At 37.6% G+C, this 102,805-nt stretch overlaps 1 protein-coding gene across 3 annotated transcripts; it reads right to left on the bottom strand.

The window, feature by feature from the left end:
- Positions 1-3,544: 3,544 nt before the first annotated feature.
- Senp7 (SUMO specific peptidase 7) lies at positions 3,545-102,547 on the bottom strand. Of its 3 annotated transcripts, XM_070030354.1 has the most exons (24): positions 102,397-102,545; positions 96,921-96,973; positions 90,673-90,777; positions 83,019-83,116; positions 65,931-66,128; positions 55,026-55,220; positions 49,147-49,265; positions 47,219-47,388; positions 44,981-45,317; positions 40,945-41,099; positions 38,163-38,309; positions 33,960-33,993; positions 25,828-26,007; positions 23,963-24,204; positions 20,523-20,656; positions 18,506-18,622; positions 15,575-15,697; positions 13,276-13,368; positions 12,461-12,585; positions 10,122-10,174; positions 9,106-9,149; positions 8,924-8,992; positions 7,238-7,388; positions 3,545-5,878 (listed from the first exon to the last, which is right to left on the bottom strand). In XM_070030354.1, exons 1-24 carry the CDS (start codon positions 102,434-102,436, stop codon positions 5,741-5,743), a joined length of 3,120 nt encoding a protein of 1,039 aa, XP_069886455.1. In that variant the 5' UTR covers positions 102,437-102,545; the 3' UTR covers positions 3,545-5,740. The 3 variants fall into 3 exon arrangements, with proteins under 3 accessions (XP_069886455.1, XP_069886456.1, XP_069886457.1); XM_070030355.1 differs by lacking the exon at positions 90,673-90,777 and having other exon boundaries at positions 102,397-102,547; XM_070030356.1 differs by lacking the exon at positions 65,931-66,128.
- Positions 102,548-102,805: the final 258 nt, after the last annotated feature.

Genomic DNA, 102,805 nt, shown 5'->3' with positions numbered 1-102,805 from the left:
GTATTTTCACAATAAAAAACTTATTTAAAAAAGCTAACAAAAGTAATTGACCATTAAAAATACAAGCATGTAGCATTTGCAAAATATTGGGGAATTTGTCAAACTTTATTTGTATGAGTCGGAGAGAAAAGCTGAAAATGTTACTTAACAAAATTTTAAAGTCTTCAAAAATGTTTCTTGACAATCCAGAACATGAGAAAACTTTCCAGTGACAAATATTGCTGAGAAATTAGAAATCTTTCTGATTTATCAAAAGATAAAAATAAAATCTAGATATCATAGCAATTCGGAAACATTTTCTGTACTTAGACTGAAAAACAGTGTTCTAAAATTCCCCTTGGCTTTCAAATATTAAGTGGTAAGTTTAGTATTCATCTTTGGTAACTCACCGAAGCTCTTTTTTAAAAACATATTGTTCTAAAGGCTGATCTTAACAGCAGACTTTCAATGTTCACTGAGTTTTCTATTAGGTTGTACCTTCTGTGTTCTCACTTGGCGGAAGAGACAAAGCAATTCACTTCACTCTCCTTTCAGGAGGGCATTGAACCTATTCATGAAGTCACTTCTCAAAATATACCATCTGTTTTGTGTATGTGTGGGTTGAACCAAGGGCTTCAGCCAAGTGTTTACTCTGTCACTTAGCCATATACCCAGCTCAAGACCCCACTGCTTAAGCTCTTTGAGATGCTTTTCTCATTCAAGAAATTAATCTCTGGTCTGGGAAGGTGGCTCAGCGCTAGAGCGCTTGCCTTGCATGCATGAGGCTCTGGGTTCGATTCCTCAGCACCACATAAGCAAAAAGAAAAAAAAGCTGGAAGTGGCGCTATGGCTCAAGTGGTAGAGCGCGCTAGCCTTGAGCTGAAGAGCTGAGGGACAGCGCTCAGGCCCAGAGTTTAGGTCCCACGACTGGACCCCCCCCCCAAAAAAAGAAAAATTAATCTCTGCCTGAAGCAGGGATTATTGTAACAATTAAGAAATACGAAAAATCTTTAAAAAACTAATACATTGTGTACTTGTCTAGAAAGTGTTCATGAAGCCTAAATAAAGTACTTTTAAACTTTGGAATCCTCTTTTGTTCAAGTTCCAGAACAGGAAAAAAAAAATTCCTCCTAACTATACATTACTTAAGAACTTCATAGCTATGTTCTAAGAAATGTGGTTTGCAAAAACTCAGAAACCTGTATTGCTTTTTAAAAAAAAAATGGGGCTGCAGAGTGGCTCAGTGGTAGAGTGCTTGCCTTGTATACAGGTCCTATTCAGTTCTTCAGCACCACACAAGCAGAAAAGGGCAGAAGTGGCACTGTGGTTCAAATGGTAGAGTGCTAGCCTTGAGCCGAAGAGCTGAGGGACAGCGTCCAGGCCCAAAGTTCAAGCATCATGACCGATAAAAAAGTAAAAATTATATATATATGGCCGGGCACTGGTGGCTCATGCCTGTAATCCTAGCTACTCAGGAGGGTGAGATCTGAAGATTGTGGTTCAAAGCCAGTCCAGGCAGGAAAGTCCATGAGACTTTACTACCAGATAACTGGTAGTAAAGCTGTGGCTCAAGTGGTAGTCTTGAGCTGAAGAGTTGAGGGACAGCACCCAAGCCCAGAGTTCAAGCCCCACCAAAAAAACCCCAAAAAACAAAAAAAACAAACCAAGCATGAAGCTGGGTGTCAATGGCTCAAACTTATAACCCTAACTACTCAAGAGGCTGAGATCTGAGGACTGTGACCTGGAGCCAGTCCAGGCAGATAATCTAACTTTTGTCCCCAATCAAACAGCACAAAGACAGGACTGGAGGTGGGTGCAGCTCAAGTGAAAATATTTCTTGAGTTTTCATTAAAAGAGTTGTTTAAAGAAATATTTTGAAGTTGGGTATTGGTGCATCACAACTATAAACCTAGCTACTCAGGAGGGTTGAAATCTGAGGCTTGGATTCTGAGGGTAGGAAGCCAGCCCAGGAAGAAAAGTCCGTAAGACTCAGATCTCCAGTTAACAACCAAGGAATCAGAAGTGGAACTGTGGCTCAAGTGGTAGAACACAAGTTTTGAACAAAAAACAGGGACAGCACCAAGGCCCGAGATTCAAGCACCAGGACTAGCACATGAAATCTCATATAATGATCTTGAATCTTGTTCTGCATCAAGAAACGTCCCCAAATCAGAAAAAAAATTGAACACCAGAGTTGGGAGGGATGGGAGGAGAATGATGAAAGGGGTAATGTTGATCTAAATTCATTAATATACTACTTTTGTTGAATGGCAACTCCTTTGTACATATAAAGAAAATAAGAATTTTAAATTAAATATTAAGCTCTGCTTTTAAGAAGCAGAGAATTTCATTCACATCTAATTCCAAATAGGTTAGGAATCATTGTGTGCTTACTAAATACTAACATGCCAAACACAGGAAGTATTTCCAGACTTAGGCTGAACTGATAGAATACAGGGAAATGTATACATACAAATAATGGGAGTAAAAATGATTAGAGAAGCATGTATTAGAGAATGAGTAACTATGTAATTATCCTTTGAGTAGGTGTGAAGTGGTGGCTAATGAGATTTTGAAAAAAAAATAAAGTTCACAAGAAGCAGCAAAAGGATGTTCTAAGAAAAGAGCACAACATGAAAGCCTCCAAATATGAACATAAAACCCATAATATCAACTCCACATAATCATCTATGGCTTGGGGTTCAAATTGACACTCATGGGACAACCATACATGCTCTATGCATTTACTTTGTAGGATACAAAGTTGTTCATCGTGATTTTTTTCCAAACCAAACATATTTTCAAGAATCTTTATAGGTGTACTGACTTCTTTAGTCCTCAAAAGAAATGCATTCTGTTTTTACAGAACTAGCTATGTGCAGTCGACATAAATAGCTGGTTATTAATTCACAGAAGTGTATCTTTTAACAGCTCTTGGTAGTTATAAAATTTCCACATGATCCTGTCAGTTGCAAGAGACTAGAGAAATACTTGTAACATGAATGAACAATTCTATATAACTAAAAAGTGGAGTACAATGAAAGATGATGCAAACAAGATCATTTAAGTGACTAGCTATGAGTTAAAAAAAAAAAGAAGCAAATTTTCCCAAGAGTTGTATGTTTAAAGCAGTACTTTTTCCTCTACAAAAGTTGATTGTGGCCAATATAGCAACCTTTTCACTATTTCTACCCACCCCCACTCCCACAATACGCACACATGTAGGTAAAATGTTCAAGCCAAATCCCCTCAATGTTTCCATAGAAACTGACTGTTCATAGAGAATATTACAGTTCATATGTCACTGGGAATGAGAGCCTATTTTTAAAATATGTAACATATATACAGAGAGAGAGAGAGACAGACAATATACAATATGTTTTGATGTGACTGTTTTGAATGTTACCCATCACATGACATCATATAGAATTTTCCATTTGTGGCATCATGTTGGTGCTCAAATTATTTGAATTTTGGAGCATTTTGGACCTGGGATTTTGAAACATTTTTCTTTTCTAATTAGGATGCTCAATCTGAACTAAAAAAAACTTTCCCCAAACTGAAATGACATTGAAATGTACCATGCATTTATTAAAGCAGCAAGAAAAATTAATTAAGCATCAGTTATATAGTATTCACAGGTATATATTTAGAAATTTAGTTCTGACAATGACTCATATCTCTAAAAAAAAAAACTCCAGCTCAATTTAATGAAGTGGAAATATATGTTTAATATAAAATGCTGATATCTTCAAGGCATTATTTCTACATGGATTTAGGAAAATGAATTTTAAACAATTTCGAAAACATGATAAAGAACCATGGTATCTTTGAAAAACATACAAACAAAAGGTTAAGAAACCACAAGATGTCTAATATATTTGCTTTCCCAAAATCAGATGTACAAGATTCACTTTAAAAAGTCTTACTCTATGCTGAGTCACACCTGTAATCCTAGCTAGTCAAGAGGCTGAGATCTGAGTTTTGCAGTTTGAAGCTGGCCCGGGCAGAGAAGTCCATAAGATTCTTATCTCCAATTAACCAACAAAAAGCTGGAAGTGGAGCTGTGGTTCAATTGGTAGTGTGCTAGCCTTGAGCAAAAAAGCTCAGGGACAGTACCCAGACTCTGAGTTCAAGCCCCAGGGCCAAGACACACATTCGCGCGCGCGCGCACACACACACACACACACACATACGTCAGCCACCACATCCCCAACACACATACACATACATACACAAGATTCGCGCGCGCACACACACACACACACACACACACACACACACACACACACACACACACACACACGTACGTCATAGCCACCACATCCCCAACACACATACATATACATACACAAGATGGGAATGAGTATAATTATAACCATTGTTATATGGAATCTCCAAAAGAGAAATATCTTAGACAACATAAAGATGGTGAAACAATTTAAGAAAAGATAAAGTCACTGAGGCTTAACTGACAATCTCAAGTCACACGATTTTGAAATAAGTGTTCAGATTTTTTAGGTTTACCTTAAATTGCATTTGTTTCATTGCTTTACATACAATTACAATGTGAATTCAAAAGATATTTAAAAATAGGAAATACAATATGATCATGTCTTCTTCAAAATAGTCCTGATAACATTAGGAGGTTCTGAACTGTTATTCATATATAATAGTTATTAATACATGAATTCAGTGGAATTATTACCTGAATATTTAATAAAGTATTAAGTGCCATAGGCTTAAGATCCATACAGAATCATTATAGGTCTCTAAAAACTGAAATTTAAAAAATATAAAAGCAATGAGAGTGGCTTGAATTTGCAGATGAATACTGGGTAATCTGAACTACAAAATTATATATTCTGTCCTAAACAATTAATAAACAACTTTGGAGGACATTCTTTTTGTTACAGTTATGAGAACACACTGATTTTATCTTTTTTATAGAAACGGGGTACATACATTCTGGGGTAATAAAAGAGTTAATATTTATAAAGTTACACTTCATACTTAAGTTTAACTACATCTATAATTTTTTAAAATTTACTTTGGACAGGTAATTTTGTTTCAAATTTCATCCTAAACAAAAGAACTAAAATCTTAGACCCTCCACATAGGAGATAAAATGCAGTGGAAATTTTTAGCAGAATAATTGCATTTAGCAATTAAAAATAGTAAGCTGCGCTTTGAAAGAGTGAATTTTTACCATTCCTAATAACAAGTCTTTTTTTTACACAATACAGAAGGGATGCCGTAAATGGCATTTTCTGAAGCCCTGATACTAAGTTCTTTAAAAGAAAAAATACACAGTATTCATACTGCATGCTTGAGCTGCAAAATATAGAATTACAATATAATGTGACTTGTCAACAAATCTGACAAGTGCTGGGGCTGGCACCAGGGAGAACCTAACTCCCATCAACACCCAGTCATGTGGAAGTACAGATCACATAGTCCCATTATTTACAAAAACATTCCCACATTACATGTGCTAATGCATAATCCAAGCATATTTACTCAGAAAAATATCAAATATTTAAGAAATTTTAATTTCTATTTAGTAAGTTTATATCAGTCCCATTCCCACTCCATCTATAAGAGCCCCAAATTTCTAATAATATATCATATACATTAAATAATGTTCAATGACATATAAAACTACTGTAAGTTATCTTCTTCACTGTGAGCTAGCATAAATGCTGGTAAGCAGCTTTCCAGTAATCTTAGAGAACATATGTGTCATGTTTAAACAGATTAACTAGCTACTGCTGCCCTTCTGTTGCTGTAAATGAAGTTTCAAAATAAGCTCTCGAATATCTTCTCGTTTGGTCTTTATTACATGACGAGGAAACCATTTCTCCAAATGAATTGGTAGTTCAAAGTTAACAATTGGATCCTAATGAGAAAAAAAATACAAGCACTTTAGTAGAATAATATCAAATTATTGATATTTCTTTTAAGTTTTACAGAAAATGAAAAATTGGTAACAAAGTTTTATTGGGATGTAAGTCACATACCATAAAATTCATACAATGCAAATTTTTTTATTTTAGCATGTAACCATCAACACAATCTATTTAGGAAATTTTCATTAAATCACTAACTCTTGAATATCAAATTAAATATTGTCTGTTCTGCTAAAATGTATGTTTAAGTGAGTAATCACAAATAGAACTGATAAAACAGATAGCACAACTCAGACATCTGGTTGAATATTCTAAACCCAAAATCAAATTTATTTGAAAAATAGTACTAGTATCAAAACAGTCACTTCATGACAGTATGTAATAAAAAAGGGGGGTCAGAATCTTCACAAAAGATATTTATTGATTTCTAAAATGTCATTTATGACATCTCTTCTTATATATTATTATTATTCCCCAATAAAAACTTATACTGCACTCTATCCACTTAAAAGTACCTTTTAAGCATTCTCTAAGCAGGCTTCTGGGCAAAAGCAGATCTTTCAGAAATGATCTTGCTTACAATTGAATAAGCTGATAGCTAAAAAGGAAAGCTGTGGTTCCTTGTCATTTAAGATTTAGTCATCTGTGCTGCTATAGCTCAGATAGAGTCTCTGGTGAGCTAGAAATATAGCTATCTTTGTTACTGAATTTGTACAGCTATGGTGTTCTGAGCTTCTTGAATTTAATGGGCCTTTGAATTTTGGGAAATTTTCTTCAAATACTTCATTTCCCTCTTGTTTCCATTCTGGAACTCTAATTACATGTAAATTTGACCTTTTAATATTCCTCTTGTCTATTATATTCTCTTCTCTACCTTTTTCTCCTTGAGCTATACTTTAATATTTCCTGTTGTCTTTTCTTGAAGTTCACTAATTCAATCTACTGCTGTATCCAATGTGCTCTAAAAACAATCAAGTAAGGTTGCTTTGTCTGTTATGAGAAAAGTTCTTGAGACAGAGTCCAAGCTAGACTCAAACTTTCAATTCTCCTGTCTCAACTGTCCATCACTGGGATTGCAAGCATGTGGCCCCAAATATGTTCTTAACCTCAGATCTATTATTATACATTGTCATCTCTAGAATGCTCGTTTTTAATATATTTTACCTCTTTATCTATTTTGTTCTCCTTTAGCTTTAGTTTTCTCTAATATTAATCAAATCATTATAAACTTTTTGTCTATTCTATTTTTTCCTTAACTCTAATACATTTTTCTGTCTTTTTGCTTACTCATAATATTGTAATTATATGCTGATAGTTTTGAAAAAAAATGTTTGTATATCTTTACCAACCTTGAAGAAGCTTTCCACATACTGTAGCAAATACACGCCACAATCACTGCTATTATCCTGCTTAGGAACTTTAGGGCACAAGTCTACCATGTTTGTTTTGCTGAATTCACGGTGAGTTTTTCGCTTAACTTCCCATTCTACCTCTAAATACCTGAAATCATCAATAAATACAGTGAGTTGAGTATAAATTTCTTTTACTATGCAACACTTACAACAAAGCAGAGGAACATTTGCTACCAAGTCTGTTATTTTGAGCTAAATTTCCAAAGACTAAACTTTGACAATACAAATTATGTGAATTTTTAAGTGACATTTAAGAAAATAGTTTAAAGCTAACAGCAAGATTTTTCCAACAACTCAACTTTTACAACTCAAATATGTAAAAGTCATCTAGATTAAAAAAGTAAAGTAATAGATAGCTTTAAAAGTTTCACTGCGGGACAGGAAGGTGGCTCAGTGGTAGAGTGCTTGCCTTGCATTCATGAGGCCCTGGGTCTGATTCCTCAGCACCATATAAGCAGAGAAAGCTGGAAGTGGAGCTGTGGCTCAAGTGGTAGAGCACTAGCCTTGAGCTGAAGAGCTGAGGAACAGTGCCCAGGCCCAGAGTTCAGGCCACGACCCACCAAAAAAAAAAAAAAAGTTTCATTGCTAGTGTTTTCTGGTCCTATATAAAGTACTAAATCACGTACATAGAAATCAGACAGACAGACAGACAGACAGACACAGACAGACACAGAGACACACACACACACACACATACTCACTCACTCTAATAATTATAGGCTTTTTAGGTATTCTCATTTTGAGAGGGCAGTACTTTTGTCAGTCACTAGTATTTGCAATGATCTTTTACAAAGTTATGTTTTTGTTTGACTATAAATACAAATTCTGAATTTACTTTTGAGAAAATCCTTGAGAAATAATAATGTCTAAACATTAACTTATAATAGACAGGTGTTATTGACTTTTCAGACTTTATTTAAATGCATGATTTGCAGTTTATTTAAATGTATATTAAAATGTAATCTTTGTTATAGTGTTGTCAATAATTTTTTTTTTTTTTTTGCCAGTCCTAGGGCTTGAATTCTGGGCCTATGTACTGTCGCTGAGCACTTTTGCTCAAGGCTAGCGCTCTACCACTTGAACCACAGTGCCACTTCTGGCTTTGACTGAGTAGTTTATTGGAGAAAAGATTCTGTCAGACTTTCCTTCCTGGGCTATTTTCGAACTGTGATCCTTAGATATCAGTTTCCTGAGTGTCTAGGACTACAGGTGCCCAGCTTATTTAATTTTGAAGACAGGGTTTTACTATTGAACCCAGGTGGCCTTGAGCTCATGATCTTCCTGTCTCATCCTTTTAAGAGCAGAGATTACAGGCATGCACCACCATACTGGTTTGTTTCCAGTAATTGTTTTGTTTTTTTTTTTGGGTCCGGTCGTGAGGCCTGAACTCTGGGCCTGGGCGCTGTCCCTCAGCTCTTCAGCTCAAGGCTAGCACTCTACCACTTGAGCCACAGCGCCACTTCCAGCTTTTTTCTTATGTGGTGCTGAGGAATCGAACCCAGGGCCTCATGCATGCAAGGCAAGTGCTCTACCACTGAGCCACCTTCCCAGCCCCTGTTTCCAGTAATTGTTAAGACAGCTTCAAAATTATGAAATGATAAAACTGTCATTACTATTACTTACTCTCGTAAATTCTGAACTGTATTTTGTATAGAAGCAGCTTTCAAAGAATCTAGTATGAGTATACATGGCCTAAAAAAGCAAACAAAGACATTAATATGTACATGTTTGTATAAAGGAATATGCCTAAACATGAGAAAAATTATATTATTATTATTATTATTATTATTATAGCACATTCTTACCTTTTACACATTTTCTTTGGTATTGTCATATTCATCTCGGTACTCTGTAATAATACAAATTTTTATGATTTTACAACAAAAGCTAGTTAAATATATTAATATTCAAGGAATCTTTAAAATATTTCAAATAATTAAGGGTTTTTTTCATAATCTTTAGTGAGCTAACTTCATTTTTCAAAAATTCCCCAATTTGTTTTCTTTCTTTTTTGGGGGGTGGGGGTGGGGGGGTCTGGTCATGGGGCCTGAACTCTGGGCCTGGGCGCTGTCCCTCAGCTGTTCAGCTCAAGGCAAGTGCTCTACCACTGAGCCACCTTCCCCATCCCAATTTGTTTTCTTATACTTGCAATGTAATAGTTCACATCGGCCTCAGGAGTTATGGAGCTTTACCAGACCTAATAAATAATCCAGAACTTGACTAGTTCCATTCACTTATCATTCTGAGCAAAGATGATCAAGAATTTGACCTGTCTTTATGTATATTTCCTAATTGAATTCAAGATGCATATAGAGATGTATTTCTTCCTTTTGAAGTACAAAAAACAGTATTAATCTACTTTAACCAAAAAGGAATGGAAAGTTAGTTTTTAAGTTAGTTTTTCTTGATGTTGATTGTGTTAATAAATTTGAGAAACAATATAACAAACTTCAATTTCTTAATGCAGACCCTTTTGGTGCCATTATTTTTCTAAGGTGCATAGTGAAATCTTTGAGAGGCAGCTGAAGCAAGCCAAACAGGTACAAGAAGAATAACTTTCTTCTTATTCCTTTGTTCAAAATTTTCAGGGCTGACTAGGTGGCTCAAGTGGCAGAGCACTAGCCTTGAGGTGCAGAGCTCAGGGACAATGCCCAGGCCCAGAGTTCAGGCCCCACAACTGAGAAAAAAAATTTTTTTCAAAGAAGCAGAATTTAATTGTGAATTACCAGTACTCATTCATGTTCACTTAGCAATACTCTATTTCATCAATAACATTATATATGAATTTATCTTCCTTCATATTTATATAAAACACACTTACTTTGGGATCCTCTGCACTTAAGGACAGTGTTGAAGTAGGATGTAGATCATTATCTAACAAAAAATAATGGAGTATGAGACTTTACTATATATTTATGTTTAATAGTGACAAATTCAAACTGTAAAATATATATATGTATGTATGTGAGAGAGAGAGAGAGAGAGAGAGAGAGAACACCCTGGGGCTTAAACTCAGGGCCTGGGAACTGTCCCTGAGCCTCTCTGTGCTCAAGGCTAGCACTCTATCTTGAGCCACAGCACTACTTCTGGCTTTTTCTGAGTAGTTTATTGGAGATAAGGTTCTCATGGGGGCTGGAAAAGTGGCTCAATGGTAGAGTGCTTGCCTTGCATGCATGAGGTCCTGGATTTGATTCCTCAGCACCACATAAGCAGAAAAAGCCGGAAGTGGAACTGTGGCTCAAGTGGTACAGCACTAGCCTTGAGCTGAAGAGCTGAGAAACAGCAGCCAGGCCCAGAGTTCAGGCCCCACGACTAACAAAAAAAACAAAAAAACAAAAAAACAAAAAAACAAGATTCTCATGGACTTTCCTGTCTGGGCTGGCTTTGAACTGTGATCCTCAGATCTCAGGCTCCTGAATAGCTAGGATCATAGGCACGAGCCACCAGCACCTGGCTACAAATTGTAATATATACAGAGTAGTAAAAAAAAAAAAAAGAAAAATATCTCAGATCTATTTCATATTTTTATGGTTAACATTATGAAGAAAATTGATGATTGGTTATTATCAGGCAATGCATAAACCACAAGGTCAAAACCTGAAACATCAGTTAGCTGAGTCAATTTCCTATTTTAAAAAAAGATAGTCATCAAAGATAGTTCATAAACTGTCTTCTGTTTTAATGTGGAAAGTGAATTTTCTAGTAATCGCTCTTCTAAAATTGACCATAGTGATCTAAGTCACCTCACTTTTGAAGCTAAAAATAAGAGAAAATTGAAAATAATTGGTTGCTTCCTTGTTACTGTTCCCCCTTTTAACAGCATTAATGGAAAAGATGGTTGTCAACTGTGCTTGCTACTTAGGCTACAGAGACAAAATATGTAATTTTGATTTTTTTCAAATTAGTTTTTATTGTTCACATAATTAAGAATCCGGATTACACTAAGCAAAGTGTGCACCTTCTAATCTCAGACCCAGGAGGCTGATGCAATATTACAAGACTAGCCTAGGCTACACAACAAAATCTCAGCAGTCAGGAGCTGAGGCAATATTACAAGACTGGCCTAGGCTACACAACAAAACTAGAAAGAAAGAAAGAAAGAAAGAAAGAAAGAAAGAAAGAAAGAAAGAAAGAAAGAAAGAAAGAAAGAAAGAAGAGAAAGAGAGAAAGAGAGAAAGAGAGAAAGAAAGAAAGAAAGGAAGGAAGGAAGGAAGGAAGGAAGGAAGGAAGGAAGGAAGGAAGGAAGGAAGGAAGGGAGAGAGAGAGAAAGAGAAAGAAAGACAGAAAGACAGAAAGACAGAAAGACAGAAAGAAAGAAAGAAAGAAAGAAAGAAAGAAAGAAAGAAAGAAAGAAAGAAAGAAAGAAAGAAAAAGAAAGAAAGAAAGAAAGAAAGAAAGAAAGAAAGAGAGAAAGAGAGAGAAAAGAGAGAAAAAGAGAGAAAGAGAGAGAAAGAGAGAGAGAAAGAGGAAAGAGAGAAAGAGGAAAGAGAGAAAGAGAAGGGGGGAGGGAGGGACGAAGAAAGAAAGAAACAAAGAAAAGAGGGAGGGAGAAGAGGAAAAAGGAAGGAGAGGAAACAAAAAGGAATTTTATACTATGTCTAAGAAAAATGAAAAATCGTTGAAGAATTATGTGGTCTTATCTTTCTCTGATCACCTAATCTACAAAGAATACATTACATTATATTATGAGGCAATTGAAGATGAGTGTTGGTTTTCACCTCTGTAATCCTAGGTTTAAGGAGGCAGAGATCTGAGGATCATGGTTTAAAGCCAGCCTAGGCAGGAAAGTCAGTAAAACTCTTTTCCAATTAACCAATTAGTGATAGACGGCCAGCCTTGAGCCAAAAAGCTAAAACACAAAACCCAGGCCCTGATTTCAAGCCCCAGTATTGGCACATAAAATGAAGCAGCAATTGAGAGTTCAGATTATGCTTGAAGATCCATGGCATGAGGTTTAGTCATATTAGCAAAACCATTCTTTACAAATTCTATAATAAAACTTGATGCCAAAAACTCAACTTTAGTACATATCTATAATAAAAATTTCAAAACTTATTCTTTGTTGTAATAAGCTTACCAATATGCTACTTTTAATTTCATGTTATAATCTACAGCCATTTTATTATGCCATTATTAAAAACATTACATTAACAATATAACCTATTGTTTTGTTGTCATGTTGAGATTGCTGAGCCTGGAATTGCTGGGATACGGTTTGTGGGAAATCTTCATACACAACTTCTTCTAACCATGGAAAACAAATGACTGCAAGATACCAGTGAGACCTGTTGAAGAAGAATTATAATCTTAAAAGCATGCAAAATCTAAACAATGTAGAAGAATATGTTCTAGAGCTATATATGAGAAAATGTGTATGACAATTTTGAAGACATCCATTGTAATAATTCTTGGTATAATGTAGAACAATCAATCTAAGACAAATAACTACAATTAACATGGACATGATTAAAGTTATTTAGGATAAAATTTAAGTAATTCAAACTATTTCCTTTCATATAACCTGCATTTTCTGTTAAGAATATAAATCAATAGACTCATATCATCACCTTTTTGTATTAGATCATAGTTTTTCTTCTTATTTATAATATAATGAGTAAAAATTTTTCTTATATCAAAAAAAAAATTCAAGGCTGGGACCTAGCTCAAGTGTTAGAGCACCTGTCTAGCAAATATGAGGCCCTCAGTTCAAATCCCAGTACTGAAAAAAAAAGTCTCAGTCCTTATGGCCTTAGAGCTATATGTCATTTTGTTTTTCAACTATATTTACAACATAAACATTGTCAAACTAAAAACCTAAGATAAATGAGTCATTGTCTTAGCTATTTTCAGAGAAAAAAATTAAAGATATAACCTGAGATTTATATACTATATTTTTTACTGATTATTAGCACTATAAATATTTTTTTCTAAATTGTCTTTCTTCAATTTGCTTTTAAATAACCTGAAATACTCACGACTCATTTACAGGAACAAATATGTAATCTTTATTAAAAATGTTTATGTGACGAGTCCATGTTCTTACTCTTCTATGTCTTCTCTGTGCAACTCTGGAAAATACAAAAAATTTGATTTACTTAAAAAAACTAAAGTAAAAGCTGGGTACTGGTGGCTCATGCCTATAACCCTAGCTACTCAGGAGGCTGAGATCTGAGGATCAGGGTTCAAAGCCAGCCCGGGCAAGAAAGGCTGTGAGACTCTTATCCTATTGTTTTAATAAGATGCAATAAACCCTCAAAGGCTATTTTTTGAGTTATTCAAATTGTCAGTATTAGAGATTGAAAGGTAAGTATTGGGTATCATTTACTTTTTTCACTCACTATTTATTCTTAGTTAAATTGCTCAATCTTAGTCTCTTTTTCATCTAGAACAAATAGGATATAATTTATATACCCTATGTATCTAAAGACACGGTTTTTTGTTTATGTACTAGTAGTGGGCTTGAACTCAAGAGGCTTGTACTTGTTTAGCTTTTTCACTCAAAGTTGACACTCAATCAGGTTTTTTGTGGTTAAACTGGAGACCAGAGTCTCTTGAATTTGACTGGCTTCAAACAGATCCTCAGATCTCAGCCTCCTGAATAGCTAGGATTACAGCCATAAGCCACCAAGATCCAGCTAAAAACAATTAAAAAATGAAAAAGACATAATGTATATAATGTATTTCTTATATTGTAAACTCATAGATGTGTACATTAATTCCAAAAAATAAAAACTCAAATTCCAGGAAATGGAAACATGGGGTTTTATTGTTGGTGGTGTTGGTAGTGGTTGTGGTGGTGTTTGTTTTTGCTTTTGGAGTTTTCTTCATTTGAGGGTAAAGGAGAGCACTGGAAGGAAGGCGGAAGGATAAACAAATGCAATCATGCTATTCATTATACACTGTGTGGAAAATGAACTATGTAACTTGTGCACAGGGACAAGAAGGGGAAATGGGGAAAGCAAAGGGATAACACTGTCTAAAAAACATATGTACTCATTACCTGACTTATAAAATGGTAATCCTGCTGAACAACACTTTAATAACAACAATAAAATTATATTTCATGTAACTGTAACCCCTCTGTACAGTATCGTTACAACAAAAAAAAATTTTTTAAAGAAACATAAACTTACAACAAAAAAAGAAATTTCTTCAGTACTGTACTTAATATAAGTTTTGGGGGGTAAGTGCGGGTGGGAGGATGTTTTTTTTTCCCCCCCAGTCCTGGGGCTTGAACTCAGGGCTTGGGCACTGTCCCTAAGCGTCTTTTGCTCAAGGCTAGCACTCTACCAACTGAGCCAAGGTGCCACTTCCAGCTTTTTTTGTTAATGTGGTACTGAGGAATCAAACCCAGGGGTTCATGCATACAAGGCCAGCACTGTACCACAAAGCCATATTCCCAGCACTTATAATGCAAATTGTTAGGACTAGACAGAGAGAGTGAAAGCTCTATGCTGCTGTTGCCCGGGTCACTACTACTTTTTGCCTATCCCTACCCAATGCTTTATAGCATTTTAGTATTAATCAAAAAATACTTAGCCAGAGACAGGCGCCAGGAGCTCACATTTGTAAACCGAGCTATTCAGAAAGCTGAGATCAGAGGATCATGGTTCAAAGTCAGCCTGGGAAGGAAAGTCTGTGAGAATCTTATCTCAAATTCTGTGGCTCAAAGTGATAGAGAGCTAGCCTTGAGTAATAAGGCTAAAGGACAGTACCCAAACCCTGAGTTCAAGCCCCACAACCAACAACAACAAAATTCTTGGCCAGAAATTCAACTAAACTTCAAACTAATATGGTATTTCACATAATGTTGCATCAAGTTAATTAAACAGCAGTAAATGCCAGCAATAGTCAAAAAGAGAACGTACTAAAGAGAACTGGTTACAGAAGTTTAAAAAAAAAAAGTACAAATTTTTTTAATGGCAGTGAGGCAATCAAACAGCAGTGTAGGAGCTGGAGGTCTAACAGTTCTGTCCATTGAAAGATGGACCCACTGGAGAAATTCAATTTCTTAATAAAATCATGATCAAAGGTAAATGGGCAAGAAAGAAATTTTATTCTTGCCTTCCAACTGCTCATACTTCTACTGGGTATGCAACAGGAAATGCAGCCGGCCTGCAAAAGTCAGCCTTCCTGTCAAAAGGCTCTTATAGCAAACAGACCCAAATCCTACAATGCCCATTCTACAAAATATTATAAAGAAGCCACTTCACAAGAAGCATGAAAATAATATATTTTCTCTTAAAACTCAACTGTGTAAAAGAATTGACTTACGAAAGATCTGGATTATCTTCTATTAAATTATTTTCCTTCCTTGTTAAACATTTATAGAAGAAACTACTAAAAATGTGACTTCGTTCAACAAGTTCATGTGATGCCTTCTCCAATATAAGATACCTGTGAAGCAGCAATCCCATAAAAGTAAATTACTTTTTTATTTTTGCATGGCTTCTTTCTCCAATTGTCTTATGTTGTGGAACTCATAAATATAACCAATTACATTTAAAGCCATCTCACATCTTCTCTGACTTTGACTTTCAGTTTATTTTTAGATACCTTACCTTCCATCAAGATCATTTAAAGAAGAAATTGCCAACTTATTCATTCATTTAGATAATAAATACATATCAAACTTCTACCAAGATCACATTTACACTAAACAGTAAAGAAAGTAAGAGGGGAATGGAACAGTAGCTCCATGGAAGTAAAGAGAGAAGGAAATATTAATCAAATATCATATGACAAATGTATAACAAAAGTTATAACACTTCTAAATAAATCTAGAAAACTTTCAAGCATTAAATTTAGTCTATTACTATACTAAATAATTCTTCAACATAACTTTAGAATGTAATCACTTAGTGATTAAAACTTCACAATGAGGAAATTTTGCTATTTCTAATAGTTTATGCAGGTGCCAGTGGCTCTTGCCTGTAATCCTAGGTATTCAAGAGGCTGACATCTGAGAATCACAGTTCAAAGGTAGCCTGTGAAAACAAACCCTCAAGATTCTTAACTCCAATTAATCATCAGAAATCCAAAACCCGAGGTGTGGATCAAATGACAGAGTGCCAGCCTTGAACAAAAAAGCTAAGCAAGGCTGTAAGGCAGTTCAAGCAAAAATATGGGGGTGAAGGGGATGGGAGGAAGGAATAGATAGAGTCTGCAGATGAGAATACTAGAAAAGAGAGCTATATACAGAGAGAATTCCAGAAAACTACAGATTCCCACATACCTAGTGGAATATTGACTACTATATGTATGTGAGGAAAATGTCCAAGGTAAGGAAATAACTATCCAAAATTACAGGGAATGGTGCCCAGCATTCACACAGGAATGATCCCTGTTCTTACTATTCAGAACTTCGTAATTCATAAAAGAATGAAAACAATATGTTCCTCAATGGTGGGAATTCGTCGTCTGTCTGACTTAGTAAATCTTAAAAACAATACATCTGAAAGCATGAACTTTTTTCCAAACAATTTAACTGTGTTTCTGAAAAAAAATTAAAGCATACAGAAATTTTAAAACACTCATACTTCAAAAAAAAAAAAAAAAAAAAAAAAACTACCAGGGCCCGCCAGTGGCTCACACCTGTAATCCTAGTTACTCAGGAGGCTGAGATCTCAGTATCATGATTCAAAGCCAGCCCAGGCAGGAAGTCCGTGAAACTCTTATCTCCAATAAACCACCAGAAAACCGGAAGTGGCGCTGTGGCTCAAGCGGTAGAGCGCTGGCTTTGAGCTGAAGAGCGCAGGGACAGAGCCCAAGCGCAGAGTCCAAGCCCCATGACCGACAAAAAAACAACACAAAACAAAAAAAACTATCATATATGCAAGCCAAAAAGAATGAATGACTCATAATGAAGACCAATCAGTCAACCCTCAAGTGGACAGATGTTAGACTAGGCAAAAAAGGATAGTAAGTTATAAGGACTAAATTTCCAAATGCTTAAAAAATGAGAGACGTGAAAGACATTTTTTTTTGGGGGGGGGGGTCCAGTCGTGGGGTCTGAACTCTGGGCCTGGGCGCTGTCCCTGAGCTCTTGAGCTCAAGGCTAGCGCTCTACCACTTGAGCCACAGCGCCACTTCCGGCTTTTTTCTTTTTGCTTATGTGATGCTGGCTGAGGAATCGAACCCAGGGCCTCAGGCATGCAAGGCAAGCGCTCTACCACTGAGCCACCTTCCCAGCCCATGAAAGACATTTTTAAAAATTCCAAAATCAATTTCTAGAGATTTATAAGTCCATAATATCTGTAAATATAAATGATATATTTTTGAGTCTTTATGATTAACATTACAAATGGTATTAGCAAAACTAAGAGTTTAAGTAACATAATAAGTTTGGTTTGAAAGGAATCTGTGAGATAATTAGGGCCTCTCTCAGTGAAGTGTCAGAAATTTAAGTCTAGGGATATAGGAGAAAATGAAGGTTAGAACTGAAGTTCCTTTGAATTAGTTTTGTTTTGTGTCTTTCTCTTTTTTGGTGTTACTTCGCTTGTTCGTTTTTTCAACTGTTTTTTCGGAGCTGAGGACTGACCTCAGGGTCTTACATTTGGTAAGCAAGTGCCCTTCCCCTGAGCTAAATCCCCAATCTTTGTGTTGTGTATTTCATAAAGACAGGATCTTGCTGTCTATCCCCTGCTGGCCTCAGACTCACTGTTCTCCTCCTACCACCTTCTGAAAAGCTAGGGTCACAGGCACACACCACCATGTTGGACCACTACATGAAAAGTTTAACAGCTTCCATATCTATACCTTCATTTTTTTGTGATGCAAGTTTAAAAAATTGAATAGAATAGTGATACAGATTTGTTAAGTGAAAGTTAACTTTTATGGTATTTAAAAGACATGATAGCTAAATATTGTTACTTCTCAGTTCTTTGCAATTATGTAATTTTTCCTTCATCATAATAATGCAGTTTAGTCAAAGAAGCACATATAAAAAACTAACATACACAAAAAACAAGCAAAAGAGCAGTAGTATATGTAGAATGTATGTACAATTTGTGTACAGGTACATATGTAATACCAATGAAAATTCAAAGAATGAAACTGAATTTAGTAATTTTTATAGGCAAAAAATTTTCCAAGTTTGAAATCTTGTCAGGTTACTTTAAAGTTAAAATAGTTCAAATAAAGACATTCATTTGCATTTATAGCAAAAACTATAAAACAAATAAGACCATTTATTATCATACTTACTTCAGGTAAAAATCAATTATTACATCATTAAGAAACTCTCCTTCTTCTAAACATTCCAGATCTTCATTAGTTACTCCTAACCCTCCCTTAGTAGGTGGTGGAGGATATACAATTAACCTTAAAAATAAAGTTAAAATTTATTGTACTGAAAATTTTAGTATCTATGAAATGTCTTATCTGAAACAAGAACTGAGTAGCAATCTGTAACTATAACAAAATCTGTAGAATATTTTCCTAAATTCTCACAAAGCTATTAATAATACTCTTATTGAACATTATCTTTTCTTTTCCAATAATTCCCATGTAGGGTTAGCCTCAAAAGATTAATATATTAGTATAATTCTCAGTATTTATCTAACCTTAATAAGCTTCACCTCAACACCAGTTACAATACCATTGAGGATGTCTCTCTTCTATATATTTTTTTTAACTTTCAACACTGCTTTATTAAAAATTTTTTATTTATTTATTTATTTTGGGTCCGGTCATGGGCCTGAACTCTGGGCCTGGGTGCTGTCCCTTAGCTCTTCAGCTCAAGGCTAGCGCTCTACCACTTGAGCCACAGCACCATTTCTGGTTTTTTTCTTTTTGCTTATGTGGTGCTGAGGAATCGAACCCAGGGCCTCATGCATGCAAGGCAAGCGCTCTACCACTGAGTCACCTTCCCAGCCCTATTAAAAAATTTTTTTTAAAACCTATTTTTCTATATTCCACTTCCAATCCTACATTTGAATCCCTACAAACAATTCCTTTCCATTCATATAAAATAGCCATCAAAAACTGTGGTTTACTTCTAGTGGCTAGCAAGTGGCAACAAAAACAACAAAAATAACAGGGTAGCTTAAAGGACAAGTTTCGCATAAGTAGTTATAATGAGGAACTTAATAGAAAATGAAGAAAACAAATCTTGAAGTCACACCAAAAAGTAGCAGAGAACAGATGATAACCAGAGGCATTCTCTGGTACCCTGAGACCAGAAATGAATTACATGCTGTATTTTTAGAACAGTCATGGAAGTACTTGATGGGCAAATGTAGTAATGTAGTAATTTAATAAAGGCACAATATATATTTCTTGCACCAAAATAGCTCAAGGATCTAAGAGTCATTGCGATTGCTTTCATTTAGTATCACAGCACCAAAAACAAACAAGAAAAAGTAGCTGTCTTGATAGTTTCTAATTGACTATTTTCCTATACTATGCTTTGCTTCCAATTGTTTAAAAAAAAACACACATAAAAGCGTGGAAAGCAACTAAACTACATAAGCACTTCTGCCTTATCATCATGAGAACGTATATACAATATGAACAAAAAAACAACTTTTGAAAGAACTTAAAATAAACTCTAAATTCTTAAAATGAGATATACTTTAGTAAGCAATTTCATTTTCCCTATCCTAATACAGACATGGAATATTGAATCTTCAAAAACATCCACTGCTGTTTGGGGAATGATGGCTCACACCTGTAATCTCAATTACTTAGGAGGCAGAGATTAGGACTGTGATTCAAAGCCAGCCAAGAAAAAGTTGGCACAAGCTCACCTCAATAATAATGCTGGGCATGATGACACAGACCTATATGCTTAGTTATGCAGGAGGTATTTTAGGAGAATCACCCTATCAAGCCCAGCAACAAGCAAAACATGAAATATTAGCTGAAAAATAACTATAGCAAAGGGGGTTGAGGATGTGGCTTAAATGGAAGAATGCTTGCCTATCAAGTTCAAGGCCCACCGAAACAAAAGCTACATTGCTTATTCCAACACTTCCAATGAACATTTTAATTCTTACCAAATATAACATTTCACTCTGTTATTTTGTCTTACATAAAATCAAGTGATATTGCATTTATTATTTTCTTAGTAGAATAAATTGCTTATAAACTCAAATTATCTTCCTACCATCACCATGAAAGTAAAACTCAAAATATTTTAAAAGGTACACTACTCAAAAGCAGCAACATGAATGAAAACTACTATAGCCCACCTACAACTAGGATATAACACAGTACATACTTCTGAACAGGTCCAGTATGCCTGACTTCTCGCCATTCTTCATCAGGACTGGATGTGATAGAAAGTGAGTAGCAACCACTACTCTGCTTCTGTAGGAAGGTGTAAGTAGGCTTGGCTGCATCTGTATTTGAAGGCTGAAAGAAAATAACAAGAAAGTTCTCTTTTTTCAATCCACAAACATAAATATGTCAATTTCAAAAAAGACAAAGGTAAAACTAGGTTGTGTTGAAAAGAAATTCATGTCAATGAGTAATATTTATATTTAAATTTTTTTTCTATAAAGAATAACCAAACCAAATAAATACTTGTGGTCAAAATCACCATATGTGATATACTGGTCAAAATTTAATTTTACTTCATTTCTTCAACATAACAACTATATAATTACAGAAGGATTTGGTAACATCATGGTTTAAAATAACCAGAACAGTTGACAAATAACAGAAAAAAATAAAATTTCAGAAAAAAAGACGAGATTGATACAAAAAAATTAATATTCTACTATAAAACGGGAAAATTACAAATTCTTATAAACAATATAATTAACAGTTGTCTCATTATGCATAAAGTAAAATAATGGTAAACTCTTATGCTTCATTAGCAGAAAGACCTATAGTGTGGCTTTCTATAAGTCTTTTACATAAAAGGTCCTTAGAGCGGGCGCTGGTGGTTCACGCCTATAATCCTAGCTACAGGAGGCTGAGATCTGAGGATCGTGGTTCAAAGCCAGCCCAGGCAGGAAAGTCTGTGAGACTCTTATCTCCAATAAACCACTAGAAAGCCAGAAGTGGCGCTGTAGCTCAAGTACCAGTTTATATCTACGGACATGTACATGTATACCAAAGCTCCTTGGGAAACACTTCCATTCTAAAAATATATAAGGGGTGTGTATATTATAAAACTTCCTTGATTTTTTTTTTTTTTTTTGACCGGTCGTGGGGCTTCAACTCTGGGCCTGGGCGCTGTCACTCAGGTCTTCAGCTCAAGACTAGCACTCTACCCACTTGAGCCACAGCGCCACTTCTGGCTTTTTCCTGTTTATGTGGTGCTGAGGAATCAAACCCAGGTCCTCATGCATGCTAGGCAAGCACTCTACTACTGAGCCACCTTCCCAGCCCCATTCTTTGATGCTTTTTTTTGGGGGGGGGGGGGGTCCAGTCGTGGGGCTTGACCTCTGGGCCTGGGCGCTGTCCCTCAGCTCTTCAGCTCAAGGCTAGCACTCTACCACTTGAGCCACAGCACCACTTCCGGTTTTTTTCTTTTTGCTTATGTGGTGCTGAGGAATCGAACCCAGGGCCTCATGCATGCAAGGCAAGTGCTCTACCATTGAGCCACCTTCTTCCCAGACCATCTTTGATGCTTTTTTAACTTATTATTCTTTCAGTATAATTTTAGACTTGAAAACTAACCAATTAATATGAGTATAAAAGTATTAATTAAGCTGTTGACTTTTTTCTCTTTTTAGTTGTTTTCTCGTAGATATTCATCTGTTTTAGGATCCTTTTAATTCCTCAGTCTTTTCTTGTCTTTCATGAACTTGGTACTTTGGAAGAGTACTAGTCAGATAATGTTTTTGTTTTTTTTATTGTGAAAATACTGTACAGAGGGGTTACAATTACATGGGCAAGATAATGAGTACATTTCTTATCAAGCATGGTTGCCTCCTCCTTTGTTTCTCCTTCCCATCAGTTCCCATCCTCCCCTCACCCTTTAAAACTAAGTTTGACTCATTTTTTTCAGGATTACACTGGTGTTACATAACACTGGGAAAAGTGGAGTAGACTGATGCATCCTCCTCAGTGCATGCTATGAGGGGGAATATTATGTCAATATGTGCTATCAATAGTGATGTAGACTTTCTTCACTTAAGGTAATGTCTGCCACGTATCATCACTGCAGTTATTACTTTTTTCCATGAATATTTATTTTATTCATGAATATTAACATTTATTAATAACAGTGAATATTAATATTAATATCCATAAATAAAAGACTAGATATCTACTTCTTCTTAAATGTTCACCTGTTAAATTTCACATCTATCAATGGACCTTGCCTAAAATAATCATAAATATAAGTAGTTAGTAGTTATGTTTGGTAGTTATGTTTTCCTTATTGTTTTTGTTTACTAAATGCATTCTTTTAAAGACAGGATTTCTCCTATTGGCCATTTATTTATTTACTTATTAACTCAGTTATCTATTGTTATCAGTATATATTTTTATTTTATTTATTTATTTTTTGGGGGGTCCAGTCATGGGGCCTGAACTCTGGGCCTGGGCACTGTCCCTCAGCTCTTCAGCTCAAGGCTAGCACTCTACCACTTGAGCCACAGTGCCACTTCTGGCTTTTTTCTTTTTGCTTATGTGGTGCTGAGGAATCGAACCCAGGGCCTCAGGCATGCAAGGCAAGTGCTCTACCACTGAGCCACCTTCCCAGCCCCTCTCATATAGATTTTGTTAGTCAAACTTTCCAGCTTTGGCATTGATAATTCTATGAGATTTTGTTCTTTTGATAAAACAACATTTTGGGGGCTGGGAATGTGGCTTAGTTGGTAGAATGCTTGCCTAGCATGCATGAGGTCCTGGGTTAGATTCCTTGGTACCACATAAGCAAAGAATAAATAAAAGAAATTTTAAAAATTTAAAAACACATTAAAATTAGCTTAAGAAAATATTTTTATGCCTGGCGCCAGTGGCTCATGCCTATAATCTGAGGATAAGATCTGAGGATCACAGTTCAAAGCCAATCCAGACAGGAAAGTCCATGAGACTCTTTTTTTTTTGGTTGGTTGCGGGGCTTGAACTCTGGGCCTGGGCACTGTCCTTGAGCCTCTGTGCTCAAGGCAAATGCTCTTGAGCCAAAGTGCCACTTATGCCTTTTTTGTTCCTGTTTATGTGGTACTCTATCACTAAGCCACCTTCCCAGCCCATGAGACTCTTTTTTGTTTTTAATTATGAAACTACCATACAGAGGGGTTACAATTACTTGGACAAGGAAATGAGTACATTTCTTATCAAGCATTGTTGCCTCCTCCTTTGTTTCCCCTTCCCATCTACCCCTTCCCCACCCTCCCCCATCCTCCCCCTCCCTGGCCAAAGTTGTAAAGTGTATTTTTTGACATAACAACTTGCACATCTCATTGTTGCAATGGGTCCACCTGTATCCCTATTTAAACGATTTGTGTTTTCCCTTCCCCTCCACAAATTATACCAATATCAAATACAGTGCTCCAATAAAATACTCTGAAAAAGCGGGAAGGTGGTACTGCGGTTCAAATGGTAGAGTTCTAGCCTTGAGAAAAAGAATCTCAGGGACAGTACGTGGGCCCACTGTTCAAGCACCAGGACTGACTAAAATAACATTTTGAAATCAGCGTAATATCAACAAAAGAATTTTTACTTCACTACCCCCGTCAATCAGATTAAACATATGCTAACCTGAGATAATGGTACCATCTTCATTTCCTCAGTAGCTGAAGCAAAGTAGTAATGAATAAAGGAACTCTCTTTTGAAGAAAGGTTCTGAAACAAAGGAAATGCCTGCACCCAAGACAATGGATAAGAAAGCTCTAATTCTCCGTTGGTTGTACTTATTTCCATCATAATGTCTTTCAATTTCAGCTCTTCTCTTTGTGAAATGGGAGTGTTTAGCTCAAGGAAAATGAATTCACTGGATTTTGCTATGAAAGAAATAAAAACAATTTTATCACTACTATTATTTTTCAATGGGATTATAATTAACATAATGTAATACCAGTAAGAATAACACAAAACTCAATGAAGCATTCTGTATGTGAAGGGATAACCCAGGCAAATTAGAATCCCAAAATAGGTAACTATTAGTAACTTAGAACCAAAACTAAGTTTGACTCCTGTTCTAGTTAACTAGAATGGAAACTCTGCAATTATACTGATAGAATTTCCATTCCTACTAGTGCTAACAAACATTTGTTGATGAATAAATGATAATTAAGCAATTACTTTTCACTAGCCTCCTCTAGAGATTTATCCATCAACCAAGCAAGATATTCTAATTAAACACCTTCACTTTTTCATAAACCATTAACAACAACAATAGTCTCAAAAGACACTTCCTTATTTTGAACTTATTATATATTTCTTCATAGTACCTACAACTTCTTGTTACTTTATCTTTAATTTTCTTGCCAGAGTAATTAGATCAGGAAAATGAGTAATTTTAAAAGTATAAAATGCTGGATGCCAGTGGCCTGTAATCCTAGCTACTCAGGAGGCTGAGACCTGAGGATCACGGTTCAAACCAGCCGGGGCAGGAAAGCCTTTGAGACTCTTATCTCCAATAAACCACTAGAAAACTGGAAGTGGCTGTGTCTTAAGGGTAGAGCACTCGCCTTGAGCTGAAGAGCGCAGGGACAGCGCCCAAGCCCACAGTTCAAGCCCCCCAACTGACCAAAAAAAAAGTATAAAATTTAGCTTACTATGTAAATCTACAATATACAAGAAAGTAGGTAGAAAGAAGGCAAAGAAATCAAAAGATAAGGTACTGGGAAGGTGGCTCAGTGGTAGAGTGCTTGCCTTGCATGCATGAGGCCCTGGGTTTGATTCCTCAGCACCACATAAGCAAAAAGAAAAAAGCCAGAAGTGGAGCTGTGGCTCAAGTGGTAGAGTGTTAGCCTTGAGCTGAAGAGCTGAGGGACAGTGCCCAGGCCCAGAGTTCAGGCCCCACGACCAGACCCAAAAAAAAAAAAAAATCAAAAGATAAAAACAAATTTTACTAATCTGACTTAATTCTAAACCAATTCTATTTTCAACTTCATAATGAGTTGAAGACTAAACAAATTTTAGAAAAAAATTATGATGCCTATATACAGACTAACTAAGAAGGAAACTGATTTTTTTTTCCCAAAAACTAAGAAAATGTTGAAGGTAAATATCTTTTATTTAACTTTGTCACTAGTTAAATGTCACAATCTATTAGAAATAATGCCAAAAAAATCTCATGGGAAAAGTAAATAATTAAAAGATAGCTCTTTTTCCAAAAGCACAGAAAATTTTTGTTTTTAAGGTAAACAATTTTTAATGTTTTTTAAAGTATTCTTTTCATTTTATAAGATAACTTCATTAACCTAAATAAAGTTACCAGGAGAAATCATATCAATAAATAAAATAATTATCTTATATAATACTATGGGATAAAATTATTTTTATACAATAAAATTTAATTTAATAATTATATTTTTGAAATTATTTTTAGAACACTTATTTTTTAAAACATTTCATAAGACCTCTCAGGTCATCCTGATATTTAGTTATTTTCTACTCACACTGCTGGCTTAATAGAGAGTTCTCTAACTGGGTCTGAATTTCTTGAAGATAACTTGAAGAAACCCAGAGGAAAAGGATAGCATGACTCCTTTTACTGTAATCTTCATCCTTACTTTTCCACAATCCAAACCTCTTCAAATGTGTGGTGTCTACTACCAATGAAACCTCATTCAGGGACACTGAAACAAATAAAGGTAATAATATAAAAGTTAATCTATTTAGGAAGATAGCACATATGTATATATGACAGTTCTTAATAAATTTTTCTAAAAGATAAATACATAGAGTTTTTAGAATCATGTTTCTAGTACCCTTCATTAAACTTAGTTGAAATATCTCAAGCAGTATTGCTAAAATAAAAATACATTCGAAATTAGGAAGTGTTGAAGAATTATTAACTGATAATAAAATACAGCCATTTGGTTTCTCACATTATATGATTTCAGTTATGTATAGAAAACTGAAATTTAAGACCAAATTTACAAAGCATTATACAGGGACTTGGGGAATAGCTCAACTAGGAGAACATCTGCATAGCAAGCATAAGGACCTGAGTTTAAACCCTACTCCACCAAAGATGAAGGGAGAGAGAAAATTTTATGTACTAATATGTCTCACTAAGAATTATATCATTAGCAAAAAGGAGGATAAATATCACTGTTGAAACTCAGGTTATCTTAAACTTGTTTTACATTTTTATCTTTCCTATCTTGGTCAGTATTTGACGGGGATCAAACCCAGAGCCTACATATGCTGACAAGCAATCCAACATTGACAAACATGCTCAAGTTTCAATAGTATTTTAATTAAGACTCCAAATACTATCTTAGACCAATTTCTGACTATATTTCTCTTCTAAAAGTATTTTTATTTCCCTATATAGACAAACCTCTAACAAGAGTCTCATGAATAATAGGAGATTCTGATGGGTCTAAATAACACTGAATTATGCTTTTGATTCCTTCCTGAACGAAAGAAATCTCTTAAGGTTTTCTTTTAATTCAAATATCCATAATACTTGTTTAAAAAAAACCTGAAAATCAAGTTCTGGTGGCTCATACCTGTTATCCTAGTTATTAAGGAAGATAAATACTGAGGATTGCAGTTAGAAGGCGCTATGGGAAGAAAAAGTCTGCAAGATTCTATCTCTAAAAACCCAGAAAAAAAGGAAAAAGAAAAAAGGCCAACAAAAAAGCAGGCTGAAGATATGGCTAAGTGGTAGACTGCCAGCCAACTATAAGGTCCTCAGTTCAAATTCTGATATTGCCAAAAAAAAAAAAAGGTAATAATCATGAGACCCTGAGTTCAAACACCAATACTAAAAGCAAACCAAAACAAGGAAAAACAGTAAATCCTAAAGGAAATTTAGCCCAACTTTAAGAAAGCAGCAATTCCACCAGAAAAGCAACCATCAGTTAAGTATAGGAGTGCTCATCTGAAATAGTACTCTCAATTAGTACTCCTCCATGCTTTATCTCTTGACACCTTGCCACTCAAGTGTAGTCCTCAGGCCAGCAACACTGGTATTACTTGGGAGTTTAGCATCAGGCCTTCCATAGATTCCAGTTTAACAGATCCTTGTCAGGTGACTAATTGTGAACATTAAAGTTTGAAAATGATTTTATAGTGAGCATTCAAATACTTGATTAACCAGTTATCTTTATGTTCCAAGTCCACTATTTTATTCTTCACGTTGTAACTTCTCCATTCTAAAAACCGACAGTAAAACTGGTAACAGATTAGAAGAAAACTGGGTGAAAACCCTCAAAAAAATTGCTCATCATTTTTTCTTTATGCAGCTCACAACTCTATACCGACTTTTCTATCCTTCTTGCTTAGTAAAAGAACCCTAATTTTATTTAGGGAGCAAGACAGCTAGTTTAGAAAAAAAAAAATTTGTTTCCTAGTTTTCTTTGCCAAGAGGTATGTGCCCATTCAATCGAGTAAGCTAATAAGTAGAAGGGGTCAGGTAACCAGTGCATCCAAGAATTCCCTTTTATAGGGTGAGAGATAGATTGCACTTGCTATCTATGTCCCTTTCTCCTACCTTCTATCTGGAGGAACATTAACATGATGATGGAGTATAAATAGCCCTATTTGCCAGTCTTGAGAATCAAAGTCAAATGCCAAGAATAAAAAAATATTAAAAGAATCTAGAAGTTGGGAGCTGGTGGCTCACGCCTATAATCCTAGCTATCGAAGCCAACCAGGGCAGAAAAGTCCTAGAGACCCTTATCTCCAATTAACCGCCAGAAAACGGGAAATGAAGCTGTGGCTCCAAGTGGTAAGCACTAGCCTTGAGCAAAAAAGCTCAGGGACAGCAGCCATACTCTGAGTTTAAGCCCCACAACCAACAATAACAACAACAACAACAAAAGAATCTGGACCTCCAATGACCAAGGAAACATGGTACTAGTTCAGTCTATCTCTGGATTTCTTCTATATAAGGAAAAATAGTTCTCTGGATTTCTTCAATATAAGGAAATGCATTTCTTGAGCAATTGTTACAAACAGCCCCACATAATTAATAGTAAATATAAATATGGATAAATAAATTAATCACTCGAGTTGCATGGAAAAAGAATAAGTATTCATACCCATTGGTTCCCATACACAAATATCATTTGTGTGTATATATGTCAGTTTGGGGGCTTAAATTCAGGACCTAAGCTCAAGGCTAATGCTTTACTGGTTGAGCCACAGCTCCATGTCCAGCTTTTTATGTGTTACTTGGAGATAAGAGTTTCATAGACTTCTCTGTCTTGGATGGCTATGAACCTTGATCTTAGATCTCAGCTACTCCAGTAGCTAGGATTATAAGTATAAGCCACTGGAACCTGGCCACAAATATCTTTTAAATGCCTTATTTGGATTTTGTCTTTTTAATGCCTTGTTTTAAAAAGGTTTTGTAAATGAATAAACAGCACAGACAATATTTGAGAGAGAAAACTAGCATTTTCTTCTTTAAGAAATATCAGGCCTTATCACTATATTTTAATGTAATTACACTTTGTAATTAAAACTGTCTTTTTAAAACCATATTGGTTAGAAAAATATAAGAAACCTATTTAAGGCAGCGTACAAATAATTATAAAGAACTAAAATATCAATTTTTATATCTGTATAAGATTTGAAAAGTAGTTCTCTCTACTATTTAGGTTTTTAACTATAGATTATAGACACTATCTTTTCTGAAATTATTTTCTTTTGAAGTCATGTATCTTTGCTTTTATCTAAATATAATAATTTGAAATATAATATAACTTAATATATAATAATTCATTACCATTTTGTACTAAGAACTTCAATTTATTATTTTTCAGCTTCATATATTCTTGCTAGCTATATGGTAATTTAATTATCAGATTAACATTATAATCTAATTATTAGACTATCATCAAAATTTTTTGGGGGGGGTCAGTCGTGGGGCTTGAACTCTGGCTTGGGCGCTGTCCTTGAGCCACAGCGCCACTTTCTCATCAGAATTTTTTATTCTGAGCATGGGATATCTGAGGAATTCAATTAAAAGTTACTGTGAATGTTCTTTTTTTTTTTTTTGGTCTGGTCGTGGGGCCTGAACTCTGGGCCTGGGCGCTGTCCCTCAGCTCTTCAGCTCAAGGCTAGCACTCTACCACTTGAGCCACAGCACCACTTCCGGCTTTTTTTTTCTTATGTGGTGCTGAGGAATCGAACCCAGGGCCTCGAGCATGCAAGGCAAGTGCTCTACCACTGAGCCACCTTCCCAGCCCCAATTAAAAGTTACTGTGATCATATCTTCAACTTAAAATAGAAGGTTAATTTTCATTTCTAAAGTGCTATTTGTGTGTATATTTTTATTCTTCTTTCTTTTTTATAATCTGTCTCTAAGGAGATAATTCTCTATGTTCTTATTTTTGCCATTTTTTATTTGGAAAAGCTTAAGTTGGAGAGAGAATAAAAATATGGTCTGAGTCTCTTTAAGTTGAAGATATGTTGCCCAGTCCACTTTACCCAGATAAGAAATGGTATAAAATTATACTACAAAGCCATCATAACAAAAATAGCATTGCATAACATGTAAAACCAGATAGAAAACCCAGAAATGTAGCCATGCAGCTAACCGCCATCAAAAATGTATGTTGAAGAAAAGAGCCTTCTGGAAAGGCAATCACAGAAACAGCAGGACAAAGGATGATCTAATATAACAATGATACTCACTTGACACTATGCTGGAAATGAACAATACAACTTGGGGAAGGAGGGGAGAAGAGAAGGGTAGATGGGAGAAAATGAGGGAGGGGGTAACAGTGTTTAGAAAGAAATGTACTCATTACCTTACTTATATAACTATAACCCCTGTTCATCACCTTTACAATAAAAATTTTAAAAAAGAAAGTAAAGAGCCTTCTCGACAAATGATGCTAGAACTTGGATACCCATATCTTGAAAACTAGGACTACATTCCTCTCTCTCATCCTTGACCAAAATTAATTCAAAGTGTATCAAAGACCTTAATGTAAGACCTGAAATCCTTTTTAAAATTTTTTTTAAATTGTAAAGTTGATGCTCCAAGGGGTTACAGTTATGTAAGGTAATGAAAACATTTTTTTTAACAATGTTACCTCCTCCCTCATTTTCTCCCACTTTCCCTCACCCTTGCCTCCCCTCCTCCCAGTTGTAAAGTTCATTTCCAACATAGTATCCTGTGAGTGTCTCTGTTGCATGAGTTCACCTTTTGTCCCACTGTTTCTGTGATACCCTTACCTTCCCCAAATCAGATAAACTTATATAACACAAAGAATACCAAAATCAGAAACAGTGACCATGGGAATAAACCAGAGGAGAAAAAAAATTGAAAGACAAAAGAAATAAGTGCAAACAGTACAGAAAGAAGGAAGGAAGGAAGGAAGGAAGGAAGGAAGGAAGGAAGGAAGGAAGGAAGGAAGGAAGAAAGAAAGAAAGAAAGAAAGAAAAAGAAAGAAAGAAAGGAAAGAAAGAAAGGAAGGAAGAAAGGAAAGAAAGAAAGGAAGGAAGGAAGGGGGGAGGGGAGAGGGGGGAGGGAGGGAAGGGAAGGAAAGGAAGGATGGGCAGATGGATGGACAAAAACTCTCTTGCTTCCACATTGTGGAGATCATTTCAATTAGCATCATTTTATACCTGAAATCTTTTTTTTTTTTTGGGGGGTTCGGTCGTGGGGCCTAACTCTGGGCCTGGGCGCTGTCCCTCAGCTTTTCAGCTCAAGGCTAGCGCTCTACTACTTGAGCCACAGCGCCACTTCCAGCTTTTTATTTTTTGCTTATGTGGTGCTGAGTAATTGAACCCAGGGTCTCGAGCATGCAAGGCAAGCGCTCTAACACTGAGCCACCTTCCCAGCCCTATACCTGAAATCTTTTAAGTTGTAAAAACTATACCAAAAGCACTTCAAAGTATAGGCATATTGAGGACTTTCTGAACAGAATGCCAATAACTCAAGGATAAAAAGAATTCACAAATGGGATTGAACTAAAAATCTTCTGTATATAAAAGAAAACAATTTTCTGGGTAAAAATAAGTCTACAGAATGGGAGAAAATCTTTACAGGCTAATGATATGACAAGGGATTAATACCCAGAACATATAAAAAGTTCAAAATACCAAACACCAAAAGAATAATTCAATCAATAAATGGGCAAATTAACAGCTTTCAGAAGAAAACTTACAAATGAATAATAAACATATGAAGTATTCAACATCATTAGTCATAAAGGAAATGAAAATCCAAACATTGATATTCCAATTCCCCTAGGTCAGAATGGCTTCATCAAGAAAACAACAAGGAAGTGGAGCCGTGGCTCCTAGTGTCTAGAGCATGAGCCTTGAGTGAAAAAGGTCAGGGAAGCATCAGGCCCAGAGTTCAAGCCTCACAACTGACACAAATAAAAAGAAAGGAAAAGAACAAATGCTGAAGAGGACACAGAGCACAGTACAGAGAGGAAAGGAGCCCTCAAAAAAAAAAAAAAACAGTACTACCATATGATCCTGCTCTACCACTTTTGGCCACACATTTAAAGGTCCATAAAAGATACCTGAACAGGCTAGGAATATGGCTTAGTGGTAAAGTGCTTGCCTAGCACACATGAAGCCCTGGGTTTGATTCCTTAGTACAACATAAACAGAAAAAGCCAAAAGTGGTGCTGTGGCTCAAGTTGTTGAGTGCTAGCCTTAAGCATAAAGAGGCTCAGGGACAGGGCCTAGGCCCTGAGTTTAAGCTGCAGGACTGGCAAAAATAAAAAATAAAAAAGATACCTGAACATTGGTGTTTATTACAGCATTATTCACAATAGTCCAGTTATGGTATCATCCTACATGCCCAGCAAACAATGAATAATGTGTTATATATAGACAAGGAAGTATTATTTGACAATAAAGAACACGATTATGCCAATTGTGTAGGAAAATGAAAATAGAACTAGCATCATCAGGGGCTGGGAAGGTGGCTCAGTGGTCAAGTGCTTGCCTTGCATGCATGAGGCCCTGGGTTCGATTCCTCAGCACCACATAAGCAAAAAGAAAAAAAAAAGCCGGAAGTGGCGCTGTGGCTCAAGTGGTAGAGCGCTAGCCTTGAGCTGAAAAGCTGAGGGACAGTGCCCAGGCCCAGAGTTCAGGCCCCATGACCGGACCCAAAAAAAAAAAAAAAGAACTAGCATCATCAAAAATAAGCCAGACTCAGAAATATAAACATCATGTGTTCTTTCTGATGTGGAATCTATATCTAAAAATAAGGATATGAGATTGGGGTAGGACAGAAAAAGAAAATAAGTGAGGATTATTCTAAGCAAAACATAATATACACAACATTTGAAACACCATAGAGAAACCTCAATCTGATTAAAACACACTAAATGTCCCACTGAGAGGAGATGGGAATCAAGAAAAGGTAAAAGGGTACTGAAGACTGTGAATGAGGATGAATACAGGCCACATAATAGTTCTATGTATGAAAATAGAACAATGAAATCTGCTGAAACTGTCTTAAGAAAGGGAAGAAGTATGGGAGACAGTGATGGAAGAGGACTTTATTGGGATAAATTGTTCACAAATGTGTAGAAATGACATTTGTAAGACAAATATATGCTAATTTGGAAAGAAAAAAATTAACTATGAAAACAAATGGGGGATTAATTGAGATAAGGAATGAGCAGAAGGTAAGAAGGGGAAGAGAAAAGGTAGAGGAGAGAATATGGTAAAAGTACATTGTCTGCACATATAAAACTAAACCCCATTCTTAAGTTTATAAGAAAGATACAGAATTTGGGAGATAGGGGTTAAAAAGAGTAATAGAAGCCAGGAGCAAGTATATCAAATTTGTAATACTAATTACTCAGAGGCTGAAACCTGAGTAATAACTCTGAAGGTCGTGGTCCAATCTAACCCAGGCAGGAAAGTCTGTGAAACTCTTACTGCCATTTAACTACCAAAAAAAAAATGGAGCTTTGGCTCATGGATAGAGTGCTACCCTTGAGCAAAAAGGCTGAGGGACAGTACCCAGGCCCTGAGTTCAAGTGCCAGGAGTGGTATGCGCACGCACGCACGCACGCACGCACGCACGCACGCACGCACACACACACACACACACACACACACACACGAGAACTAGAAGAGAGGTATATAACAAAAGTCATTTTATACATGTACAGAGATATCACAATGAAATCCTTCACTTTGTATAATTAACATCTGCTAATAATGTTTTTAGAAAACATTGTATTTTAAACTGCTATGCATAAACAAATTATATGTTTCTGTAATTCTTTCCTGATAGTTCCTATTTAAATCCTACATATATATACCAAATTATTCTTGTTGTCAAAACTTTATTTTCTGAGACTTGTAAGACATCACCATGAGTACTTATTGTTATTTTATAGCCATTATTTTATTTAAAGCCATTAAATTAACAATATGATTTTCAGCATTATAAAACATTTAAATGTATTTTGGAGGTACTAACAATGTTAAGATGAAGCACATTATTTAAATACCTTTAGTTTATTTATATTCTATACCAAAATTATGGAAATTGTTAGAAAAGAACTTTAGGATTTTTTCTAGCCATTATTCTATACTCAAAATTGCTGTGCAGAGGAAAAGTGATAAAAGCATGAAAGCTTACCTTGAAATGGGATTTTAACATACTTTGTTGTGAACTAAAAAATAAATGAAAAACAAAAATGAGTTACTACTCAAAATGTGTTACTGTTCAAACATAATTTTTCTTTTGCATATCTCAAGTTCACATTCAAAGTCTACACTAAGTGTTTAAGTCCTATTAATAAATAATGTTTCATTATAAAGACTTGGTTTTAGAGCTCTTTAAGAACCTAGTGTGGAAAAAAAAAGACACTTAATGTGAGTAATTTGATTCTCAGTATGCTCATTTGTAAAATTTAGTGAAACTTTTCTTAATTTTCAAAAATATATTCTGAAAATAGAAGGAAAAAAATAAGACAAATTCCAGAAGAAATTGCTAAGAAACCACACAGGGTAGCTGACTCAAAAGCTGATAATCATTCTCTTGCAAATGAACTTACACCCAAACTCGTAAGATACATGGAACAAACAGAGCTAATGTACCACACTATTTGAAATGGGACATTATAACTGTCAAAAGATAACTTTTATTCAGTTTGTGTTGATACTGTAAACATTGCTTCTGTAGAAAAACTCCCAATCAGGGCTGGGAAGGTGGCTCAGTGGTAGAGCACTTGCCTTGCATGCATGAGGCCCTAGGTTCAATTCCTCAGCACCACATAAGCAAAAAGAAAAAAGCCAGAAGTGGCACTGTGGCTCAAGTGGTAGAGCGCTAGCCTTGAGCTGAAAAGCTGAGGGACAGTGTCCAGGCCCAGAGTTCAGGCCCCACAACTGGAACCCCCCCCACACAAAAAAAGAAAAAAAGAAAAAAGAAAAACTCCCAATCAAAAGATTGCCTTGGCTAAATGAACACAAAACTAAAACAAGTCAGTTAATACTGCATAATTAATTTTAAAATTAAAATGTCTAATAAACCCAACTTTAAAACATTGATGCATTTATTAAAATTTATAATTAAAATTAATACAATAATAATAATTAAAATTAATACAAATTTAGTCTCCCAGTCAGAACATCATCTCCCCTGGATAATTCAAGATGGGCACCAGCACTTTTTATCCCTAGCATTCATCTTTCTTTATTCTGTTACACTTCCTTTCTGATTGGAGTTCTTTCTCTTTCTGTTCATTCTATCCTAAGAAACTTTCCTGGCCAGGCGCTGGTGGCTCACGCCTGTAATCCTAGCTACTCAGGAGGCTGAGATCGGAGGATCGCGGTTCAAAGCCAGCCCGGGCAGGAGAGACCGTGAGACTCCTATCTCCAATAAACCACCAGAAAACTGGAAGTGGCGCTGTAGCTCAAGTGGTAGAGCGCTCACCTTGAGCTGAAGAGCTGAGGGACAGCGCCCAGGCCCAGAGTTCAAGCCCCACGGCCGACAAAAAAAAAAAAAAAAAAAAAAAGAAACTTTCCTCTGAGTATCTTTTGGGTTGGGTAACTTTCTTAAATGTTCACTTAATAATAAACTCTCAGAAGTTTATAACATCTAAATGTGCATATGAACATAAAGCATCTAAAACAATCTTGTATTTTAAAGGTTTTCTTTTATTGTCAAATGAATGTGCTTGTTGTCTAAAATTAATCTTCTGATCAACATATTTATAAAATTGTTGATCCTACTGTCTGTGAGCACGAGACAAAATTTAAATGGCCTTTGTGTATGTGAGCTCTATATAAGTAGCAAAGACTGTTTAGTAAAACCATAAATTTATGTTTACTCCTTTCATTTTCTGTCTAAAAAGTATTTAAGGGCTGGAAAGGTGGCTCAGTGGTAGAGCGCTTGCCTTGCATGCATGAAACCCTGGGTTCAATTCCTCAGCACCACATAAGCAGAAAAAAAAGCCGGAAGTGGCGCTGTGGCTCAAGCCTTGAGCTGAAGAGCTGAGGGACAGCGCCCAGGCCCAGAGTTCAGGCCCCACAACTGGACTCAAAAAAAAAAAAAGAAAAAAAAGTATTTCAAAAATAAAGAGCTCATATTCCAATAGAAAGTTCATACTGAAGCAAAATATGAGACAATAGGGCATAGATAGAGCTAAAAGATGAATTTACAGTTAAAATTTGTGCTTCTATTGTCTTAACACAAGTGAGAATGTAAACAGATAATTTACTGTTTTCTCTCAGCTTTGATAGACCCTTAATCTAGGGTCACATCAAAACTATTATTGCCAAACACTAGCATTTCCATAATAAGACACGATATCCAACTTAATACAATCATACACATCTTATTACTCAACTGTTCTGTTCAATTTTTATTATATTTTTATTATCTTTAAGTAGTTATACAAAGGAGTTGCCATTCAACAAATTAGTTTGTAAGTACAATGTATTTTGATCAACATCTTCCCTTTCATCATTTTCTCCCATCTCTCCCAACTCAACTCCTCCCTAAAATTTTCCAAGTTTCATAGGATATGCATTGAATATTGTTACTTTTATATAAGATCTATATAAAATTTACAATTTTATATAATTTCTATTATGTACGTTTATCTTCATTTACAAATTCTTTGTGACATGTTTTACTGGGTATTTAATCTCCCAAAATTTCTTAGTAAATGTAGATAACTAGTTCTAGGAAATTAGTATAGGGATGTTTATTTTCCAGAGCTTACACAACTACAAGATTGTGAAGGAGAAATATGGCATCTTTCTGTGTCCAGTGTCTCTTACTATACTTTTTCTTAGTCTCTCCTCTTCCCCAGACCAGCAAATAATCTTGTTTGATCTCTTCTACTTGAGGAAGTTCTGATATGCATATCTTTGAATGACAATGGTGATAGTACATAATCTCTCTCTGTCTCTCCTCCCTCTCTTTCTCTCTCTCTCTCTCTCTCTCTGGATTAAAGCTATTGGAGGGAACCATGTTAAAAGAATGAAAAAAATAGATATAGTGGCCTATGACGAAGATCCCAGAAGATAGGAAACTGAGGCAAGAAGATTCTAAGTGAGATGCCACACAGTAAAGGGAGAAGTTAATTCTGGCTGGGAAGGAGGGATCAGGGAAGATTTCCTGGAAGAGGCATTATTCCAGGTAAGCCATAAAAGATGATAGGTATTATAATAGCCAGATGTACTAAGATGTTAAAATCCAAACTGAAATACATATAGAGTTCTTAAGAAGGAATACTTAAGAAAAAAAAAGTAGAAAAACAGATTAGAATCCATTCCTGGATACACTTCAAGAAAAAGTTTATGAACTTGGAATGGTCTGTTTATAACCATTTAAATTAGCAAACTGAGACTTGTTATGTGTGTTCCAAATTACACCCTGAGGAACAACTACTACCAAATAACTTTTAGAACCCAAGGGATAGCAACAATGCATGTGATTGTTTTTCCATACATTATACTAAATATCATGTATAAATATACAGCCTTCAGCCTCACTTGCTTTTTAACTGATTTCAAAAATCACTAATGTTAAAGATCACAGAGTGTGAACAGTCTCTCACTGGCCTGGCTGTAGATGACACCTTTGACTTAAGGCATCAAACTGATTGAAACTGTTGCCTTTCACAATCATCTGTTCCCACAAAATGCCTTTTGTATCTTAATGATTAACTCCAAGGTTAGCTATGCCACAGAAAACTAAAAAGTCAGTCATAAAGCTTACTAATCATTATCTTTTTTTCTCAAAAAGAGATAACATAAAAGTTTGGGCCAAGGTTTTGCTACCTCGTTCTTTAATTAAATGTGAAATAATGTTTGATTTAAATGGAAATAATTATCTAAAAAAATTATAGGATCTGAGTTAAGAAATGAAACTCCAGTGTTATCTCAATATTTTGATAGAAAAGAAAGCAGGTCCCTGTGATGAAGACTCCACTCTGTACATAGTTTTCTTGCCATTGCTCCTCTGACTCCTCATTTCCTCCTAGTAAAAGCCATTTGTACTTATAAATCCCCAAGATCATTTTTGGTTTACTGGCTTTCCAAATAAATCTTCCTCCTTTCCCCAAAAACTTGACATCAAGTCTGGCTTCTTCAAGTGATGAGTAAAGGAACTTGGTCGGGTAACACAAATCAGAGAAATGATTTTAGTAGAAGAGAAAGACACATTTCAAAGTACTAAAGACACAATTCACAAAGTATCCTATATAAAATTAATCTCTAGTCTATTTTAATTTACACACACACACACACACACACACACACACACACACACACACACACAATCTGAAATGCCTAATATCCAAAACTAAATGGAAAATAAAACATAACTTACTGTAATACAACCTTTAGAAATTCCTTTTATTTTACCAATATATACAGAAGTAAACATAAAATCCAGGTGTCGATTCGTTTCATTATTAGGTATAGTACAGGAACTTTTTTCCATGATAGAATTATATGAGCAGAATTCAGATGATACCTATAAGATAAATTGTAAAAAATGCATGTAGTCATTAGCTATTATATAAAACCTAAAAATTCATTTTTATGTCAGAATTCCTTCTTAAATTACCATTAAGGAATTTGTGGAGAATTTTACAGTTTTTAATGGTAAAAATGGTTATCTAGTTTTTTTTCTGGAAAGGAAAAAAGCGATCTACCTTTAAAAAAGTATAAAATTAATTTTATAAGCCTAAATTCTGGGAATATATCCTCCTCTGTTTCATCAATGCCATGTATTTCTATTTGATATCCTCCTCTTCTTCCTCCTCTTCCTCTTCTTTCTTTTTTTTTTTTTTTTGGCCAGTCCTGGGGCTTGAACTCAGGACCTGGGCACTGTCACTAGCATTCTACCATTAAAGCCATAGCGCCACTTCCAGCTTTTTCTGTGCATGTGGTGCTGAGGATTCGAACCCAGGGCTTCATACATGCTGAGCAAGCACTCTACCACTAAGCCACATTCCCAGCCCCTTCTTTTTTGTGCTGGTACTCATGACCTGGACACTGTCCCCAAGATTTTGTGCTCAAGGCTAGTGCTCTACCACTTGAGCCACAGCTCCACTTCTGGCTTTTTGGTGATTAAATAAAAAATATCATGAACTTTGTTGTCCGGGCTGATTCAAACTGCAATCTTCAGATCTCACTCTCCTGAACAGCTAGAATTATAGGCATGAGCCATCACTGTGCCTAGTTTAACTCATCAGAAGTAAAATTATATTAATATAGAACTTTAATTTAAAACGAGATTTTAAATATTATCTCTCTTAATCTCCACAACCACTCTATAGGTAGTTTGCCCCCATAACTCAATTGCATAAATAAAGATAATAAAAACTTGGATTGGTTAAGTAACGTTTCCTGTGGTCATATGGTCAGTAAAAAGCAAAAATAAGACCCAAATTCGGGTTTCTTTCTCCATGTCAAGTATTCTACCACACAAATTACTTCCATTAACCAAGATACCATGTCAAGTATTCTACCACACAAATTACTTCCATTAACCAAGATTTGAGTTGGTGTGTGTGTGTGTGTATGCGAGTGTGTGCGTGTGTGTGTACGCACATGTGTATTAGTGCCAGTCCTAGGGCTTGAACTCAGGCCTGGGCACTCTCCCTGAGTTATTTTGCTCAAGTCTAACACTCTACTGCTTGAGCCACAATTCTACTTCTGTCTTTTTGCTGGTTAATTAGAATTAAGAATCTCATAGACTTTCCTGTCAAGGTTGGATTTGAACTGAGATTGTTAAATCTCAGCCTCCTTATTAGCTAGGATTATAAGGCTGAGTACTACCACCCAGATAATAGTCTTGAAATTGCACTTTTAATGAGAAATTAAAGGCTGTGAGAGCCAAAAGAACTACATGGTTAGTCAAATCTATGTGCCTTATTATACACTGTGCATGTAAAATCATCTGATTTTACACTGCTTTAACATGACTTTTTCAATTTCCACTTCTACCTTGTATCTGTAGCTTAAACATTATAAATGATCTAACAAATTTCCATGAAAGCAATTATTATCTGTGTATTCAGCTCCCTCTAACATATGTGGTTAAGCATCATCTAAAACAATATTCATTATTAACCTAATTTACAATGCTGTTCACTTGCTTTAAAATTTTTCTAGTTAGTCAATATATTATCTTTTTATTTTTATCTGTGTATGGGCACAAGAATTTGGTGCTGTCCCTTAGCTCTTTCACTGAAGGCTGGAATTCACCACTTGAGGCACAGTTCCACCTCTGGCTTTTTGCTTTTTAATGAAAATAAAAATTTCTTGAACTTTCCTGCCCGTGCTGGCTTCAAACCTCAATTCTCAGATCTGAACCTCATACTGTTTCCCAGTTAATCTTTTTATTCTTTAAGTAAAAAAAAAAAAAAAAAGAATCAATATAGAATATAGAATAAACTGTCATGAGAAGTATACTCTTTAAAAAACAACCTTATCATTAATTCCCAGCAATCACAAAAGTAGCTAACAGGGTATCTCCCAGTTATCAAACTTTTCCTTCCCAGAAATTTACACTTGGTGGCCTACTTATCAAACATCCTATTTACCAGAGCTCTGAAGGTTGGAGAAAGGGGTCCTAAGGGATTTTATATTGATGCTCAGAAGAACAAAAAATGTCTATGGGAAATTGGGAAAAAAATCAATTACAGGTGGTACTAATCAGACAAATCACTATGATTTTTTAACTGACAAAATTAGAAGTTGATACAAAAATAATTTCTTAATAAGCCTTACATTTTGTAAAGACTGCCTCCTAAAAATGACCAATAGACATCTCTCACAACTTCATTTAAAACTGGAAACATGCACTTTGAGAAGCACAAAGGTACAATGCCTGTGTGCTCCCAATCATATAAAATAATAGTTATCAAAATAAACTCCAGGAAATGGAAATGAGGATTTTTCTTTGTTATTGTTTTTGTTTTCCTTTTTGTTTGTCCATTTATCTGTCCTTGGGGGTGAAGAAGGACAAGGGAGTGACAAAAGGTAAGCAAATCAAACTGAGAAAATGTATAATCTTTTTTGTAATATTCTGCTTGCTAAAATAGTCATTACCTAGTAAACACATTCCACTATTAGTCTATAAGAAAACAAAAATAGATTACCTGTGCAGATTCACATGTAACCAGTGGTAGTTCTGATGATGATTCAGAAGTACTCTGATTTTCATTAGCAATCTCAAGGTCTTGATTAGGTTGCAACTTAAGTTTTCCTGAACTTTTATGTTCAATGGGTCCTTCTTCATCACTGGAAACAACAACTAAAAGCAAAATATGTATTTTTAAATGTGTCACAATTATCACTTCAGAAAGAGAACTTTCTAAAGTAATAAACTTTAATAATAAATTTTTTAACTTAATTTTATTGTCAAGGTGATGTTCAGAGGGGTTAAATTACATATGTAAGGTAGTGAGTACGTTTCTTATTGAACTTGTTACCCCTTCCCTCATTTTTCTTCCACTTTTATAAATGTATTCAATTTGCAAACTAAACTACCATTCATAATCTGGTTTATACCAGCAATATTCAATGTTCCATATCAGTACTTTTCTGTGTAAATTTTTCTAAATTTACTTGATTGCTATTATAGAGGTGACGTACAGAGGGGCTATATTTACATGAGTCAGGTAATGAGTACATTTTCTTTCATTCGTGTCATCTGTTCCCTCATTTTCTCCCATTCCCTCCCTCCCATCTCTACCCACGGGTTGTATAGTTCACTTTCATCAATGTACAGTGCACTCCACTGCTCACTTTTTCACCCTTTCTCCTTGAGTTCTGTGCCATTCCTTCCCCACCCCCACAAAGATATAAACAGGAATACACTGTATATTAGGTAAGGAAGACAGAATTATCAGAAAAAGAAAAAAAATTAAGTCTTTTGTTTCAGTATATATTATTTTATATAAATGTGAAGAGGCACTTAGGCATTGCACCTTTGTGAATCTCTTCTAAGGCTATTCTCTACTGATCTCAGTGTATGTGAGTATCTAGAATCCTGTGTTATTTGTTGTATCCCAATGTGTTTCAGATCTACCTTCCTCATATCTCTGACCTTGGATTAATTCACATAACAGGATTAGTTCTAGCTTTCTCTGCAAATAACTTTATTCTTTCTAGTGATTGTGTAAAACTCCTTTGTATATAATAGTACCACGTTTTTTGGCTACACTTGTCTATGTGGGGCATCCGTGCTGTTTCTGCATCTTGGCTATTATGAATAGTGCAGCAATGGATATGGATGTACAGGTGTTCTTATCACATCCTAGTTCGTGATGTTCAGGGTAGATGCCTGGTATAGCTGCATAGAGAAGGTTTATGTCAAGTTTTTTGAGGAACTTCGAGACAGCTGTTGAGAGTGGTTGTATTAGTTTACATTCCCCCAGCAGTGCAGTAGGGGTGCTTTTTCCCCACATCCCTACCAGCATTTGTTGTTCAAATTCAAAATTTTGGCCATTCTGACTGGGGTGAGATGGAATCCTGGGAGTTTTTTTTGGGGGGGGGGTTCTGTTTGTTTTTGTTTTGTTTTGTTTTGTCAGTCATGGGGCTTGAACTCTGGGCCTGGGTACTATCTCTCAGATCAGCTCAAAGTGAGCGCCTCTACCACTTGAGCCACAGCACCACTTCCAATTTTCTGGTGGTTAATTGGAGGTAAGAGTCTCACAGTCTTTCCTGCCCAGGCTGGCTTTGAACAGTCATGCTCTGATCTCAACATCCTGAGTAGCTAGGATTACAGGCATGAGCCACTGGTGCCTGGCTTCAGAGTTTTTTTTATTTGCATTTCCCTATGGCCAGGGATGATGAGCATTTCCTCGTATATCTCTTTACTATTCTTACCTCTTCTTCTGAGAAGTCTCTCTTTAGCTCCCTTGACCATTTAGTGGTTGGTTTATTAAGTCTGGGAGAGGTTAGTTTCTTGAGTTCCTTGTAGATAGTGGATGTTAGGCCTTTGTCTGATGCATTGCCGGTAAAGATCTTTGCCCAGTTGGTTGGCTGTCTTTCTAGTTTAGTCACTATGTCCTTAGGTGTGAAGAAACGTTTTATTTTGATGTATTCCCATTTGTCAAGTCTCTCTCCTATCTGTTGTGCCCCTGGGACTCTATTGAAGAAGTTCCTGCCTATACCTATAAGTTCTAATGTCTCTCCTACTCTCTCTTGAAGTAGTTTCAGAGTTGCGGGTCTGATGTTGAAGTCTTTTATCACTTTAAATTGGTATTAGTGCATGGGTCTACTTTTAGTTTTCCCAACACCAATTGTTGAAGAGGCTATGTTTTTTCCACTGTATGTCTGTGACTCAAATATCAGATGACTATAAGTATATGGTTTTATTTCTAGATCTTCTAATCTGTTCCACAAATCTTCAGGTCTACCAGACTGGTTTTGTTATCATGGCTCTGTAGTAGTTTGAAGTCTGGTATTTTTATACCACACACATTGCTTTTTTTGGCCTAGAATTGCTTTGGCTATTCTAGGTCTTTTGTTGTTCATATGCATTTTTAGATGGTTTTCTCTATCTCAGTAAATAATGTCATTGGGATTTTGATGGGAATTGCATTGAATTTGTATAGCATTTTTTTGCAGTATGGCCATTTTCAAAATATTGATTTTACCCATCCATGAAAACAAGTCTTCCCATTTCCTGGTGTCCTTTTTGATTTCTTTCTTCAGATTTGTGTAGTTTTTACTATAAATATCTTTTTTATCTTTGGATAGGTTAATTCCTAAGTATTTTTAAGGATATTGTAAATGGAGTAATTTTTATGATTTTCCCTTTCTGCTTGTCCATTGTTGGCATGCCAGTATTCTTATGCAGAACTTACGTACCTTATTTTCTGAAGCATTTTTAAATTTAAAAATAGATAAAGCCTATAATCCTAGCTAATGGGAGGTAGAGATTGGGGTATCACTGTTTAAGGCCAGGCTATGCAAAAAGAAATTCAAAAGACTCCATCTCAAACAATGGCTAGGTACAATAATGTACCTGATATCTCAGCTATTTGTAGGAAGCACAATGGCTGGGTATAGCACCTATCATCCCCAATGACACTGGGAAACACAAATAGAAAGATCACAGCCCAAGCCAGCTCAGGTAGAAACAGCACTTTGAAAATAACATAAAAAGGGGCTAGCAGAAGAGTTCACAAAGTTGAGTATATTTCTAGTAAGCATGAAGCTCTGCGTTCAATCCCCAGTGACACTAGGGGTATGGGTATAAAAAAGAAAAAAAGAGGGATAAAGCCATAAGTAAACCTGATTATAGTTTGTGTATTATGTTAAAGACTTAGTCTTCTAGGTAGCACTATTAGGAGTGGCAGAACCTTTGACAGATAAGGTCTAATTCTTATATCATTGGGAGACACCACTGAAGGGGACTTTGGGACCTATATCTGTTCAATTATCCTTTTGCTCTGAGGCTAATGCACTCCCATGATATTATCATCTGGCATACTCACTAAAGGACCAAAGTGACAGGTTTACCCTATCTTGGACTAGAACTTAATGAAACTCTAGTCAAAATAAGTGTTTTCTTTTTTGTAAATTAATCATCTTAGAGATTTTTTGTTATAGTAATAGACCAAAAAACTCCAAAATTTTTAAATAAAAAATAAGACCTTAGGAACAATTCTATTTTGGACACTGTGTTGTGCCATCACACTAAACTACACTCTAAATCCTGTCACAATAGTCTCTTTTAGAAGAGAGAAATGGATAGCTAACCACTGTATGGATAAGACTAGCACTGTATACCCTCCTAAAGAGCCTTTTGACTTTTTGTTCCATGTAACTGCATGAACTACTCAAAAATCAACTAAATCAAAATTAATAACTAAATAGCTCTTTAAGGATATCTTTATCAACCAAAGTAGAAGATTAAGGATCTTAGAAAACCCATTTTAAAACTATTGGGCTTTATCACAGTGAACTAGTCTTTTTAAAGGTAACATGCTTCCAATTATTCCACTGTTAATCTAAATTGGTATTACAGTATTATGAAGAAAACCTCAGGACATTTTTCCTGAAGTTACTATATTTCACAGTGATGTCATAAAGGCTCACTGCCTTGGCAAAATTTGAAGAAAAAAAAACTTGAATAAAGCACATACCAAAAAATATATCTTCACAAATTTTAGGGTTACTTACTTGGTTCAGCTGAGATCAAAGACTGGTTCTCTTCACCATGTCCACTAAGAAGAAGCTTTTCTACTATATTCAACTCATCCTCACTCTTCTTAGATGGAGAAGAAATCACCTTATCGGTGGAAATAAAGCTCCCCAATTTTTTTGTGGCTGAACAGGAAGAGGCACTTTTGGAGGCAGTACTTAAACTCGGTTGCTGAGAACCAAGTGAGAATAGCTTAACAGAATCATTTTCTATAGATTCAGATGTGATTTTTTCAAATAATGTTGTGTCCTGATGACAGTTTTCACTTGGTTGTTCAAACTCAGTAGAGACTGTTGTGACATTTTCTTGTTCTTTCTGAACATAAATAAATGTATCAAAAATTAGCAATTTTCTACTTTGGCTTCCTTAAAAAATATTTCCAAGAGTTAACCTCACACAGAATAATATAAAAATAAAAAGACTGTATCATTTCTACAACTGTAAGGATAGAAAACTACCTAATTATAGCAATGTCTATTTAACCTGAAGCATGAAAAATTTTTCAACTAGGAATATGTCCATCCTTATAAGTGGTTCAGATTGTCTCCCATGGTCTAAGTCAATTTCAGAATAACAGAGTATTTTTAACATTTTTGTTTGCAAGTGGCTTGATAACAAAAGCAAAACATTAAAAAAAAAACAGAAAAATATTAAGAATCATTGTCTTCAACCTCTCTATAACTGTCTAAGTATTGTTATAAATCTAAAGGTACCACAAGGTCCTGAGGTAATATGAATCAAAGAAATAAAAAACGGACTCATCTTTCCTGGCAGACTAGTATTGATTTCTTTTTACATACATAAAATCAGAACAAGTGTCCACTTATTTGAGTAAAAGAGTGGCAGTTAGAAAATGGAACAGTAAAAGAAAGCCAAATTGTTGACTGATACATTTCAAGGAGCACAGCTCTCAGTATATTTCTGTAAGTACATCTCAATCTAAAGATATGCAATGGATGTTTTCAACATAAGAAGCTGTTGTGATCTCCAGAGAAATCTCAAAATCTCAAAATCGCCTGTGAAAACCATGAAATCACCTAACAGGATCCTTCCTGAATGACATTACTCTACACTTATCCAGTGTGATGGTTAAACTTGATTGCAAGTTAGATTGGATTCAGAAAAGCCTAAGAGATTAGTAAAGCATACACCTCTGGGTGTGCTTATGAAAATACTTCAGAGAGAGAATTAACTCTGGAAGATCTGTCCTGAATCTCTACATTAGCATATTCTCCCCCCTCTCTTTTTTTTTCTCTCTCTCTTTCCTCCCTCCCTCTCTCACATGATAGGCTGAAACCATGGACCAAAATCAATTTATTCCTCCCTTAATTTGTTTATATCAGGTATTTTGCTACAGAGAAGAAATAACTAATACAGAAAAATGTTGTCAAAATTGGGGTGTTGCTGTGTCCTGAAGTCTTTGGAACTAGATTGTGGGAGAAGTGTGGAGACACAGCTAGAGAAAGCCTGGAATGCAATAGGCAGAGTTCCGTGGATAAATGCTGACAGGACTGCAGACAGCAAAGACTGCTCATGAGATATCACATGAGAATAAGGACCCTATTGGGAGCTGGACTGGAAGCCATTTGTGTTACACAATAGCAAGGAACTTGTCAAGTTGATAAGAAGTGGACTTGTGATTATCAACTTGATTGGACTGAGAAACACCCAAATTAGTAAAGCACACCTTTTGGTTTACCTGTACAGGTGTTCCAGAAAAGGTTGAGGGGGGAAAGAGTGCTATTAGAGAGCCTTGAGGGCTGGGAAGGTGGCTCAGTGGTAGAGCGCTTGCCTTGCATGCCTGAGGCCCTCAGTTCGATTCCTCAGCACCACATAAGCAAAAAGAAAAAAGCCGGAAGTGGCGCTGTGGCTCAAGTGGTAGAGCGCTAGCCTTGAGCTCAAGAGCTGAGGGACAGTGCCCAAGCCCAGAGTTCAGGCCCCATGACTGGACCCAAAAAAAAAAAAAAGAGAGAACCTTAAAGTTTTTTACTCTCATAATATTTCAAATGTTCTCATTATTCTAAATTACAAAAGAAATTTACACATAAAATATGTTTAAACATAAAGCTTGAAAAGAACTAAAACATTTAAAAATCTGATAAAAGTAGAAAACTAAAAGAGAATTATTTGGCTAAATCATTTCAGTTTTATGCTAAGTCAACTCAGTTTTATAAGTATAAAATTGTTTCCTAAGACTTCTAAGTATCTCTACTTACTGTATGGTCTGGTGACTTATCCAAAGTAGAATTGTGAGAATCAGGTAAGTTATTTATAACCCTTCTCTTTATCTTCCTGGAAATCAGAATGGGTTCCATGCTTGAATCAGAATCCTTGTTTTTGCTTCCCTCTCCAAGACAATCACAACCTCTCCATCCACTGTTAAGGTCTTAAAAAACAGAAGACTCACAAATATGGCCAAAAACACAGAAAAATACCTTTTAGAGAAGTTTTAATTATCAAAATTGCTACCCTAGCTCCAAAGTTCATTAAAATGAAAGTCTACTGTTCAAATCCCATAATGCCATTGGATGAATGTACAAGCAAACCTATATTAACCTGTTCATTCAAAGTACATGTTCATTACAGGAACTGAGAAAATTACATAATGAGTATATATTTATCATTTATTTATTTATTTATTTAGTCAATTGTGGGGCTTGAACTCTGGGCCTGAGCGCTGTCCCTCAGCTCTTCAGCTCAAGGCTAGCTAGTGCTCTACCACTTGAGCTACAGTGCCACTTCCAGTTTTCTGGTGGTTTATTGGAGATAAGAGTTTCACGAACTTTCCTGCCTGGGCTGGCTTTGAACCACAATCCTCAGATCTCAGCCTCCTGAGTAGCTAGGATAACAGGCGTGAGCCACCGGCGCCCAGCTATATTTATTTGTTGTGACTGTATTGAGGCTTTAAGTCAGACCTGGGCACTATCCCTTAGTATTTTCACTCAACACTGACACTCTACCACTAACTTCAGGCTTTTTGGGTAGCTAACTGGACATAGGAGACTCTGGCTTCAAACTGTAATCCTTAGATCTCAGCCTCCTAAGTTTATCTATACAAATGCTTATGTTTTTCATAAATAATTATTTCTAGAAAAAGTCTAGTTTTAAAATGTGTTTCACTGTATGCTGACAATTAGTGACTAATAGAAATTTGTTTCTACAAAGACACAATGCTTCCTCCAAACCCTTATAAGGGTTTTAGCTAGCTACTCATGTGTATTTTTTAGTTTCTTTTTAACTTTGTTCTATGTAAAATGCTGCCAAAAATTATTTAAACATAGTTGAATTTGAAATGAAGTGCATGAATATTTACAAAATGTAATTAAAGGATGTTTTTATCTTAATCTAGAAGATTTCTGGAGGTTTTAGTTTCAAAAATAGCTTAGGTATTTTAGGTATTTTATCTTTTTATCAAAAGATAAAAAATGAGAAAAAAAGACATTAAATAATTATATATTCAAGGAGCCCTATAAAGAAGTTTTTACAAGACTGATGTGTATTTTATCTTCAAATTTGGTAATATTAACTTATTATTAACTTAATATTAACTTTATTATTCTCAGAATTGACAGAAATTTTTTGTTTGGATTTGGGGGAGGGAGGGGTAGCAGTATTGGAGATTGAACCTCAGCTAGTTCATTACCTCTTCAGCTATGCACAGCCTCTGAGAAATTCCTAGTAATAGAGAATGTATCTAGTAATAGAACTATTAGGAATACTAGGAATGTATCCTAGTAATAGAGACTACACTATGGGAAAGCTAATAATATAAATCTAGAAAGTATGAAAGCAACAATTAGTCAAACTAACATTATAACTTTGTAGTCATATCTCTAGCATCTACAATAAAAGGAAAGAAACAATATTAAAAGTTTAAATTTTAAGAGTTATATGTAAGTCAAGAAATGTGGACTAAGGTACAATTTTTTTTTTTCGGTCACAGGGCTTGAACTCTGGGCCTGAGCACTGACCCTGAATTCTTCAGCTCTCTCCCTTTCCTCATTCTCTCTCAGTTTTTCCCTCCCATTCCCACCCATAAGTTATACGGTTATTTTCAATGTAAGGTATTTATAATTTAGAAACTATTATTATTATTAATATAGGCAAAAATTCAAATCCCAACAGTTTTCTAAGATTCACAAACCTTTAGTCTGAGTATCAGATGTTATACAAGATATATCATCATCATTTCTTCGCTTTTCTTTAGCACGTACAGTCTGCTTTGCAGAAATGTTATTTACTGCCTTATTTTGTTGTGAAGCCCTGCAAAACAGAACTGTCTTATACACAATTCTTTCTTTTTTTCTTTTCCCGTGTCAGTCCAAGGACTTCAACTTAGGGCCTTCAGCATTGTCCCTGAGCTTCTTTGTTCAAGTTTAGTGCTCTACCACTGAGCCATAGCTCCACTTCCAGATTTTTTGGTAGTTAATTGGAGATAAGAGTCTCACAGGCTTTCCTGCCTAGGCTGGCTTCAAATCATGATCCTCAGATTTCAGCCTCCTAATTCCTAGGATTATAGACATGAGCCATCAGCATCTGGCCTTGACTCAATTCTAATAAAGCCCAAATTAATTAGGGAAGCAAACCAGCATATAACCAAAATGAAAACCAAATAGGTTACAAATACATTCCCACATAGAAGATTATATGATCTGGACAGTGAAAAAAATGAACTCTGATCTCAGTTCTCATTCTGTTCTTTAAATTCACCTAGTGTCTTTGATGAAAAACATAGAATATCCATATGTCCAGATATCTATATATGCAACATGAGCAAAAGAGTAATCATATACGTAGCATAAAGTAAGTCAAAAAGGTTTTATAAAGTACAATTCCAACAAAACAAATATTCTGAAAATCAAATCTATTTGTAAAAAAAAAAAATCACAGCTGAAAGCCAATTGTTAATGTGTTTCAAACATGGTTCACATACCGAAAGGTAACTACAAAATACAAACAAATTTAACCCATATATGAAATAATTTAAAATCTAAGGTACCGGTTAAATATTTAAAATATAAGGTTTGGTGAAAAAACAAGTTTTGGCATAACAAGCACAGCATCAATTCTAATAAAAATTTCAAAATATAAAACATACTATCATGTATAAAGGCACACATATGAAAATATTCAAATATTTCAAAAGATTTTAAAAATGGGCAAGAAGACTTCCAACCTATTTGGATAGTGGATAACTCTAAGGTATGTGAATAACAGGCTCAAAAAGGACAACATAATTGAGGTCCTGACTTTCTACAACACATTTAAAAATCAAACAAAATTGGTATAAAGGAAAATATTAAAGCTGAGTAGTATTAATGCTATTTTCTCTGTACTTAGTACATATATATGTACATATTTTCATCATTTGAAAAATAATTTTATAGGTTAAAAAAGTAAAAGGTATTCACAACTAAAAAGCTTAAATAAGTGAAAAACAAGGACTATAAAGAGCAGTAAACATACCAGACAGACATTTTAAAAAATGAAAGATATAAAACTGGTGATCACTTTTCTATTCTCTTAAGGTGGAAATTTAAATCACCTTGGAAAAGAGAAAACCTATCCTGGAGTAAGCAGAAGAAAGGGGAAAAGAGAAAGAGGACAAAGACAGAAAAAGAAAAAAAATACATCAGAAATTAAAAATAAGTAGTTTTATAGTATCTGACCATAGATATACAAACACTGGTAGCCAGTCATGCTGTCAAATGCTAACTACATTGATGCAATATTCCCAGCCACAGGAATTTCTAGGGAATTTAAACAGCTAGCACCTAGTTCACACACAAACACACACACTCACACTCACACACACACACACACACACACACACACACACACACACTTTATTTCTTTATTTCTTTTTCTCCTTTTGGAAGTCAAACTTAAAGGCCCTCCAAAAGAAACCATGTAGATGGAGAAGTTTATAAAGGTACTTCACATGATCAGGTAGAAAGACCATTAAAAATTATTTAAAGGAAAGAAAGGAAAAATAACAAGAGAAAAGAAGAAATAAATCCTAGAAAATCCTGAAGGAAAAGTTTTTTATTTCTTCACTTATTATATTATAAAGTTAAATATTCACTTTTCAACAGCAATAAAAAAGAAACACTATATGGCATAATTAGTAGACAATGACTTCAAAACAGTTTGTCTTAAGGATTCTCAGAGAAAAAATACTCAGAGAAAATCAATATAATAATATATAAATAAAAGGAAAATATAAAGAGACAGAAAAATAATGAAAAGGAAATTCTGCAGCTAAAAGGGACAATCATTAAAACTAAAAATTCATTACGGGGATTCAAAAGTATAATAGAAAACAGAAAGAAGATCCCACAAATTTGAATTTTTTTTTTTTTTTTTTTGGTCGGTTGTGGGGCCTGAACTCTGGGCCTCAGCGCTGTCCCTCAGCTCTTCAGCTCAGGGCTAGTGCTCTACTGCTTAAGCCACAACGCCACTTCCGGCCTTTTCTGCTTATGTGGTGCTAGGAATCGAACCCAGGGCTTCATGCATGCAAGGCAAGCACTCTACCACTGAGCCACCTTCCCAGCCCCACAAATTTGAAATTATTAAGTCTAACGAACAAAGACAAAGATTAAAGGAAAAGGAACAGCCTACAGGACCTAACACTATTAAGCAGATAAACTAACTCATTATGGGGCTTCCAGAAAAAGGACAGAGAAATGAGCCAAGAGAACACATGAAAAAAATAATGGCCAAAAAATTCAAAATTTGATAAACAACATGAACATAAATATCCAAACACTTTAGTTGAATGGACTAAGAATAAAAGAGAAAAGGCTGAAATTATTAAAATAAAAAATAAAATGAAGGGCTGGGAAGGTGGCTCAGTGGTAGAGTGCTTGCCTTGCATGCCAGAGGCCCTGGGTTCGATTCCTCAGCACCACATAAGCAAAAAGAAAAAAGCCGGAAGTGGCGCTGTGGCTCAAGTGGTAGAGCATTAGCCTTGAGCTGAAGAGCTGAGGGACAGCGCCCAGGCCCAGAGTTCAGGCCCCATGACCGGACCCCCCCCCCCCCAAAAAAAAACCCAAAAACAAAAAATAAAATGAAGATGTTACTATGGATACAACAAAAATTAATAGGACTACAAGACAATACTAAGAACAGCTAGATGACAATAAATTGTATAATCTAGATGATATGGACAGATTAATACAGAACTGTAAAAATGGGTATGGCATTTCCTCAAAAAAAATTGCCATAGGGCTGGGAAGGTAGCTCAGTGATTGAGTGCTTGCCTTGCATGCTCGAGGCCCTGGGTTCGATTCCTCAGCACCACATAAGCAAAAAGAAAAAAAAGCTGGAAGTGGTGTTGTGGCTCAAGTGGTAGAGCACTAGCCTGGAGCTGAAGAGCTGAAAGACAGCGCCCAGACCCCATGACTGGACCCAAAAAAAAAAAAAAAATTGCCATATAATCCACAAATTCTACTTTCTGATACAAATTTAAAAGAATTTAAAACAGACATAAGCAAATACTATATATCCATGTTTGTTATTTTTCATAATAGTAGGGAAAATAAATCAACCCAAGTGTCTGTTAGCAAATGAACAGATCAACAAAACATAAGTATATACATGCAATGAAATATTACTGAATTATATCTGACCCTGAAGCATCTCTTCATCAGATCCCATGGTTGTACAGTAGCAATTTCCACCCTACTCTATCCACTTCTGCTTCTGACAATCAAATCTAGGATACCTTAATCCATTAAATACGCCATGCATCCTCCTGACTGCTTGATGCCAAAGATTCTCATGGTGGTGCATGGCAATCTTATGCCAAAAAATGTAATGAGATACTAGCCATGCCCAGGATCACCTGTTTGTCACAACTAGGTGATTAATTATAGAAGTCATTATGAACATACTCAGTACAAAGCTACTATACAAGATCGTTGAACACTGTATGTTTTATCTGTGCCAAATATAGCAGCATCTATCATTAATGCAGAATAATGGAAGCCCCATTCAGCCCTATGGGAGACCATCTGCCTTGTACATAAAGCAGAATTACAGACAGGTGTTGCACGAGATGCATGTGTGCTATCATGGGACTGTGATGAAAAATTTGAGCAAGGATTATAACCACCAAGAAACAAACAAAAAAAATCCTTAAAATTATTTAGAGTATATTTTTGCAAGCTTGTTTACTTACAATCAATTTTAGAAAAATCTGTCCGTGAAGTTAAGACAATTGGAGTTTAAATACATGCATGTTTTTGATTCATGTTATCACCGATAGTTGTTCTTAACTTTGTCTCCCTTAGTTTTTCACTCAAGGCAAGTACTCTACCACTTCCTGCTTTTTGCTAGTTAACTGGAGATAAGAGTTTCACAGGGGCTGGGAAGGTGGCTCAGTGGTAGAGTGCTTGCCTTGCATCTCTGAGGCCCTGGGTTCAATTCCTCAGCATCACATAAGCAAAAAGAAAAAAGCCAGAAGTGGTGTTGTGGCTCAAGTGGTAGAGTGCTAGCCTTGAGCTGAAGAGCTGAGGGACAGCATTCAGGCCCCACAACTGGACCCCCCAAAAAAAGAGTTTCACAGACTTTTCTGCCTGGGGTGGCTTTCAAATCTCAATCCTGAAGATCTCTGCCTTCTGAGTTGCTAGAATTACAACATGAGACACTGGTGCCCAGCTAAGAGCTAAAGTTTTACCTGTTATTACTACCTTCTGTTTAGTCCCAGATTGGTATAAAGTCTGAAAAATACAGATTAGAATTTGATAGTGCCATAGCATCCTCACCATAGTCATATTTGGGGGCTAGGGATTTAGCTCATGGAAGCACACCTGCCTGGCCAAGTGCAAGGCCCTGTGTTTGGTCCTCAGCTCTGAAAAAAAAAAAAAAAGTACTACTTTTTACTAACAGCATGAGGAGTCCTGATGTCATTTGCATTCCACAGAAACATAAAACGTATCTTGACTTAAGGACATTTTCACTTTCATTTCCTTGGCTAGAACATCCAGCCAAGTACTAGTAGTGAAGTAGAAGTAGTATGGAGAAGAAGTGATGAGAGGAAGAAGAAATCGTTGTTTTGTTCTCTCAAAAGCAAAATTATTTGGTCTTTTTCCATCTGTATATTTTAGATACACAAGAAATTCTCACATGAGATTTAAAAGAGAGAATAAAATAGTGAGGTATAAAGGACATTCAAAATCACTACTTTCTTTACAATTCAGGAAACTGAAACTCAAGTTTAAATGTAAAAACATTAACCTAGCCAGATGCCAATTGCTCAAGCCTGTAATCCTAACTACAGGAGGATCATGGTTCAAAGCCAGCCAGGGCAGGAAAATCCATGAGACTCTTATCTTCAATTAACTACCCAAAAACCAGAAGTGGCGCTGTGGCTCAAGTGGTAGAGCGTTCACCTTGAGCTGAAGAGCTCAGGGGCAGCACCTAGGCTCAGTGTTCAAGCCCTACAACTGACAAAAAACAAAAACAAAAAAATTAACCTAAGTGTACAAAATTCAGTTTTTATTGGGCTAACAACTGGCTATGAATGAAAAAGATATGATATCTCTCCTTACAGAGCTTATAGATAATAAAGCAGAAACAAATACTGAAAAGGCCAGAAGTGGCACTGTTACTCAAGTGATAGAGCAATTGCCTTGAGCCAAACATGCTCAGGTACAGTGCCTAGATCCTGAGTTCAAGCCCCAGGACCAAAACACACACACACACACACACACACACACACACACACACACACACACACACACACCCCTGAGTTCAAGCCCAAAACACACACACACACACACACACACACACACACACACACACACACACACACACACACACACACCCCTGAGTTCAAGCCCCAGGATGCGCACGCGCACAAACACACACACACACACACACACACACACACACACACACACACACACACACACACACACCAGTTATGCTAGAGATCATAGCACAATTAACCTCATGTTTAGCCAATAACATATCTGTGGTTCAAGAGAATATTCTGAGTAAAGATATCTCTAAACATACCTTTCAGATAAAAAGTACGTCTTGTGAGGATTTAGAGTTTGACGAGATTCTAGGCTGCCATCAGATGATGAAGAAAGTTGCTCTGATTTCAGGTTGTCTGGATCACTCAAACTGGCCTCAGTTACAGGTGGGCTCTTTATGTATTTTCTTCCTAACTCTGTTCCCAGGACATTCGTCAACGTAACTTTGGGTATCCTGTCATACAGAATAACAAATACCATACTGCACCAGAGTTTTCAGTTTAAGAAAAATGTACTCTAGGAAGCTGTATTTTCAAATATTGTCATTTTAGCACAAGTAAGCTATTAGAACCATACTACCCTGGAAATCAACACATGAATACTCAAATTTTTGAATAAATACAATCTTTTTGTTTCTAGAAGTACTTGTTTCTTAGAAATTATGGCACTAGCATGTTATTACAGTAAATCATGAATGCTATTAAAGTGCTTGAAGTTTTTCACTAGATTTCACACATAAAAAAAGCTTTTCTTTTTCCAGTTCTAATTAAAAACATAGGTCACTAAAATTCAAGAAATCTTTCTTGTCTTTTCAAACAGAAAGATCCTTAACATTTGGCAAATAACATGCTACAGCCAAGAAAAAAGGTGTTCAGATTGTATTTATGGCAGTACCACATTACACAAATGAAACAACTAATATCATGGTAATAGTGTATATACTTAACATTACACTAATATCAAGCAAAGAGTCAATAAGTTAAATGTTTAGAAAATTAAAGTGCAGCCAGGCGCTGGTGGCTGATGCCTGTAATCCTAGCTACTCAGGAGGCTGAGATTTGAAGATCACAGTTCCCAGATTGAGCAGGAAACTCCGTGAGACTCTAATCTCCAATAAACCACTAGAAAATCGGAAGCAGTGCTGTGTCTGAAGCAGTAGAGTGCTCGCCTTGAGCTGAATAGCTGAGGGACAGCACCCAAGCCCAGAGTTCAAGCCCCATGACTGACAAAAAAAAAAAAGAAGGAAGGAAGGAAGGAAGGAAGGGAGGAAGGAAGGAAGAAAAGGGAAGGGAAGGGAGAAGGAAGGAAAGAAGGAAGGAAGGAAGGAAGGAAGGAAGGAAGGAAGGAAGAAAGAAAGAAAGAAAGGAAGGAAGAAAGAAAGGAAGAAAGAAAGAAAGTTAAAGTGCATTTATTTATTTATTTTTGGTCCTGCCTGGGCTGGCTTTGAACCATGATCCTCAGATATCAGCCTCCTGAGTAGCTAGGATTATAGGCGTGAGCTACCAGTACCCGACTAAAATGCATTTCTTAAAAGCTCCAGACTTCTTTAAATTGGTGGGCCTATATCAAATGTAGTACATAAGCCTGGTATATTCTTAAAATGAAGAAGTATCCTATTTGCTTAGTTAATCAGTTGCTGTTATGAACAACAGTGATGTACTTGGCTATATTACAATGATGCACTCAAGATCACTATTTGCCTATCATCTACAAGGCTCAGGTTTGATCTCCAGAATTTTAGGGAGGAGGGGTACCTGTCTTGGGGCATGATCTTAGGGCCTGAGTACTTCCCTAAGCTTCTTTTGCTAAGGCTAGGACTCTACCACTTGAGCCAGAGTCCACTTCCAGCTTGTTGAGAGGTAATTTATGGGAGATAATATCTTACAGACTTTCTTGCCTGGGTTGGCTTTGAACTGTGATCCTCAGATATCAGCCTCCTGGGTAGCACTAGTTGATTCTTAAAATTGACTGGTCTAGTCAAATTACTGAGGGTTCTTGTTGTTTTGTTATGCAGGTTTTTTTTTTTTGCTCTCACTATTGTGTGTGTGGGGGGGGGTGTGGGTGTGGGTGTGGGTGTGTGTAAAATTTTTTTTAAGAGATGGTCTTTGTGTTGCCTAAACTGGCTTCAATCTCTTGGGCCTGCCTCACCTCCCTGGGGGAAAGGGTCAGGCAGGATTACAGATGCTCGGTAATAAGTATGGTTAGGTATTATATTTTTAAAGTGGTCCTGTCTCTTTCTTCTTTACTTAATAACTTGACTATTACCAATAAAAGGCTAGTACTACTTTATTGATACCCTATGGAAACAATAGATATACTTTAAAAAAAGCCAGAGTACTTTTGAGTAAAAATATGAAAACCATTGAAATTTGTTGTTTGTTGTATTACTCAGGGGTCTCCTGTTTATTTTTGCTACATTATGGGTTTTTTTTTTCTGCTATGTTCCAGACAGTATAAAACACAGGACCTGGGCTGGGAAGGTGGCTCAGTGGTAGAGTGCTTGCCTTGCATGCATGAGGCCCTGGGTTCAATTCCTCAGCACCACATAAGCAGAAAAAGCCAGAAGAGGTGCTGTGGCTCAAGTGGTAGAGTGCTAGCCTTGAACTGCAAAGCTGAGGGACAGCACTCAGGCTCAGAGCTCAGACCCCATGACCGGCAAAAAACAAAACAAAACAAAACAAAAACTACAAACAGGACCTCAGGAGAACTTTAATTTTTTTTTGGGGGGGGGGGTCAGTCATGGGGCCTGAACTCTGGACCTCAGCACTTGTCCCTCTGCTCTTTAACTCCAGGTTAGTGCTCTACCACTTGAGCCACAGCACCACTCCTGGCTTTTTCTGCTTATGTGGTGCTGAGGAATCAAAACCTGGACCTCATGCATGCAAGGCAAGCACTTTACCACTGAGCCACCTTCCCAGCCCAAGAACTTTAAAGTTTTCTATTTAAAGATAGAAAACCCAAAGTTTAAGTAGCTCTTACTAGTGGAAGAACCAGAACCATTATTGTTTGGAGTTTGGTTTTATTCCATAACTCCACATCCTTAATGCTAACTTTAAAAAGATTCCATATGCCAGGCACTGGTGGCTCACGCCTGTAATCCTAGCTACTCAGGAGAGGCTGAGATCTGAGGATCTCGGTTCAAAGACAGCCCGGGCAGGAGAGACTGTGAGACTCCTATCTCCAATAAACCACCAGAAAACCTGAAGTGGCGCTGTAGCTCAAGTGGTAGAGCGCTCACCTTGAGCTGAAGAGCTGAAGGACAGCACCTAGGCCCAGAGTTCAAGCCCCACGTCCAACCAAAAAAAAAAAAAAGATTCCATATAACATAACTGAACTTTTCTATAGCTACTTCAAGAAACTGCTAACAATATACACATCTAGCATAACTACCACAAAAAAAGTCCTACACCGATTAAATAGTATATATGATCTAAAAACAAAGCTAATAGGAAATGTCTGAGGATCCATCCCATGTAGTATTGTCTGCTTTATGAACTTGCTGCCTGACATAAGTAACCTTTAAAATGCTAGATTGAAGCCAGGCACTGGTGCTTATACCAATAATACTAAGCTACTCAAGAGGTTGAGATCCTGAGGATAACAGTTCAGACAGTCTGGGGAGAAAAGTCTGTGAGACTGTCATTTCCAATTAACCATCAAAAAACCAGAAGTGAAGCTGTGCCTCAAATGGCAGAGCACTAGCTATGAGCATAAGAGCTCAGAAAGGGTGCCTACCTCTGAGTTCAAGCCTCAGGACGACACACTAGATAGATAGAAAGATAAATAGATGCTAGGATTGGAAGAATTGGGGAAATACTTGTTTTATCTGATCTTACACTACTGCTCTGAAATGAATCAGTATAAGAAAAACATTGGGAAAGAAGCAAGAGAGAATTTTGCTTATGTTTGGATTTTTTTTGTTGTTTTGGTTGGTCATGGGGCTTGAACTCTGGGCCTGGGTGCTGTCCCTGAGCTCTTCAGTGCAAGGCAAGGGCTCTACCACTTGAGCCACAGTACCACTTCCAGTTTTCTGGTGGTTAATTGGAGATAAGAGTCTCAGGGACTTTCCTGCCCGGATATCTTTGAACTGCAATTCTCAGTTCTCAGCCTACTGAGTAGTTAGGATTACAGGCGTGAATGGCAGGCACCTGGCTGGATTATTTTTTTCCAAATAAATAGTTTAGTGTAAAGAACATTTTTGAGAGATGAAAAAATCTGATACATTAAGTTGATAACTCAGTTGTCAACTGTCAATTTAGTGTCCATGTTTAAATACCTGAAAGTCTAACTTAAATGTTTTCAAATGTTGAGTTTCTAAAATAAGTTTTTTCTACAAAATAGGGGAGTTGGAGACAACAGCAGACTAGCTCTATACAAAGTTTAAAAAAAAAAACCTCAACCAAAAAATGTCAGTGAGAAAGGGGATTATTTCTGAGTTCAAACTGTCTTATGAATAACAAATGACCGTATTCTTTTTTATATTGTTTGTAAAGCTGCTAGATTTTGAAGAAAGAGAAAAAAATAAAGAAACTTAGAGAATGACACCACATAAGCTGAACCAGAGCTAAGAGTCTTCTCTAAAATAGAAAATATTCAAACTTGAACCAAAATTCACTTTAAAAGATTATATGCCACTCTGCATTAACATACCAGATACCTTAAGGGTCTCTAAAGTTCCTCTGATTCCAGACATTAACCCAGTATGCATAATACATCTTTCTTTCCATTAGAAAACACTCTATTACTATGTGGAAAAATGCCACAGGAAAAAAAACTAAGAACAAGTAGAACCTTCAAAAGTTAATGAACTAGAGAATATAAGAAATATGTATGGGGCTAGGAAGGTGGGTCAGTGGTGGAGTGCTTGCCTTGCATGCATGAGACCCTGAGTTCGATTCCTCAGCACCACATAAGCAGAAAAGGCTGGAAGTGGTGCTGTGGCTCAAGTGGTAGAGTACTAGCCTTGAGCTAAAGCGATGAGGGACAGTGCCCAGGCCCAGAGTTCAGGCCCCATGACTGACAAACAAACAAACAAACAAACAAAGGAAATGCGTAGTAACATCCAACTATTACTTTTCTGATGAGAAGGACAAAAGTTCAGAGGGGGTAAAATGTAAAGAAAAACAGTACGACCGGGATTAAGAACAAAGACTCTGAAGTCAGGCAAGCACAGATTAAGATTTAGATTTCACCATATAATAACTGTATATTCTTGAGAAAATACTCACCATGGCTTCTGCCTTTCAGCATAGATCATCTTTAAAAGGATAAAAATATTATCTACCTTACACAGTACTGAATAAAGATAACAGATTTAAAGCAATTAGTGCAATTCCTGGCACATAGTAAGTACACAGCATTTTCATTTTCATTTTCATAGTACTTGCTTTTACTCAAATATAAATTTCTCATTCACACAGTGCTTTATTTTTATTTGATTTTTCACATAGTGCATTATGATCATATTTTTACCTTCTGTAATCTTGATCAAAGCAATCTTTTTTAAACAAAGTATAAGATGATCAGTTAGCAATGAATACACTTAAAAGTCTTTATATCATAGTACAAGTTACCTCCCATCACCTATGGACAGCATATCCACTTTAGATACCTTGAGGAAACAGGCTTGTAAGAATATACATCTATAAAGTAATAACTAAATTCCTAATACCTATACTGCCAGAAGCTAAAATGTTTAGAATTTCTACTAGCAATTGAAGTAAATAAAGGTGTTTACTTCATTCCATATACCTCAATCTGGAAGGAAAGAATAAAAGTTGTCATTTCACACATATGTACAATTTGCTTTACTATATAAACAGTATCAGCAAGTAATACACAAGAGATTTAACTTTTTTTTTTTTTTTGGTCATTCACGAGGCTTGAACTCTGGGCTTGAACTCTGTCCCTCAGCTCTTTCAAGTCAAGACTGGCACTCTACCTCTTGAGCCACAGCACCACTTCTGATTTTCTGAGTGGTTTATCGGAGATAAGAGTCTCACGGCCTTTCTTGCCAGAGCAGGATTTGAACCATGATCCTCAGAGCTCAGCCTCCTGAGTAGCTAGGATTACAGGAGTGAGCCAACAGCACCCAGCAGATTTGATTAACTTTGTTCACTAATATTATAAAATCACACTTCAAAGTATAACAAGTACATTAACCAAAGCAAAAACAGGTTTTGAAATGTACAGTGAGATATAGCACAAAGTATGTGGGCCTGTAAAGTACTGTGCCAGGAATTTTCTGATTATGTTTCTGAACACTTATTTCTAAAGCTATAGGTTCCATCTGTTTATGCAGCAAGGGAATAACGAGATTTAAGTATTTCATAAAGGGGAGGACACTTTGAAAAACTGGAGCCGGGCGCCAGTAGCTCATGCCTATAATTCTAGCTACTCAGGAGGCTGAGATCTGAGGATCACAGTTCAAAGCCAGCCCAGGCAGGAAACTCCGTGAGACTCTTATCTCCAATAAAAACCACAAGAAAACCAGAAGTGGTGCTGTGGCTCAAGCAGTAGAGTGCTCACCTTAAGCTGAAGAGCTCACAGACAGCGCCCAAGCCCAGAGTTCAAGCCCCACAACAGACCAAAAATAAATAAATAAACAAAACTGTTAAGGTATTAACAGTGGTTCATGCCTAGAATTCTAGCTACTCAGGAGACTAAACTCTGAGGATCATGGGTCAAAACCAGGCAGAAAACCAGTCTGTGAGACTCTTACCACCACTTAACCACCAAAAGAAGCTAGAAGTAGAGCTATAGTTCAAATGTTAGAGCAGTAGCCTTGAGCAAAAAAGATCAGGGTCAGCGCCCAGGCCCAGAGTTTAGCCCCCAAAACAGCACACACACACACACACACATATATATATATATATATATATATATACATACACACAATGACTCGAATACTAATTTCATTTCATTTTTCTGTAAGTTTAATCTAATGGCTTTCTAAAATTGTAGTTTATGGTACTTTCTAAAATTGTAGTTTATGTAGTTTAAATCCATTCATGTCTCTGATGACATAATTCAAAATATACCTTATAAATCAACCACAGATACGTAGGGAAAAATACAATTTTTGGTAAGTTCAAGAGACTCTAAATCTGTTTCATTTTACTAAACACTGATCTAGGAAAAGGAAAAATAAAAAGCAAGAAGGTTACTATCAGGGAAATAAAATAATATAGTGTGATGAGTGCTATAAAGCATGAACAGGCTGTTAAACAAGACAGAGAAATAAATCAACTATAAACATGTAAGGTAGAATCAAACAAAGCTCCCAAAAACACTATGAACTCAATATTCAAAAGAAACAAACATCAGTAAAAAGGAAAAGGAGATTGCTTCCAAGATAAGAAAACACACAATCCATAAAACAGCACTGTACATTCAAGTGAGCTATCAACAGCACCCTAAGACTAGGGCACACAGATAGACACACAGAAAGATATCAAACTGAGTGACAAGTAAGACGATTTTCAGAATCAATACAAAAACAGACGCTGTGCATTACCTTTACAATAAAAAAGACAAAAATAAAAAATAAGGAATGATAAAAGTAAAAAGGGCTGTGCACAGGAAGCCCAATCAAATTATTATCACAGTAATAATGGCACAGAGTTATTAGGGCTTATCCTGAGGAAATGGCAATAAAGATCTGGCAAAGACAGATCCAGAAAATATGAAAAAACTAAAAACCTAGAAAATCTAAAAATAACTAGACATGGCAAATGACTGACTACATAGCATAAAGAAAAAAGTATCAAGAATAATTCCCAATTTCTAATTTATATGGGCAAGTCAATTTACTCAGAGTCAGCAGATACAAAACTAAAAATGAATTTGTGAATTAAGATTATGTTCTATATAGCTAGACTTCAGTAACGGAACAGGAAAAGAAAAATTATTGAAGTATTGTTATAAATCTTTTATTTATTTATTTAGCACTACCGAGGTTAGAACTCAGGACCTTGTGCTTCCAGGCATGTGGTATGGCCCATAAGCCATAATCTAGACTTTTTTGATTTAGCCATTTTGGGGATAGGGTCTCACATTTATACCCAAGCCGATCTGGTAATCTTCCTACTTACCCTTCCCATGTAGGTGGGATGACAGGTACATCACACACACACACACACACACACACACACACACACACACACACACACACACACACACACACACACACACACACACACACACACACACACACACACACACACACACACACACACACACACACACACACACACACACACACAGAGTTGGGGGTAGGGATTAGGTCTTATGCCACACCACACACACAGAGTTGGGGGTAAGGATTAGGTTTTATGCCACACACACACAGAGTTGGGGGTAGGGATGAGGTCTTGTGCCACACACACACACACACACAGAGTTGGGGGTAGGGATTAAGGGATTAGGTCTTGTCACACACACACACACAAGTTGGGGGTAGGGATTAGGTCTTGCTAACTTCCCAGGCTGATCTCCACCTCCTCAATACCTCAGATTACAGATGTGTACTACCACAGCTAGTTCATTACTCCTTTTATATGACTTTTAAAAGAAGTATCCCCTGGGAGCAGGTGGCTCTCGCCTATAATCCTAGCTACTCTGGAGGTTGAGATCCAAGGATCACAGTTCAAAACCACCTGGGGCAGGAAAGTCTTTGAGATTCTTATCTCCAATAAACCAGAAAAACCGTGGTAGAACACTAGCCTTGAGCTAAAGAGTTGTGGGCAGTGCCTAGGCCAGGAGTTCAAGTCCCATGACCAACCCCCCCCCCCCAAAAGTATCCTCTTTTAAAGTTAATGTAAGTACATTTAGATATGTGGATTCAGTTCTACGTTTTAAAATAACTATTGAAAAGCCAGGTGCTGGTGGCTCATGCTTGTAATCCTAGCCACTCAGGAGGCTGAGATCTGAGGACCACAATCAAAGCCACCCTGGGAAGGAAAGTCCGTGACACTCTTATTGCCAATTAACCACCAGAAAACCAGAAGTAGTGCTGTGGCTCAAAGTAATAGAGCACTAGCCTTGAGCAAAAAGAGGTCAGGGATGGCATCTAGGCCCTAAGTTCAAGCCCCACAAGAGACAAAAAAAAAAACCTGAATGTCAGCAGTTTTTGATCTGTGTCTTGGTTTAAAATACTTAGATACTTAAATACTTAATCATCCAGATTACAGACCATATTATCAAAGCACTGTCCAGCTAATCAGAGGTTATATCTGACAACAAACTACTTTCCTTCCCAGTCCTGGGGCTCTAACTCACGGCCTGGGCCTGCGCACTGTCCCAGAACTTCTTTTGCTCAAGGCTAGCACTCTACTACCACTTGAGCCACAGCACCACTTCTGGCTTTTTTTATTTATGTGGTAATGAGGAATCAAATGCATGTGAGGCAAACACTGCCACTAAGCCACATTCCCAGCCCTCCTTCCAAAATATTTAAAGACTAAAACATTATATATAAAAGATATATCCTAAACATGTGTTTTTAAAAAATCACCTTAATACAAGTAATACACACTAAAGCCAAGTATCAATACCTCTCCTAGCTATTTAGGAGACTGATAGTTTAGAACTACAATTTTAATCTAGTCCAAGTAGAAGAATCCTTGAGACTCTACCTCTAATTAACCAGCAAAAAAAGATGGATTAGAGGTACAGCATCACCCATGAGTGAAAAACCTGAACAAGAATGAGAAGTCATGAGTTTAAACCCCAGTACTGGTGCATGCACATGCACATACACGCATACGCGTGCACGCACGCATGCACGCACGCACACACACACACACACACAACACATATACAAAAAAACAATGACAGGAAAGAAAAACAGGCTCTATTTGGTGGGAGTAGGTATCATGGAGTAAGTGGGAACAGAGAGGATGAATGAGGATGAATATGTTTGAAACTGTTTATTTACATATAGAAAAATACAAAAATGAGACCTATTAAAATTGTCTTAAAAGGGGGCAGGTAAATAAGAGAAAATAACAGAGGAGGTGAGATTGATTTAAATCTATTGCATGAATGTATAGAAATGTCAAAATGAAATCCTCACAAATGTACACTAACTTAAAAAATCATAAAAAGGAAAATGATGGAAGGGATGACACTAATCAAGATGTATTGTAGTCATAAAATCCTATGTTCAATAAAATCCTATGTTCAATTAAAATTCTTTTGTACTATAAAACTATTTAAATAAGAAATTATATAATTTTTAAAAAGAAAAAAGTCATAAAAATAAGCCAGACACCAGTGGCTCACACCTATAATCCTAGCTACTCAGAAGACTGAGATCTGGTGAATAATGGTTTAAAGCCAGCCTGGGCAGCAAAGTCTCTGAGACTCCATCTCCAAATAACAAGCAAGAAGGTAAGCTTAAGTTGTAGAATGCCAACCAAGCAAGCAAACCAAGCAATACATACAAATGTAATTTATACATTATGTATATTCTAGATTTATATTTCTATCATATATAATTTAAATGATATATGTAATTAGATTTATATGACTTGTGCAATATATATATTTATTATATGACATGGTCCTAGAGCTAATTTCTAGTTTTCAATCACAAAATACCATACAACTTTTTAAAACACAAAACAAAATTTGTCTTGCTATTGTGAGCTTAAACCAAATATTTACTATCTAAAACAGGAAGCAACATCTCCTTTCTTTAAAAAAATGCACAAAAATATAGAAAAGTTCACAAAGCCAAACATGAACTACTTGATTAAATAATGTTTAAAGTTATGCTAAAGATGCAAAAAAATAAAAACTGCACATGGAAACAAACATGTATATGCATATACATATATGTATGTATACATGTATCTTCATTTTAGGTAAGAGTTCTACACTGGAGCCACACCTCCAGCCCATGTATCTTCATTTTATATAAGTAATTCCTAAAAAAAAGGACACATGAATTAAATTATTATAAAGTAAATTAAATGTAGTAAGGATACTTGTTTTCAAATATAATTCTCATCAATCCACTATTGAAGTACAGAACCATTATCTAACTTTGTAAATTAAGATTTGTTTTAGAATGGCACAGACGTGTTTATATTTTTAAGATTACTGGATTTATATTATTTTAAATGTGGTAAGTCGAACAAATCAATGCTGAACAACATACCTTTCAAATAAATTAAGGCTTTGGTGAAGAGATTTTAATTTTTGACATGTCTCTATGCTGTCAACAGATGTCGAAGGCAATGAGTCTGATTGCACCTTCTCAGCATCCCATAAATTAGCATCCTTTCTAGGTAGGGTCTTTCTGAATTTTCGTCCTAAGTCCGTCCATAGGACATTCGTCAACATAACTTTGAGATGCCTGTTATACACATAAATAATACATACTGGGCTAAACATTATATAATACATGAATTTATCACAAACTGTAGCAAATTATTATCTCCAGGAATTCTCAATTTCGGTTCTTCAAGTAATTCATTATGGTAGTAAGTACCTTAAGGGAAAAAAGCATAAACTTTCTCAAACATACATTGAAAGTAAGATCCATTTCACTTATACTGAGAGTGTATTTTTTAGACTCTGTCACACATACTACAACTGTGGTCACTCATAGGTAAAGCTGTTACTCATTCACACTACTGAATAATCCATAGCTATCATTACAACACCCGTCACAGATGCAACCACTTCCTACACTAAAACTGTTCTTTTGTTTCAACATGTGATTTACTAATAAAAACATTAGTAAAACCTGAAGGGAACCAGGCCACAGGCTCAAATCTGTAATCCTAGCTATTCAGAAGATTGAGATCTGAGGACTGTGGTTCAAAGCCAACGTGAGCAGGAGTTTGAGCAAAACGCTGAAAATGAAGCTGTGGCTCAAATGGTAGAGCTCCAGCTTTGAGCAAAAAAGCTCAGGGACAGTGACCAGGCCCTGACTTTAAGGACTGGCACACAAACACAAAGAAACACACACACACACGCACGCACGCACGCATGCAAAGGGGGTAGTACATCATTAACAGTCTTTTATTTTTTTTGGGTCCAGTCGTGGGGCCTGAACTCTGGGCCTGGCACTGTCCCTCAGCTCTTCTGCTCAAGGCTAGCGCTCTACCACTTGAGCTACAGTGCCACTTCCGGCTTTTTTCTTTTTGCTTATGTGGTGCTGAGGAATCAAACCCAGGACCTCATGCATGCAAGGCAAGAGCTCTACCACTGAGCCACCTTCCCAGCCCTCATCTACAGTCTTGTTTTACTTTTCTAAAATGGGTAAATGTAACACATTTACTTGTACAATCGCAGAAGGAAGCCTGATAGATGAACATTTGCAGATTTTTGCCTCATCACATTTTGTTATTTGCTTATTCAACACATCTTTTGCTGACAGTGTTTAAAAAACTATATACAGATGGGAGGGGAAAACTGGGAGAGAACAAGGGAAGGGACATTGTCCAAAAAGAAATGTAAAAAACTTTTTTTTTTTTTTTTGCCGGTCCTGGGGCTTGAACTCAGGGCCTGAGTACTGTCCCTGAGATTCTTTTGCTCAAGGCTAGCACTCTATCACTTGAGCCACAGCACCACTTCTGGCTTTTCCTGTTTATAGTGCTGAGGAATCGAATTAGGGCTTCATGTATGCTAGGTAAGCACTCTACCACTAAGCCTAATTCCCAGCCCAAGAAATGTACTCTTTATCTGACTTATGTAACTGAAACCCCCTTGTACATCACCTTTATAATAAAAATAAAACAATTTTAAAAAACTATATACAGGCCAGGTGTCAGTGGCTCATGCCTGTAATCCTACTCAGGAGGCTGAGATCTGAGGATCGTGGTTCAAAGCCAGTCCAGGCAGGAAACTCCATGAGACTCTTATCTCCAGTTAACCACCAGAAAACTGGTAGTGGCGCTGTGGCTCAAGTGATAGAGTGCTTGCCTTGAGCTGAAGAGCTGAGGAATTGTGCCCAAGCCGAGTTCAAGCCCCACGACCAACAAAGACAAAAACCAACTATATACAGTTGTGGAACCTAGAATAGAGTTTTTAAAGGGGTATAAACAGTTTACTAAGCGGACTTCCAACAATGTATAAATGACTGAAATAACTTGAAATGCTTTATTAGAACAATGATGACCTTATTATGTGATGAGAAGTTTTTGGTACTTTTTGTTTAAAAAACACAAGCATATTAAGAAATTTAAAGTCCTCATGTATTTTCTAGACAAAAGATAAAATCTAAAAAATAAAATCATCTGGGCTCAGAGTACACCCACAAAAAAACACACACAAAGGTGAAGTGCAATGGATGATGATTTTCTACATCAGTGAATTGGAATGAATGGAGGAAATCCTCTACAGTGTGACTGTTGATGACAATATCCAACCCAGAAATGGGACAAACAGAAGGAAGTCTTCCTTTTCTCAACCCCTAGCATGGGCTTGCACATGGAGGCAAAGGACCCCAACAGCAAGGTAGTGATATCCTCACAATATGGCTCCTGGGGCCACTTCATATTCTCCTTCCAAACACACTGTTGACTGACTATCTGATCTGCCAGCACTCCAACTCTACTAAGATTGCTTCCTTTTACTGGTGGCAAACCATGTGCCTAGACACAGATTAGGAAACAGGCCAACAACTACCGTGAAACTGTAGCCAAAACCAAGCTGCAGTTCCATGCCCACCAGTAGCTTGATCAGGTGTAAAGGATCAGAAGGAACAGGATAAGCAAGGTATATAGTGCAGTCTGACCAGTGAAAGCACTAGCCAGAGCATCTTATGGTTGTCCTTTCTGTCAGAAATCATCTTTATCCTCACAGGCATCAAGCGGACACTTCATCTCAAGTGATAATACTTTAAGGCTAAAATAAAGTTGTTATACATGCCCTCTCGACATAACTTTTCCTTTTTACCTCAATTAATGAGAATTTTTTCCCGCAAACATTTATCCACCTGGATTTTTTAAGTAAGGAAATGAAAATGAAACCCTTTATTCAATTTCATGGAATCATGGTGGTAGTACACCACTCAGATCAGCTACTTGTTAACTCTGGTTCACAGGATATTGGTTCAAGCTTCCAAAATCTTAGGGCCCAAGGCCCAGTCTTGTTTCTTTTGTCCCAGGGAGTCCCACTGCCCTCTAAGAAATGAGCAAATGATCCTTTTCTCTTTGACTGCTTACCCAGTAGATGATTGCATGCCCTATGTATGGAGAAGGCCCTCCTGCCTCACTGATGCTCGCTGGTCAGTCCTGGGTTCCCTGGATAGTTTTGTGATAAATGAGAAACAGTCTTGGTCCTAAAGAACTGTGATTTTTTTTCTATATATTAGAACTATTATACATATGTAAGTATATATGTATGTATATATACTGTCCATCCTAATTAAAATAGTACTGGTTGTGATTAGCTATCTGTAACTAAAGCAAATTCAGTCCTTATGCATTCTATCTATTCACATTCTTAATTACTGCCAGAGCAGCTCTGTGAAGTTCAACGCTCTATGGGCCAGAAAGCAAATGTTCCAGTTACTCATAAGGCCATACTAGAAGGCAAACACAGTTCTCTTGAGTATCAAGGACTTCTATCTCACAATCTGAGTCAGAAATAATGTAGTGAAAGTTAGCACATGGCTGTATACTCTTCTCACTTTTTTCATCCTTTTATTTAAGCTAAGATAAATGTTTCCCTTAAAGAAAGCAAACTTGCTTCTTTATACAGATTTTTCCAGTGAAATAAAACGTTATAGTAAAATAAAAAATAAAAACCTCTCATCTGTGCAGCAGCTAGTTGTGGATATAACTCCCAGACCGGGGCTCGGAAGGTGGCTCAGTGGTAGAGTACTTGCCTTGCATGCATGAGGCCCTGGGTTCGATTCCTCAGCACCACATAAGCAGAAAAAGCCGGAAGTGGGGCTGAGGCTCAAGTGACAGAGCACTAGTCTACAGCTGAAGAGCTGAGGGGACAGCACCCAGGCCCAGAGTTCAGCCCCCACGACCAACCAAAAAAAAGAAAGAAAGAAAGAAAGAAAAGAAATAACTCCCAAACCATCTAGGAGAATAGTACATCCTTTAAAACTTCCATGGAAGCCAGGTGCTGGTGGCTCACACCTGTAATCCTAGCTACTCAGAGGCTGAGATCTGAGGATCACGGTTCAAAGCCATCTCGTCCAGGAAAGTCTTATCTCCAATAAACCACCAGAAAACCAGAAGTGGTGCTGTGGCTCAAGTGGTAGAGCGCTAGCCTTGAGCTGAAGAGCTGAGGGACAGCACCTAGGCCCAGATGACCGAACCAAAAATAAATAAATAAAACTTCATGGAATATACTTGAAGCTCCAAACATGTTTAATTTGAAAAATAGCTGCAGTAGTCAAACCTGTAATCCCAGCTCCTGGGGAAAAATCATAGGGGGTGTGCATGATTTAAGACTACCCTGGGCGGCTGGGAAGGTGGCTCAGTGGTAGAGTGCTTGCCTTGCATGCATGAGGCCCTGGGTTCGATTCCTCAGCACCACATAAGCAAAAAGAAAAAAGCCGGAAGTGGTGTTGTGGCTCAAGTGGTAGAGCGCTAGCCTTGAGCTGAAGAGCTGAGGGACAGTGCCCAGGCCCAGAGTTCAGGACCCACGACCGGACCAAAAAAAAAAAAAAAAAGACTACCCTGGGCATAAATGTTCTCAACACCATCTTAACCAAAGGTTGGGCACAGTAGCATCCACTTGTTATCCTAGCTACATGGGAAGTACAATTGCTAGGTGCAAGAATGCTTGTCATCCTCAGTGACATGCAGAAGATCAAGTAGATGGACCAAAGTCTAGGAAGATTTGTCATAAAATGAGGTCCTACTTCAAAAATAATGAAGGCATAAAGGGACTGGATACATGGTTCAAGTGGGAGAGCACCTGCCTTGCAAGCATAAGACCCTGAATTATAACCACATTACCACCATAATTTTTTTTTTAAAAAGAAAAGCAAAAATAAATTTAAGGTATAAATAATAAAGAGATGAGTGAAAGCCAGACACCGGTGGCTCATGCCTGTAATCCTAACTACTCAGGCGGCTGAAATCTGAGGATCGCGGCTCAAAACCAGCCCGGACAGGAATGTCCATGAGAATCTCATCTCCAATTAACCACCTAAAAACCCAAAGTGGTGCTGTGGCTCAATGGTACAGTGCTCACCTTGAGCTGAAGAGCTAAGAGACAATACCCAGGGCCAACGTTCAAACCTCACAATTGACAAGAGAGAGAGAGAGAGAGAGAGAGAGAGAGAGAGAGAGAGAGAGAGAGAGAGAGAGAGAGAAAACGCTTTATGAACTAGTTAATAATTCACTCAACACTTACCAAACCTCTACCAAAACAAGCATTCTACTAGGACCTGGTTACTGAGTAATAACATCTCCCATTGTAAACTAGTAAGGTGGATGGATCTGAATTAGCTGACAATAGAATTGGCAGTGTTTAGTGAAATACAATTTTCATTACTTTCTGGCTTAGATTTTAATCATTGTACTGTGGTCTCCTCCATTTATAAAAGTACTTCATAGAGGGATGTGAAGGTGGCTCAGTGGTAGAGTGCTTGCCTTGCATGCATGAGGCCCTGGGTTCGATTCCTCAGCACCACGTAAGCAGAAAAAGCCGAAAGTGGCCCTAGGGCTCAAGTTACTGTACAGCACTAGCCTTGAGCTGAAGAGCTGAGGGACCCAGAGTTCAGGTCCATGATCAACAAAAAATTTTTAAGTACCTCATAGAGCAGTTGTGAGAATCAAACTAAGTGAGTCATGGTAAAATGCTTAGCACAGTGTTTGATATGTAGGATCATTTTCTCCAGCTGCCCCCCAAGTTGCAACGTTCATTTCCAACATAGGGCATAGTGAGTATCACTGTTGCATTGGTTCACCCTTTGTCCCACCATTTCTGTGACTCCTTTTCCCTTCCCAAATCAGATAAACTTATATACAGAAACAAAAACAGTGTCAACAGGGAATAAACCAAAGTGGCGGGGGGGGGGGGGGGGGGGGGGGAGGGAGGGAGAAAAAAGAAATAACTGCAAACAGTAAACTAAAAAAAAACAACCCTCATGTCTCCACTTTTTGGATCTCATTTTGATAAGCATAGTTTTGTATGGTCAAAGAAACTCTGGATTAAAGTGCAGTTTCTGCATGGCAAAAGATAAAGCTAGCAAGATAAATAGAAAGCCCACAGAATTGGGAGAAGATCTTTACTATCCATACAACAGACAAGGAGCTCATATCTAAAATATAGTTAGAGTTCAAAAAATTAAATCCTTCAAGAACAAATCCTCAAGGATACAGGTGGACCCGATGAGAAGTACAAGTTGCCATGTCGAAAATGAACTTTACAACTTTGGTGGGGGGGGGGGGGGGGGGGGGCAGGGGGAGGATGGGAAGGATGGGAAGGGGAAACAAAGGAGGAGGCTACAATGTTTGATAAGAAATGTACTCATTATCTTGCCCATGTAATTGTAACCCCTCTGTACAGTATTTTCACAATAAAAAATAAATAAAAATTAAAAAAAAGAACAAATCCTCAAAGAAACAACAACCCCATAGTAAGTGAGCTAAAGACTTAAAGAGAGACTTCTCTGAAGAAGAAATATGAATGGTCTGGCCATAAAAGAAATACATCTCACCCGAGTTAGAATGGCCATTATCAAGAAAACTCATAATAACAGATGCTGGTGGGGATGTGGTCAAAAAGAAACACTTCTACACTGCTGGTGGCAATGTAAACTTGTTCAACCACTCTGGAAAGCAGTATGGAGGTTCCTCAAAAGACTAAACATAGCTGGTTGCCAGTTGCTCACCCCTGTAATCCTAACTACTCAGGAGGCTGAGATCTGAGGATCATGATTCAAAGCCAGCCTGGGGAGGAAAGTCTGTGAGATTCTTATCTCCAATAACAACCACTAGAAAACCAGAAGTGGCGCTGTGGCTCAAGGGTAGCCCGCTCACCTTGAGCTGAAGAGCTCAGGTATAACGCCCAGGCCCAGAGTTCAAGCGCCACAATCAACAAACACACACACACACACACACACACACACACACACACACACACACACACACACACACACACACACACACACACACACACACACACACACACACACACACACACACACACACACACTTAATTTAGAGCTTCCCTTTGCCCCAGCAATCCCACTCCTGGGCATTTACCCAGAAGACCAAAAACAAGGCCACACTAAAGTTACCAGCACAACCATGTTCCCTGCAGCATTATTCACCATAGCTAAGATATGGAATCAACCCAGATATCCCTCAGTAGATTAACGGATCAAGAAAATGTAGTATATACATGAATTGGAACTCTATGCTTCCATCAGAAAGAATGACATTGGGGCTGGGAAGGTGTCTCAGTGGTAGAGCACTTGCCTTGCATGGCTGAGGCCCTGGGTTCGATTCCTCAGCACCATATAAGCAAAAAGAGAAAAAAGCCGGAAGTGGCGCTGTGGCTCAAGTGGTAGAGCGCTAGCCTTGAATTGAAGAGCTAAGGGACAGTGCCCAGGCCCAGAGTTCAGGCCCCACGACCAGACACCCCCCCCCCCCCCCCCCCGCCAAAAAAAAGAAAGAAAGAATGACATTGCCTAAGGAAATGGAAAAACTTGGAAAAAGTTACTAAGCAAAGCAAGCCAAAACCAAAGAAACAGGCTGAATGATTTCCCTCACTTGTAATAACTAGAATATATCTAAGATAATCTTGTCAGAAGATACTTTGTTAACTTTTTCCACAATACTCAAATTTGGGCAAATCTTTCCTTTCTCAAAACTAATCAATAAATAACAAAGAACCTTTGTTTGCATCCCACATCTAACTTCATCTCTTGGCCTACCTCTCACTTATACAGACATATTTCTGAATACCTTAATTTGTTCTATCTCTCTCTGCCTTTCTTATTCACTCATCATATTGTATTCTGGTTTCTGCTCCCACTGTTCCACCGTTCTGATGTCAACATCTCTCTGAATCCACTTTTATTCTCATCGTTAATGCTTTCAATTGTTTTTTAAAAAAATCAAAGTGATCTTTTAAAAATGCCAGCTATGACCCAGCCATACTACTCCTAGGCATCTATCTTGAACAATAGGTACCAGGATACAAGGACACATGCACCTCCATGTTTACTGCAGCACTGTTTACAATAGCCAGGATATGGAAACAACCCAGATGCCCCACTACAGATGAATGGATCCAAAAATTGTGGTTCCTATATACAATGTAATATTATGTAGCCATTAGAAAGGACAAAACAATGGCATTTGCAGGGAAATGGATGGAACTAGAAGGAATCATGTTGAGTGAGTGACAAGAGCAGACAGACAAATGGCACATGGTCCCCCTGATTAGTGGATGTTAAATCCAAAACATAAGAGATACGACAAAGAAAACAAGACTAAAGAAACAAAGGACTTCCACTCAGCTGGTGGAATCATTACTAAATGACCCCATGCTGCTGACCACATATATGGTATATATGTGCACATCGGAGGAGGACACTAGGAGGAGGACACAGAAACAGAGGGAAACGGGAAAACATACAACAGCGGGACCCATCAGCTGCACTGGTCATTAATCAAAATAAACTAAGCAACTCAATGGCTGGGATGGGAGGGAGGGAATGAGTGGGAAAGAGGAAACAGCTGACACTAAGCAAAAGGAAAGAAATGTATGTATCACCCGATATGTCAAAGCTCATAGAACTCATAAACTTTACAGACCATGATAAAGACAATTTGCCCCATGAAGGTTAGAACGTTTTTGTGACTTTAAGTATCACTATCCCACAATACTGTGAAATTTGTGAAATATATGTAATCACTTAATCACAATAAAAATTTGCTATAAAAATTCAGCTTTGATCTCATAATAACCTTATTAAAACTAGTGGATTCCTATTATTTTGGAATCTTTAGCCTACTGAGTTCTGCCTAACTCTCATTCTTACATTGTACATATTTCCTTTGCATTCTAAGCACTTGCACTGAGTATATAATTTAATTTCTTTAAATAAGTGTTACTTGTATCAAGCATTTCTGTTTTTCAGTTGTTAGTAATTTATTTACTATTCCAATAAAGATCCTTTAAAATGAAGGGGACAGTTTGGCTTTTTTTTTTTTTTTGGTTGGTTGTAGGGCTTGAACTCTGGGCCTGGGCACTGTCCCTCAGCTCTTCAGCTCAAGGTGAGCACTCTACCACTTGAGTCCAAGCGCCACTCTGGCTTTTTCTGCTTAGGTGGTGCTGAGGAATCAAACCCAGGGCCTCATGCATGCAAGGCAAGCATTCTACCACTGAGCCACCTTCCCAGCCCCCCAGTTTGGCTTCTTTTTTTTTTTTTTTGGGTCCGGTCGTAGGACCTGAACTCTGGGCCTGGGTGCTGTCCCTCAGCTCTTCAGCTCAAGGCTAGCACCTCACCACTTCAGCCACAGCGCCACTTCCGGCTTTTTTCTTTTTGCTTATGGGATGCTGGGAATCGAACCCAGGGCCTCAGGCATGCAAGGCAAGAGCTCTACCACTGAGTCACCTTCCCAGCCCCCAGTTTGGCTTCTTGAGAAAAACATTTATTTCATGAATGGCCAACTGAAAATATTCCAGAATGAAAGTCATCATCTTTTTTCTCAAATAATTAAAGTAAAAAAAAAAATCTTTATTTCTTAATGTTTCCTGCTTTGTTAACCTAAAAAATAAAAAAAAACTGAAAGCATTTAAATGCTGTTAAGACTTTTATGGGACAATAGCATAAATTCTAAGAATAAGGAGTCTTTACCATTTTCTGCATGGAAAGTAGGAAATGTTTCTTTCTTTTTATATTTCTCCCTACTTTAACCCATTTATATCAAAACAAAACTTGCTAGAATTTTCAACTTTGAGATTCTTTTGTTTGTGACACATGGTGAAATGTTTTTCATGAATGGATCTCAAGAACCTGTGAATTACGGTGACCCTGAGGCTAGAGATGAATCTCATAAGATAGGGAAAGTGTGGCACATCTCTTTCTCTAAATCTAGCCATGGCGGGGATAGTTAAGAAGGAAGGAAGGAAGGAAAAGATGTCCTATTCCAGCCATTTCATGTCATTGCACCAGTAAGTTTTCTCAACCAGTTTCTCAATTTGTTTCTCAGGTATGGTCCTGGTACTAAGAACATAGGCTCATTTTTATCCTAATAGGAATGTAGGCTGGGTATTGGAGATGCTTTTCTATCCTCCCCAGACTGTTCCATCTAATACTAAAACTCTGAAATGTCCCTTAACTCTTCATTAAATATAATAATAAGTAAATAAAATAAAAATTGCCCCATGAAATCTTGCTTTGGAGATGGGCTGCTTTGAATTTGTTGTTAGTGGTTGTCTCTATCAGAGACCTAATAAGACAGAGGGAAGGAATGGGTCAAGTCAGCAAGTGGCAGCAGTGTCAAGGCACCAGGACAGAATTACAGACACATTCTCTCCACCTTTCCATGCCACGCATGAGCTCAGGTGAGTTACCCGAACAGTTGCAGGTGCTTGAGTGGTCAACAGCATACTAGCATACTTGCCTGGGTAGGTGTATTGGTCCAGATGAGAGGTCCTCATCTATATGTCAGAGCTGAAGCGACTAGACAGGAAACTGGAACTCCTTAAAGTGGTGCTGTTTTAACAAACTTTAGGTATGCTAGCTGCAATGACTGCAGAGACTTTCTTGGTATGTGATGTACTGGCATATAATTAAATCACCTGATCAAGACCCAGACAATTAAGTTACTTCTTGAAAATGTAATTAACACTTTTATTAACCATAGCAAAAGCTTCATCTGTAGTAAGGTTAGTTAACTTTTCAATGTTAGCCTAAGGTTTTTCACTGATAAAACAAGTCTCTCAAAGAAGTCCTCCCCTCCTGTAATGCCATGATGGCTTCCAATGACAGCAGTTTCTCTCTCATGTTAAACTGTGTTATTATCTCACAAATAAAATCAGTTGAGTAGTACTAGTTACATCCATTTTCTGATCACAGGCCAGAGGAAAAACTGAAAATCTGCAGAATATTTCAATGCCGTTTCATTACCTCACTACTACATTACCTCACAAGTTAATAATTCAATCTGACATGATTCTCTGAGGCATACTAATACTCTGAAACAATTTTACTTTATGCTAACAACTCCCACAGCAGCTATCATGCATTCTTCACAAACTCTTCCTCAGCTTCTTACCATTAGCTGACTTAGAACATAGCTCATTCTTGAGGCAGGATAAATCATAGAAAATGAAGACTAAGAAACAGCAGCTAGGAATTCAGAGATGGATACTGCATTAGTGAATAGCTTGTCTAAAAGCACATAAAGAATTTTTTTGCTGTAAGCCTTACACTTCTTCATACGTTGCCTATCATTGCTTGTCCAAATATTCATAATCAGTGTGCTCTGGACACTGAATAAGAATATCTTAAATAATGCAAAATCATGGGGAGGGAAAATGACTGGGAAATGACACTGGGAAAATGACTCTTTGAGACACAAAATATTGTAAAAATAATTATTTCAAGCATGGAAACCTGTCTTGAAGACAACATGTGACAAAAATGTACGTTCTGTTTGAAGGGATGCCCAGACATTAATGGCCCAAGTTTAGTAAGAAGGCCAACCTTCAAGTCTCCAAGGCAATTGTGTTTCCAAACTCCACTAAAGAGCAATGATTTTTATCCAGACTCATTCAGCCTCCCAAATAATGAAGTCTAGCAGCTTTGAACTGTATCAGTGCTCTAGATTGGCTTTTTCATTATTGTCGATGCTCTTCTATAAACTAGGCATTTGTCCATTTATCTTGGAAAAATCAACAGTCTTTTTAGTAACCATTTGTAGGATGTAAGTTTTAATAACCTTAACACGTATGTCACCAGTAACAAAATTATTTTGCTGAAATTATTATTTTGCTGAAATTATTTTTCTTGGATTTGGAACACATACAACATTTGTATCATCTATGGCTGAGGTATTTTCTATGTACTATAATTTCCTTAATCTTTAGCTAAGAATCCATTTTGTCGTGATTGTTGACTGTGGAAATGTGCATAAAGATTAGATTGGATTTATCATCTGTGTCAACAATATAGTCATCAATCAATTATTAGAGGCAAGGTCACCAATGTCTGAAGGTCATTTTAACACATCATTTTATCATCTCATCAATGAATTGCCAATTTTGACAGTGTATTTGCACTTTTACAATGTGCAGTCTTCCAGTCTATCTGACATCGACTGCCCTCTGAGTCACTGCAACACAGGTAAACTAAAACTAAATGTATTACAGATTGACATTTATGACTGTTCTGTTACATACTTCATGGGTCCAGTATATTCTATAAAGGATGTTTGTTGTTTACCTCTCAAAACTTCATTATGATTGTTACGATTTACTTATTACAAAATTTAGGTTGTTATAAAATAGAATTACTAAATTCACTGAATTTTGACTCCTGTCTGCAGTTGCTTTGGCAAGGACAGAGTACAAAGCACACAAGAACTTTTGGGGTAAGCCAGGTATTGGTGGCTCACACCTGTAAGCCTAGCTACTCAGAAGGCTGAGATCTAAAGATCCAGATTTGGAGCCAGCTGGAGCAGGAAAGTCCATGAGACTCTTATCTCCAATTAACAATCAGAAAACCAGAAGTGGCCCTGTGGCTCAAGTGGTAGAGTGCTCACCTTGAGGTGAAGAGCTCAGGGACAGTGCCCAGGCCCACAGTTCAAGCCCACAAGAGACCAAAAAAACAAAAAAACTATATTTATAATTGATATATGTTTATCAATGTGCATTATATATCACTACAACTGATTTCAAAAATGGTCAAATAGCCTGGCGCTGGTGGCTCATGCCTGTAATCCTAGCTACTCAGGAGGCTGAGATCTGAGGATCACAGTTCAAAGCCAGCCCGGGCAGGAAAGTCGGTGAGACTCATCTCCAATAAACCACTAAAAAAAAAACAGAAGTAGCGCTGTGACTCAAGGGGTAGAGCGAAGCAGTAGAGCGCTCGCCTTGAGCTGAAGAGCCCAGGCCCAGATTCAAGCCCCACAACCGACTTAAAAAAAAAAAAAAGTCAAATAGAAAATCTGAATAACCAGTACAAAATTTATTCATCAGATTTACATTTACTGAAAAAGAAATCAATTTTAAGAAGTAAAAAAGAATGACTTGCATGGCATGCATGAGGGCACACCCTTGTTCACTTCTGCAATACTCACTATAGTCAAGTTGCAAAAATAGCCCAGATGCCCTACAATGGACATGGGCAAGTCAAGAAATTTTTACATATGCACATATACATATATTTGTATGCTCATATGTGTAGGGCTTTATTCATCCATCAGGAAGAACAAAGAGAACTTATTTTCTTTCACATGTGGAAGTTAGATCTAAAATATAAACATATATGAAAAGAAATTCTTATATCCAATTTACCACCAAAAATCCAGAAGTAGAGTTGTGCTAGAGCACTAGCCTGGAGCACAAAAGCACAGGGATAGTGCTCAGGTCCCAAGTTCAACTCCCAGCACAAACACACACACACAAAAAAAGATGACCTCTCCAATTTTGTCTATAAATCAAATACAATACAATATCATAATCTTTGTTGGCATTTCTATTAAATTGGACATGTTGATTCTAAATTTCAACTGCAATTTCCAGAACAGTCAGAAGAATCTTGGCGGGGGGGAGAGGAGTAACAAAACTCTAAGACTAGCTTTCTGATTTCAAAGTATACTACAAATTTGCAGTAGGACACAATCATGATACTAGCATAAAGTTAAAACGTATCAGTTGAACACAACTGCGCTGTACTCGTAAATTGACATGTTTAATTTAAATCCCTTTATAAAACTATTTACAAAGATAATTTTAAAAATCTTTGCTGGTTTGTTTCTAACACATTTATAAGATTATCTTTGTTGCTTTGTATGTCCCTCCCCCACAGTATAACCCCTGCTTTCACTATATTTGATGTCAGTATAATTTATGGAGGAGAAGGGGAAAAACAAGTCGTTTAAGGATACAAGTGGACCCGTTGCAACAATGAGAAGTACAAGTTGCCATGTCGAAAACGAACTTTACAACTCTGGGGGGGCGGGGGGAGGCTAGGAAGGGATGTGATGGGTAAACAAAGGAGGAGGCTGCAATGCTTGATAAGAAATGTACTCATTATCTTGCCCATGTAATTGTAACCCCTCTGTACAGTATGTTCACAATAAAAAAAAAATCTTTGCTAGGCTCGGTGGCTCACGCCTATAATCCTAGCTACTCAGGAGGCTGAGATCTGAGGATCATGGTTCAAAGCCAACTTGTATAGTAAAGTCCATAATACTTTCTTTTTTAATTGTGAAAATACCATACAGAGGGTTTACAATTATATGAGCAAGGTAATGAGTACATTTCTTACCAAGCATTGTTGCCTCCTCCTTTGTTTCCCCTTCCCATCCCTTCCCATCTCCCCCTCCCCCACGCCAAAGTTGTAAAGTTCATCTTTTGACATAATGTCTTGTACATCTCATTGTTGCTCTTATCTCCAATTAACCACCAGAAAACCCAGAAGTGACACTGTGGCTCAATGGTAGAGCGCTTGCCTTGAGCTGAAGTGAGCAGGGACAGCGCCCAAGCCCAGAGTTCAAGCCCCACAACTGACAAAAAAAAAAAAAAAAAAGTAAATAAATCTACTCATCAAAAATTAAAAATATAATAAATGTAATATAAAAATATTTGCAAATAAAATTCAACAACACATTAAGATCATACACATATTTACTATAATAAAAAGAATCACCTATGATAAAATGGGGAAAACAGAAGAAACAGAAAACAGAAAAAAAACCCTTTCGATTTATTGTCAGTTGATTTTTCACAAAAGTATAAAGAAGATAAATGGAAAAGCAATAGTCTCTTCAACAAATAGCACAAGATGATTGAATATTCACAGGAAAAATATTAATTTGTGGGGCTGGGAAGGTGGCTCAGTGGTAGAGCACTTGCCTTGCATGCATGAGGCCCTGGGTTCGATTCCTCAGCACCACATAAGCAAAAAGAAAAAAGCTGGAAGTTGGTGCTGTGGCTCAAGAGGTAGAGTGCTAGCATTGAGCTGAAGAGGTGAGGGACAGCGCCAAGGCCCAGAGTTCAGGCTCCACAACCAGATTCAATAAATAAATAAATAAATAAGAAACCAAAAGCACAATAACAAAAAAGTGGTATTTCATCAAGCTTTTAGAGAACAGGCATGGTATGTATGCTCATAATTCTAGCTATTTGGAAGCAGTGTTAAGGAAGATTATGGTTTGAGGCCAACCTGGATCAATCAACCTGGGTGGATAACTGGGGATAAGAGTCTCATGGACAGGAGCGCTGGTGGCTCCATCCTAGCTAATCAGGAGGCTGAGATCAGAGGGTTCAAAGCCAGCCCAGGCAGGAAAGTCTGAGACTCTTATCTCCAATAAACCACCAGAAAACCGGAAGTGGCACTGTGGCTCAAGTGGTAGAGCACTAGGCTTGAGCTAAAGAGCTGAGGGACAGCACCCAGGCCCAGAGCTGAAGTCCCACAACCAAAAAAAAAAAAAAAAATCTAATGGTGAGTTATGTTCAAGCTGGCTCAAACAGAGCTTCTCAGATCTCAGCCTCCTAGGTAGGGAAGATTACAGGATTGGGCCATCAGTGCCTGGACCAAGAAACTGGGTCAGATCCTGCATATTCCTTTTTTTGTTCTTTTGTTCATTTATGGGGCTTGAACTCAGGGCCTTGGGCACTGTCCCTGAGCTTCTTTGGCTCAAGGCTAGCACTCTATCATTTAAGTCATAGCACTACTTCCAGATTTTATGTGGTACTAAAGAATCAAACCCAGGGCTTCATTAATGCTAGGCAAGTTCTCTACCAGTAAACCACATTCCCAGCCCTTAAGTGGATTTTACAAAGCTAATTCTGATAACACCTGAATATCATGAAGTCTGGATAATAGGAGTCATGTACCATCAACTCTACAAAAAAGGCCAAACAGCTGCCATTTTACAATGAACGTCAGTTTATGATCTATATATGCAAGGCTGGAATTCCTAATAAAAGATACACTTCTTCAAACATAATTTTTTATGTGTGTGCTGGTCCTAGGGCTTGAATTCAGGGCTGAACACTGTCCCTGAGTTTTACAAGGCTAGTTCTCTACCACTCAAGCCACATCTCCACTTCCAGCATGTTTTTGAGTAGTTTATTGGAGATAGTCTCACGAAATTTCCTGCCCAGGCTGCCTGTGAACTGCGAGCCTCGGATCTCAACCTCCTGAGTAGCTTAGATTACAGGCATAGGACACCAACACCCGACTCAAACATAATTTTTTATGTTATCTTAGTAATTCTTTGAGAAACCAATGGAGCCTGTGTTTGTTCTCAAGATCAGAGCATTGTCATGGGGCCTGAACTCTGGGCCTGGGTACTGTCCCTCAGCTCTTCAGCTCAAGGCTAGCACTCTACCACTTGAGCCACAGCACCACTTCCAGCTTTTTTCTTTTTGCTTATGTGGTGCTGAGGAATCGAACCCAGGGCCTCAGGCATGCAAGGCAAGCGGTCTACCACTGAGCCACCTTCCCAGTCCCTTATCAACATATTTTTATACTTTATACAGACAAGTTCCATGAAAGAGGAAAAAAAAAGACTTAGTAGCTGAAACAAGTACACTGGCATTTCAGGAATTAGCCTTCTAAATTTGTACAATTCCAATAATTGTAATTTTTACTTTTCCACCATTATTTTTTTGCTTTCATTATACAAGAGAAGAAAATTCAGTACACTTTTTAAAATAACAATTTTCTAATCATTTATTGATGTACAATCCTGAAATTCCTTCTGAAAATTATTGCAATTGTAATCCTCCAAATATTTAAGTCCACTTTATCTATTACTCATGAATACTATGATAACAAAATAATAGTTGCTAAATGGAGAGTCTTTTTCATTGTTGATGATAAATATGAATCAAAGATTATTATTAGTCTATTTCTAACTCTGGCATTATCAGCCAAAGCTTCTCATAGTTTACTATGAGAAGGCACAGTAAACTAGAATTATAAAAGGTTTAGAAGGAATCTTACAGCCCTTAAGTTCAACCTGTCTGCTCTTAAACACTATGGTAACCATACCTAAAGAGCTGATCACTCCTGATCACACTATTTATTCAAACCATATGCAAATCCTATGTCACACATACACAAATATCCTACCTTTCTGGAGATGCCTTAGAAGTGACAGGATGCCCACGGAGACCTTTCTTATTTTTATGGTCTATAGAGATGACCTTATTTCTTAGACTTCTTTTCCACTAGGAAAAAGAAATATGTAATTTTAATAAGAAACATAACAAGAGGCACTTAAAATATTTTTTATTTAAACATTCAAGGCAACCAGTCAAATTTGAAGTAGTATACAGAGGGAAAAAAAAATGTGAAAGCTACAGAATGTCTGTCTCTTTTTTTTCCACTGTTGAAATCTAAGCCAACCAAAAAAATACTAGGACATTTTAAAATATCAAAATAACATTAATCAAGAAATGAATGCTTTTTTTTGGGGGGGGGGTCCGGTCGTGGGGCCTGAACCCTGGGCCTGGGCACTGTCCCTCAGCTCTTCAGCTCAAGGCTAGCACTCAGCACCACTTCCGGATGTTTTCTTTTTGTTTATGTGGTGCTGAGGAATCGAACCCAGGGTTTCAGGTATGCAAGGCAAGCACTCTACCACTAAGCCACCTTCCCAGCCCCAAGAAATGAATGCTTTTAGATTCCAAAGTTTAAACTACTACAAAAACTTAGAATGTAGGGCTAGAAATGTGGCTTAGTGGTAGAGTGCTTGCCTAGTATGCATGAAACCCTGGGTTCAATTTCTCAGCACCACATAAACAGAAAAAGCTAGAAATGGCACTGTAGCCCAAGTGGTAGAGTGCTAGCCTTGAGCAAAAGAAGCTCAGGAACAGTGCCCAAGCCCTGAGTACAAGTCCCAGGATTAGCAAAAAATAAAAATAAAATAAAAATAAATGAATTTAGAATGTGTATTTCACAGTGGGAAAGTAGCTCCACAATAGAACACTTGCCTAGCATAAATATATGTTTTTATATATTGTTTTTACTTACTTTTGAATACTTTTATAAAGTAATTAATATTATTAACTGACAAGTTAAGTAAGCTATAGCTCTGAAATAACTGAATTTATAACACTATAACTAAAACCAATTCTCTATGAATTGCTGCATGAAAAATGGAAGAACGAGACATCTTATTACCAAGGTTCAGATTGTACATGACTAGAATAAAAAGGTTAAAATTTTATTTATTCTCTGTTAAGTGGTGTGGATCTAGGCAAGTAAGTTATTTATATTTGCTGTACCTTAGTTTCCATATTTGAAAATAAGTATAATAGTCAGATTAGAGCCTAGCCCTGGTGGCTCACACCTGTAATCCTAGCTACTCAGGAGGCCAGGATCTGAGGATCATGGTTCCAAGCCAACTCAAAACACCGGAAGTGGAGCTGTGGCTAAAGCTGTAGAGCACTAGCCTGAGTACGAAGAGACTCAGGGACAACACCCAGGCCCTGAGTTCAAGTCCCACGACTGACAAAAAAAAAGTCAGACTGGAGCCAACATGGTGGTACACATCTGTAATCCCAGCATTTAGAGGCTAGGGCAGGAGGATAATGAGTTCTAAGACAAATCTGGAAATCAGGACTACATAATATCAAAAAACTGTCATTCCAGTGGTAGAGAACCTGCCTAGAAAGCACAAAGGCCCAAGTTAAAATCCTCAATATTGAAGAGGAGAAAGAGAGAGAGAGTGAGAGAGTGAGTATGTCGGGGATGTAGTTTAGTGGTAGAATGACTGCTCTGCATGTACAATTACATTAGTTGATACCAAGCACCACAAAAAAGGTTAAGAATGGCAAATTGGGAGTGACATTGTCCAAAAAGAAATGTACTCATTACCTGACTTATGAAATTGTAACCCCTCTGTATACTACCTTTATAATAACAATAAAAAAATAAAAAAGAATGACAAATTTGTTATGGATATTTTACTATAATTTATGAAAATGGTGAAAAATACTCTATCAACATAGTCCTGCATAGTATAAAATACCACATCATTCAATAAAAAAGGAAATAAAGCTAGGCACCAGTGACTCATGTCAGTAATCCCAGCTACTCAGGAACTGAGACCTGAGGAACACAATTCAAACCAGCCAGGGCAGGAAAATCAGTGAGACTCTACTCTCCAATTAAACACCCAAAGCTGGAAGTGGAGCTGTGGCCCAAGTGGTAGAGCACTAGCCTTAAGCAAAAAAGTTCATGGGGCTGGGAAGGTGACTCAGTGGTAGAGTGCTTGCCTTGCATACATGAGGCCCTGGGTTCGATTCCTCAGCACCACATAAGCAGAAAAAGCTGGAAGTGGTGCTGTGGCTCAAGTGGTAGAGTGCAGGCCTTGAGCTTAAGAGCTGAGGGACAGTGCCCAGGCCCAGAGTTCAGGCACCATGACTGGCAAAAAAAAAAAAAAGTTCAGAGCCAGCAGCCAGGCCCTGAGTTCAAGTCCTAGGATGGGCATCAAAGGAGGAGGAGGAAGAGAATGAGTAGGAGGAGAGGAAGAGGAAGAGGAAGGGGAAGGGGAGTAGAAAAAGGAGGAGAAGGAGTAGGAGAAGGAGGAGGAAGGAGGAGTAGGTGGAGGAGGAAGAGGAGGAAGAGGAAGAAGAGGAGGAAGAGGAGGAAGAGGAGGAGGAGGAGGTAGAGGAGGAGGAGGAGGATTAGAAACTAAAACTTAAAAGAATAAACTTAGGTCTGGGAAGGTGGCTCAGTGGTAGAGCACTTGCCTTGCATGCATGAGGCCCTGGGTTCCATTCCTCAGCACCACATAAGCAAAAAGAAAAAAGCCAGAAGTAGTGCTGTGGCTCAAGTGGTAGAGCGCTAGCCTTGAGCTGAAGAATTGAGGGACAGTGCCCAGGCCCAGAGTTCAGGTCCCATAACTGACAAAAAAAAAAAAGAGTAAACTTGGCCACTAAAGTCTGACTGACATAAAAGACTGGTTTCAATGTCCTAAGTCTGTATCACAAAAATTCTCAAATCCATTTTACCATTGTCTTAACTTAAACACATCTGTCATTATATTTCATCACATCTCATTTCATTACAAAGCACAAATCTATCAAAGTCACCATGCTAATACTCTAAAATAAAATACTTGTCTAAAATTTTCTATGACCAACGTAATTAATTAATTAAAATGAATTCTTTGCTGCTAGACCTAGTGTCATATTCCTGTGATCCTACTAATTCCTAGTAATCTTCAGGAAGCTGGGGAAGAAAGATCATGAGTTTGGAGCCAGCTTGAGTTACACAGTAAGAAAGAAAGCCAAGTACCAGTAGCTCATGCCTGAGATCCTTGCTCCTCCTAAGGCAGAGATCAGGAGGACTGAAGTCCTAGGCAGTATGGGAAAAAAATTTATGAGACACCCACCTCCACATCTTAACTAGTAGCTGAGTGGAATAGTATATGACTGTTAACCTAGCTTCAAGGAAGCTGAGATCCAGACAACCACAGTTCCAGGTCAGTCCAGGGAAAAAAGTTAGGAACATTATCATTTCAACAGAAAAGGCTGGGCATGGTGGCACACATCTGTCATCCAGATAGAGTAAGAAGCATAAATAAGAGGATCATGGTCAGGCCAACCTAAGCAAAACAAGACTCTTTCAAAAATAAGCAGAGCAGGGGCTGGGAAGGTGGCTCAGTGGTAGAGTGCTTGCCTTGCATGCATGAGGCCCTGAGTTCAATTCCTCAGCACCACATAAGCAGAAAAAGCCAGAAGTGGGGCTGGGAAGGTGGCTCAGTGGTAGAGTGCTTGCCTTGCATGCCTGAGGCCCTGAGTTCAATTCCTCAGCACCACATAAGCAAAAAGAAAAAAGCCGGGAGTGGCGCTGTGGCTCAAGTGGTAGAGTGCTAGCCTTGAGCTGAAGAGCTGAGGGACAGCACCCAGGCCCTGAGTTCAGGCCCCATGACCAGAAAAATAAATAAATAAATAGAGCAAAAAGGCTGGAGGTATAGCTCACACAGTAGAGCACTTGTCTAGCAAACATAAATCCTAGAGTTCATACTCCAGTACCATAAAAAAAAAAGTTAATTTTTGCTATCAAATTTTCTTGGACAAAATCAACCTGACAAGTACAACAGCATGCAGTTACATAGTCTACACTCAGCATTTCCTTAGATACAGAAAAGACTGTCTCTGCTCACAATTGCTGATCTGTATCACATCTCACTATAATACAAATGGGATAGTGGGATTTTGTTTTTTGTTTTTGTTGGCTATGGGGCTTACACTCAGGGTTTGCTCTTTTGCTAAAGGCTAACACTCTACTACCTGGAGCCACAGCTCCACTTCCAGTTTTCTGATGGTTAATTGGAGGTAAGAGTCTTGTGGACTTTCCTGCCCCCACCTCCTGGCCCACATGGTGAGTAGCACCGATTACAGGCATGAGCCACCAACACCCAGCAAGGCACAGTGATTTTCCAACCAATTGATATTACTGGTTAGTATGTAACTTTATTTCAGAACTTCAACTCAGTACTGACATTACATCCAATTCCCAAAGGAAGCAGTAGGACCAATAGTGAATGAATTCTTATCAAAAAGAAGCTGAAAGCAAAATAAACTCCAAGACTTGGAAACAAGGTTTTTCTTTGTTGTTGTTTATAATGGACTATGTGATTTCTTTTTTCTTTTGTATTGTTCTACCTATAGTTTATCCCCTGTTCTCACTATATTTGATTTTGTGTTTTATATAAGTTTTATCTGACTTAGGGAAGAAAAGGGGAAAAAGAAAATTGTGAGGCAAAGGACAAAGGGCGAACCAATGCAACAGCTATACAAGACATCGTGTTGGAAATGAAGTGTACAACTTGGGGAAGGGTGGGGAGAGGGAAAGTGGGAGAAAAATGAGGGAGGGGGTAACAAGTTCAACAAAAAATGTACTCACTATCTTACATATGTAACTGTAACCCCTCTGTACATTACCTTGACAATAAAAATTTTTTTAAAAAAAAAAGAAAAGAGAAGCTGAAATTGTCAGTGAGTCACTATTTTTTTAAAAAGAAAGAAAAGAGAAGCTGAAATTGTCAGTGAATCACTATCTGTTAAACTCCTACATAAAAAAAGGAAAAACAATGTCTTGAAGAACCAAACATCAAACTGTCAAGTGCCATAACTCATAGAGAATGAAAAAAGTACATTTATGGAGAGACTGAGGAATGAGATATACATTTCTTGGGAATATAATAGCAACCAAAAGAATTATACTAGCAGGGTACTGGTAGCTCACGCCTGTAATCCTAGCTATAGGAGGCTGATATCTGAGGATCTCCGTTCACTAGCAGGAAGCCCAGGGAGACTCTTATCTCCAATAAACCGTTAGAGAACTAGAAGTGGCTCTGTGACTCAAGCGGTAGAGTGCTCACCCTGAGCTGAAGAGCACAGCGCCCAAGCCCAGAGTTCAACCCCCATGACCGACAAAAATAAAATAATTAAACTAACTGGCTGGGGGGTGGAAGGGGAATAAAAGCAGACTTATAATGTGCCTGCCTAGCATTCATGAAGCACTGGGTTTGGTCTTCAACACTATAACAACAAAAAGCAAAAAAGAAGAAGAGGAAGAGGAAGAGGAAGAGGAGAAAGAGGAGAAGGAGGAGAAGAAAGAGGTAGGAAAAGGAGAGGAAAGAAGAAAAGAAAGACAGGGCTGGGAAGGTGGCTCAGTGGTAGAGCGCTTGCCTTGCATGCTCAAGCCCTGGGTTCGATTCCTCAGTACCACATAAGCAAAAAGAAAAAAGCCGGAAGTGGCACTGTGGCTCAAGTGGTAGAGCACTAGCCTTGAGCTGAAGAGCTGAGGGACAGTGCCCAGGCCCAGAGTTCAGGCCCCACGACCGGACCCCCAAAAAAAAAAAGAAGAAAAGAAAGACAGAAGGCAATTTTGCTTCTGTGTAACTTTTAATAGTTCAAAACATCACAATTCTAGAAATTTATCTTCAATTGATTTGACTTGCTCTAAAACAATAAAATTCAAGATAGTGCGGTTATTCAGAAAACCCCAGAAATAAATCTAAGCCCATAGAAACAAACATTTGAAAAAGAGGTTAATGACACTAGATGGGGAAAAAGTATTTTTAACAAAAGGGTGAACAAATGCAATCATGGCATTTGGTATACATGATTTGGAAAATGACATGTAATTGTAGACAGGGATGATAGAGGCAACTGGGGTGGAAGGAGTGACACTGTCTAAAAAAAGAAATGTACTCATTACCTGACTTATGAAATGGTAACGCCCTGTACAATACCTTAAAAATAACAATAGGGGCTGGGAAGATGGCTCAGTGGTAGACCGCTTGCCTTGCATGCCTGAGGCCCTGGGTTCGATTCCTCAGCACCACATGAGCAAAAAGAAAAAAGCCGGAGTGGCGCTGTGGCTCAAGTGGTAGAGCGCTAGCCTTGAGCTGAAGAGCTGAGGGACAGCGCCCAGGCCCAGAGTTCAGGCCCCACAACCGGACCCAAAAAAAAAAAAAAACAATAAAATATTGTTTAAAACTAACAACACATCCAGGTACCGTGGCACATGCCTACAATTACAGGTATTCAGGAGCCTGAGGTGAGAGGATCACTTGGGTCTAGAAATTCAAGACCAACCTGGGCAATACAGGAAGAACCTGTCTAAAGACGAAAACCTAAAGGAAACGGAAACAGGAAAGAATCTTTTTTTTTTTTTTTTTTTGGGGGGGGGTCCAGTCATGGGGCCTGAACTCTGGGCCTGGGCACTATGCCTCAGCTCTTCAGCTCAGGGCTAGCACTCTACCACTTGAGCCACAGTGCCACTTCCGGCTTTTTTCTTTTTGCTTATGTGGTGCTGAGGAATCGAACCCAGGGCCTCAGGCATGCAAGGCAAGTGCTCTACCACTGAGCCACCTTCCCAGCCCAGGAGAGAATCTTTTTAAAGTGATAGCAAATGTTTTTTATGGCATCTGTTGAATCAAAAGAATTTCAAAAAAGCATCACCCCAAAGAAAATGTGCATGAATTCTGTAGCTAATCATTGCAATGCAAGACTTCAAATTATGATAAATGACATAGTGAATGTTGAACAGAGACTAGCCACCCCTGTGCAATTACCAATAATCTATTTCTATAATGCATTTTATGTCAATTTGGGAAGAGTCACTGCTGTGTTATTTTTGTTTGCTTTTTTTCTTTATTTTTCCCCTCTGTATTAAATTTTAAGTGTGAATTTTTTTTTTTTTACAACTTTCTATGCTATGTATTTCACCTTTCAAGACCATCATGGCCAACATACACAGATATCACTTCCAGCAACAAAAACAACCACATCATTCTAAGTAAGTCTTATTCATCAAGGCCCTATAATAATACCTATTTAAATGACTATCTTAAAGTCCAGATTAATAATCAAAATATTTTTAATTAATAACACAAATACCTTTTGAAATAAAACTGTGGTACCAGTTAAGAGATAGTCGCTCAAACAAAAACTGAGCTAACAGCAAATGAATCTATGCATCGTATTTTAGTATCCTTAAAATATAATTTCATTTATTTTAATGAGACTTGAGTTTAATGAAAAAATTAACCATGCATAATAAGGTATACATTGATTTAAACTGAAGATTCCAACCTAAAAGCTTTATTTTAGAATAAGTCAGAAATAAAATAATTTAAAATATTTTATTAAATAGCACAGAAAACCAAAAAAGTATGCAAGAAAATAAAAATTGAATTTTACTAAAATATTTTAAACATATCAAATAAAATTATGTATACTTAAAAGAAATTAATTTTATTTACCCCCTGCAAAGGGAGATCCCAGCATTCTGAACTTCTGAATTTGGACAGTGGTGACTGAATGTGAACATTCTCTGGTTTTACATTTAACATCTTTCTTATCTGAAACTAGGATAAGAAAATATTTAGTTTAATTGAAATATATGAGTTTAATCAACCAGTAAAACCATTATATTATCTTTGGATTAAATTTTACTAATAGAAGTTTTAAATTTGGTGATTAATTTATAGGCAATTTATAATTTCATGAAAAACCTCTCATTGAATATAAATCTAAAATCTAGATAAGGAAAGAGTAAAACTGTTTTCTAACCCCTTTCCTAGAGTCTATTCCATTTCTGCTCTTTTTTTTTTTCCAGCAGTACTAATATTTGAACTCAGGGCTTTACCCTTACTAGGTAGATACTCTCCCACTCAAAACATACTTTCAACTCTTTTTTATATGATTATTTTAAAGGTAGGGTCTCTCATTTTGTCTGGGGCCAGCTTAGGACCATGACCTTCCTATTTATGGTTTCTGCCACAGCAGGGATGACAGACATGCACCTTCATGCTCAGTCTTTTTTAAAAAATTGGTTGAGATGATGCGGGGGAGGGTGTCTCACTAAGTTTTTTGCTCAGGATGCTCTGGAATCACAATCCTCCCACTCTCAACCTCTCCCATAGCTAGGATTACTCCTCTTTGTAGCCTGGATGACATCAGGTGAAGCTGGCACCATTTGCCAAAATAAATCTTTCTATGTTTAAATTTTTATTCCAGGTGTTTGTCACAGTACTAAGGAATCTTAATACAAAAAGTATCATGCAGTACCATTTAGTATCTTACAAAACCAGATAGCAAGGAAGTGCTTTAAAAAAAAAATGATAGCAGTACGTACAAAGGGCACAAGAGTCAACCTCAGAAACTATCTTGTTGCCAAACCTACAAGCCTCGGATCAACAAAAATCACTAAAGTAGTAGCAAATTATAACTTATAAAATAAAATTCCTAAACCCAAACTGAGAGAGAGAGAGAGACAGACAGACAGACAGGCTAGTGTCAGTAGTTCACACCTTTAATCATAGCTACTCATAAGGCTAAGATCAGAGGATCTCCTGGGCAAAAATGTCTAAAAGACTTCATGTCCAATTAATTAGCAAAATGTCATTTGAGCCACTGCTCAAATAGAGCAATGAGCAAACTAACAGTGAGATCAAGAAGCCCTGAGCTTTAAAGCCATATTACTGGCACTAAAATAAATAAATTAAATAAGTAAATAAGTAAAGAGGAAGAAGAACAGCTCTCGCATACAGAAGAATTTTCATTAATAAATGCATAAGGAATGAGGAAAAAAATCACCCAAAAGAATATCATATTAAGCTAAACATCGGTGGCTCATGCCTGTAATCCTAGCTACTCAGGGGGCTGAGATCTGAGGATTACAGTTCAAAGCCAGCCCAGGCAGGAAAGTCTATGACACTCTTTTTTTTTTTTTTTTTTTTTTTTTTTGTCGGTTGTGGGACTTGAACTCTGGGCCTGGGCGCTGTCCCTCAGCTCTTCAGCTCAAGGCGAGCGCTCTACCACTTGAGCTACAGCGTCACTTCCGGTTTTCTGGTGGTTTATTGGAGATAGGAGTCTCACAGTCTCTCCTGCCCGGGCTGGCTTTGAACCGTGATCCTCAGATCTCAGCCTCCTGAGTAGCTAGGATTACAGGCGTGAGCCACCAGCGCCCGGCTCTATGACACTCTTATCTCCAATTAACCACCAGAAAACCAGAAGTGGCGCTGTCTCAAGTGGTAGAGCACTCACTTTGAGCTGAAGAGCTCAGGGACAGTGCTCAGGCCAAGATCAAGCCCCATGACTGACAAAAAAAGAAAAAAAAATACCATATTATATAACTGTTGTAGCCAAGATCCACTAGTAGATAACACAATTACAGAGAAAGTATGAGAACAGTATATTTCAAAGATTCAAAATATCTCCCCCAAGATACATATTAATTATAAAGGGGAAAGGAGTAACTTTATAGTGAAATAAACATGCAGATTCCATGTTAACAAAACAATCAAGGCTCACATCTTTAGTAATAAGATGTGTCATCATTGTGTACTACTAATTATCATGTATCACTTCTGCAATAGTCTTCCCCCAAACAGCCATAATCTTAATCATAAAATATAGCCTCATGTTGAGAGCTATTCAAAATATAATACTCTTTAAAAATCAAGAACTCTTCAAAACTGCCACTGTTATAAAAGAAAAAACAACGAAGAATTGTGTGAGATGGATTCCAAGAAAGTGAGGATACAATATAACAACTAAATGCAATATGAGATCTTGGATTTTGTCCTGGAACAGTAAAAGAACACCAGTGGAAAAATTAAATAAATTTGACAAGTGTATTAACTGAAATATAGTAGATTCAAGGGAGAACTCAAATAATGTAATTCCTTAGAAAGACAAAGTCAAGGAAGTGGTGCTGTGGCTCAAGCGGTAGATTGCTTGCCTTGAGCTGAAGAGAGCAAGGACAGCGCCCAAGAGTTCAAGCCCTACAACCAACAAAAAAAAAGAAAGAAAGAAAAGACAAAATCAAAATTTAGCAAAATAAAACACCAAGAAGCAGGTACTCAAAAGCGATGCAATGGGGTTTAGGGGAAAGAGGTGGTAAACTGAAGAGAAGAAAAGGAAAATGCAATTTAAAAAAACAAAACAAAACAAAACAAAAAACCAAGCTGGGAATGTGGCCTAATGGTAGACTGCTTGCCTAGCATGCATGAAGCCCGGGCTGTATTCCTCAGTACCACATACACAAAAAAAACTGTAAGTGGTGCTCTGGCTCAAGTGGTAGAGTTCTAGCCTTGAGCTGAAAAGCTCAGGGACAGTACAGTGCCCAGGCCCAGAGTTCAAGCCCCATAACTGATAAAAAAAAAAATGTATCTCCTACAAAATTAAGAAGAGTAAAGGAAGGAGTGGGTACAGGAGGGATGAGTGAGAATGTTGAAAAAGGTGACATTGTATTCATAAACTGCTGGGTTAAATGACAAGTGTATCAACTCAATTTTTTTTTAAGACACAAGGTCTCCCAGCAGTGGTACTCACTAGATACTATGTCGAAAATGAATTATACAACTTGTGTGTGGGGACAGGAGAGAAAAACTGGATTGACTTATATAATTGTAACCCCTCTGTACATCATCTTTATAATTTTTTTTTCCAGGTCCTGGGGCTTGAACTCAGAGCCAGGGCACTATCCCTGAGATTCTTTTGCTCAAGGTTTACACTCTACCACTTGAGCCACAGCACCACTTCTGGCTTTTTCTGAGTAGTTTACTAGAGACAGGAGTCTCATGGACTTTCCTACCCTAGCTGGCTTCATACCACTATCCTCAGATCTCAACCTCCTGAACAACTAGGATTATAAGGCATGACCCACTGGCACTGGCTCAAAATATTTTTATTTTTTATTTTTTTGGGTTGGTCGTGGGGCCTGAACTCTGGGTCTGGGCGCTGTCCCTCAGCTCTTCAGCTCAAGGCTAGCACTCTACCACTTGAGCCACAGCACCACTTCTGGCTTTTTTCTTTTTGCTTATGTGGTGCTGAGGAATCGAACCCAGGGCCTCATGCATGCAAGGCAAGTGCTCTACCACTGCGCCACCTTCTCAGCCCCCTCAAAATCTTTTTTGTAATTTAAAATAAAAAGAGAGTTAGTGGGGCTTTGGCTCAGGTGGTAGAGCACTAGCCTTGAGTTGAAGAGCTAGGGGACAGCACCCAGGCCCAGAGTTCAAGCCCCATGACCAAATAAATAAATAAATAAATAATAAAAAGAGACAGGGTCTATGTGCCCTAAACAGGCCTACATCTTCTGAAAGGCTCAAGGAATTCCCTCAAGTTGTTGGAACTACAAGCATACATCAGTGTCTCAGTACTAGTTGTTGTTGTTATTGGGTTTTGTCGGTCCCGGGGCTTGAACTCTGTGCCTGGGCGCTGTTCCTGAGCTCTTCAACTCAAGGTAAATGCTCTACCACTTGAGCCACAGTGCCACTTCAGGGTTTCTGGCAGTTTACTGGAGATAAGCAGTCATTCCTGCCTGGGCTAGCTTTGAACCTCGATCCTCAGATCTCAGCCTCCTGAGTAGCTAGGATTATAGGCATGAGCCACTGATGCCCGGCTGTATTAGAAGTTTTAAACAGCAGAATTTCAGATTTACTGCACAAGGGGCCCAAGAACCTAAAGCAGAGCATTTTACTTCAGTGCAAGCATTAAAAGTGTTAGTACTGGGGCTGGGAAGGTGGCTCAGTGGTAGAGCGCTTGCCTTGCATGCCTGAGGCCCTGGGTTCAATTCCTCAGCACCACATAAAGAAAAAAAAAAAAAGTGTTAGTACTTGATACACAAGTTTTTTTTAAGCCGATGGTTTGGATGTTTTTTGTCCCCACTAAAACTCATGTTGAACTTTGCCAATATAAAGCTGTTTAGAGGTAGAGCAGTTAAGATGCAATTAATTAGATTATAGGAACACCACCCTTATAAATAGATTCACAGCTTTGTCAAGTAATTGGGCTAGTTGTATTGAGCATGAATTAGTTCTCAAGAAAAGAAGTGTAATAAAAATCAGACTGGCATGGGGGGGGGTAGTTGTGGAAGTGGGCGGGAAGGAATGGTAGGGGGAAAACAAAGGAGGAGGTAACAATACTCAATAGGAAATAATGTACTCATTACTTTGCTCTGTACAGCATTTTTACAATAAGAAACGTACAAAAAAAAATGCGATGTACCTTGATACCAAGGAAAAACATGATACTCAAGAGTGTTGGAGAAATGGGAGAAAAACAATGCAACTATAGAAAAATCCAAAAACTTATACATGACATCAACTAAAAACATTATAAAGAACCCAACGAAGATCACTAAAAATTTGATCTTGTCTAATTTTTTTGCTATCAATAAAGTGACTAGTATTTTTTATTATAATCAATTTTTATATGAGCTTTAGAGAAATGATCTGTTCTTTAAAGAATTTTTTTTTTTTTTTGGGGGTCCGGTGGTGGGGCCTGAACTCGACCTGGGCTCTACCACTTGAGCCACAGCACCACTTCCGGCTTTTTTCATTTTGCTTTATGTGGTGCTGAGGAATCAAACCCAGGGCCTCAGGCATGCAAGGCAAGTGCTCTACCACTGAGCCACCTTCCCAGCCCCGCTAAATATAATTTTTTAAATAAAGAAAACACACTCTGACAATCTTAAATAGTCAATGAACAAAGAATACCAGAGTGCTAGCCTTGAGCTGAAGAGCTGAGAGACAGTGCCCAGGCCCAGAGTTCAGGCCCCATGACCGGACCCAAAAAAATAAAAAATAAAAATAAAAAAAGAAAGAAAGAAAGAATACCAAAAGCCATGTTCACTGTGTAGTCTTTAAAGATCCTCTTTGATTCCCTTTCACCACTCTCTTAGATGGTTTCCCCCTTTGTTAAATTCTACAACTGTACAACATAAAAATACTTCAGAGGAAAGTATCTAACAAAGTACTGTAATGTAAACCAAGGTATTACCACATTTAAATCAAAAAATTCTGTTAGGAAAAAAGGATCATCTTTCCAAAAAAGAATGATGTTTTAAAAAATATTTGTGGGGCTAGGAAGGTAGCTCAGTGGTAGAGTGCTTGCCTTGAATGCATGAGGCCCTGGGTTCAATTACTCAGCACCACATAAGCAGAAAATGCCAGAAATGGGGCTGTAGCTCAAGTGGTAGAGCACTAGCCTTGAGCTGAAGAGCTGAGGGACAACACCAAGGCTCAGAGTTCAGGCCCCACAACCGACAAAAAAAAAAATTGCTACAGAGGTAGAAACTCCATTTTACTTGTTTGCTAGTCTTGGTAAACACATAATAAATTAGTGGGAAAAAGAAGTTGCAAAGGACATATTCTAAGTAGCAATTAGCATCTTCCATTAACAGAACATGAATACATCTATGGTATTATTAATGGATGAACATGAGGCAATGTTAATATATTCATCTGTCAAAGATACAAGCAATTATGTCTTATATAAATCCTAAAATGAGAACTGAAAAGTATACTGCTAATCTTATAGTGATAATAAAAACGCTAGACCCAGAAAGAAAATTTCCTAGTTAAACCTTAATTAGAATAAACAGTTCCCAAAAAAAACTGATTATAAATTTACGTTTTGTTTTAAATTGTTTTAAGAAGAAAACAAAATAATTTTCAAAATCTGTAACTCAGTAAGTAGGTTAAAAGACAAAACAAATTCATACCTCATGTAAATCAGATGATGATGACTTTTTCCTTTTTCCTTCTGTTACCACCTCTACAAAGAACAAAGACATGGTAAAAAAAAATTATGATTTCACATCTCAATGAGATTTAATTAAATTTAATGAAAGAAACCAAACTCTGTATTATTTTAAATTAATTTATTGAGCTGGGAGCTGGTAGCTCATGCTATAGTCCTAAGTATTCAGGGGGCTAAGATCTGTGAATCATGGTTCAAAGTCAGTCATAACAACAAATACAAGAGACTCAGATCTCCAACAAAAAGTCAGAATATGGCTCAAGTAGTAGAATGCCAGCTTGAGCAAAAAAGTCAACTAATTGCAATGCTTGGTAAGAAATGTACGCATTATCCTGCCCATGTAATTGTAACTCCTCTGTACAGTATGTTCACAAATAAAATAAAATTAAATTTAAAAAAAAAAAAAGAAAAAAAAAGTCAACTAAGAGTGAGGCTCTGAGTTCAAGCCCCAATACTGACACACATATACACACAAGTATGTACATACACACACACACACACACACACACACACACACACACACACACACACACACACACACACGATAAAAATAAATAAAACAAAAAGACCTGGAGATGTGTCTCTAATAGGAAAGAATCTGCCTATCAAGTCCCAGGCCCAGAGTTTAAACCTTAGCAATGTCAAAATAATGATGATGATGATGTAATTAATGGACTACAGCTATCAACAAATATATATAATACATATATATGTGTATATATATATATATATATCAAACACTTTTTAAGTTAAGTTCACTATACATGACATTGGTTTTGCACTAAGGCAAAACATCATTTCAACCATTACACTTAAAATCTTAGTAATCTTTATGTAGATTATCGAAAATAAACAATTTGGGGGACTAGGGGACTATCTCAGTGGTTGACTGCCTGTGTGGCTTTTCTCATATGTTCAATCACCAATAACATAAAAAAAAATAGTAATTTTTGAAATAAGTGGTAAAAAGGTCTTTACATTGTAGAAATTTTACTTTCTAATCAATTATAAATTTAATAAACACATTATTTTTAAAGAATATCCATTGTGGGCTGGGAAGGTGGCTCAGTGGTAGAGTGCTTGCCTTGCATGCATGAGGCCCTGGGTTCGATTTCTCAGCACCACATAAGCAGAAAAAATTTTTAAAAAGCCGGAAGTGGCGCTGTGGCTCAAGTGGTAGAGTGCTAGCCTTGAGCTGAAGAGCTGAGGGACAGCGCTCAGGCCCAGAGTTCAGGCCCCAAGACAGGACCCAAAAAAAAAAAAAAAAAAAAAAAAGAATATCCATTGCTACATATTCTTACATTATCTAGATGAATTATAAGTGCTCCCTGTTTTGTAGCATGCTTTCATTAATACTATCTGATTTGCCAAAATTTTAAAAATTTTTGCAACTAAGTTGTTCCACTTTACATCAGGTTATTTCTGGAGAATTTTAATAAGTATATGAGTTTCCTCTGAGACTGGCTTTTATAACAATAATAAAGAGTACAGAGTTTAAAGACAAAGACAAACAGCTTAAGCTTGTTTCTTTTTTTTTTTTTTTTTTTTTTTTTGAGTCCGGTAGTGGGGCCTGAACTCTGGGCCTGGGCGCTGTCCCTCAGCTCTTCAGCTCAAGGCTAGCGCTCTACCACTTGAGCCACAGCGCCACCTCTGGTCTTTTTTGCTTATGTGGTGCTGAGGAATCGAACCCAGGGCCTCAGGCATGCAATGCAAGCACTCTACCACTGAGCCATCTTCCCAGCCCCTCTTTTAAATTTTTAAAAGAAAGTGAGACAGTATAGAGCTGAGGCACATAGCTCAGTGGTAGAATGCTTGCTTATCATGTGTGAGGCCCTGTGTGATCCTCAGCATCACAAAACTAAAAGTGGGATTCCTCTATGAAAAATTATTCAACACACTTAACAGTACATACAAAAAAAGCTAACTTTTCTTATATTTTATATTAAAACATACTTTAAAAACCACATTATATTAGTATTAGCAAGTAGGTCTCGTTATTCTCGTTCTATATATTTCAGTTAAAATTTTTTAAGCCTGACTTTTCCCACACAGGCTATGTAATCATTCATGCACTTATTTATTCCATAAGAATTTATTCTGAGATACTACTAATTACCACTTGGAGACAATATGCTCAGTGTGTTACACTAATTATTTTAATCTTTACAAAATCCATATGAGATCAATAATAGTATTATCTCTAGTCTACAGATTAAGAAATTCAAGTTTGAAGAAGCTAAATAACTTTCTTAAGCTCACCAGAGTGGTGTAAGGGAATTCAAGTTTTTAGAATCCAATAACTTTCTTAAGCTCATCAGGGTGCTCTATCACATGTGATTCCAGAGGTGTACTTTTTTTTTTTTTTTTTTTGGGTCCGGTCGTGGGCCTGAACTCTGGGCCTGGGCGCTGTCCCTCAGCTCTTCAGCTCAAGGCTAGCGCTCTACCACTTGAGCCACAGCTCCACTTCTGGCTTTTTTTCTGTTTGCTTATATGGTGCTGAGGAATTGAACCCAGGGCCTCGAGCATGCAAGTCAAGCGCTTTACCACTGAGCCACCTTCCCAGCCCCAGAGGTGTACTTTTAACCACCACATTCTAGACAGGCTACTCGCTATAGGCTATGAGATAAGCAAAGTAGACCCTACTGAAGAACAGATAGTCTAGAGGCACAGACCCTGAAGAGTTTAACACACTAACATACAAGATGGAATCTGAGGAATATCCTCTTAGAGGCACAAAGCCCACACAGGTTTAGAAATGGATATACTTTTTTTTCCCCAAAATTTGAGCTAATTATAAGATAGTTCTTAGAAAGGTACAGTGTAACCAGGGTTTGACCAGTAAGTTTCAGAAAGGCAGAAATGGGTGGGAAGACACTTGAGTACCAAGTGCAGCACTGGGGAGTTATCAATACAAGCACACAAAAGCAACCTTATCATCCAGACTCCTAAATTATTGAAAACCCAGATCAGAGTTATCCATCTGGAAGGTTAAGCTTCCAATAACAATACTTTAAGAAAGTTTCAATGGGGATCTTTGAGAAGCAACTCAGTCTTACTCATAATCAATACCTTGTCATTCATGCCCCTCTAAATCTATTTTACAATTCTTTGTCCTCCATAATTAGGCTTGCAATTCAACATCATACATATGAATCCTCACATCCCACTACCTTGTTATTCTGTTATTGATGTAATTCCATTCTAACCTCTCATCTACATCCTTCCCCATCCATCCATTAGTCCACTAAAATCCTTTATAAAATCAATACAATCTTCTTAAACTCTATTTCCCTTGAACACTTCTTCCATCTTACGTTAACTGAATCCTAGCTTTTTGTTTCTTTTATTTCCATTTCCTGGATAGCTTTTATTAGCCACACTATTTTTAAGGCTCTCTGTCTTCTATGTATTAACTCAAAAGTGGAAAATAGTCTCCTCAGCCAATTAATATTCTAACTTTATTGCAAAACTCCTTTTAAGATTCCACAAATTCTGCTAAGAAAAATATATTTTAAAAAAGATTGTCAGACTGGGGGCTGGGAAGGTGGCTCAGTGGTAAAGCGCTTGCCTTGCATGCCTGAGGCCCTGGGTTCGATTCCTCAGCACCACATAAGCAAAAAGAAAAAAAGCCAGAAGTGGTGCTGTGGCTCAAGTGGTAGAGTGCTAGCCTTGAGCTGAAGAGCTGAGGGACAGTGCCCAGGCCCAGAGTTCAGGCCTCACAACCAGACCTCCAAAAAAAAAAAAAAAAAAAAAAGATTGTCGGGCTGGGAAGGTGGCTCAATGATAGATGCTTGCCTTGAATGCATGAGGCCCTGAGTTTGATTCTTCAGCAACACATAAGCTGAAAAAAAAAGCTGGAAGTAGCCCTGTGGCTCAAGTGGTAGAGCACTAGCCTTGAGCTGAAAAAGCTCAGGGAAGGCACCCAGACCCAGAGTGCAAGGCCCAGAGGGGGATGGGGAGAACCACTGATCTATGGAAGCATATATATACAATGTAAATACATTTTTACATTATACACATATAAACTTTCAAATGCAAAAAAGCAAAAGTTTTAAAACACTAAATACACACAAAAACCTTGATAACACGATTGCATATGAAAAGATCTTAGGGTTTCAATGCTTTATAGCCCTCAGAGATTCATATTCACTACTTGCATTATAGTAAAGGACACAATGTTTGAGTTTCACTGCCACCGGTTATTGCTATATAATTCTGTACATAGTAACACCATCTGTATAAAAATAACTGGTACTGGTTGGGTGCTGGTAGCTCATGACGATAATTCTAGCTACTCAGGAAGCAGAGCACTGAAGATCTTAGCTCAAAGCCAGCCCTGGCAGAAAAGTTGTTGAGCCCCTAATCTCGAATCAACCACCAAAAAGACAAAAGTGGAGGTGTGCCTCAGGTGGTAAAGTGGGGAGAAAAAGCTAAGGTACAATGCCTAGACCCTGAGTCCATGCCCCAGTACTGGCACACAAAAATTAATTAAATAAGTAAATAAATACCCGGTACAGTAAGAAACTTCAAAATGAAGTGAAAAAACGGGTTCGTTATTTTAGGAGACAGTGCACTTTCTCATCTCCTAAGTCCACGGCACTTTACCAAAGAGGCTTGAGGTACACACTGATTGGAGGACACGGTTAAGAAAAACTCAGCCGGGAGAAGCGGTCTGTACACCATTTCTGCGTTCCCACGACACGGCGCTGCCCGAGTTAAGAAAGGTCATTTACACCTAGAAGCCATCTCAGAAAGACCACCACCGCGCCGAGAACGGAAACACCCCCAGAACACCGCTTCCCAACCTTCCACTTGCGAATCACGTTGGGACGCTGGAGCAGGAGCCCAGAAGAGACAAAGGTTATTACAGGTTATCAGTTATAAAGGGGGGGGGGTGAGACACAAAAAGGGCGTTCTTTGAGGAACTGGCGGGGGAGGGGGTGCGGTTAGCAAAGAGCCAGCCCCGTCTTTCTGGGGGTACAACCACCACGACCAGCCCGCCCCCCCGCCCCCCCCCGCCCGCCCCAGGGTTTCGGGCCCGGCGCCCCGACGTGAGGAACGTAAAGGAGGGAAAGTGGGGTCAGGTGCAGGGACGCGGGCCCGGGAAGCGGCGCGCCGCCCGAATTACAGGGAAGGCGTGGCCCGACCGCGGCGAGCCGACCGGCCGCGGAGACGCTCCGGGAGGACGGCGCTGCCCGAGCCTCCCGTGACAGCTCGGACCCCGGCGGCCGCGGCCCTCCCGGGGTGCGCGCCCCCGGCTCTCGCGGCTCCCCCCCATCTCCGTCCTCCCTCCTGCCCTCCCTCCGCCTCCCCCACCTGCATCTCCACCCCCCCCTCCGTCCCTCACACCTCGCCAGCGGCCGGCCTCCACACAACACCCACCGCCGCCGCCACCAAGGTAGGAGAGCAGCCCAGCCGCTCCTTCGTCCCCTTCTCACCCGGAGAAGAGCGCCGGCGCCCGAGCTTCCGCTTGTCCATCTTCTCTCCTCCCGTCGCGGTGGTCGGCGCTGTCACCTCAAGACCCCCTCGAAGCGGAGGGGAGGGCGGGGGAGGGGAGGCAGCCAGAAAGTGCGAGCTGCGCTTGCGCAAGAGCCGTTGCTGGCTCCCCCCCCCACCGGAAATTGTCGGCCCCTCCCACCTCACCCGGAAGTCGCTTCGGGGGACTTTGTGTGTTTTTTTTTCGCCTCGTGCTGCCACCTCCATTGCTTCTTTCCCATCATCCGTCTCCCTCGGGGAACGTGAGGTTGGGTGCCCTAGTTCCACCTGGGGTTTGCAAGGACTCTCGGTTACTGGGTTGATGGAAATTAGAGGGCATCTGAGGAAGGTGCCGGTATGCATAAATGGTTG

The sequence above is a fragment of the Dipodomys merriami genome, unplaced genomic scaffold, assembly GCF_024711535.1.
Source record: "Dipodomys merriami isolate MVZ:Mamm:240054 unplaced genomic scaffold, mDipMer1.0.p SCAF_2, whole genome shotgun sequence".
Taxonomy (NCBI): Eukaryota; Metazoa; Chordata; class Mammalia; order Rodentia; family Heteromyidae; genus Dipodomys; species Dipodomys merriami.
The sequence above is the reverse complement of the archived record's forward strand: the minus strand, read 5'-3'. Positions and strand labels throughout refer to the sequence as shown.

What these genes read in the sequence shown, in the direction of transcription:
- Senp7 (XM_070030354.1), bottom strand. Translation starts at nt 102,436, where the DNA reads ATGGACAAGCGGAAGCTCGGGCGCCGGCGCTCTTCTCCGG. An exon ending in TGTTAAAATCCCATTTCAAG is followed by an intron (nt 26,008 to 33,959) that starts GTAAGCTTTCAT and finishes TATTTGTTTCAG; the next exon opens with TGTCCCTGAATGAGGTTTCA. An exon ending in ATGTGGAAAGCTTCTTCAAG is followed by an intron (nt 5,879 to 7,237) that starts GTTGGTAAAGAT and finishes TTTTCTCATTAG; the next exon opens with GATCCAATTGTTAACTTTGA.